Source organism: Lepidochelys kempii, chromosome 1, assembly GCF_965140285.1.
Source record: "Lepidochelys kempii isolate rLepKem1 chromosome 1, rLepKem1.hap1, whole genome shotgun sequence".
Classification (NCBI taxonomy): domain Eukaryota; kingdom Metazoa; phylum Chordata; order Testudines; family Cheloniidae; genus Lepidochelys; species Lepidochelys kempii.
Genome location: NC_136380.1, coordinates 215,583,623 through 215,727,801, shown reverse-complemented (window position 1 = coordinate 215,727,801; position 144,179 = coordinate 215,583,623). Strand labels below are relative to the sequence as shown.

General features: G+C 44.8%; 2 protein-coding genes and 1 long non-coding RNA gene across 3 annotated transcripts in view; 1 reads left to right on the top strand and 2 right to left on the bottom strand.

The window, feature by feature from the left end:
- Positions 1 to 50,079, top strand: part of LOC140907196 (antigen WC1.1) — a 55,160-nt gene extending 5,081 nt beyond the window's left edge. Inside the window, exons 2-17 of the mRNA XM_078851696.1 lie at positions 3,719 to 4,033; positions 13,682 to 13,996; positions 17,945 to 18,259; positions 24,543 to 24,857; positions 30,108 to 30,425; positions 33,463 to 33,777; positions 34,242 to 34,556; positions 35,880 to 35,942; positions 36,029 to 36,343; positions 36,768 to 36,803; positions 37,141 to 37,278; positions 44,253 to 44,345; positions 45,340 to 45,423; positions 47,415 to 47,504; positions 48,236 to 48,388; positions 49,719 to 50,079. Coding sequence (XP_078707822.1) covers positions 3,719 to 4,033; positions 13,682 to 13,996; positions 17,945 to 18,259; positions 24,543 to 24,857; positions 30,108 to 30,425; positions 33,463 to 33,777; positions 34,242 to 34,556; positions 35,880 to 35,942; positions 36,029 to 36,343; positions 36,768 to 36,803; positions 37,141 to 37,278; positions 44,253 to 44,345; positions 45,340 to 45,423; positions 47,415 to 47,504; positions 48,236 to 48,388; positions 49,719 to 49,837 — 3,299 coding nt within the window. The 3' untranslated portion in view covers positions 49,838 to 50,079. The remainder of the gene's footprint in view (positions 1 to 3,718; positions 4,034 to 13,681; positions 13,997 to 17,944; positions 18,260 to 24,542; positions 24,858 to 30,107; positions 30,426 to 33,462; positions 33,778 to 34,241; positions 34,557 to 35,879; positions 35,943 to 36,028; positions 36,344 to 36,767; positions 36,804 to 37,140; positions 37,279 to 44,252; positions 44,346 to 45,339; positions 45,424 to 47,414; positions 47,505 to 48,235; positions 48,389 to 49,718) is intronic.
- Positions 50,080 to 86,369: 36,290 nt separating this feature from the next.
- LOC140907150 (ovostatin) lies at positions 86,370 to 133,999 on the bottom strand. The gene is made up of 36 exons (XM_073332481.2): positions 133,920 to 133,999; positions 131,416 to 131,599; positions 129,977 to 130,133; positions 127,594 to 127,646; positions 127,072 to 127,092; positions 123,143 to 123,311; positions 121,739 to 121,823; positions 118,693 to 118,807; positions 116,819 to 116,933; positions 116,434 to 116,543; positions 115,451 to 115,609; positions 113,880 to 114,104; positions 113,200 to 113,257; positions 112,038 to 112,183; positions 111,436 to 111,585; positions 109,810 to 109,980; positions 107,657 to 107,774; positions 106,302 to 106,392; positions 104,521 to 104,749; positions 103,622 to 103,748; positions 102,209 to 102,312; positions 100,965 to 101,016; positions 100,255 to 100,338; positions 98,995 to 99,171; positions 98,630 to 98,711; positions 96,303 to 96,459; positions 95,731 to 95,805; positions 93,101 to 93,266; positions 92,372 to 92,592; positions 91,544 to 91,759; positions 91,287 to 91,411; positions 90,918 to 91,008; positions 89,180 to 89,248; positions 87,977 to 88,079; positions 86,873 to 86,948; positions 86,370 to 86,421 (listed from the first exon to the last, which is right to left on the bottom strand). Exons 1-36 carry the CDS (start codon positions 133,997 to 133,999, stop codon positions 86,370 to 86,372), a joined length of 4,413 nt encoding a protein of 1,470 aa, XP_073188582.1.
- Positions 134,000 to 137,118: 3,119 nt separating this feature from the next.
- Positions 137,119 to 142,537, bottom strand: LOC140905844 (uncharacterized). Its single transcript, XR_012156964.2, has 3 exons — positions 142,446 to 142,537; positions 139,196 to 139,312; positions 137,119 to 137,176 (listed from the first exon to the last, which is right to left on the bottom strand). It is a non-coding gene; the product is annotated as an uncharacterized LOC140905844 (long non-coding RNA).
- Between the last annotated feature and the right edge of the window lie 1,642 nt (positions 142,538 to 144,179).

Sequence of the window (144,179 nt, the reverse complement as noted above, 5' to 3'; positions counted from 1 at the left end):
ACAGGTAGCGTCAAAATGCAGGGGAGAAGAAGTTTATCTGGGGATGCACTTTAGACAAGCATGTTTCAAAAATTTACTGAACTATAAAAACAAGGACAGAAAATGCCTTAGTTATCTATCATTTAAGGGGCAAAGAGGATTCTGTGAATGTTGGATCCTCCTGCTAGAAGATATGGAAATGCTGGTAGCTTGATGTAAGAGAGAAAGCTGTTGAAGCAAAGATTGTGGCTTGCTAAAGTTAAGCCTTAGACACTAGAAAGTGTGCAATATTTTGTTTTGTTTGTAAGCATTTTCTGCTTCTGTTATCACTGCTTAGTATGATCTATGTTCTTTATTAATAAATGTATTCTTACTCAGCTCAGTGCTGTTTGTTAAGGTAAAGAGTGTGTCCTCTGCTGGGCAAACAGGTTAGTATGTGTGCGTGTACTGTCTCTTTGGAGACAGTGGAGTTAATAATTTCTGTGAGTGATGAGTGAGAGGCATTGGAAACTACAGGGAGACATCTCAGGGGAACTTGGGACCTCTGGGTTCATTGACCATTACCTTCAAGGCAAGATGGTGTAGAGAGGCAGAATTTCAAGGAGTTTGCTGGTGAGGCAGACAGATTGGTGGGGCAGGGAGCCGACACACAGTTTAAGCTCCAGCAAAGCTCACTCTAGCTGAGTCAGAGGGGTAACACAGAGGCTTCTGGTACTGGATGCTCCGAGAGAGCATCACAACTCAGATGAATTTCATCAGGACCTGGTTTCAGAGTGAGCTGTAGCTCACGAAAACTTACGCTTTTATAAATTTGTTAGTCTCTAAGGTACCACAAGTATTCCTTTTCTTTTTATCAGGACCTGGGACTCAAATACATCTAACTTATCTAAATATTCTTTAATATGTTCTTCCCTAGTTTTGGCTTGTGTTCCTTCCCCCATGTTGTTACTATTAATTGTGTTGAGTATCTGCTCACCATTAACCTATTTAGTGAAGACTAAAGCAAAATAGGCATTAAACACCTCAGCCTTCTTGATATCATCCCTATTAGCTCTTCTTTGCACTAAGCAGAGGACCTGCACTTTCCTTTGTCTTCCTCTTGCTCCCTAAAGTATTTATAAAACAACTTCTTATTCCCTTTTATGTCTCTTTCTGAGTGTAACTCATTTTGTGCCTTAGCCTCACTGATTTAGTCCCTACATGCTGGTGTTGAGGTTTTGTACTCTTCCTTAGCAAGCGGTTCACATTTCCACTTTCTGTAGGATTCCTTTTAGATTTTTGGGTCATTAAAGAGCTCCTGATGGACACATATTAGTCTCTTGCGATTCTGTCTTTCTTTTGCATCAGCATAGTTTGCAGTTGTGTCTTTAATAGTGTCTACTCCAGAAACTGCCAGGTCTTCTGATCTCCTTTTTTCCCTAAGATTTTCTTCCCTTGGCACCTTACAAACCAGTTCCCATGTTTGTTAAAGTCTGCTTTTTTTTTTTAAGTCCATTGTCTTCATTCTGCTGCTCTCACTCCTTTCTCTCCTCAGAATCATAAAAGCTATTTTTTCATGGTCCCCTTGGTTACTTCTTCCACTTTCTGGAACAAAAAGTTATCCCCAACACATTCCAAGAAATTATTGGATATTTTGCCATATTACTTTTCCAACAGATGTCTGGGTAGATAAAGTGCCCTGTTACTCTCAGGTCTTGTGTTTTGAATATTTCTATTATATGTTCTAATAATGCCACCCTGATTGGGTGATCTATAGTAGACCCCTACCATGACATCACCCCTGTTTTTCCTACTTTGATCTTTGCCCAGAGGCTTTCCGCTGGTCTGCCTCTGACCCCCTTCTGGGGCTCAGAACCTCAGACTTGCCCAAGGTCAGCCAGCAGGCCAGTGGCAGAGCTGGGGATAGTCCCAGTCCAGTGGTGTTTCCACTAGGCCACAAGGTTGCTATGTGATTCCTCAGTGCTCCTCCCCATCCTATACATTTTGTTACAATGTCATGGGAATAATGGCTGTTGTATAGTTGTTTCCAAGGGGTGGGCTTCCCCTAGATTGCAGCACACACATGGAAGGGGAGAATTCATGGTTTATGTGCCCACTCTCAACCCTCCAATTTCCTCAGCTACCCCTTTCAGTCTCCAAGCCCTCCTGTCTTCTCCCCTCCTCCTCTCTCAATCCTCACTCTCCCCCCCTTGGCTCAGCCCGCCGGACACTTCTCTCCACTACCAGCCATTCCCATTTGTCTTCCTCTCCATAACAAACACTTCCCTGGCTGCAAACCGAAACCCATCTTCTCCTGTTACCACCTACTCTTGCACCCCTGATTCATCCCTCCCCTGAGCATTCACATATGGAAGTTGTTTTCTTTCCAAAAGCAGTTTCAGCATCTTCTGAGTTTTCTGCTGCACTCAGGTTATAATTCCCCCAAAACAAAATCCCCCTTGGAGACAGGCAAATTGGAGCAATTAACCTCCTTTTTTAACACCACTTTCCTTTTCTGGGCTGGAGTTGCACTCACAGTGACAGGGGTGGGGGTGCCTAACTGTAAGGACTACAATTTACCCTCAAAACCACCCACATCTCATACCTGAGTGGCACTTTTCCAGATAGCTAGCTTCTTTCACTGCACATGCTCATTGTAGTCCATCAAGTGTGCATGTAGGCGCACAAGCCTTCACAAGCACCTAACTGGAGAAGCAATCTCTTTTTGAAATAACATTTTAATTGGATTTCCTCCAAAGGGCTGGTGGGTGCCATATTCTCTGTTGGGGGTAACCCTCGAGTGTCTGAGACCCTGGTGCAATGTTCAGAGCACTGGTTTGATCTCTATCTGTGAGCAAAAATAAATTGCCAGCATCTGTCAACTTTAAGGCAACTGGATGTGTTTTTTTTTCTGGGAGCTCTAGCTCAAGAGTCCCCTGGGCAAATGGCCCCAAGTTTGGATCACTACTACAACCCTGTGCTCCTAGGTGACATGCCAATTTTCAAGGCAATCCAATCAACTATGGAACAGTTCAGCTTTAAAGAGAAACTGGTCTCAAATGTAACTATTTCAGAGCTGTCATTATGCTATAATCAGGGCTTAAATTATCATATAGTATTTCCCAGACCCCCCAGTTTCTCTCCATTTGAGGCTCCAGGGCGGGGTGGGGTCTTGGGGCTTCAGTCCCACAGAGCGTGCTGCGGCTAGGAGCTTCTACCCTGCAGCACACTCCCTTCAGTTTTGAAAATATTTACCAGTGCAGAGCTCCGGGCAGCTCTGGCTAAAGTTAAGTCTTGGTTTTAATATCACTACTCTGTAGTTTTTTCCCAATCAGATCCCTCAATGCTACTGTTCTGATTCAGTGAGCTCCTAATAACCTAGGACACAACAACCATGACATGTAAAGACCCGCTTCTTGAATGCCAGCCCCTGCAGTCTCCTTTGAAACCACCAGAGAGGAGATTGCCCCTGCCCCGTGATAATCCATCCCAGGAACGACACTGACCCAAGAGCGGCACATGCTGGTGCAGAGTTTGGTGGGTGCTGTGTGACCCCTCACACAAGGCAGACATGAGCAATAGCACCTGCACTGTAAGAGCCTGATCATCACGTCTGAACATCCTGATTAAACAAAGTGCCCAGTAAACTAGGAAATAATTATTAATTAATTATCTGATGTCACTAGGGCTCCTTCGTCACGTCTTTAGATACAACTGTGCAAGAGAAATGTCCTTCTATCTCCCTTCTCCTTCTTCTCAGGGTACGGCGGGTACAGGCTGGCAAATGGCAGCACAGGGTGTTTGGGGAGAGTGGAGCTTCTCCACGGAGGCGCCTGGGGAACCCTCTGTGACTCCCAGTGGGATTTACAGGCTGCCCACGCCCTCTGCCAGCAGCTTGACTGTGGATTCGCCCTGTCGATGCCAGCAGGGCAGCTCTTTGGCACAGGAGAGGGGCCTGTCTGGAACGGCACGTTTGGCTGTGAGAGGAACGAATCCCGCCTGAGAGACTGTCCTGTTACTGCGCTGGGTACAACTGAGTGTCCCCCTGGGAGCGAAGCCAGCGTGGTGTGTTCAGGTGAGCAGCTGCAGGGGGAAAGAAAAAAATTGGGGATTGGGGAACATCCTGTCGGATCAGTGAGGCTATGCTGATTTACACCAGGTGCGGGTCTGGCCCAACCCAGCCTGCTTCGCAAGAGGAATGGCCAGGGTTATTTGCTCAGGTAAGTTTAGTACAGACATGAATATGTTAGTTACAGTGCAGTGTGCTGCCCAGATTAGGATTTTCATGAGTACTCCCATTGACTACAGTCCTCAAAGTAAGTAGGGGTATCAGAGTGTTGCTGTCTTGGTTTAAGTTCCCCAGATCAGAGACACCGTGAGGGGTGGTGAGGTGGATCCTAGCACTACGCTAGAGTGAACCGGAGAGAATGGCTCTGTGCTATAAACCTGGGGTTTGTGATTCACAGATTCCCTCAGTCTCAGCAGGGCTGACTCAGCCCTTCATCAGGTTGAGGTTGGTGTTGCAGAAGCAACCTATACGCAGAGATCTCATCCATGCTGTGGGGCCATTACAATCCCATTTCACTCTCTGGAAAAGTAGGTGTTTGCCCTGGTGTTCCTGGCCAAAATGCCTCTCCCCATTCCCCTCCCTGCCCGTTGCCCACCACGGGTTGTGTGCTAGTAGGCTGAAGCCCACAGCTGCAGAGCTTGCTCAATGCGTGTATATGTTTATAGACATAAGAACAACAAAACCTACAAAACAAATATTACCAACATAGCCCCCATGGTTGTGAAAGAGTGGGAGGAAGGAGGAAGAGTGGGAGAGAAGAAAGGGGAGTAGGGAGAGGAAGACGAGGAGAGGATGTTGGGGTCTGGCCCATCAGCCCTGCAAGGAACCTTGCTATCAGACGCTCTGCTCCCCAGTGAATAAGGCCTGCCCAGTACCCCTACGTAATGTAAAGTCCAGGCAAGCAGTTGCAGCTTGCAATGGTCAGTGAGACAATCACCAGCCCAATTTTTTTTTCCTTCTGCCCAAAGATTGTAGGAAGAGAGGGATTCTGCTTTGCTGGAATCCCAAAAACAGATAGCCAGGCATGTACTGTGTGTTGGTCTAGCCCCAATCTTCATCACAGAGCAACAGTTCACCCTGGTGTGACATGCAGGTCAGCTTAGCCGATCCCACACTTTCCTGGTATGTACAGGAATTTTTACCAATCATGGAACACTACCTGGCAACATGGGACAAAATTCAGTCAACAAACAGAAGGAACAGGGAGACCAAAAAAGATTGAAATATTAAACAAAACCCAACAATATTTTTAAATAAAAATTAAAAAAGGACAGCAACATTTTTGTATCTGAAATTTTTGTCACAGAAAGGAAATTTCTTTCAAATTCACTTCATTCAAACCAGCAATTGTGAGTCGTATTTTTTTCATTAGAAAATTTTCAACCATCTCTCCCCTAACAGCAGCTTAACTATATGAGACTCAAACTCCCTTCAGCAGGGCCTGAGTGAGGAAGGACGGGATTATTCTCCCACTACTCTTTTTATCTCAGGCAATGTCATTCTTTCCTCTCCCCAGTGTAAACGCTGTTAGCTCCATCTCTTACATAAACACCATTAGAACATAAGAACAGCCATACTGGGTCAGATCAATGGTCTATGTAGCCCAGTATCCTGTCTCTGATAGTGGACAGAGCCAGATGTTTCAGAGGGAATGAACAGCACAGGGCAATTTCCAGTGATCCATCACCTGTTGTTCAATCCAGCTTCTGGCAGTTGGAGGTTTAAGGAAACCCAGAGCATGGAATTGCATCTTTGACCATTTTGGCTAATAGCCTTTGATGGACCTGTCCTCCTTGAATATAGCTAATTCTCAGCCAGTTATACTTTTGGCCTTCTCAACAAGTTTCACGGGTTGACTGTGGACTGAGTGAAGAAATACTTCCTTTTGTTTGTTTTAAATCTGCTGCCTATTAATTTGAAATGGCAGTAGCATGATAGTTAAGGTTGCACCAGAGTTTTTCTTTAGGCAGAGAAATTAAACTTTCACCGGAATTGCCCATTTTGTATATTAGGATTGAGTTTAAAATGTTATGCATATGTAACCCTCGAGTCAGCAGCAACATCTACGGGTTCCTCTTAATAATACAGAACAGAACCTGCTCAAGTCCCCACTCAGTAATCTGGGAAAACCGATGACCATAGATAGAAGGTGATACAGTACAGGTAGGAACAGAAGAGAAACAGTCAAATGAAAAAGAGTCCCAGTCAATTGCATCACGTAATGACAGACAGCAAAAAAGTGACACATTTTATAAGTGCTTGTATATGAATGCTTGAAGTCTGAATACTAAGATGGGTAAACTTGAGAGCCTGGTGTTAAATGGGGATATTGATGTAACAGGCATCACAGAAACTTGGTGGAACAATGATAATCATGGGACACGGTAATCCCAGGGTACAAAACATACCCAAATGACAGAGTAAATCATGATGGTGGGGGAGTGGCACTATATGTAAAAGACAGTATAGAGTAGTACAGAAGAAAACCTTTAATGAATCAAACTGTACCATAGTATTTCTAAATACCTAGGTCTAAGTATTAGACCTATTTTCGGACAGTGTCTCTATTGCAAGAGACTGCCCAGCATGCACCAGCAGTGAGGCTCCCCACTAACAGCTGAAATCACTGAGAGCTGTGTTAAGGTTGCGGGGGGAGGGGGATGAAGACATCTTGGCAAACTGGTGTGGCAAGGGGTGTGGCAAGCGGCTAGCAGGGCGGGTGGCAGAGAGGCTGGTGGAGACTGCCAGAGCAGAGCTCCACAGGGGCATGGCAATTGGCCATTGAGGCAATGAGCGAGTACCCGAGCAGTGTAGCGTGTAAGGTGCCTCCTTACCCCCACCCCTGCCTTAGACACAGGGTGGGAGGTGAACTCTGAGGATGAACCTCTGAACCCTGGGGCTGCACTGGCCAAGGACAGCAACTGTGAGTGTGGTACACAGAAGGGATGGGCACGTTAAAGGGACTTTTGGGTTGCTGGACTTAAGATCTTGAGGGGAAAAGGACACTGCCCCACTTCCTTGGGGGTGGGTCTTTTGCTTATGTTTTTTGTTTACGAACCCTAGTTGCAGTGTTTTCCCAAATTAATGCTGAGTTAATTCCCTCCTTTCATTAAAGTGTTTTTGCTACACTCAGACTCTGTGCTGGCAAGAGGGGAAGTATTGCCTCTTAGAGGTGCCCAGGGGGTGGTGTGTAATTGACCCAGGTCACTGGGTCGGGGCTCGAGCCGGTTTTGTGTTGTGTTATTGAAAAGGAACCCCTAGATACTGAACCCAGCCCTTGTTGCTGCTGGCTCCACCTGGCAGAAGGGTTACATCTACACTATGCTCCTTGTGTTGGCAGAGTGAATCCACACTACCAGCTCTTGCAGAGACACAGAGCAGTGCACTGTGAGTAGCTATCCCACTGTGCAACTGGCTGCAGGGTGCTTTGGGAAGGGTTTGCAGTGCCTCATGGGGCAGATACAGACTCACATGATGCAGGTTTCTCAATCCCATTGTTCCATGGGCATCCTACTAGACTTCCAATCACTTTTCAACTGAAGTGTGTCAGGGGAATAGGGGAGAGTGTTTGGCAGGAGACAGAGACAGAGTCTGTGTGTGGAAGTTTGTGAGAGATTGTGTGAGGGGGATTGTATATGTGAGAGAGACAGAGTGTGTGTTGGGGGAGTGTGTGTGTTGGGGGAGAGTGTGTCAGCATACTGTCTCTTTAAGTTCAGGCAGCAGCTTGAGCAACCAATTCTGAGGTAGAGGGAGAGGGACACCCTGCCACACATCAGTCCCCGGGCTCTGCAAAGGACAGCTGTCTTTCCCCCTTCCTCCCCGCAACAGAAGGCCACTGTGCCTGTCTTCTCTGCCTGCCGCTGTGTTCCTAGTGCCAGGGAGAGCAGGATTCCACATTAATGGTTCCTTCTGAGTTCTCCCACAGCCTCCTCAACTGCCAGGAGCAGCATCCTCAGCAGCTCTGTCAGCTTTCCACGCTGAGGAATGTCAAAGCTTCCCAGAGCTTTGAAAGGGGAGCGGTGCATGCCCGCGTAGCGAGATGCAGGGCAGCAGACTTCAAAACTGTGAGAAGAGTGGTCAGGGCAGGCATTATGGGATACTGGGATAGGCCAGTTATGGTGACATAATGAAGGGCAGCGTCTACACTGACGCTTTGTAGCTTTAACTTTGCTGCAAAAAGCCTATAGGGCTCTGGCCTTTGTTCAGGGAAGGACAGCAAAGGGTCTAGGAACCCAGGCCCTCAGGTAGGGCAGAGCGCCCAACAGTCTTAGGGGCTCTGCCTTTTGGTTGGGGCAGATCAGAAAAGGGTCTAGGAACCCAGGCCCTCAAGCAGGATGGGACACCAAATAGTCAAAGGGGCTCTGACATCCTGGCTCTGACAGATGGCAGATAAATGCAGGCCTCCTAGCCTAAGGTGGGGAGGCTGCCACCCGAGGGGTGGGGTTGGTAGAAGTGGGGTAGGGAGACCTGGATCCACCCTACTCCACCGGGTCCCAGTCCAGGGCCCTAACAGTGGTGGATCAATCCACCACTGGGGCAGCAGGGATCCAGCCACAACATGCTGACCTGGCTTCAGGCAGCAACACAGCCAGACTACAGTCAGTTGTCCCTGGGCTTCTTCCTCCCCTCCCCTTAGGCTGTCCCTGGATCCTGTCCTTCATCTCACCGGGATATATGGCCAGTGGTAGTCCCAGCAGCTCCTCAGTCTCTGGAGTGACTGGCAGCTCTGGAAACTCAGGCAAGTCTTCAGGGTGGCAGAGGTCCTCTTTGGCATCCTGCTCTGGCAGCGCAGTGGGGGAGAAGCGTCTGTCTCCCTCAGCAGCTCCAACACAAGTGAGCTGTGGGGCCCACCTCCTTTTTACACAGTGTCATTAACTCTAACATACCTTTTCACAACTCTTCCACTTTTAGCAGTAGCCCAAAAATGAGTATCTTCTTCTGTACCTGGAACTTGAGACGTAGCTTCAGAATTAGTGACAGAATGAATTTCCTTTCACCTCTGTGTTCTCTTCTTTTGCCTTGGAATTAGGGGTTCACTTCTGAGGTGTCAGCTAGGACCTGAGGGAACATGTCTCAGAAGCCTGGCATTTTGAATCGAGATACAATCATCCTCTTAGAAATATGCATTTTTGCATTTTGCATATCAGCCCTGTTCTTCACAGATTCTGTGAGCAGGGCTTGCCTCTTGCTCACAATTTAACTTTGCTTTATATCAGCAAAGCTTTGACCACTAATTTAGCCCTGGCCTCAGGCCTCATACCAGTCTTCTGATACAAGGGCTTATGTTTCAGGCCTTCTTCCTACTACAGTACTGAATCCTTTATATAGGCCTCAGGAGCACTGTAAGGTCCAAAATGAATTTTAAAGACTCTGTAACAAACACAGTGAATTAAAATGGTGGATTCCTGGAGTCAGGTCATTACACAACTTGCCAGACGCCTTCCCAGCATCAAGTTTAACAAAAACGTTTCAGTGGTTCATGGCATGGAACATTATTTATCTTTTGTAAGTACAGAGTGATGCTCTCTAACCACAAGTTTATTAAGTTTTCTTAAATTTGGTCTTCTCAAAGTCTGATCTCTTCATTATCATTTCTGATGCCCATTCTGTCCCCTTCCTATGGGGAGCTGCGGGGTTGCTGCCTGCAGGCAAGGGCAGTGCACAGAGTTGCCTGGCCAAACCCTGAGCCTAGGAGCCAGACATGTTGGTTGCTTCCGGGAGCCGCTCGAGGTAAGCACCGCCTGGCCGGAGCCCGCACCCCTCACCGCCTTCTGCACCACAAACCCCTCATCCCCAGCCACACCCCAGAGCCCGCATCCCCAACCAGAGCCTCAGCCCCTCCTGCACCCCAACCCCCTACCCCAGCCCGGTGACAGTGAGTGAGGATGCGGGAGAGCAAGAGACAGAGGGAGGGGGGATGGAGTGAGTGGTGGTATGGCCTCAGAGAAGGAGCGGGGCAGGGGCGTTGTCTCGGGGAAAAGGCAGGGCAAGGGGTGGGGAAAGGGTGTTCAGGTTTTTGTGATTAGAAAGTTGGCAACCCTATATGTCTGTGTGTGGGCTGCTGCCAGTCAGACATACCTTGGCTCTCACCAGCATTGGGTATATTGCCGGGTGACTCCAACATACATTTCTGGGGGAAGATCCCAGACTGAAGGTATGTCCGGTACTGCCCAGCCCTCTCCTGAACAATACAAACTGATAAAAAGTCAATTTTATTAATAGAAATGATATGCACAAATCTTGTTTCCAAAACAAACTTCCATTCACATAATAAAACAAGTTAATTAATTACAAAGAGATAGATTTTAAGTAAATACAAGTAATGAGGCAGAACAGTCAGAAATGGTTACAAGACAAATAAAGATAAAACACAACTACTGCCTAACTTAACAAACTATGTTAAATTCAAAGCCAAGTTTTTCTCATCAAAGGCTCTAACAGTCTTACTGGCCAAACTTCTTAGGCCAGGACCCTTTCTTCTGTTTAATGGCTGCTTCCTTTGTTCCTTCTGGTGCAGTGAATCAGTGGGCAGAGAGAGTAAGACAGGAGGAGGGGGGGCATGGAGTGCTTGTCGCTCATTTTTATAGTATCAGTCCCCCTCTTGGAAAACATTTCCAGTCTCTACGTAAAAGAATAAATGGACACAAATCAGACGTCAAGAATAATATAGTTCAAAAACCAGTTGGAGAACACTTTAATCTCTTTGGTCACTCGATTACAGACCTAAAAGTGGCAATTCTTCAACAAAAAAACTTCAAAAACAGACTCCAACGAGAGACTGCTGAATTGGAATTAATTTGCAAACTGGATACAATTAACTTAGGCTTGAATAAAGACTGGGAATGGATGGGTCATTACACAAAGTAAAACTATTTCCCCATGTTTATCCATCCCCCTCCCCCCACTGTTCCTGAGACGTTCTTGTCAACTGCTGGAAATAGCCCACCTTGATTATCACTACAAAAGGCCCCCCCCCCCGGCTCTCCTGCTGGTAATAGCTCACCTTACCTGATCACTCTCATTACAGTGTGTATGGTAACACCATTGTTTCATGTTCTCTGTGTATATAAATCTCCCCACTGTATTTTCCACTGAATGCATCCGATGAAGTGAGCTGTAGCTCCCGAAAGCTTATGCTCTAATAAATTGGTTAGTCTCTAAGGTGCCACAAGTCCTCCTTTTCTATTTCCAGCTGAGATTCAGGAAACAGAAAGTCTCCAGGAAAGGATGTTTCCTGCTATTTTTCCTCACCTATTTGAGGTTTCTTTGTCCACCCTTCCTGCTTGATGACTCTGTTTACTGCTTAAATGCAAATTAAGCAAAGCACATATTCCTTTGTTTGAAACAGATGTTTGCCAACCTCAGTTTGGAACATGTATTAAGATCACCATGCAGTGGAATCTTATAACTTCACTTACAATGTTGACACACCCATTTTACCAGGAAATATTGACCAACAAATTATGAATTTTCAGATGATACCATACAAGACATACTTTGTACAGAGATTATTACAAAAGTGTGTAGGGTGCGGACACGGGTACATTCTGTCACACCCTCCTACATCTGAGCTCATAAAATAAGCTCCTCTGCCTCTGAGTCAATGCTATAAGAGAGCTCACACTTTCCCACATCAATCTGGGGACTCTTTTACTTAAGAGTTTCTTTATTTTATTCCTTTCTGCGAACTTTAGCACGGTGTCCCACTATGTTTTTTTACTGTCTGTACATTTAGCACTCCTTTTCCCACATTTATCTTGTGAATGCATAGACTGGCCACGATACTAACAAATGCCATTATCGTGTACCGTGCATTTTGTGCATATGCTGAAGATTTATTTTGTTTATTAAAACAACTGTTAGCTGTGAGCCTGCACTGTGTAAATGCTCTGATCTGCAGACACAAGAGAAAGAATTCTAGATTCTGCAGGTGCTGACTCAGACAGTCCTGCCATTGCCACTACTATTTTCTATGTTTAAACTCAACCGTTGCTAGAATTTTCCCTGTAATGTTTTGCGAGCACACTTCCCAGCGAGTTAATCTCTAATTACATCTGATTCAAATGTGTCAAAAATGACAAGACTTCGCTAATTCCCTCAATATATTTACATAGGGGTGGATGGATTTGACAGCCATTTGCATTCTCTGTCTGAATTTGCACAGTTCATATACTATGTTTTATATGGAATAGCATAACCATCTAAAGGCACCTCCTTCCAAGCAGTAGGTCCAAATTCAACAGTTACTCCCAGGCTTGACTTGGTTGGAATTCAGCCTGGTTCTGACTTCTCCTCCTGCCTTAGCAGGCTACTCCCAATCCTCCTAGCCAGGTAAGTCCCCTGATATCAGGGTCTTCCCTGCAGGATTCTTTCCTCAGTCTCTGCCACAGCTTCTTGAGTTTCCCCCCACTATCTCCAGCTTCCTGCTGCACTTTACTGGGGAATCATCTGTCTTCCATCAGGCCCCATTAAGGCTGTTAAGGCAGCATGGGTGGCTCCCTCACTAATCAGGATTGGCTGGCCCCAGGCCTCCAGCCCTTAAAGGCAAGCCACCCTGTTTCAAGGAATCTCTTAATCCAGTTCCTGCTGTTATTTTGTTAATATAATGGTTAAATGAAAGGCCTGAAGCCTTAGACTTGCCGCTTGTTTGAGGATACAACTGTGCGGTCAAGAGAAAAGGATTTGTGAAGGTATTTGGGTAAATTGGGGATTGCCATCTTTCTACCACTCTTGCCTTCCAACCTGACTGCAACTGATCTGTGTGCAGAGTCTAAGTCATAGATGGATTCCTTCTTCTTTTGGGAGATTGCCAATAGACGACATTAAGCAGATCATAAGGTGAATGAGGCTTGGGGCCTGCAAGGCCAAACTTCTGCTTGAGTTGGGGAGGGGGGAATAGAGGGAGCTGAAACACTTTCCCAACTTTGGGGAAAAGGGCTGGGAACTCCCTACCTAAGTAGTGAGAGAGACTGAACTGGGGTTTAGGCCCAGAGGGCTAGTATGTAAGGACCCTAGGAGTCAAATGTTTTAATTACCTTTGGACTGAGTGAGTTATTAAAGGGATCTGAAGAGGGGAACAGAGGCAAGGTACAGCAGACTGACCTCTGGCCATGAGGGGGCACTCAGGAGGCAGCCAATCCTTATTACAGTCCCTAAATTCTTTGGTTTTGTGTCTGTCCAAGCCACTCCCCCTCCTCTTACCATTTCTTGCATTTCCTATTAGCCACATACAGCATGCCATAGCCGTCTCCTGCTTGGATCACATCTGCTGGATAAGGGGATTCCCATCCTCACTGTGGGCAGCCTGGCTTCCATCCCACTGGGAACAGTCTTGTGTCTACATGCAAAGGCATTTTGGCTGAGATCAGCTGGTAGCTTCTGTCCTGCAGAGGAAAATGGGAGATAGTGGCCATTTTTTCATAAAAGCAAAAGCCATGAGAGGGCCCCAGATTTTCCTGGGAACACAGCAGCTTTAAAAAAAAAAAAGCACATAGGTTTGCGAGACTCATGATAATGTTGTGTGATTGGGCTACTTTGAGACTGTCCAGTCATTGCTCTCAATGCAGATCCTCTGCTGCTGGGCACTGACTCTGCTGGTAATAGCAATGGGGGTGGAGCTCAGTGCTCTTTGTAATTCTGTTCTGTCTCTCATAGGTGCTGATGAGCTGAGGCTGGTCAATGGAAGCAGCCCCTGTGCCGGGAGAGTGGAGGTTAAACACCAGGATCAGTGGGGGACGGTGTGTGATGATAACTGGGACATGGCAGCTGCTGGGGTTGTCTGTAAGCAGTTGGGATGTGGAGTTGCTCTCAGTGCCCATCATTATGCTCATTTTGGAGAAGGATCTGGACAGATATGGCTGGATAACACTGTCTGTCGTGGTACCGAGTCTGCTGTCTGGGAATGTGAACACAACAGTTGGGGTGAGCATGACTGCAGGCATGGAGAGGACGCTGGAGTGACCTGTTCAGGTAAGGAATTGGCCAATTCAGTCCTACAAGCAAATCCTTTGAGAGAAAAAGGCTTGAACCCAGAGGCATCATGGGCCTGTGACCCTAATGAGAAATGAATAAAAACGAGAGTAAATTCTGTAATTATTATCCATCTTACTGGATAGTATAAAAACCTTGGGGGATTCCTATCAAATGAGAATTCCTATCTCTGAAGGGTTTTCATTATCCCAGTCTTCATAGTTTCAGTACCATGTCTTTCATTTTCCTTTTAATGGTGGCAGAGGGGTGTTTAGTCCAACTGCAGGAGGCTGAACCATGGACCTGGGGGTCCTCACAAGGAGAAGACCCTGATCTGTCTGGCAACTTCTCTGCTCTGCAGGGCTGAACATCTTTGTGATGCAGTTCACTTAGTCAGGTCCAGTGCTGCCTGCTCTACAGGGCACTGTGACTGATTCCTAGAAACTGAGAGCAGGGACAGGATGAAAGGCAACCACATGATCTTGGGGTGAAGGGGCAGCTAATGGCCCTCTCCCTACCCCCACATATTTATAGCTGCAGGATCAGATTTCCCCTATTTCCCATTAAGCTCCATTGATGGGAACTGGAGGAAAAATATAAGAAAGTAGGACTTCCCTCTACCCCCTTAATAGTGTCCCCCCTCTCTCCCTTCCCCTTTTATTCTCCCTCGCATTGGAATCCCCATCTTTACCTTCTTCAACAGATGCCCACCTGGTACTATACTTCCCCTCCCTGCTCTCCTTCCTTGAGCATGTCAAAACCTGAAACTCCTGTTGCAAGGGAAATTACAAAAGTAGTAGTAGTAATAATAATAAATAATAAATAATTCTGATTTGGAACAAGAATTTAGAATTTCAGAATTTCTGTGTAACAAGAATGCTGAAATTTAATTTCAACCTTATGGAAACATATTTGTTTGGACTTTATATGTTCAACTATTCTGTATTATACATAAAATAAAAAGTTTAAGTTAAATGTTCTAAGGCTGAAATGAAATATTTTGATTTTATCAAATCTTTTTGATAACTTTGCATCTGAAGTTTGACAAAATTAGTCTATTTCTGCAGAACGTTTTGATTTTGTCAAAACCAGCTTTTTCAGATGGAAATCTGTTCCATCATAAAAATTTTGAGCAGCTCTACTCTTTCCCCTAGGTGTCCTCATTTGTGCCTCCCTATTCTGTTCTCCCTCTTCTCCTCTTCCTGTGTATGGGATATATATCTCTGTCTCTTCAAGTCCCTCCCTCTGACTGCTCTCCCTGCCCTGAAGGTCTTGTTTTCTCTTCCCCCACCCCACACATGTTCTTCATCTCTCTTCAGAGCACAGAGGAATAGAGATGAGAACTCCTTGTAGAAATTATATGGGACTACTCCCTGCCCCGAGGAGTGAGATTAATGGACACATCAGGAAGGAAGGAAGTATGAAAGAGGAGGGTACCAAGGGAGGGGGAGAGTGGAAGACAGATGAAAGAGTAGAAAGTAGGAGGAAAGTAGAAATGCAGGGAAAGAAGAATGGAGTCAAATCATTCTCCTTTATCTGGATAAGCTGTTTGTCCTACATTTCCATTTGATTGACTGAAGTTTAAGCCACTTGACTCATATTGGGTGTACACAGGTAAAACAGTCCATTTGCAGGCTCCATAGGAGGCCTGGATCCGGGAGAGCTAAGCATTCCTCTGTCAGTGTGAGCAAGTAATCAAGGAAGAGCTCAGCTGCCGCTCACACAGGCAGAGATGAAGTACTGAGCAATTGCCCTTTGCTGCCCTGCTGTTCCCCTCAGGGGTTCCCTCCTTGCTAGGGCTGGATTAACCTAATACAGGAGCCTAGGCTCATCTGCCTCTGAAGCAGTACCACTCTCTGTGTGTGGTGGTAGTAGAAAGAGTCAAGTATGCAAGAGCTTTCTAAAGAGACTGTGGGCCCCTGCCATTGCCACCAGGGCATCAGGCTGGCCAGAACCTCCCTCATTCCCTGCTCCCTCTCTTCAGGTAGGCTGGGGTCTGGTCCAGGACGAAGGTGGTCTCAGGTCCCCACCAATCCGGGACAGGACTCTGTGTGTGTGAACCACACACAGTCACCTGACACAGCCCTTTGCTCTGGGACATGGGAGTTGCCATACACCGGGCCCTCTACTCCAGTAAGTGGAAGAGTAATGGCAGGCTGGAGGCTCCCTCCATTCTAATCCCTGCTTCTCCCCAAAGAGCTTTAGGGTAGCAGCATCAGAGGCAATGGGTTTGACCCGGTTGAAGAGCAAGAGTGACAGCGCTAACCCACAACCGCTGCAGCGGGATAGCATATGTGATCTCTGTGGAGAAGGGAGGTCCATTGGTCCCTTATGGTCCAACCACAGAGGACGCTTGAAAAGAAAGAGTTCTTTTAACATAGTTTGCTTGAATAAATTTCTGTCAATGGAGCAAGGATTCCTTCAGAGCCCTGCCCCATTCCAAATGCATCTATACATTGAATTAGATGGAGTTTTTAAAAAATGATTAGTACAGTTCCATGTTGTTACATATGCAGATACAGTGATGATAAAATATTGGAGATTATTAAAAACATCTTTATCATTATTAAAATATTAGTGCATGTCAAGGTTCCTTCCCCACTCTGAACTCTAGGGTACAGATGTGGGGACCTGCATGAAAACCTCCTAAGCTTACTTTTACCAGCTTAGGTTAAAACTTCCCCAAGGTACAAATTAATTTTACCCTTTGCCCTTGGATTTCCACTGCCACCACCAAACTTTATCTGGGTTTACTGGGAAACGTAGTTTGGACACGTCTTTCCCCCCAAAATCCTCCCAACCCTTGCACCCCACTTCCTGGGGAAGGTTTAGTAAAAATCCTCACCAATTTGCATAGGTGACCACAGACCCAAACCCTTGGATCTTAGAACAATGAAAAAGCATTCAGTTTTCTTACAAGACTTTTAATAGAAGTAAAGGAATCACCTCTGTAAAATCAAGATGGTAGATTCCTTACAGGGTAATTAGATTCAAAACATAGAGAATCCCTCTAGGCAAAACCTTAAGTTACAAAAAAGACACACAGACAGGAATAGTCATTCTATTCAGCACAGCTATTTTCTCAGCCATTTAAAGAAATCATAATCTAACACATACCTAGTTAGATTACTTACTAAGTTCTAAGACTCCATTCCTGTTCTGTTCCCGGCCAAAGCATCACCCAGACAGACACAGACCCTTTGTTTTTCTCCCTCCTCCCAGCTTTTGAAAGTATCTTGTCTCCTCATTGGTCATTTTGATCAGGTGCCAGCGAGGTTACCTTTAGCTTCTTAACCCTTTACAGGTAAGAGGATTTTTCCTCTGGCCAGGAGGGATTTTAAAGAGGTTTACCCTTCCCTTTATATTTATGACAGTGCACATGAGCAAAATACATTTCCATAGCCTTATAACTCAGCCAAATCAGAGTGGATCATCACCCTATATAGCAAGTATCTTCTCTCCAAATTTCAAGTGTTTGTCCTATTCCACTGAGATGCTAGAACTGTTCGACACGCTCAAAAATGTACTTATTTCACTGCTGTCTTTCCCAAAAGTGGTTGAAATACCTAGCTCCATCTTTTTTTAAAGATTCACATTTGACAGAGGACAGACCTGGAAAATTTCAGGTCAAAAGTTTAACAACACTATAAGCAACAGAACAAGGGCTTTAGGATGCAAAATGCTTAGTCAACATTGGGTATAACTAGAGGCACAAGTTATACACACTGTTAAGAATGCCAATGGCTGCTACCCCAGCAGTGAACTCTACCCACCTATACAGCTGTACCTTCACAGAAAAACAGGAACTGCCATAGCAGATAAAGGTCTCCTGCCTGTTTGAAAATATCTTAGTGCTGGTACAAGAAAGTCAACTTAATTTTAGTCAAGTGCGAGGGAGATTATGGGATGTCAATGTAACTAACACTGATGGATTTACTGACGGTCTAGGACGCCTTGAGCCCCAGCTGATTGGAGGGAATACTGCCTGCTCAGGACGTGTTGAAATAAGACATGGAGACACATGGACCACAGTCTGTGATTCACACTTGGACCTTCAAGCCGCCAGTGTTATCTGTAATGAATTAGACTGTGGAACAGTTGTATCCACCCCAGGAGGATCACACTTCAGTGAAGGATATGGGTCAATCTGGTCTGAGAAGATCCATTGCTTGGGGAATGAATCACAGCTTGTGTACTGTCCCAGAACATTGCATCCTAATGAGACATGTTCACACTCAAGTGATGCCAGCATTGTATGCTCTGGTAAGGATTCAAAGTGATAACTTTAAAATATTTATAATGTGTCTTACAGCTGGGTTGCTCAGCATCTCTCTACACAGATCACCATATTCATCCACATTTTTCCCCTGTGAACCTACAAGCCTTTGCACTACTGGTTACAGTGATACTTCAACAGGTTCCTGACTGCTAGGAGAGATGACTCCACTCTCTCTTCCTCTCCCAGTGCTCTAGTTACCAGGAGAGGATCAAGAAGAGCATTATTGTCTCGATCCCTTGTCCTTGTGTTGAAGTGGAACAGTTCTGCTCTCCAGTAGCACTCTCACTCACACTCTCTCTTCCTGTCCCCTCCCCCCTGCCACAATTTGCATGTTATTCAGGGCTTCTTGGATGCTAAGCATGCCCTACTCTGACATGTTTCTAAAGGGAGTGGTATCGTGTAAAGGTCAAAACAGAAAACCAAGAATTGGGAAACCTGATTTATTTCCCACTCTGACACTGACTCTGTCACTCAATCTTTGTTGCAGTTTACTCATATGTAAAATGGGGATAATAACACTTCCCCCTCTCTACCCCGTTGTAAGTTTTAATCCATTAATGTTTATAAAGAGCTTTGAAATCCTTGGACATAAGGTGCCAGAGAAGCACAAAGTATTATTATTTTTAGAACTTGCATGATAGAGTTCCTAGTTGCAGTCACCTTTATTTGCTATAGCTCAGTGGTTTGAGCATTGGCCTGCTAAACCCAGGCTTGTGAGTTCAATCCTTGAAGGGGCCATTTAGGGATCTGGGGCAAAAATTGGGGATTGCTCCTGCTTTGAGCAGGGGGTTGGACTCGATGACCTCCTGAAGTCCCTTCCAACCCTGATATTCTATGATTCTATGTAACTGTCTGTACTACCGATTGATACTGATGTAAATATTAGGAATAATTGTGTACAAAAAGTCTACCAAAAATTAAGATTTTTGCATCCAAAATTGCAGGAAATGCTAACAGTAGGGTTGCTCGTGCAATCTCAACTCTGGCCCCTTATGCTTTATCATATAATCTTTAATTACATGATCACATGCTGCTATTTCCCATGCTATCTTGCCTCATCTATTGTGCGTCTTGTTCCTTTCTCTCACACCTTTGTGCTTTATAAACTCACCTGGCTCCTATAACATTCCCATATTATTATTGTTATTTAACAGTTAGGTTTAGGGCCCTACCAAATTCACAGCCATGAAAAACATGTCACAGACCATAAAATCTGGTCTCTCCCTGTGAAATCTGGTCTTTTGTGTGCTTTTAACCTATACTATACTATATTGACCCAAAAGGGACTTGCAGTGGGGGTGGCAAGGTCATTTGAGGAGTGTCATGGTATAGCCACCCTTACTTCTGTGCTGCCTTCAGAGCTGGGAGGCCAGAGAGCAGTGGCTGTTTGCCAGGCGCCCAGCTCTAAAGTCAGCACCCCGCCAGCAGTAGCATAGAAGTAAGGGTGGCAATACTATACCAAGCCAACCTTGCTTCTGCACTGCTGCCTTCAGAGCTGAGCGGCTGGAGAGTGGCGGCTGCTGACTGAGGGCGCAGCTCTGCAGGAAGCAGCGCAGAAGTAAGGGTGACAATACCACACCAGGCCATCCTTACTTCTGCGCTGCTGCTGGCAGCGGCTCTGCCTTCAGAGCTGAGATCCCAGCCAGCAGCCACCGCTCTCCAGCCGCCCAGCTCCGAAGGCAGCGCCGCCGCCAGCAGCAGCGCAGAAATAAGGGTAGCAGTACTGCTACAATAACCTTGCGACCCCCCACCCCACCCACACAACTCCTTTTTGGGTCAGGATCCCTACAATTACAACACTGTGAAACTTCAGATTTAAATAGCTGAAGTCATGACATTTATGATTTTTAAAATCCTGTGACTGTGACATTGACCAAAATGGACCGTGAGTTTGGTAGGGCCCTAGTTATGTTGCAGTAATATCTAGAAGCCACAACCAGGTCGAGGCCCCATTGTGCTAGACACTACAAAGACATAGAGAAAATAACAATCCCTGGCACAAAGAGCTCACACTCCAAGACATAACAGGGGGATGAGACAAGCAAACTGGTCAAGGTAGGAGTGGGAGGAGATGCTAATAAAAATAGTGTGTGCACAATTTTTTACCATTATTCATAGGCTGTGGAGCCAGGGGGACCACCCAGGCCATGATCTGACCACTTTTTGGCCAGGCCATACCTGAGTGGTGCTGTGACCCTGCGTGGCAGGTTGCAATGCCATTCACTCACATTAGGAGGGTGTGAGTATAGGGGCTCATGGGCCAGTCTGCTGATAGGTGAGGGGCATTAGACAGTGGAAGAGAAGGGTCAGGTGGGGAAGCGGGCAAATCTGTGTTTCCTGCACACACACTTTAATGGCATTCTGCAGCCCGTGTTATAGGACAGTGATGACAACTCACCAGCTGCCTTACCATTGTCAGGTTGCCTGTTGCTCTATGAATTTATGGAAGAGGTGAGTTTTGAGGAGGGACTTGAAGGAGGATTAGATGATGCTGTTATGGCTTTTGACTGGGAGTTCTTCCTACGCAAGGGAGGAACATACAGAGATGTTTAAGGGAGAAGCAAGCAATGAAGGCTGCCTTCACTGGCAGAGCAATGGTGGGAGTTAACAGCTTGATAAGTAGAGTTAAGCAGATAATTGATTTGTTCAGTTCAAAGACCAAAAATAAACACCTGAAAACTAAACAAAGTCAAATTTAAAAAAATTGTTTTTGGTCAAATGAAACATTTTGTTCGTCCCCAAATAATTTTATTTCAGTTTTTGGTTTAGTTTCATTTTTCAATTTTTTCACCCTTTTGTGGGTTTTTAAAACAAATGTAGCTAAATTTCTAAGCAAAATGTCATTTTGAAGTGAGAAGTCAATTTTTTTTTCATTTCAAAATGGATGAAATGAACCATTTGGACTTTTTCTTTTTCTTTTTGCTGAAACTATTGACCAAATGCAAATCAGCAAGTTCCTGTGCAGACAGGACTGTAAGGCTTTGAGCAGTGAGTGAAAGATGGCAAAAAGGTTGCTGGGATTGCAGGTGGGGGAATTAATCAAAGTGGAGAAGGAGAGTTGCTTGGCTAAGAAAATGGCAGATTTGAAGGAGCAGAGCATGAATGTGTAGTGAAGGAAGTCAGACTGGCTATAGGATTTCCACCAGAGACACTCTACTGCAGGTGACTAGGAGTGTTTGGGGTGAGGCTGGGCTGGGGTTGGCAGGCCGGACCTTGCAGTGGGAGAGTGGGGCTAAAGAGTCAAAGGTGCAGGAAACAGCCACCATGTCGCTGCAGGAAAGAAAAGAGAGGAGAAACTAAGCAGGTCATTGACATTGATGGACTGGAAATCAAGGAAGGACCAGACAATGTGGCAAGAGGGAGGAAACTGATGGGCAATGCTAGAAATGACCAGGTGATGGCCAAAGCAGGGGAAGTCAGCAACAGCAATATGCAAAAGAGAGCTATGCTAGTTGAAGACCGGGTCGAGTGAACGTCACATTAGGGGAGTGGGAGAGCTGATCCAGGCCTGTAGGTCAATGCAGAGGGGAGGGCGAGGAGACGGGTAGCTAAGAGGTTAGAAATTGAGCTTGTTTCAAATTTTTTAACATATCCTTCTTTCATTGGAAAATACTAATTTGTCAAAACTCAAACTGCGGGAAAAGTTGGTTTTGGCAAATTTTTTGAAAAAAGTTTCAAAATTGTTGAAATGTCCCATTTTGATATTTTTGAAATGGAAAATTCAAGTTTTTGTGTCAAATGATTTTTTGTTTTGAAAGTGAATTTATAGTGCCTTTTTAAATTTAAAATGTGTAAATCATAACTAAACATTTAGACATTATGAAAACTGATCCAAAAAATGTTTCAATTGACCTGATCCAAAAAAATTATGGATTTTCAGTTTGTGAAATTTTTTGAAATATCAGCGTTGCATTCCAGTTCAGTATGGGAAAATTTATCAAAATCTCAAACATTTGTGCACAACAGGAAAATTGTTTCCCTTCAAGCTCTAGTCAGATGGGCCATTAACATGGGTGATAAAGTCTCCAGGGATGAGTGTAGAAGATTGTGATAAGAGGAAGAGAGAGATCCAGGAGCTGAAATCACAGAGGAAGGCTGACAGGGAGAAGCTGGGTTGGCAGTAGCTGGCAGTAACATAGAGGGGGAGAGGAGAGAAGAATAGGTTGGAGTGCTTCTCAAAGGAGGAGAAAATGTGAGAGCAGAGAAGTCCAACACACTCAGCTTGTTCCTTTGGGGATGATTCAGGGCCGGGATTGTGAGAGGAGGAGAGGCCTCTGTAAGACAGAGCAGCTGCAGCAACAATGTCAGATGAAGGGATGCAGGTCTCCATGAGAGACAGGAGCTGGAGGGAGTGAGTGATGAAAAGGTTGTGGATGTCTGTGATCTTTTTAGTGATGCAGTGTGCATTCTAGGGACAGCAAGAGGAGGAGGGGGGCTGGACATGAGGTTAGGAATGATGGCATGAGAGGGGATGATGGGGATGAGCGTGGAAGTTGGAGACCATGGGAATGAAGGGGGGTCCAGGTTTGGAGAAGTTGTAACCAGAAACCAAGAGGAGGAGGCAGAGGAGGATGTGGGATCTAGCTGGGAAGGGGATAGAGATCAGAATGGAAGAGAAGCGGGTAGAGCTGGTGGGACCTGTGAGGGGTGAAGGTAATAGAATGGGGAAATGGAGCCAGTGGGGGGAGTTTAGGGTTGGGGGAGGAAGAGGGAAGATCTGTGATGCACAAAAAGGTGTGATAAGAGCTATGGGCAAGAGACAGATGAACATGGTTAGTGAGCAAGTGAACAGTGAAATAATAAATGGAATCCAGTTAAATCAGTAGTAGTGAATCAATAAGCAATGAGATGAAATGTGAGGTGAGTTAGTTAGTAGTGAGTTAGTTATTCCTAGAGATGGTCAGGAATTTTTCATCAGAATTTTTGTTTAACTGAAAATGCTGTTTCCTCAAAATCAAAACTTTCCCTGGGAAACTTTCAATTTTGCTAATTTTTTTTTTCAATTTTGTTTTGGGAAAATAGAAATGAAATGTTTCATTTGGGCTGGGTTCAACCCTGGTAGGAATATTTCAGATTGTAGAACTGACCCAAAACGTTTCATTTCCAGTCAGTTCAACATTAATCTTCATTTCCCTGTTGTGGCACATTGCCTTATGGGAGTTGTAGTTCAGGCTCCTGTTCTCTTCTAAGGGCTGGGCTCCCTGGCCAGACAACATCTCCCCTTATAAAGTGCAGTCTTCCCTCTAACTGGTGGCACAATTGCCTCATGATAGCCACATGTCTGTAGGTGCATGGTGGGAGATTTAGTCTGGTCAGGGAATCTGGTCCATAAGGTAAAACAGAGGCATCAGAGAGAAATGAAGTTTAATGTTGAACTGACTCAAAACAAAACACTTGGGGTCAGTTTGACAAACTGAAAGGAAACATTTCAGTTTGGGAACATGGAAATTGTTTATTTAGATTGAAAGTGAAGACGTAGTGAACAGTCAGGCGAGTGGGACAGTAGCAGCCAGTACACAGTCAGAGCTGTTGCCCTGAGACACTCATGTGGCTGTTAAGCAAAAGCAGGAGCTGGATGATCTTCACAGTCACAGAAGGTGTTGAAGGATTTAGCTGCAGGAGTCAGGGGAAGATGGCAGCAGCTCTGCAGGGCTTTGGAACATCAAGAGAAGGACTGAAGTGAGGAGGGTGAGTTCAGTTACTGGGCCAGGGTAGGTAGACCAGGCTGTGAGCTCAGTCAGGTGACACAGGAGAAGGGGCATCCAATGGGAGAGAAGGCAAGTTAGATGGTGCAGATCTGGAGAAAAAACAAAAGTGAAGTGACACCAGCCAGAGAGTTAGATCGGGCAGTGAAAGTTCACTTTCAAACCCCGTGCAGCCAGGATGTGTTGCCTTGCCCTGGGAGGGAGGAGGAAGATGGTGGTCAGCCTCAAGCTCAGGCTTTTCGGAAGAATCATAGCTGGAGGGGTGCACACAGGGACCCAGTGGCTAACTGGACTTCTTGATCCACATTTATTTTTTTTAACCCTTGTTGGTGTCCTGTATATTCTATTTACAAACAGCCTCTCCCCCCAAATACTGTGTTAAAAGAAATTAACTTAGGTTACAAGTTGAGCACTTGAAAATTAGGAAATGCCAGAGTTAATGTGGCCTGGGCAATCCCTATGTGTGTGTAGATTACAATACAGTTTTCAATTATGTGCTCACTTACTATTATTTCCATAGGAAAGCACTCTCTCCTCTGATCTCCCTTCTCCTTCTTCTCAGGGTACGGTGGGTACAGGCTGACAAACGGCAGCACAGCGTGTTCGGGGAGAGTGGAGCTTCTCCACGGAGGCGCCTGGGGAACCCTCTGTGACTCCCAGTGGGATTTACAGGCTGCCCACGCCCTCTGCCAGCAGCTTGACTGTGGATTTGCCCTGTCGATGCCAGCAGGGCAGCTCTTTGGCACAGGAGAGGGGCCTGTCTGGAACGGCACGTTTGGCTGTGAGAGGAATGAATCCCGCCTGAGGGACTGTCCTGTTACTGCACTGGGCACAGCTGAGTGTCCCCCTGGGAGCGAAGCCAATGTGGTGTGTTCAGGTGAGCAGCTGCAGGGGGAAAGAAAAAAATTGGGGATTGGGGAACATCCTCAGCCAGATCTTCACAGTGTGGCAATCTGCCAAGCTCCATTGGGTTCAGTGAGGCTATGCCGATTTACACCAGGTGGGGACCTGGCCCATAATTTGGCCCCCTGTCCCTGCACCAGCCAAGTCTGCTGGAACTGATCCCTCTGTGAAATGCTTGTGGTGCCTTGAGTATGGAATGTATCAAAGAAACCAAATTCTGGTCCCTGGTCCTCCCTTCGCACTAACTGACGTGGATTGAGTATCAGTTTGTGAATATGCAGGTGCAGAATAGTCCCACAGCCCCCACAGGGTAACTGCGAGCATTGAATAAGAGTAAGAATCCCTTCCTGTTCCCCACTCCCCGCCCTGCCATTGCCATTAACACTGATCACTGCGCCACCTCGACACTCACTTTCTCTTGTGCTCAGGGTGCCCGGGTGGCAGGTTAGTGAACGGCACCGAGTGCTCCGGGAGAGTGGAGATCCGACATGGAGACACATGGGGAAGCCTCTGTGCCTCCCACTGGGATTTGCAAGATGCCAACGTCCTCTGCCATCAGCTGAATTGTGGATACGCCGAGTCGATCCTGGGAGGAGCCCATTTCGGGGAAGGGAACGGAACCGTATGGAGCGACATTTTTCATTGTGAAGGGACTGAACCCTGTCTGTGGGATTGTTTTCGCATGGCCCTGGGCAACCCAGCCTGCTCCCCCAGAGACTCGGCCAGTGTTATTTGCTCAGGTAAGTTTAATATAGACATGTATATGTCAGTTACAGTGCAGTGTACTGCCCAGCTTAGGATCATCATGAGTAGTCCCATTGACTACAGTACTCAAGGTAAGTAGGGGTATTGGAGTGTTGCTCTCTTTGTTTAAGTTCCCCAGATCAGAGAATCTCCAGGTGCAGTGAGGGGTGGCGAGGTGGATCCTACCTCTACACTAGAGTGAACCAAAGAGAATGGCTCTGTTCTATAAACCTGGGGTTTGTGATTCACAGATTCCCTCAGTCCCAGCCGGGCTGACTCAGCCCTTCATCAGGTTGAGGTTGGTGTTGCAGAAGCAACTTATATGCAGAGATCTCATCCAAACTGTGGGGCCATTACAATCCCACTTCACTCTGGGAAAGTAGGTGTTTGCCCTCGTGTTCCTGGCCAAAATGCCCTCCATTGCCCACCCCGGTTGTGTGCTGGTGGGCTGCAGCCCTCACCTACAGAGCTTGCTCAGTGGGTGTGTAGATTGATAAATCTTTAATTCCTCACAACACTTCATAGAAATAGTCATTTCTTTGCCAAAGATCCCAGTTTTCAGGAAAGTGTTCAGATGGCTCCAGAGCTTGGCTCCTGAACCAGCTGGGAATTTTCACAAAGATCCTGCTCTTCATGAGAGCAGCTGGTGCTTTGATGAAGATCCTCCTCTACAATGCAATACAAATACTGCAGGGGTCCTTTTTCCTGCAGGCTTCTCCAAAGATTTTCCCTCATCCAACTTCAAAAACTTCCTCATGACACATCGGAGAACGACCGTGGCTGATAGATGGCAAGTTATCTGAGGGCTACCCAGAGTGGCATAGGCCAAGATTTTTAAATGTATTTAGGCATTGCTGCACTGATTTAGGAGCCTAACTCTCATTTTCTAAAAGGATTTAGGCACTGACCAGCCTTAATCAATAGGATCCATAGGCTTCACATCCCTGAGCATTGTAGCTGTGTCAACCTAACCCCCAGTGTAGACAGCAATAGAAGAATTCTTCCATTGACCAAGCTAGCACCTCTCAGAGAGGCGGATTACCCACAGCAATAGTAAAACCCCTTCTGTCACTCCAAGAAGCATCCGCAGTGCGGTGATACAGCGTCATAGGTGGCATGCTGTAGCTGTGTCACTGTAGCACCTGTAGTACGGACATGGCCTTAGTAAACCAAACATTTAATGCCCACCGAAAATATTGTAAATAGTATTTGGAGTACTATGAATAACTTTAAAAAAAATCTATTAGACAGTAAGTCTACTGGTTTTCCTTGTACAGCCTTCCCCCCTTTTGTTTCTGTTACAAACATTCAAGTATAAGGTTTCAACTTATCATGTTCTGTACTTCAGCCCACACATCCAAACACATTCCTCACTGATCTTCTCTCAGAGGTGATTTCTCAGGCTTCGCAGTGCAGTCATAACATGTTGTATGTGTCACCTGCATTCTTCTGAGTTTGACAAATGGCAGCACCTCCGTTTCAAACACTTCAGAACTTGGTCAGCAACCAATCAGTCTAGGGATCTCAGCAGCTAGCAGAGTTCCAGCCCTTGGGTTAAGAGCTCACTGGCTCTCAGTTGCTGGTGAAACAGAAATCTGTAGCCTGTATTCAATGTGGTACAGGGATTGGAAACAGCTCTCACAGCAGACAGATCTCTCAGTCCTTCATCTATCAGCTGCTGAGTCCACAGGGCTGCATTTGATACCAAAAAATGAGGTTGACCAAGCTACATCTCTCAGGGGTGTGAAAAATCTTACATAGGTTAAGCCGACCTAACCCTTGGTAAAGAGAGCACTAGGTTGACAAAAGAATTCTTCCATAAAGCTAGCTACTGTGTCTTGGGAAAGTGGATTAACTACAACAATGCGAGAACCCCTGCTGTTGGCCTAGGTAGTGTCTACACTGAAGGACTACAGAGGTATAGTTGCAGCTGTGCCGCTGTAACCTTTCAAGTGAGGACAAGCCCTTTAATTCCGCTATTTATAACTCTTCTACACTCTATTGGCTCAGCCCTCAGAGGGTGACTAGGGTGTGACCTGCCAGGTTGATTGCCCACAATGTAACAGAGGCGCAGAGTATCCAGCTACAATCCATGTCCCCTCCCCAATGCGTCTCTCCCTTCCTGATGGAGAAAAAAAGTCAAATGCTGCAGTGCAAAGCATGTGGGTCACATTGACCCAGAGATTCTGTGCTGTAAGTGAGGGGAGAGTACACTGGGTCCAGTTCTCACTAACCCCAGCTACTCAATATAAAGGAGCCTTAGTGGGAGAATCAGACCATACGTAACTTAGACTGCAGAAGAGAAGATTTAGTCTGCAGAAGAGAAGAGTGAGACGGGATTTGATAGCAGCCTTCAACTACCTGAAGGGGGGTTCCAAAGAGGATGGAGCTCGGCTGTTCTCAGTGGAGGCAGATGACAGAACAAGAAGCAATGGTCTCAAGTTGCAGTGGGGGAGGTCTAGGTTGGATATTAGGAAACACTATTTCACTAGGAGGGTGGTGAAGCACTGGAATGGGTAACCTTGGAAGGTGGTGGAGGTTTTTAAGGCCTGGCTTGACAAAGCCTTGGCTAGGATGATTTAGTTGATGTTGGTCCTGTTTTGAGCAGGGGTTTGCAGTAGGTGACCTCCTGAGGTCTCTTCCAACCCTAATATTCTATGATTCTATGTAACTTTAATAGAAAAGAGTAGTTGACTCCCTGTCTTATGTGCAACTTTAAGCCAATCCTGAGCTATGAATCACTACTGACCTGTGTGTATATATATATTTATTTAGGAAGTTTTAACTGGCTTACAAATCATGTTTTGGGAGCACATTGGCTCCTTTGAAATGCAAGGTGCCATATACACTGTATAAAAAAAATCTCCAATGGCAGTAAACACCTGAAAGGGTTTTGGCTTCTCCCACAAGGAACTTCAACAACTTTATGTGCTCACAGTGAACAAACTTTTAAAATGAAATATATATGTATACATATATGTTTAGAAAAAAATGGGACATTTTTCCCCATTGCCCAGAGGTCACTCACCCCTCCAAGCATCATCTCCAGCCAAGCCAATAGCTAGAGTTGAGAGTTGCAGACCTGGCCTGCCGGGTGCAGAAAAACCTTTATTGTGTTAGCTCCTGTCATAAATATAAAGGGAAGGGTAACCACCTTTCTGTATACAGTGCTGTAAAATCCCTCCTGGCCAGAGGCACAACCCTTTCATATGTAAAGGGTTAAGAAGCTAAGGTAACCCTGCTGGCACCTGACCCAAAATGGCCAATGAGGGGACAAGATTTTTTCAAATCTGGAGATGGGGGGGACAAAGGGTTTGGGCTGTCTGTGTGATGCTTTTGCCAGGAACAGATCAGGAATGCAGCCTTCCAACTCCTGTAAAGTTAGTAAGTAATCTAGCTAGAAATGCATTCAATTTCCTTTTGTTTAATGGCTGATAAAATAAGCTGTGCTGGATGGAATGTATATTCCTGTTTTTGTGTCTTTTTGTAACTTAAGGTCTTGCCTAGAAGGTTTCTCTGTGTTTTTAATCTGATTACCCTGTAAGGCATTTACCATTCTGATTTTACATAGGTGATTCTTTTACCTTTTCTTTAATTAAAATTCTTCTTTTAAGAACCTGATTGATTTTTCATTGTTCTTAAGATCCAAGGGCTTGGATCTGTGTTCACCTGTACAATTTGGTGAGGATTCTTATCAAGCCTTCCCCAGGAAAGGGGGTGTAGGGCTTGAGAGGATATTTTGGGGGAAGATGTCTCCAAGTGGGCTCTTTCCCTATTCTTTGTTTAACACACTTGGTGGTGGCGGCATACGGTTCAAGGACAAGGGAAAGTTTGTACCTTGGGGACGTTTTAACCTAAGCTGGTAAGAATAGAGTTCAGAGTGGGGAAGGAACCTTGACAGCTGCTTATGAGTTTGGAGTTGATGCAGTGATCACAGTTCACCAATGTACATTGAACAGTGAAAACAGGGCAGGGCTTTCTTTAAAGGAACCACATGTCCTGGCAGTGCTGGATCTGGGAATTGTAGCAGTGACATAGGCCAATACCCAGACTCCTGTTGTAAATCACAGCTATCTCAAAGTGCTGCCGATATCAGTGCATTGTGTGGGCATGGGGGCCTTTTGCACTGGGCACTTTGATAACCAGGGACCTGATCTGCCAGGTGTTCCTGAGCACCTTCTACTCACATTAACTCCAGAGAGAAGTGAGAGCACTCTGCATTGTACAGAAGGGGCCCAGCTCCTCACAGGATATGGCCTCAGAGCTCGGGAAGCCTTTCCCACCATCACCCCCTGCATTTCTGAGTAGAGAAATAAATGGAGCCCTTGAGATAGGTTGTTCCCTGTATCACTGCATAGCAGTGAGGGTTACCTTCCACTTGCCAGAGAAAACTGTGTTTCACAACACACCTGTGCATTATTTATAATGCAGTACCAGCGGGGAGTTTTATTCAGTGTATTTCCTATCTCTCCGAGCCCAGGTCATTCTGAGTCGCTCAGGCTGTTGAATGGAGAGAGCCGGTGTGATGGCAGAGTTGAGATTTCCCTCCATGGTGTGTGGGGCAGAGTGTTGGATGACCAGTGGGACATGGACGATGCCAGCGTGGTGTGCAGACAGCTCCAGTGCGGAGTCGCTGAGAAAGCTTATAACCCCGCTAAGTCTCAGCGAGGAAGGGGCCCCGTGGGGCTGAGAAGGGTGCAGTGTGCAGGAAATGAGACTCGTCTGACTCTCTGTGACAACTCCACGTCTGAGACAGCCCAGGCAGGAATTGCTGAGGATGTCGGTGTTGTTTGCTCAGGTGACTTAGTGTGAAAATCTTATAAATATCCTGTCCTTGTTCAATGGGAACATAACGCACCCCAGGGCCTGCCTCCACCCCACCTGTGCTGTGATCTCAGCAGTCCTTGAAGCGATGTGGATCTGAGGTTCAAACTTTCGCCGATTTATAGTAAAAATATCATATTATATACAGAAAAAGCATAGCCACATTATAGGTTTAATAAAATGCAGCGAGCTCCCCCAGTCCTGTCTCTCTGTTGTATATTTTTATGTATTGGAGCTAATAAAAAAATTTTGATGAAAAATCTTCACAATAAGATTACTGATTTTCACAGAATGTCTGATTTCATTGAAAATGTTCAGATTTTTGTTTGAAAAATCTAAATTTAGTTGCAGAAAAGAAAAAAATATTCATAGTCATCTAAATATTTTGTGGGGAATAAAGAATGAATTTCCCAAGCAGTTCTAGTGTATCTAGTGGCTTCTTTATGTTAAAGTCTTAAAAAAACATGCTGTCTTGAATCAGAAAACAATAGTAAGAAAAGGAAGTCATATGCAACCTGTTTTGACCAAGAGTGCCATGGATAGTAGCTCTGGGCTAGATCCCCAAAGGACTTGAGCGTTGCAAGGCCTGACTCCTAGGTGTCTTTCTACCCAATGAGATCCTCAGCCATGAGTCACGCGCCCAGCTTCCCGTACAAGCATGGGGAGAGTTAGACACCTCAGAAGCCAGAAAGCTGAACAGGGAACCACCTAAATTTGCCAGCTGTGAGATGCCAAGGAAAGGAGTAGGGCCTAGATACACAGAGTTATTTAGATGCCTAACTGCCATTGATCTAAGCCTTAGGCACCTGACATACAGGTCAGAGATAGGCATCCATCTTTGCTCAGGACTCTCAACCACAAACTCACTCATGTAAGTCAGGTCAGCTCTCTCATCTCCCAATTTTATCCATAACCCAGTGGTTAAAGCACTCAACTGGTGGGAAAGCACTCAATGTGGGAAATCCATGTTCAAATCCCTGCTCTTCCTGATTTGGAGCAGGGACATGAACACAGGTGAGTGCTCTAGTTACGACAGACTATAGGGTATGCTGGGGTGGGTCTCTCCTGTTGGAAATGTTCCACTTTGTACAAATAATTGGTCACTGAATCAGAGAAAAAGCAAGAGAGTGACTCTAGCCTGGTGGCCAGGGCACTTGCCTGGAATGGGGGAGACTCAATTCCCTGCTTCAATAAATACGTAACGATTTATACATTATGTATTTATAAAGAGGCAGTTAGGTATCTATGTACCTTTGTGGATCTAAGCCTCTGTCACTTAGGAAGTACATCAAAGTTGCTGTTATAATGTGACATTGTTAAGTCCTAATCTTATAACTGTGCAATTTTCCTTCATTTAAAAGGGGAAAAAAGGAATCTGTGATGGGATTTTTTCATTGTTCTTGGTTGTAGATGACAATTGTACAAGAGAATTCTATTATTATTTTTGATGGTATATTATTTAAAGACTCCACAATAAAAGTAAACATAGGACCATACCACTGGTATCCCTGGTATCCTTCAAGTAACATATCCCTATATCATGTACTGTATGTTACTGCACTGAAATCATTTTTCATGCCCATTCCAACTGCAGGGTAACTATGGCACATTAAGGGTCCATTCCTGCTCCAATTGTGTCAGTGGGGACTTCACAGTTAATTTCAGCAGGGTAGATTTGGGCCCTAAGTGTCGGGGACTTTATTGTAGACTCATGCATCCAATTGCCTTTCTTTCCCTGTATTTCTGAAATAAATTGTTATGATGTCTGCTTTTTTTAATCCTCTGGTGTCTCCCCAATTCTATAACAATTTAAAAGACTATTTGTTTTTTGTTAAATTTATTGCCTAATAATTCCTTGAACAACTTGATGCTTATCCTTTAAGAGCAGTTTGAAAATATTCAAACTTTCCAGTAAGGGGTGATTCTGCATACCCTTAGTTTCACTAGTACCTCTTACCCATGTGATGAGTCCCATAAGATAGGCCCTACCAAATTCACAGCTATGAAAAACGTGTCACGGATTGTGAAATCTGGTCTCCCCCTGTAAAATCTGGTCTTTTTGTGTGTGTTTACCCAATACTATACAGCTTTCATGGGGGAGACCAGCGTTTTTCAAATTGGGGGTCCTGAACCAAAAGGGAGTTGCAGGGGGGGCTCAAGGTTATTTTGGGGGGGAGGGTGGTATCGCTCCCCTTATTTCTGTGCTGCCGTCAGAGCTGGGCAGCCCCAGAGCAGCAGCTGTTGGCCGTGTGCCCAGCTCTGAAGGCAGCACCCCACCAGCAGCAGTGCAGAAGTAAGACTGGCAATACCAGACCAGGCCACCATTACTTCTGTGCTGCTGCCTTCAAAGCTGGGTGGCTGGAGAGTGGCTGCTGACTGAGGGCTCAGCTCTGCAGGCAGCAGCGCAGAAATAAGGGTGGCAAAACCACACCATGACATCCTTACTTCTGCGCTGCTGCTGGCGGCGGCTCTGCCTTCAGAGCTGGGCTCCCGGCCAGCAGCCGCCGCTCTCCAGCCACCCAGCTCTGAAGGCAGCGCCGCCGCCAGCAGCAGTGCAAAAGTAAGGGTAGCAGTACTTGCAAACCACCACCACCACCCCCCCCTCCGCCCCAACTCCTTTTTGGGTCAGGACCCCTGTAGTTACAGCACTGTGAAATTTCAGATTTAAATAGCTGAAATAATGAAATTTATTATTTTTAAAATCCTATGACCATGTAATTGACCAAAATAGACCCTGAATTTGGTAAGTCAATACCTATAAGGGTTACTCAGATGAGTAAAGAGTTCAGAATTAGGCCCTTACACTCACTTGGTGTTTATCAAAACTGCTCTGTAAAAATCTTCCTCATTTCCTTACATTACAGGCTTCTTTTCTTTTCTGTGTTTCTTGCAAAGACAGATTTTTAAATGTATTTCAGTATCTCAGCCATTACACTATCATCATTAATTTGACTGGAAGCTGTTCAGCTATTATTATATTGCATGTTAACAACTGGGATTCATCCTTGCAGGAAGCAGGCGGATCAGACTGGTGAATGGGGCAGGTCGCTGTGCTGGGAGAGTGGAGATTTATTACAGTGGCAGCTGGGGGACGGTCTGTGATGATGCCTGGGATCTGTCAGACTCCAATGTCATTTGCAAACAACTGGGATGTGGACATGCCATCAATGCAACTGTCTCTGCTCATTATGGGGAAGGATCCGGGCAGATCTGGCTGGATGATGTGAACTGCTCTGGGAATGAATCCGATCTCTGGGCATGTCCTTCCAGAGGCTGGGGCCAGCACAACTGCAGACACAAAGAGGATGCGGGAATTCTCTGTTCAGGTCTGGTCTGGGAATGCTCTTGTGAACCTGGTTACCAGGCTATTTAATGGAGGGGGAAGATATTTGAGGAGAGAGCTGAGAATGATTGAGACTCTCCCTTGCTGTCTCTCCTCCCAACCTACAGGGATCATGATTAAAAAGTCACCATTTCCCATCGGTTCCCACCCAGGGGTATTGGAAATATCAAAACATTTCTCTAGTGGTGGGAGGGCAGTCACTGCTGTATTGCAGGCATCTGTGTGTGTAACTGCTGGGAAATGGTGACTTTCAAGAGGGGATCTTCTATTTCTAATGGGCTTGTGGTGTCCAGAAGAGTTTCTGATTCTTGGAGTGATTGTTTCTGGCACTTGAATCTGCAAAATAATGCACAGGATTGTTAGGAATCTCTGGGATTTCACTCTTTACACCCCAGTTCTTTTCAGAAACAGATTATTTAAATTCCCTTTTTGTGCATTTCCTTCTAGAATTCACGGATTTGAGGCTGGTGAGCGACAGTGACTGTGCTGGGCGACTGGAGGTTTTCTACAATGGGACGTGGGGCAGTGTTTGCTCCAATCAAATGTCTAGAGTCACCCCAGCAATTGTCTGCAAACAGCTGAACTGTGGGGATGAAGGGCAGCTTGCAAGAGACTTGGCATATGGAGCAGGTTCTGGTCCCACATGGCTGGACCATGTTTCATGCAGTGAGCAGCACAGGTCCCTTTGGCAGTGCCCGTCAGGCCTGTGGAAACAGCACTCCTGTGATAACCGAGCAGAAGAGACCCATATTTCTTGCAGTGGTAATTTTGAAACTGTCTGCACGCACGCACACATGCACCCTCTACGTGTTTAATTCATTGAAAGTGTGTGATTACTTTTCAGAATAGACAGTTTTACATTCTCAGCAGTGACACAGACATATTTTCATTGTCCATTCTAGGAATGAGAATGAGGCCCATGGAAAACAAACTGGGGAATTAGTTATTTATACAAGCTGTGTGGTACACAGTGTAATCACCTAGTGAGAGCTCACAAATGCCTCCTATTAGCTAGCATCATTTGGTAATCTCTGTGGTTATCCTTTGGGGCTAAAGAATCAGAGATGGGCCCAGTGTCAGTGACCAGGACATAGGCGGTTGTGGTGAGTGGTTGGAGCAGGAGTCAGGTACAATGGGTAGAGCAGGAGCTGGTAGTCGGAACTCGGAGCCAAGGGTCAGAGCCAAAGTCAGAAGTCAGGAATCAGAGGTGAGAGTCAGGACTGGGTTACCTGGAGCAAGGCAAGGCCGGGATAAGTCTGCAGTGAGAGCAAGAGCAAGGCTGGGACCAAGGCAGGAGCACAAGGTATTGCAGCTGTGGGAAATGCTTTGAGCAGTCACTGAATGGCTACTGTGGCTGCTGGATTCAAGAGCTGCGCTGCAGACCCTTCCCACCAATCAGGCAACCCACTACAGGCCAGCTGCACTTGTTAGGCTGCCTGGAGACTGCTCTGCTTCAGGTGCTGATTCCTGAAACTCTGCCTGTGACATCTGGGTCAGGATCAGAATTCCCCAAAAGTGTGTCTGTGTGTAGGTATGATGGGGGTGCTCTATTCACCACAATATGGTGCCTCCTCCTGGTTGTCCTGCTTGCCAGGTCAGCGCCTCTCCCCATGCTTGCAAACCATCCCTCCATCTTGTCTCTCTGTCTGCAGCTGCTCTCTTGATCCAGGAGCCGCTGTGGTCTCTTTGTGACTCAGCCCTCCAGCTGGGTCACTATTGTGGTTTGCACTTCTGGGCGAGCGGAGTCTCTTCTCCCAAACAGGCTTAGCCAGTCTTCCTATGGTGCCACTTCCCCAGTGGCTGGTTGGGGAATCTGGGCCCCGGCTCTACTCTGGGCTCTGGCTGAGGGACCCTCTAGTCAGCAGTCATTCCGTACTTTGCTGCATTTCCCTAAGCACTTGCCTAATATTCTTGCTATCTCTTTGTTCTCTGTGTCGACCAGCTTTCCCACTACCTCCTCCTGGGGATTTAGATTTAAGCTTATGAAATTGCTGTAATTTAGAGGTTTAATATACCGATAACCCTACTCTCTCCTACATCCCACACACTTCTCAGTCTGTTCATGTCATAATTTTCTATCCATAGGAATAAAAGAAAAATCACCTCAGACCCTGTTTAGCGAATGCCCGAACTCTACAAGCTGCACAGGTATCTCTGCTTCTCACTGTCTCACTCTTGGTCCCGAAGGACTTTCCCAGCTGTCCCAGTAACATGTGAGGTTTCTGCATTTCCAGACCAGGAGAAGTTACACGTCGTGGGAGGAGAGGACAGATGCTCAGGGAGAGTGGAGGTTTGGTACCATGGCTCCTGGGGAACAGTTTGTGATGACTCCTGGGACATGGCAGATGCTAAAGTTGTGTGTGAACAACTGGGCTGTGGATCTGCTGTATCTGCCCTGGGCGAGGCTGCATTCGGTGAGGGGACTGGTCCCATCTGGGTGGAGAAGTTGAATTGCAGAGGGACAGAGTCATCTCTCTGGGACTGTCCTGCCAAGCCCTGGGGTGAGAGTAACTGTGATCATAAGGAAGATGCTGCTGTTAATTGTTCAGGTGAGTGACAGGAGATGGTTCTGCTTCATGCTGTAATTTTCGCAGAAGGGATGGATACAACTGCCTCCCCGCCTTGGTCACAGGGCAGGCCCTCCCATCTCCTGTGTGCAGGAGCATCATGGATTCTGTGAGGTGGAATCTTTGTTGGGTAAGATTGGCTAAGGCATCAGCCCACATAGCCCTTGTATCCATCATAGGTCCCAATGTGCTGGTTTGTTACTAGTGTTCTCAGCACAGGGGACTTAAGTTGGGCCCAAAATCTCTGTCATACAGGCCCTATGCTCCTGTGCAGGAGTTTCTGGGAATCAGAACAGGTCACAGCTGGAGACCCCCCAGGGACTCTCAGAGGGCCCATTCTCCTGGTAACAAACACGTCACCTCCCCCTTACTCCAGACTCTAACTCTCCTCCCTTTTCCTTTACAGGTGTGACAGAGACGACAGATTCACTGACTAGAACAGGTAAAACATCTATCCCCTTCCTTATCAAGGGTTAAATTTACCTGGTGCTGGGTCACAGAGGAGGAACTGCAAGCTGCAGCCTGAGGAAAGGAGTTCCTTTCCACGGCCTGTGAAATCTATGGGTGAATGATACCCGGGTGCTGGGCAGGACTCCAGCTGACAGGGCAGAGCCCATGATTTAAACAGCAGTCTGTGAGCTGCCCCCATGGCACACAGACTGTATCCCAGCCTGTTACCCTGGTCTCATGAGCCATGCAATGAGTGACTGGGGAGCTCCCTGGGGCCTCCCCTGACTCTCATGATAATCTCTCTCTGTTGCATGTTCATTTCCATCCAGCTCCCCCGCGCCGCCCTCCAACCAACAGTGGGAGAGTCACGGTGCCCGTGGTCATCTGCATTATCCTGGGGGCCCTGCTCTGCCTGGTCTTAATCATCCTGGGGGCGCAGGTGCGAAGTGCCAGGGCAGAGCGCAGAGGTGGGTCCTGCTTGGTGTCACTGTGTGAAATGCCTCTGAAATAGCAGGCGGAGCTGTGCCTATGGGGGGTGGGGCGTTGGCAGTGTAATGGAAGGCTAAACTGTATTATACTGTTCGGCTACAAGGTGGCGCTGTGTGTCGCAATTTATTTAAACTAACCTCAGCCATGCCATGAAGAGAATTAAAGGGATCTTATAGAGAACACATCTGGCGTGAATCTATCTAGGAAGGAAGCTCTATAGCCGGTCCATCAGTGGTACAGAAGCCTGACCAGCTAATAGCAGCCCTGCCACCTACTTGTAAAGGGTGTACATGACATGGTGTCCAAAGTTCAGCAGTTCCAGAGTAGAACAAGAACAGATGGAAAACAGCAACAGAAGTTACATGCAGAAGGAACAGCAACAAAAGTTGCAGACAGAAAAAAAAAAAAGAACAGAGGTTGCAGGATCTCATCAATATCCCTCTCTTCATTGCCCCAGACAACTTCAGCTTAGATAAACCTTCACAGTGGACAGATGAGAAGCAGCATTTTGCAAGATTTCAAATTGCTACAAAATTCTGTAAGGAAACTGAAGGTATACAAGTATACTCTTTAATTTATGCTATGAGGAAGCAGGCAGAGCATAACTTTAAATCCTATGATTTTAATCAAGACAGCCATGAAGACAACCATGAAAGGGTTTTGGATAAGTTTAATGCATACTTTATACCTCAGAGAAATGTGGTTTATGAAAGTGCATGTTTTCACCAGAGAATTCAAGGACTAGGGGAAAATGTTGAATGGTTTATTAGAGCTCTGCATGCATTGGCTGAAAACTGTGATTTTGGAACAGCAAAATATGAAAATATCAGAGACAGGCTAGTAGTGGTTATTGGGTTAACAGATAAAAATCTTTCACAGCAGCTACAGTTAAAAACAGACTTCACCCTACACACTGCTATTCAAAAAGAAAAGCAGTCTGAGCTGATTAGACAGCAAAACCCAGAGCAACTTGCCAAACTTGAAAAACAAGAAACTAGCTTAGAAGCTGTTAATAAATGCAAGTAATTACCATAAGACTGCTTAGGTAAGGAGACAGAACTCCCAGGCTAAGAAGGTTGAAATCTAAGCAATTACAAAAGCCTTATAGCCCAAATGCATGAGATAAGGACAAATTCATATCCCAAGAGATGAGGAATGTCCACCCAAAGGCTCAGGGTATAATAAATGCACAAAACATGCACATTTTGCTGTTGTTTGCTGCATCAAAGTAGTCAGGGAGTTGATTCGTATTACAATCAAGAGCCATTGTTTCTGAGATCTATAATGTGTAGGGCCCTACCAATTTCACGGCTGTGAAAAATGTGTCACAGACCGTGAAATAAACCCTTCCCCATGAAATCTGATCTCCCCCTTGCAGCTGAGAGCACCCCAGCACCCTCGCTGGGCTGGGAGGGAGACGACTTGTCCTTCCCCTGCACATCCGCTCTCTCTCTCTCAGGGGCAGATCAGACCCACCTCGGAGTGTTTCCTCCTACTGCAGGAAGCTCCAGTTCTGGAGGTTCCTGCAGCTGGAGGAGACTTGTAGAGGTGGATCCAATATCCCCCTGCTCCTGAGAGTGCCCCAATCGGGGGACTCCTAGCTGCAAGTCCATGCTAGGCTGGGGAGGGACAGGACTTGTCCTTCCCTTGCATGGCAGCTCTGGGGCTGGGGGGAGCAAGGGAGATCAGACCCACTTCAAGGTATCTTTTGGGTTCGGTCCCCCATGATTACAACACCATAAAATTTCAGATGTAAACAGCTGAAAATGAGAAATTGACCAATTTGAAAACCCTGTGGCCATGAAATTTATCAAAATAGACCTTGAATTTGGTAGGGCCCTAATCATGTGTGAAGATATGGAGCCTGTCTGGAGAGTGAAACTGAATATTCAGAGAAAGGCTGTTGACTTTAAAATTGACTCAAGAGCAAATGCCACAGTCATCTCAGAAGGAACTTAAAATAACCTTCAGCCCATCCCAGAGCTGAAGTAACCTGACACAGCTCTGACTAGCCTTGGAGGCATTCTGATTGCATGGGACAGTTTACCACAGAAACAACTTACCAATACAAAAGCTTTGCATTCAGAGTGCATGTGATCAAAGTATCAAAGGTCAACAACCATCTCCGCCTCAGTGTGGCAGCCATGATGGGCCTAGTGAGAAAGGTGGAAGAGCTTCACAAAGGATTTGTTGATACTGGATTTTTGAAAGGCGATCCAGTAGAAATAAACTCAGGAGACAATGCTGAACTATACAGTGTACAAATATCAGACAGAACTTGGAAGAAGCTAGCTGCAGGTTTATGCAAATTCAAAGGACATCATTCCTTGATTGTAGTGGACTATTTTTCCCAGTATATAGAAATAATGTACTTGAAAGACAAAACATTTCACAGTGTTATCGAAAAACTACAATTCACTTTTGTTTATTTCGGTATTCCAGAACAACTAGTGATAAACAATGGACCACAATTCACTTCAGGAAAATTCATTCTAAACAAAATATGAGTATGATCATATTACTAGCAGTCCACATTACCCACAAGCAAATACAGAGGCTGAAAGAGCTGTACAGACAGCCAAAAAATCCTGCAATAGGAAGAGCCATTCCTTGCTCTTCTGAGTTACAGATCAGCATAAATAGCAGCTACTGGATCTGGTCCAGAACAACTCCTGATTGGAAGACAACTCAGAACTACTGTTTCAAGTTTAGAAAGGAATCTATCTCCAAAGTGGCCAGACGTGAACAGCATAGCCAATTGGATTAAAAAAGTAAAAAAAGAGCTTAACAACACTTTTACAACAGTTGTCACTCAGTAAGAGAACTACTGTGTCTAGAAACTGGTGACAATTTTGTGCCATAAGAACATAAGAATGGCTATAATGGATCAACCAAAGGTCCATCTAGTCCAGTATCCTGTCTTCCAACAGTGTCCAATGCTAGGTGCCCCAGAGGGAATGAACGGAACAGGCAACCAAGTGATCAATCCCCTGATGCGCACTCCCAGCCTCTGGCAAACAGAGGCTAGGGACACCATCCTTGCCCATGGAATTTATCTAGTTCTTTTTGGAACCCTGTTATAGACTTGGCCTTCACAACATCCTCTGGCAAAGAGTTCCACAGGTTGACTGTGAGTTGTGTGAAGAAATACTTCCCTTTGTTTGTTTTAAACCTGCTGCCTATAAACTTCATTTGATGACCCCAAGTTCTTGAGTTATGAGAAGAACTAAGTAACACTTCCTTATTTACTTTCTCCACACCAGTCATGATTTTATAGACCTCAATCATATCTCCCACTTAGTTATCTCTTTTCCAAGCTGAAAAGTCCCAGTCTTATTAATCTCTCTTCATATGGCAGCTGTTCCGTAGCCATAATAATTTTTGTTACCCTTTTCTGTACCTTTTCCAATTCCAATATATCCTTTTTGAGATGGGGTGACCGCATCTGCACACCGTAGTCAAGATGTGGGGATACCATGGATTTATATAGAGGCAATATGATATTTTCTGTCTTATTATCTACCCCTTTCTTAATAATTCCTAAAATTCTGTTTGCTTTTTTGACTGCCACTGCACATTGGGTGGATGTTTTCAGAGAACTATCCACAATGAATCCAAGATCTTTCTTGTGTGCTATCAGCTAATTTAGACCCCATCATTGTATACGTATAGTGGGGAGTATGTTTTCCAATGTGCCTTACTTTGCATTTATCAACATTGAATTTCATCTGCCATTTTGTTGCCCAGTCACCCAGTTTTGTGAGCTCTTCGCAGTCCTCTTTGGACTTAACTATCTTGAATAGTTTTGTATCCTCCTCAAATTTTGCCACCTCACCATTTACCCCTTTTTCCAAATCATTTATGAATATGTTGAATAGTACTAGTCCCAGTACAGACCCCTGGGGACAGCACTATTTACCTCTCTCCATTCTGAAAACTGACCATTTATTCCTACCTTTTTGTTTCGTTTCTTTTAACCAGTTACCGATCCACGAGAGGACCTTCCCTCTTATGTCATGACAGCTTACTTTGCTTATGAGCCTTTGGTGAGGGACCTTGTCAAAGGCTTTCTGAAAATCTAAGTACACTATAACCACTGAATCCACCTTGTCCACATGCTTGTTGACGCTCTCAAAGAATTCTAGTAGATTCGTGAGGCATGATTGCCCTTTAGAAAAAACATTTTGACTCTTCCCCAACAAATCATCTGTGTCTGATAATTCTGTTCTTTACTAACATTTCAACCAGTTTGCCCAGTACTGAAGTTAGGCCTGTAATTGCCAGGATCACCTCTGGAGCCTTTCAAAAAAATTGGTCTCACATTAGCTATCCTTCAGTCATCTGGTGCAGAAGCTGATTTAAATGATAGGTTACATAGCCCTGTTAACAGTTCACAATTTCACATTTGAGTTTCTTTAGAACTCTTGGGTGAATACTACCTGGTCCTGGTGATTTATTACTGTTTAGTTTATCAATTTGTTCCAAAACCTCCTCTAATGACACCTCAACCTGGGACAGTTCCTCAGATTTGTCACCTAAAAAGAATGGCTCAGGTTTGGGAATCTCCCTCACATCCTCAGCCATGAAGACCGACGCAAAGATTTTATTTAGTTTCTCCACAATGGCCTTATCATCCTTGAGTGTTCCTCTAGCATCTCAATTGTTCAGTGGCCCCCACTGGTTGTTCAGCAGGCTTCCTGCTTCTGATGTACTTTAAAAAAATGTTGCTGTTACTTTTTGAGTCTTTGGCTACCTGTTCTTCACATTCTTTTTTGGCCTGCCTACTTGTATTTTTACATTTCACTTGCAGAGTTTATGCTCCTTTCTATTTTTCTCACTAGAATTTAACTTCTACTTTCTCAAGGATGCCTTTTCGCCTCTCACTGCTTCTTTTACTTTGTTTAGCCATGGTGGCATTTTTTTGGTTCTCTTACTTTGTTTCTTAATTTGGGGTATGCATTTAAATTGAGCCTCTATTATGGTGTCTTTAAAAAGTTGCCATGCAGCTTGCAGGGATTTCACTTTTGGTGCCGTACCTTTTAATTTCTGCTTAACTAACTTCCTCATTTTTGTATAATCCCGCTTTCTGAAAATAAATGCTACCATGCTGGGCTGCTGTGATGTTTTCTCCACCAAAGGGATATTTAATTTAATTATATTATGGTCACTATGGACCAAGCAGTCCAGCTATATTCACCTCTTGGACCAGTGCTCCACTTAGGGCTAAATAAAAAAGTGCCCCTCCCCTTGTGGGTTCCAGGACTAGCTGCTCCAAGAAGCAGTCATTTAAAGTGTTAAGAAACTTTGTCTCTGCATCCCAGCCTATGGTGGCATTTACCCAGTCAATATGGGGATAGCAGCTGTTGGATGTGGTCCAGTACAACTCATGATGGGAAGAAAACTCAGAGCTACAGTTCCAACTTTAGAAAAGAATCTATCTCCAAAGTGTTCAGCCATGAAGAGAGTAGCCAAATTGGATAAAAAGACAAAAAGAGCTTAGGAACACTCTTAAAACAGATGTTAGAGAATTGTGGAGTCTAGAATCTGGTGACTGTGTTCATGCCAAATTGGGTGGAGGAAAAGAATGGACAACTCCAGCTGTCTCAAAGAAAAATAATTTGGTACCCAAATCACATGTGATTGTGACCAACAGTGGAGAGTTCAACAGAAACCATCAATACCTACAGTTTATTCTTCAGAAACAACAATCAACAAACCAAACTCTACAGATGGTGGATGCATAACAAGAAGAAGATTCAAGGATTCCAAGCCAACTGTAGCCAGTTATTGCAACTAATGTACAGCCGGATGACCATGCTGTTATGTGCTTGGGTCGGGTAATTAGAAAACAAGTACGATTGAGAGACACTTAATAGACTGATTCATACTGACCTACAATGATAGCATGACAGTTTAAATTTTGTAAATGGTAGGAATGTAGAACTTAGGGTATGTCTACACTACCCACCGGATCGGCGGGCAGCGATTGATCCAGTAGGGATCAATTTATCGGGTCTAGACTAGACGTGATAAATCAACTCCCAAGCGCTCTCCCATTAACTCCTGTACTCCACTGCCGCGAGAGGCACAGGCAGAGTCGATGGGGGAGCAGCAGCAGTCGACTCACCGCGGTGAAGACACCACGGTAAGTCAATCTAAGTATGTCGTCTTCAGCTACCTTATTCACATAGCTGAAGTTGTGTAACTTAGATCGATCCTGCCCTCTAGTGTAGACCAGGGCTTAAAGTGGAATACTTAAAGGTATATTTAACTGTATTATACTGTTCAAACACTAGGTGGCACTGTGTGTAACATAAGTTGTTTCAGCTATCATCAGCTATATCTGTCAGAGTATTAAAAGATCTTATGATGTACACAAGCAGCGAGTATCTCTCTGGAAGGGAAGCTCTGTAGCCAGTCATGCTAGTACCTGAAACCTAGGTGGCATAACAATTAGCAGTGAAAGCTGCTTGCTCAGGTGTGTTTACTCATGCAGTGCTGCAATCACACCTCCAGATTGCAGTGTGGATGAACCCTTATGTAGATAGCACTTTGCATTGTTAAAGCACTGCACAATAGTAGCTAATTATTCCCCAGATAGTCTCTAGGCAGTACATAAATATGTAAGTACTGTTTTGCCCATAGGTGTAAGCACCAGGATGGAAGAGGTATGATTTTGGGTGGTACTAGGAGTTGCAGGACAAATTTATCAAGGGACCATAAAGGCTGAATATCAAAATAAAATTAATGACAGTGAAATACCCAATGGAACAAACATCAAAGGGGCATAGTCCCTGTCATCTGGGAAGTTCAAATCTAGATTGGACAGAGCAGTGGGAATGTGCTGTAGGGACCAGTCCTGCGCTGGGCCCAGGAGGAGGGGCTGGATGATCTCATAGGGTTTCCCATCCCTAGTTTCTAACTCTGTGTGGACCCTGCCCTTTGTTTTCAGACTCCAGAAGATCCCTGGACCCTTTCTCTGAGGCTGTGTATGAGGAAATTGATTATAACCTGATGAGAAAGAAGCAGATATTCGGTCGCTCAGGTCTGTGTGTCATTCCTAACAGGGAGCAAATCTCCAATGCACTTTCCATCCTAATACTCTTGACTCAGAGATAAATATCTGCAGCCTTCCACCCTGTGAGTCCTGGATGGCTGCAGGCACTGAGTCTGTGGAGAGATCTGCCAGTTACTGGACTCGAATGAGTTTCCTCCCAAGCAGACTCTTCTAGCCCCATTCTGAGGACAGTCGGTCCCATCTGTACATCCTATAGCCTTGAAGGGTAACTAGTTATGGGTCAGCAACCTGTCTGTTTACACCATTTTGACTCAATATCAATCAATTGGGAAGATTCTGCTCTTAGTTTAGCACATTGTCAGGCTCTCTGAGCATGGTCAGTGTGTCTCCTTGAGGCTACTTCTGAGATCCATATTCTTCTATTTACTAAGAGCGGGAGTAGACCACAGGCTTTGACCCTTGGAGGGACATGGTCTACTCTGGCAGCAAGGCAGGGGAGGGGAAATATCTTGCTTAACAAAGTGGGAGTCACGTCCATGGCTGTGGAGGTCTGGACCTTCCAAAGACCAGCAGCCTCAGCCATGATTTTCTGCTGGACCAGGCCATGAAGTAGCAACATTCAGGAGGAGGGAAAAAAACATTCCTCTCTAAACAGATTCTTACAGCCTGAGTGTGAATGAAAACAGGCTCCCCAGTTAATGAGAGTGATTCAAATGAAACCCACAGCAGTTGAGGATCCCATGTTAAAGCGCTCACTCAGTCCCTCCCTCGCCTCATGAGGTCAATATGGCTGTTCCCAGCATCTTCCCAGTCTGATTTTATCCACCCCAAAGCCACATTTCCCACAAAAAAAATGGATATTTCTCTTGGAAAGTCAGCACCAGTTGCTGTGAATTCAACATCTTCTCTAGAAGGAGCAAAATACCAAGACCATAAATCCTGCTCCAGGACCTGGAAGCATTGCCCATCAGCCAATTTCTCTGCTGTCACTGTGATAACATCCCATTTACCATCTCTCCAGTCTCCTTTTCAGATGATTCAGTGGCGAAGCTGCAGTATTACACCGGGGATAGTGAGGGGGAAAAAGATTCTGCATCAGAAGAAGGTAACAAGGGAGGGGGGTGAATACAAAGACAGACACCCACATCTAGGTGGGGAATTTAAATTCCACATCAAAGATTTGTGTCCAAACTCTTAATGGAAATGTATGATCAAATCCTGACCCTTTCTCTGCATAGCTCATGGTGCCCTCCCCCAGGGTAGAAACTGAAGAGAATAGGACAGAGAAATATTCACTTGGCATGTAAGAATCTGAATTTAACAGCTGGCACCTATCACTAAACAGTTCCTGATCTGTGCCCCATGATCTTAGCCCTCTGCCTCTCCAGCATGAGCATGTAGCCCATGTCACATTCTGCCCCTTATAAGGTAAGAGACTTACTCCTGTGGGAATTCTGCGCCAAAAGATTAAAAATTATGCACACAATATTTTAAAATTCTGCAAAATTCTGCATATTTTATTTGTCAAAGTAACACAATATAATCACACCATTTAAATTATATGCTGACAAATATTTCGAAATAAATTACCAAAGTAATTGAAAAGCATGTGATTATATTGTTATTGTGTTACTGTGTTATTTTGACAAATAAAATATGAACTTTACACAATTTTAATTTTTTTTTTGGTGCATAGTTCCCTCAAGAGTATCAGGGTTCTGTGTTGCGCAATCTGGATGCAAGCAGCTTGGTGGGGGGTCTGAGTGCGATCTAGATGCACAGAGGCTTGGTGTGGGGTTCTGGGTGTAGGGGTAATGGGACTCTGCAGGGGAGTCCCAATGAAGATGGTTAGGGCTCAGTGGAGCGGGGGTCTGGGTGATGGGGGAGTGGGGCTTGGTGGGGTGGGGGGGTCCAGGTGCAACTGGTTGGGGCTCAGTGGGATGAGGGTCCGGGTGTGGATAGGACAAGAAGCAATGGGCTCCCAGTGCAGGGGATGAGGCTCAGAGGGGGTGGGGATTTGGGTGCAGAGGGGGCTCAATGGGGGATTCTGGGTGAAGGGAGGTCTGTGTGAGGGGGGGCTCTTGATGCAGGGGGTGAGGCTTGGGGGGTGTGGATTTGCTTTCAGGGGCTTGGTTGGGGGGTTCTGGGTGCAGGGGGGAGGGGTCACTATACAGGGAGTTGCTCCCCCGTCCTCCCATCCCACTCATCTGCCCATCCCCCCTGCAACCAATACCCCAACACACACACTGAACCTCATTCCCCCCCACACCTGGACCCCCCACCCCACCCAGCTTCATCTCCTGCATCTAGACCCCTCCCCTCCAAGTCCCACCTCCAACCACGGTGCAGAGTTTTCTGCAGCCAGGGGAAGTTTCTGGGGGTTGATCTGACCCAGCTCCAGCTGCTCCATGTAGGGGAAAGGGAGGTAGAACTCCATCTCCTTCGTCCTCCTCCTCCTCTCCCCGCCACCCAGCTGGGACTAACATCCCTGGTCGGCCGTGGAATCCCCAGACACACCCCCCACCCCCAAAGTGATTTGCCTCTCTGACAGCTGACTGAAGAGACAAGCCTGAGCTCTGCTGCGGAGAAGTGAGTGAACACTGGTGCAGTTTCTCATTGCTTCCCCACAGAAACCATTTTCTGCAGAAAGTAAAGAGAATCTGTGGGGGTGTTTTTCTGCACGCTCGCAGGAGCACAGAATTACCCCAGGAGCAGAGACTTTAAAGCATGTCTTTATAGAGTTCAGTTTGATTCACAACTGTTGTGTCTGGTGTGGCAGCTTCTGTCTTCCAATATGTCCAGGGTTAGTGCCTCACCAGCACAGATCTGGATCCCATTGAAGCGCATGACAAAGTTGCTATTGGATACAGTAGGACAGGGCTGGGCCCTTCTTATTTATGAGGAACTAAAGGTGGCAAAATTCCTGTTTCATACACTGTCCATGACTTTGACCCTGGCTCACCCTGTGACTTCTCCTACAAACTCCATGATAAACAGCCCAAACTCCAAGGCAACAGGTCTTTAATGGGGAACTAAAAACCTACTGGGGAAATGGGTGTGTTCAGGAGATGCTGAGTGTGCTGTTTGCTGTTCCAGAGGGAGCTTTCCCTGGTGGTTCTCAGTTGGATTACGATAATGTGGAGGAACCTGCATTAAGCGACATTCCCCGGACTCCAGACGGTCAAGGTGAGCAGTGAATCCAGCTCCTGAAAACATTACTCCATGGCTACTGCTGCTCCACCCCCCTTCATTTTCTAGTCTGCTCTTTGATCCTGAGCTCAGGGCTGGGAAGAATTAACCAGACTAGCCTGGCTGGAGCCAGAGATGGGCATTCCACAATTAACAGCTCCCCTCAAATAACACAAGTATGTAGGGGCAAAATTAGAGAGCCCAAGGCACAAAATGAGATTAAATTAACTAGAGACATAAAGGGTAACAAGACAATGTTATACAAATATATTAGGAACAAGAGGAAGACCAAGGACAGGGTAGGCCCATTACTCAATGGGGGCGGGGGGGGGGACAATAATAGAAAATGTGGAAATGGCTGAAGTGCTAAATGACTTTTTTGTTTCAGTTTTCACCAAAAAGTTTAGTTCCAAATGGACATCTAACATAGTAAATGCCAGTGAAAATGAGGTAGGATGAGAGGCTAAAATAGGGAAAGTACAAGTAAAAAATTACTTAGACAAGTTAGATGTCTTCCAGTCACCAGGGCCTGATGAAATAGTCCCTTGCACTCTTTTAACTCTAAGCAGTCTGGCAGGATAATATCAAACAGGTAAACTGAGGTGTATATTACATTCATAAGAAATAATATACATAAATCCCTTGTTCTCCACACCTCGCATCTAGTTTATTTCTCTATTCAGTGGAAAGCCCCTTTTCATTATGATTAATTACCATCTTTATTTTAGAGGTCCCTGCCCTGCCTGGAGGTGCCCCATGGGACGGTTATGATGAAGCCAGAGAAGTTTCTAACACTGAAGATGACCCTGCTTCTGGACCGAGTGCCCAGGAAGTCACTGGGGCCCATGAGGACAGTGACAGGAACAGAGATGATCAGACTGGTGAGTGGGGAAATGCAATGTTGCCAATTGTCACAATTTTTTTCATTAGCCCCATGATGTTTGTTTTTCTAAAAGTTTCAGTTTCTAGAGTTTAACTTAAAGACTCAGAAACCACAAGACAAAACTGAGAAACGAACCAAAAAATTGTTTAAATCTCATTATTTGTAAGCCAAACTCAAGATATTTGAGGCCTGACCACTCATTTCTGAACACTTGGGGTTGGCAATGCTGGAAAGGTCTATGTTTCCCAGTGATTGATCCACAGGAACAATCTCCAGGTGGGAATGTGTGTTATGCAGCAAGGAAGCGACCCTGGCCAAAGCGATGGTTGTGAGGAGTCTCTTCTCCCTGTCTCTGTAAGCAGACACGTTTGAGATAGAAATTCCAGATGGGATTGTTGGGCCTGTGTATTGGGATCTCTGTTGTGGTTACTCACCTGGAAGAGCCTCTACTGGCCACTAGAGGTCACTGTCACTGCACTGAAATACAGTTATTGGTAAACTCCCAGGTGTATCCCCACCCTGACCTTTACTAAGCAGAGTTAAATGGACTTAAACCAAGAAAGAGAGAAGATTTCCTAGATAAGGTCCCTAATCCTACAAATACTAGATCCCATCTGTTACTCTACTCATATGAATAGTCTCACTGACTTTAGTGGGACTGTCCAAATCAGCAGAGTTACATGTGACCACTGGCAGGATCACAACCAAAGTTCCTTTCCCCAAACCAGGTATCAGTGCCCTGGATAGAAATGGGAAGAGCAGGGCCCTGCTGTGGGGTTGGTTACTGGCCCAGCTTCAGGTTTGAAATCACTTTCTTCTATATGTAAATATTCCTTTTAGGATAGGATCAGACCTGGGGCCCAGGGATGAAATGTGCATTTATTTGGTCTTGATGGCAATAACATGCAAACAAGCATTGTGTGGGAAGATGAGATCTATGAGGTCCAGGCATGTCCTTTGGGATAGGGCCCCCAACCTACTCCAGCCACGAGGTCTCTGCTGGCGTGTGGTCCCTTAGGGACTATATCAGCTGTCAGCAGTTACAGCAGCACCTACTGGTCTATCAGGGAGTTGTCACCAGCTCACTGCCATCCCCACACTTCTCCTGCACCGGGGAGGTCTCAGCACAGAGAGAATCTGTTCCCACGTGTTTTCTTTGAAGAACAGAGAGAGAGATAATGGATTAAACTTGTCAGAGGCCCACTCAGAGGAACTGGGGGCAGGGGCTGATTCACAGCCCATACTGTACGTTGCCCACCCATTATGTGAATGCACATGGGTGGAGAATGGATACATTGACTATAATGTGACCTCTTTGCTATTTTCAGGCTGGAGTCTGCACTCGCTAAGAAGTGAAGGGGCCTCTGGGGCTGAGAGGGATGCCCTGTCCCCACCTCCTCATGACCTGGGTTATGATGACGTTGATATTGGCACCTCTGGGACATGAATATAAGAATGGCTGAGTTCAGATCAAATATCCTGTGAGGATGTAAATGCTGTATGGTTAGACTCTTTCTGTCCCAAATGTTCATTCACCCATGGGGGGTATCAGAGAAAATCCCTGCCTGGGAACTACTTCAATCAGCTTTTTTTATTGCATTTGGTTTAGATGCAAGACATGTAAGTGTGACTGAGACAGGGGCTGTGATTTCCCCTGTAACTTCCCATTGATCAGTCAGTCTGGAACTTCCCTGCTTTTTTGTTCCTAACATTTCTTCATTGTGAATTTTTGCTTTTTCTTATTAAACCCTTTTTGAAGATCTGTTCCAGGGCTGATGTTTCTCTCGTGAGATCTGTTGGGTGGCTCCATGGGGACCAGCAGGGAGAGAGGATGGAGACTGAATCACCAAAACGTAATAATGTTAAAATGTCACTTCTCAGGTATCGCGGGCTCTAGGATGGGGCACTGCACTGAGAGTGAATGTTCTGTCAGGGGTGCGGTAACAGTGAGAAACCCAGCAACAAAATATTCCTAACTCCAGAGAGGGCCCTAACCCCCAATCCAGACTCCAGACTTTCCTCTGAAATCCAGGAGGATAAATGGGAGGTTATTTACAGGTACCTTAATGCACGTGCACGCGCACACACACACAAGTACGCACGATTAGTGAAAAGAGCTCCTAACCTCTTCTCTGCCCTACAAATTCTGATACTATACCCATCACTGTGGCACCAGAGCGTCTTAAAGAGATGCATTAAGTGGCATAATTTTCTTCCATCACATGTGGTTCGTTCTCCATCCCTCCCCCTGGGAAAAATGTGCATATGGATTTTTATGGAGGGTTATTTGTGGTTTTATTTTATGACCTGCTATGAGCTTACATTAGTGAAGGCAGGTTTTAGAAGGTCATTTTCACGTGGAACAGAAAGAGGGTTCAGGTGATTTTGTGATCCTGTCGGAGTTGGGTCCAGAGTCTCGGATCAACCACCGAGAAAACTGTCTCCTGAACAAATGAGCTTCCTCTGGCAGGAGACAGCTCCACTATGCCTGAGGGACAATCTTTCTTTCCTTTGTCACAGGCCCAAATCCTAAAGGCTCAGATCTTCAGAGGCATTTAGGCGCCCTAACGTCCATTGATTTCAATGGAACTTAAATACCTCTGCAGACCTGGGCCTAAGTGCCTTGAAGTTAAGGACTGAGACGTGATATTCTAAGAGAAGTTTGAAATGCTTTGTTTTAGATAAGGTTAGATTTTCTCACCTTTGTTTAAAGAAGGCATCTTTGTACCATTTTCACTCTTATGTTGCATGGTGCATTGTGGGTGTGGCACATCGTGGTGGTGTGTGTTGGTATCTGCGTGGTGGTGGTGTGTTATGTGTTTTGTATGGGATCTGTGATGGTGGGGTGTTGCATGTGATGGTGCATGTGTCTGATGGTGAGGTGTTTGTATGTTGTGTATGTGTTTGGTGTGATGTGGATGATGTGTGGTAAAGGATTGTGTTGGGTGTCTATGTGTGACTGTGGATATGATATGTTGTGTGGTGCAATTTAAAAGTAAAAAATGTAAAATGAAACATTTTAATAATTTCCTCTCAGAAATGTTCACAAAATCAATACTTCCTTCAAAGTGTTTCAATTTTCTGATGGGGAAAAAAAACCATTCCATTGGAAAAAAATGCAACTAGCTTTCCTGGTTCTCTTTCTAAAAGATACGCTTTAGCTGGGCCAGAAATGATGGGCTTGATGTCAGAATTACTGGGTGAAATCTGTGCTATTCAGGAGGTCAGACTAGATGATCATAATCGTCCTTTCTAAGCCTTGAAAGTCAAATATGAATCTCTCTTGTGAGATAACCCATCAAGGTACACACACCCTCAACAGAAATATACACAAGTAAATAAGCATCCTGGCTACATTTTAAAATATCAAGCAACTGAACTATCTAGGTACTCTTATGGCCACCGTCACTGTAATATCTGAGCACCTCCCAGACATTCATCAGTTTTCCCTCACAACAACCCTGTGAGTCACATAAATGTCACTATCCCCAGTGTACAGGTGACGAGCTGAGCCACAGAGAAATGGGTAACTTAGCCATATGTGATGCTTCAGGGTTCACCCAGGCCAGTAAGGGGTTCAATCAACACCTGCCTTGCATCTCTGGGTTCCTTAAATGTTTGCTGCTTTGGCTCACAGCCCTGAAACCAACAGCCAGCAGACAAGCCTGAAGTTCACACCCTGCCTTGCTCCACCCAGTTACTCTTTGCAGGGTGACCTCAACAATGCTCCCAGCCCCCAGTTCTCCCCATAAAACCTTTCTCTATGTACTGCTCAGCCCCTCTTACTGGAGCACCTACAAAACCTTGTCAGGTTTGCTGTTCCTTTTAAAGAGACAGTACACAAGAGCTTATCAAGTTAACTGGGCTTGACAAACTCTCCCCTTCAATCAAAGCACTGAGATGGTTTATGGGCAGAGTAAAATAACAAAATGACATAGGTTTAAGTGATACCAAGTATAAGGAATAAGGAGAGAAACAGTTACAAGCAAATGAAAGTAGAAAGACACTTCGAAGACTAAAACTTATCTTAAGAAACTTGAGTGTCTTGTTCAAAGAAGTTTTTCTCACCACACTCCTCCAGTATGACTGACTCATTCTTTAGCCAGGGTCCAACACACAGAGCTGAAAGTGCTTGGTTTCTTTGACTGTTCAGGTGAGGAATAGAATCATAGAATCATAGAATCATAAGAATATCAGGGTTGGAAGGGACCCCAGAAGGTCATCTAGTCCAACCCCCTGCTCAAAGCAGGACCAATTCCCAGTTAAATCATCCCAGCCAGGGCTTTGTCAAGCCTGACCTTAAAAACCTCTAAGGAAGGAGATTCTACCACCTCCCTAGGTAACGCATTCCAGTGTTTCACCACCCTCTTAGTGAAAAAGTTTTTCCTAATATCCAATCTAAACCTCCCCCACTGCAACTTGAGACCATTACTCCTCGTTCTGTCATCTGCTACCATTGAGAACAGTCTAGAGCCATCCTCTTTGGAACCCCCTTTCAGGTAGTTGAAAGCAGCTATCAAATCCCCCCTCATTCTTCTCTTCTGCAGGCTAAACAATCCCAGCTCCCTCAGCCTCTCCTCATAACTCATGTGTTCCAGTCCCCTAATCATTTTTGTTGCCCTTCGCTGGACTCTCTCCAATTTATCCACATCCTTCTTGAAGTGTGGGGCCCAAAACTGGACACAGTACTCCAGATGAGGCCTCACCAATGTCGAATAGAGGGGAACGATCACGTCCCTCGATCTGCTCGCTATGCCCCTACTTATACATCCCAAAATGCCATTGGCCTTCTTGGCAACAAGGGCACACTGCTGACTCATATCCAGCTTCTCGTCCACTGTCACCCCTAGGTCCTTTTCCGCAGAACTGCTGCCTAGCCATTCGGTCCCTAGTCTGTAGCTGTGCATTGGGTTCTTCCGTCCTAAGTGCAGGACCCTGCACTTATCCTTATTGAACCTCATCAGATTCCTTTTGGCCCAATCTTCCAATTGGTCTAGGTCCTTCTGTATCCTATCCCTCCCCTCCAGCGTATCTACCACTCCTCCCAGTTTAGTATCATCCGCAAATTTGCTGAGAGTGCAATCCACACCATCCTCCAGATCATTTATGAAGATATTGAATAAAACCGGCCCCAGGACCGACCCTTGGGGCACTCCACTTGATACCGGCTGCCAACTAGACATGGAGCCATTGATCACTACCCGTTGAGCCCGACAATCTAGCCAGCTTTCTACCCACCTTATAGTGCATTCATCCAGCCCATACTTCCTTAACTTGCTGACAAGAATACTATGGGAGACCGTGTCAAAAGCTTTGCTAAAGTCAAGAAACAATACATCCACTGCTTTCCCTTCATCCACAGAACCAGTAATCTCATCATAAAAGGCGATTAGATTAGTCAGGCATGACCTTCCCTTGGTGAATCCATGCTGGCTGTTCCTGATCACTTTCCTCTCATGCAAGTGCTTCAGGATTGATTCTTTGAGGACCTGCTCCATGATTTTTCCAGGGACTGAGGTGAGGCTGACTGGCCTGTAGTTCCCAGGATCTTCCTTCTTCCCTTTTTTAAAGATTGGCACTACATTAGCCTTTTTCCAGTCATCCGGGACTTCCCCGGTTCGCCACGAGTTTTCAAAGATAATGGCCAGTGGCTCTGCAATCACAGCCGCCAATTCCTTCAGCACTCTCGGATGAGCACTCTCGAATAACTTAGGGGTTCTCTCCTCTTCTCTTTATAGTCTAATAAGCCTTTGATATGTATTCATCTGAAGTATATCCCCAAATAGAGTTAATTTCCCCTGCTGGTTGTAGACGATATACTGGTTAGCTTGATAGTCTCAGGATCCTGGGCAAAGATAGACAGGACTAATGACAGGAGCTTGGGATCTCAGAACTGAAGCCAGGGGTCAGAGCCAGTATCGGTGTCAAGAGTCAAACTGGAGTCAGAGTCAGGAATCATGCTGAGGGTCAATACCAGGTATCAGGGCCCAGGTTGGGAACCCATGGGTCAATTAGGAGTCAGAATCCAATTCAGAGTCAAGGTCAGTTCCACGGGTTGAGGAACAGAGAAGCAAGTTATGACAGCTAGCTAAATCTCCACCTTCCTGCCTGGACACTTCCTGGTATGCCATAAGAACACAAGAACGTAAGAATGGCCATACTGGGTCAGACCAAAGGTCCATCCAGCCCAGTATTCTGTCTGCTGACAGTGGCCAATGCCAGGTGCCTCAGAGGGAGTGAACCTAACAGGTAATGATCAAGTGATCTCTCTCCTGCCATCCATCTCCATCCTCTGACAAACAGATGCTAGGGACACCATTCCTTACCTATCCTGGCTAATAGCCATTAATGGACTTAACCTCTATGAAATTATCTAGTTCTCTTTTAAACCCTGTTAAAGTTCTAGCCTTCACAACCTCCTCAGGCAAGGAGTTCCACAGGTTGATTGTGCGCTGTGTGAAGAAGAACTTCCTTTTATTTGTTCTAAACCTGCTGCCCATTAATTTCATTTGGTGGCCCCTAGTTCTTATATTATGGGAACAAGTAAATAACTTTTCCTTATTCACTTTCTCCACACCACTCATGATTTTATATACCTCTATCATATCCCCCCTTAGTCTCCTCTTTTCCAAGCTGAAAAGTCCTCGCCTCTTTAATCTCTCCTCATATGGGACCTATTCCAAACCCCTAATCATTTTAGTTGCCCATCTCTGAACCTCTTCTAATGCCAGTATATCTTTTTTTAGATGAGGAGACCACATCTATACGCAGTATTCAAGATGTGGGCGTACCATGGATTTATATAGGGCAATAAGATATTCTCCGTCTTATTCTCTATCCCAGGGGTTTATATAGGATCAATGCCCTAATAAGGGATTGCTAAAACCACCGTCAGTCAGATCACTTAAGGTGGAATTTCCTGTGGTGTTCAGCCTCTGCAGATTGTGGATCACAGGAAGTAGCCCAATTACAGCTGCTGCTGCTGGGTGGGAGCATGGGATGTTGGTTGCCTGCTAGCCCTACCGCCCAGACTTCAAGTCATGCTGATCCTTACTTCTAGCTTTGTTTATCTTACATGTAAATGGATTTAGATGGATTCACCAAGGGCAAGTCATGCCTGACTAATCTAATTGCCTTCTATGACGAGATAACTGGTTCTGTCGATGAAGAGAAAGCAGTGGATGTGTTGTTCCTTGACTTTAGCAAAGCTTTTGACACGGTCTCCCACAGTATTCTTGCCAGCAAGTTAAAGAAGTATGGGCTGGATGAATGGACTCTAAGGTGGATAGAAAGCTAGCTAGATTATCAGGCTCAACGGGTAGTGATCAATGGCTCCATGTCTAGTTGGCAGCCGGTATCAAGTGGAGTGCCCCAAGGGTCGGTCCTGGGGCCGGTTTTGTTCAATATCTTATAAATGATCTGGAGGATGGTGTGGATTGCACCCTCAGCAAGTTTGCAGATGACACTAAACTGGGAGGAGAGGTAGATATGCTGGAGGGTAGGGATAGGATACAGAGGGACCTAGACAAATTGGAGGATTGGGCCAAAAGAAATCTGATGAGGTTCAACAAGGACAAGTGCAGAGTCCTGCACTTAGGACGGAAGAATCCCATGCACCACTACAGATTAGGGACCGAATGGCTTGGCAGCAGTTCTGCAGAAAAGGACCTAGGGGTTACAGTGGACAAGAAGCTGGATATGAGTCAACAGTGTGCCCTTGTTGCCAAGAAGGCCAATGGCATTTTGGGATGTATAAGTAGGGGCATTGCCAGCAGATCAAGGGACATGATCATTCCCCTCTATTCGACATTGGTGAGGCCTCATCTGCAGTACTGTGTCCAGTTTTGAGCCCCGCACTACAAGAAGGATGTGGATAAATTGGAGAGAGTCCAGCGGAGGGCAACAAAAATGATTAGGGGACTGGAACACATGACTTATGAGGAGAGGTTGAGGGAACTGGGGATGTTTAGTCTACGGAAGAGAAGAATGAGGGGGGATTTGATAGCTGCTTTCAATTACCTGAAAGGGGGTTCCAAAGAGGATGGATCTAGACTGTTCTCAGTGGTAGCAGATGACAGAACGAGGAGTAATGGTCTCAAGTTGCAGTGGGGGAGGTTTAGGTTGGATATTAGGAAAAACTTTTTCCACTAGGAGGGTGGTGAAGCACTGGAATAGGTTACCTAGGGAGGTGGTGGAATCTCCTTCCTTAGAGGTTTTTAAGGTCAGGCTTGACAAAGCCCTGGCTGGGATGATTCAGTTGGGGATTGGTCCTGCTTTGAGCAGGGGGTTGGACTAGATGACCTCCCGAGGTCCCTTCCAACCCTGATATTCTATGAAATGTACCTCCATTGTCTCAGCCTGACAACCAGGCTTGTCAGACAAGCAAATACACATTCCTTTGTCTAGGGCAGACTGGGCTTATGTATTGCTTGCCAAACACGTTAAGAACAAAAGACTAGATCACTAGCACATATCCATAACTCTGTATACGCAGCCCATACATATATCACACAATTATTTTTGGAACCAGAATGTTACCAGCTTGTATATGATATCTTACATGACACCTTCAGATCCAAATTATAACAGTGGGTCAGGTGTAGTGAGTGTGTCAGACCTGACAAGAGTTGTTAAAACAGAGATGTGAACCACCAAGGGGCCTGTGTGTCACCCCATATAACTGCAAGCACATTTCCCCAGGGGTGTCTGAGGCATTGGCACAGAATCTGTTGGGGGTGGGGAGGGCAGAAAGAGAAGACATGGCCGAAGTCCGCTAGCAGACAAACACCCCAAGATTCCCCCACACAGCAGTGAGGACACCGGTAATGAACAGACACAACATATTCTTGGAACCCACCCTAGAGTTCTGTTTGCAGGAGCCCAGCAGACACACGACAGGGGCCTGCATCGTGCCTAGGATGTAACTGGGGTTCATCCCAAACACTCCTATTCTGTCCTGCCAGGTACAATATCCCAACGTGACCCACATCACTGGAGGCACTTTCAAAAAGGCAGCTGTGGAGGTCATGTGTCTCTGTAGAATGGCTGAGACTGCTCTGACTGATCAGCTTTTACCTGGATCCTGTGCTTTGCAGATGAAATCCAGCCAAATCACTGCAGACTTGCAATAATATTCAAAGGCTTCACAAGCACATGGTTTAATGTACCTGATGCAGTTTTGTAAGCACATGGGTAATTGCGTGCTTCTAGTCTAGGTATAGGCACTGCACTATAGCAAGTGAGATGTCCCAGGGTATGTATGTTGAAGGACCAATGAGACTAACACAGACTTTAGCATACGCGTGACTGTGTGAAGGATAGAAAAATCAAATAAACCAAGTATCTGTGGGTGACGACACAGCCCTATCAGCACCTTCTCCATGTGATTGACCCTAGAGCCAAAGATCTCTCCAATTCATTCCTGCTAACAACAGACAGTTTCAAAAGCAGATTGAAGCCAAGTAACCTCTCCCTGTGTGTAGGAGATCACTTGTCAATCAGTGCTGCAATAGAATCCACTGCTGCACAACAGATAATGGTAGGAAGGTAGCCACCAAACAGGATTTGCACAATCCCAATGGCCAGTGACACATACCCTCCAGACTTCAAGTGGATTTTGGGTGGAGAGAGCAAAGCTTCTGCTGTAAATGGAATCAGACCACATTTCCGTGTGATGGTTAGAAATGCTGCCCACAATGCACACCAGCTGCTGCTTTGGTAGAAAGGCTTGTTAGCACTCCCAGCCAGCCTGCTTGGTCCCAAATACCTAATATCTTAGAGCAGACCGAGTCTGACATGTACCTCATTGTGGTGGAGCGCGTGTAAAATCTGAAGTAAGGGACTGCTCGTTGGAGCTATGCCATCAGCAATGAAGACTTGTCTGAAATATCACCTTGGGCATTATGCGAGGTGGGCAAATCCAATGATGGCTGACACAGGTGATGAAGATGCAGGGCAGCAGCTGCACCTCGCTACCCAAGGCAAAGGAAGTCGCCGACAAAGACTCAATGGCTCAGGTCGCACAGCATGAAGCCATTACTGGTAGACCAGGGAAAGGGTCGCATTACTGCGCCTCCGTCTCGTCCCAGTGGGAAGAGGTAGTTCCTGGGATAATCATTTGCTCTTGTTTTTCCAAATGGTAAATGATCACAACTGCTGACGGTCTGGCTAAGCGTTGAGGAGGAGACTTGGTTGCCCCAAGCAAGACAAAACCAAGTGTGGCACCTACGAGCATGTCTAATCAATGACTGCACTCTACAAATTAGGCACTGACCTACATTCCCCATAGCCGTGGGAAGAAAACCTCTTATCTTTCCCAACTGAGAGTTGTACAGTCTTCTGTGGCTGTAGGGAAGTGAGGAGCATTTGATACCCTGTTATGCCAAGGCTGGGACTAAGGAGACAAAATCTGTAATTTTTTCCACCACCATTTCTGAGATATCCTTGCCTGAGGAATTGCTCGGGGTGGTGGATCCACGTGAACCCAGACTATTTGCCCTCAGCAGCAGATTTGGATGGTTCTCATAATGAGAAACATCCACCTAGTACTTCAGAGACATGGCTGATGGGCTCCAGACTTGTTTGGCTGAATCCATGGGGATCTATGCCATGTCAGCAGGGGGCAAAAGCCCCTGACATGGCACAGATCCCCATGGGTTTTGATTACTACAGCTCATGATGGCACTGGCTGTTATGGGGATCTATAGCCTGCAACTTCCATGTTAGACCAAAACCTATTATGCAAGGGTGGGGTCATTGTGTCCACTACTGGCTAAGACCATTAACGCCTTGGTATGGAAGAGCACAGAGCCATCCTCACTCAAATGATCCATTGTTAGGTCAATGCACAAGAAGCCATGACTTCAAGTTCTCATTGCCCTGCCTTTACTCTCCATGTTCTGATAATTTCATTGAGCAGGTTGCAAGGAAGCTACTCTGATGTCACCTGAGGTCTCCTGCTGTACCTGAGTTGTCTTGGTCAGGACAAATCCTGGGCATGGCACGGAAACTGATCTGATTTCATTTGTTGATGATCTCCTCCTAGCTGTGCTGGCTCTCTTAGATCTGCCATCAGCTTCTGTCATCCTTGACATTTGTTTTGTGGCTGGTCTACATGCTATGGCTGGGGTGCAGGGTGCTGCCTTGAAATGGCTCCATTCTCTCCTTCCACAGAGATCCCCAAGTGTCAAGGAAGATAGGGCAGGGGGAAATTTTAAAGTTTTCAATTTTTGTTATTTTTGTTATTTTTGTTAAAATTTGAATTCAAGAAGGACAAATGCAAAGTGCTCCATTTAGGAAGGAACAATCAACTGCACACAGCGACTCTGAGCAAGGGAGGAAATATGGCATTTCCCCACCCATTCAATATTCTTGTTTGAATCAATTTATTAAATAACTTTTTCTTTGTCTGACATGTGTCACATTCACCAAACACATTTTCTTTCCCTTTTTAATGTGATTTTTAGTCACCAGGAACAGAGGACAGTTAATAGGCCAGAGTCAAGTAATGAGAATGGACACAAAACTCAGTGACCGTGACATCCTAATCAGGGATGACCAACATTTCATGGGCAATAAACAAGCTTTAAGGCAGAGCTAAGAGCTCAGACATCCATAACTCAGCTGAAATCCTGGGCAGAGTAATAAGTGTCAGAGCACTTTCTAAGTCCCTGTCCCAACAACTTTCAATCAGGTTTCTGACCAATCTGATGTGATCTGCTGTAAACACAGGATCCCATCTGGAGGCTGAGATTCCCATGGAGCCTTGGCTCCTGACTACCACTGGATCCATGAAGAGGCCAGTGGGCCTAGGCATGTCTATCTTGTTCACATGGCATGAGCTAAATTTAGGTGTCATTTGGGGCTCCCTTGTCTAGGGAAAATTCTGGAGCCTCAGGGGCACAGTTTGGGGTGCCCTTAGCCCAGTTCAGTTTGCCCCATGGGCAGTCTGAGTTCATCTTTTCAAGCTCATGTTCAGAAGCAGCGAGACCAGGTTCTCTGAACCCCATGGGGGCTGATTACGTTTTGCAGTCTTTGGAAGAGTGGGCACATCCAAATGGACTCCAGTAGAATCCTAGGTGCCTGTCATCAGGTGTATGTACTCCACACTCACCCAGCAACCAAAAGGTTAATACAGACACTGCCAGCCACTGCTGATTGGCAGTCTCACAGCAGCTGGTAGGATAAAAGGGCTGGCAAGCAGAGGGGTGGGCAGGCTACCAGAGGAGTGAGCAGACTGGAGAAAGTAATTCCTGTCAGCAAACTGCTAAAGAGCAGCCCAGGGACAACACCCCAGCAAGGGACAAAAGGACCAACAGACTGATGAGCCTGCAGAGGCCTTGGGGAAGGTAGGAAGGTGCTCAGGGCACTGTCAGAGTCGGCAAATCCACATCCGGCATGTCTAGCTTGAGGGTCCTGAGCTGGGACCCAGTGGAGTGAGTGGGTCTGGGTTTCCCTACCAACCCCCTTACAGACCTGAGATCAGAGAGGGTTTTTCAGATTTCTGGGTAGCAGGAATAGATTGATGGCCCTGCTGAGCTGAGGGAGCTAGTGCCATGCCCTGCTTGGCCAGGAGGGGCACTGTTGGACTGGTGCACCGACTCACATGTGATATAAGAAGTGGGATTTCTCACTGTATCCCAGCCCCACAGAACTGAAACATATATATTGAAACCCAATAGGGCCCAAGATGGAGGAGGCTGTATGGTTACTTGGCCAGCAGCAGGCCACTGTCTTAGACCAGCAACCCATTGCCCATGATCAGCTGCAGCAGATAAAAGCTGTCATAAACATACAGCTAAGGGTAGCCTAGAATTCCTCCTTACCTGTAAGGGGTTAAGTAGCTCAGATAACCGGGTTAGCACCTGACCAACAGGACCAATGGGGAAAGAAGATACTTTCAAATCTTGGCGGGGGGGAGAAAGGGTTTTTTTGTGCTTTTTATTTGTGTGTGTGTTCTCTCTTGGGACTGAGACGGGCTAGACAGAAATCCATCTTCTCCAACCCATTCTCATCCAAGTCTCCAATATCGCAACCAGTATAGGTAAGCCAGGCAAGGCGGATTAGTTTATCTTTTGTTTTGCTTGTGAATTTTCCCTGTGCTAAGAGGGAGGTTTATTCCTGTTTTCCGTAACTTCAAGGTTTTGCCCAGAGGGGAATCCTCTGTGTTTTGAATCTGATGACTCTGTAAAGTATTTACCATCCTGATTTTACAGAGGTGATTCTTTTACCTTTCCTTTAAATAAAATCCTTCTTTTAAGAAGCTGACTGATTTTTTCCATTGTTCCAAGACCCAGGGGTTTGGGTCTTTGATCATTTTGTAACCAATTGGTTAGGATATTATTCTCAAGCCTCCCCAGGAAAGGGGGTGTAAGGGCTTGGGGGGATTGCTGTGGGAAAAGGAACTCCAAGTGGTCCTTTTCCATAGTTCTTTGTTAAATCACTTGGTGATGGCAGCGTTACTTAAACCCAAGGTACAAGGGAAAATTTGTTCCTGGGGAGTTTTTAACCTAAGCTGGTAAAAATAAGCTTAGGGGGTCTTTCATGCGGGTCCCCATGTTAGTACCCTAGCGTTCAGAGTGGGGAGGGAACCCTGACATAAGCCTAGACACTACAGCTGTTGCAGGCCCAGCAACAGCAAAATGAGCTGCCAGCAGCCACCCAGCAGCAACAGCAGGAGGTCCAGGCCACAACTCAACAATCGGGCTAGTGAATGCTGGACATCCACCTCATGCCTGTCTTGACTGGGTAGGTGCAAGCCCATTATAGGGCCTTCAACCACCCATCTGCCCTGAACTAGCCAACGGTGAAGGCAGCCATATTCAACAGACTGCAATTAATTGAAGAGACTTACCACCACCATTTCGAGAATGATTAAGCCTGTCTATGTGGCCTCACACCCTGTTGCTGAGGCTCAAGGATGTCAGCTGCAAGTGGTTAAGGCCTGAGGCCAGGACAAGCAGGCAAGTAGCTGACCTAGTTCCTCTGCACTGCCCCCGGCGCCCTGCCCAAGCCCATGCATGAATGGGTACAGAGCACCATCCAGAGGCGCTGGAAGAAGCAGTGAGACTAGCAAAGACCTATCTCAAGCTGACATCCCACTGATTCGACCTGGGAGGGCAGAGCTTGCCTCCCCGAAGTCAAGTAGAGTAGGAGAGAGAGGGAACAGTCATTCTGAGGCCACAGGGTGGATGGCAGCCTCACCTCCAGGAGATAAGTCCTCATGCCAGAGATTGGACCCAACTTACTACCCATCCCATTCTCTGAAGGCCAAGACAAGAAAATCCGGGAAGGCCAAAACCCTGAATAATACACCATTACTGGGCCCACTGGTGAGAGTGATCTGTTTCGTATGTGGGCAAGAAGAACATATCAGGAGGGATTGTGAGACCATAAAGTGTAATTATGGGGGCAGCTTGACCTTCCCCAGACTCAATTAAAATGCCAGACAACCCAAATTGACCACCGTGGTGCACATCAATGACCAGGAGGAGCCAGCCTTGGTGGACTCAGGATGCGAGCAGACCCTAGTGAGAGAAGACCTGCTGAGGGAGGCAAAGGTTCGTTTGTAAGGCACCATGCCCCTGACGTGCCTCCATGGGGATGTGAAGGGCTATCCCTTTGTGAAGGTCTGTCTGACAGCAGGTGGACCAACAGACCACATCACAGTACATCTAGCATGTAAATTGCCGTATCCAGTTCTGTTATAGCTGGCCTGTCCCCACTTTAAGACACTGCTGAAGGCCCTGTTGAAGGGCCAAATCGAGGCAACTAGAGGAGCTGAACAGACCCTAGGGGACCTGTCAAGGTTCCTTCCCCACTTTTAACTCTAGGGTACAAATGTGGGGACCTGCATGAAAACCTCCTAAGCTTACTTTTACCAGCTTAGGTTAAAATTTCCCCAAGGCACAAACTATTTTACCCTTTGCCCTTGGTTTTCCACTGCCACCGCCAAACGTTTCTCTGGGTTCCTGAGAAAGCGTTGTTTGGAAACATCTTTCCCCCCCAAAATCCTCGCAACCCTTTCACCCTACTTCTTGGGGAAGGTTTGGTAAAAATCCTCACCAATTTGCATAGGTGACCACAGACCCAAGCCCTTGGATCTTAGAACAATGAAAAAAAGCGTTCAGTTCTTGAAAAGAAACATTTTAATAGAAGAAATAATAAAAAGAAAAGGATTGCCTCTGTAAGATCAGGATGGTAAATACCTTACAGGGTAATTAGATTCAAAACATAGAGAATCCCTCTAGGCAAAACCTTAGGTTACAAAAAGACACACAGACAGGAATATTCATTCTATTCAGCACAACTTATTTTCTCAGCCATTTAAATAAATCATAATCTAACGCATATCTAGCTAGATTAATCACTAAGTTCTAAGACTCCATTCCTGTTCTGTCCCTGGCAAAAGCCTCACCCAGACAGACACACACCCTTTGATGTTCTCCCTCTTCCCAGCTTTTGAAAGTATCTTGTCTCCTCATTGGTCATTTTGGTCAGGTGCCAGTGAAGTTCTCCTAGCTTCTTAACCCTTTACAGGTGAAAGGGTTTTTTTTCCTCTGGCCAGGAGGGATTTAAAGATGGTTAGCCTTCCCTTTATATTTATGACAGGACCTCTTTCTTTTTGAGGATGAAGGTCTGTTCTTATCGTAGAGAAATGGGACACGGGAGATGAGACTTACATAGGGGTGGGGGGAGTCAGGATTGTTGCCTATGTAAAGCGAATGACCCTGCTGAGACATGTACCCCTAGGACTCCAAACAAGAGCTGACAGGTGTGGGGAAGCTATTGGGGGTCATCCAACTTGCAGGTCAAACAGCAAAGGGAGGATTCCTTCTGAAGTGTCTCTGAGGAGGGCATAGCCATCATAGATGGAGAAATGTTCAGACTCGAGCATGTAAGAAGTTGCTCCTTGCTGTCTCCTACCCTATGCTGCTGCATAAATATCACTGGAGGGCTGCACCGTACCTTGGTTATGAAACTCAAGCTGCACACTGAGCTTGGCCCCTCACTCCCACTACCCACTCCCAGTTGGGACTCCTGCCCCTGCTTCAGCCACGCTTCCCCAGCCATGCCCCAGGTCAACTCAGTCCATCCCCCTACAAACTGCTGCCCCCCACCCCCCACCCAATAGTGGCATGTACCTTCACTAGTCATTTCCATGATTTCAGAATTGGAACATGTAAAGTGGAACAGCTTCAACAGGAGACACTGAGAGCATTCCCACCTGGAATAGTTCACGGTCTGGTGATTAGTGCACTTGCCTGTGGCACAGGGATGGACTACCTGAATTCAAGCCCCTGCTTCTGAGCAGGGACTCAAACCAGGATCTCCCATGCCCCAGACAAGTGTCCTAATCACGGGGCTAACGGTTACAAGGGGGAGCACACACTGTTTCTGTATGACCCACAATGGACACTTCTGATTTGCTGACAAGTCTCAAACAGTTTCAGGGCCGAACCAATTTTTTTTTCTGATTTCTCAGTTTGTTGTCTGAACCGAAACAACAATTACTGGCCTGGCTGTAGCTAGGAGTGGTGACACGAGAGGGACAGAGGCGGTGGTGAGGATGGGTGTGGAGGTGGAGAGGGTTGTGTGACACTAAGGGAATCCCAATGCCAAAGGGCAGGAGGCTCACAAGTAATGTTTCAGCTGCCCTGATCAGTTCAGTGTACCCCAATTTACAGCTGTCATAACCTTTCTCTGCTAGGTGGTATGCACAATATTGGAAAACTAATAATTCACTGATCATTGATATTCTTGCATGTGTGAAGTGTGTACATAATAGGCTGGAATTATGACTAAAATGTGTTTAAACCAGGCATGAAATAGAGAGTTAAAGTTAGAGTCTACCCCACACAAAGGAATTTGTTTGCCTCTCTGACTAGCCAGGTCCTGAGGCAGAGACAACAAAAGTCCATTTACATATTAGGTAAACAAAACTATTAATCTAACAAGTGAAGGAGGAGATAGAATGGCATTTACACCCAGCAGGTGAGAGAAGCTTGGTTTGGGTTTTACTTCTCAAAGAGTACATTGAAAAGGTTTACTGGACTATAAAGATAGGGGAGCTGAATCTCAAGCAATAAGCAATTGAATGAACTGAGTCTACACAATATTACTATATTCTGAAAGTGTATTGAGTGAAATATTTTATGAAAGTCTATGACATGCTGGTGATTAATATAATAATGAAATGTCTGTATTAACACTATAAGGAATTGTAGATTCTCATTGGTAACATGGTTTAAAGTGTTTGTCCAAACACACGGAGAAACAGCTCTCTTCCAGACAGGAGGGAAGGCAGCTATCTACCTGTCCCCAATTAAATTAAGCAAGTTGTGATCAAAACAATGGAAGCCCCATTTACATGAAAATCAGCAGAGGGATTGAAAATCCACAGGAAGGGAAGAACAGCATAAGGTCATCCTGCCTCTGGAAACAAGGTCATTGAACTTTGGAACTTATAAGCAAGGGCAGAAGCCATATTTGGCATTCATCACTAGAGAGACACAAGAGGCCAGAGCTCTTGCAAGCTGATAAAGACGGGTCCTTCAAACCAAGGGGTAGTTGAAGTCTCTGGGAACTGAATATAAGTTCAAGAAACCATCTTGAACAAAGCCTGTACCTTGCTAAATTAAGGTTTAGACTTTTAGGTGTGTGTTTTCACATTTATTTGCATGTAACCTTTTCTAACATTATTCCTTTTACTTGGCATCACTTATGTCCTGTTAATAAATGTGCTTTATTTTTACTATAAACCAACTCAGTGCTGTGTTTGACTTGAAGTGACTGCTGACTCCACTCTTTATGGGAGCAACAAACCTTTATACATCTCTGAATGTTCCAGGGGAGAGCTGGACATTTCAGGGGAGACAGTTTTGTAGAAATCTGAGCCTGGGAGTGTGTTGGGGTCACCTTGCTGTTTGTAACCAATTCTGGTGGAAGCTAGAGTGGGGTGGTGGGGTTGTACACAGAACTGCTAGGGTCAGAGCTGCTGAACCAGGGCTGTCAAGTGCACAGACACTCAGGATGTGACCTATATGCTTGTGGGCTGGCAGGAGAGTCCCAGGCTGGGAGCTACAGCAGCAAAGAATTGTAAGTCACCCAGGGTTGCAGGGCAAACAGACACAACCTCTCACTGGTTTGGATTGCACCCCCAATTCATCACAGTGGGGATGAAGGGAGGGTCAGGGTTGGGACAAATGTCATCAGAGGTGACAACAGTTGAAATTTGACCCAGGTGAAAACTTGACAATGGTTAGGTTGCTGATGTGCTGAGACCACAATCTGCCATGCTGACCATGTACTCCTCTGTCTGTTTGTATCCATCTGTTGTTTCTTGTCTTCTACTTAGCTCTGGTCTACACTTGGGTGGGGAGGGTCGACCTAAGATATGCATAGCTGAAGTCGGCATATCTTAGGTCAGCTTACCTGGCCATGAGGACGGCAGCAAGTTGACCACTGCTGGTCCCCGATCGACTCCGCTTCTGCCTCTCGCGAGCTGGAGTTCCAGAGTCGACGGGGAGTGCGTTCAGGGATCAATTTTATCGCGTCTAGATGAGATGCAATAAATCGATCCCTGATAGATCGATCACTACCTGCTGATCCAGTGGGTAGTGAAGACCTACCCTTAGATTGTAAGTTCCTTGGGGCAGTAACTGTCTTTCTCTTCTGTGTTTATACAGCGCCTAGCACAATGGAGTCCTGGACTATAAGAAGGGCTCCCAGGTGCTTTTGCAGCAAAAGGTGCTTTATCATAGCTGTTTGTCTCTGCATTGACTGCATAAAGCCCCTCCCAAGGGCCTTTCACTCCATTTCGACCTTTTATGCATTCAGGAAAACTTCCCTCCACATGTCTGCCTTCAGGGCCCTCTCTGGGGATTAACTGTGTACTCCATGAAACAGATCATCTTTAGCTTTTCTTTTTGGCTTGAGATCTGACAGCCTCTCGGCAGGCTAAAACTCCCTTCTTCACACAGTTACACATGTGCAGGGAAATAAAAAAAAGAAATAATTTATTGTCCCACTCCTCGTAATATCCATGCCAACAATGATAAAATGTTCCTTTTCCCACAATTTCAGAATGTCATTCCCATCTTCTCTTACCACTCTGTGGTTTCCTTTGTGACAGTAATATGTTACACAGTTCATTTTCCCATTGTAATGGACCAAGGCATAGGCAGTCTTGCCTACCAGTCACACCTAGGCTGAGGTCTGCCCAGCAGGGAAAGGTGGTCACTGGGCAGGAATGAAGGAATTGCAAGAATCAGGTTCTAGAACCAAGAGTCAGAGTCAAGCCAGGGTCAAAGACCAGCGGTCAGAGGCAATACCAGGTTAGAATCAAAGGCAGGAATCAGGGTCAGAATCAGGGGCTGGCAATCAAGTAGAGTCTAGCACTGCAGCAGGCAGGAGTCTGCATGGCTGCCCAGACAACTTCCTGAGGAAACCCTGGGGGATTAAATAGGGGACTTTGACAATCAGAGGCCCACAGGGTACTGTTACTCTTGGTCTCTTGGGCTGCAGTTCCTATGGTGCCTGCTCTCCATAGTGCTCCCTGGATATCCCAGTGAATGGCCTCCTTACAGTACTGTAGGAATATCAACTGTCCTGGTATGATGTTGCATCCCATAATGCCTTGTGGAAATATGCTTATCATAGAATCATAGAATCATAGAATATCAGGGTTGGAAGGGACCCCAGAAGGTCATCTAGTCCAACCCCCTGCTCAAAGCAGGACCAATTCCCAGTTAAATCATCCCAGCCAGGGCTTTGTCAAGCCTGACCTTAAAAACCTCTAAGGAAGGAGATTCTACCACCTCCCTAGGTAACGCATTCCAGTGTTTCACCACCCTCTTAGTGAAAAAGTTTTTCCTAATATCCAATCTAAACCTCCCCCACTGCAACTTGAGACCATTACTCCTCGTTCTGTCATCTGCTACCATTGAGAACAGTCTAGAGCCATCCTCTTTGGAACCCCCTTTCAGGTAGTTGAAAGCAGCTATCAAATCCCCCCTCATTCTTCTCTTCTGCAGGCTAAACAATCCCAGCTCCCTCAGCCTCTCCTCATAACTCATGTGTTCCAGTCCCGTAATCATTTTTGTTGCCCTTCGCTGGACTCTCTCCAATTTATCCACATCCTTCTTGAAGTGTGGGGCCCAAAACTGGACACAATACTCCAGATGAGGCCTCACCAATGTCGAATAGAGGGGAACGATCACGTCCCTCGATCTGCTCGCTATGCCCCTACTTATACATCCCAAAATGCCATTGGCCTTCTTGGCAACAAGGGCACACTGCTGACTCATATCCAGCTTCTCGTCCACTGGCACCCCTAGGTCCTTTTCTGCAGAACTGCTGCCTAGCCATTCGGTCCCTAGTCTGTAGCTGTGCATTGGGTTCTTCCGTCCTAAGTGCAGGACCCTGCACTTATCCTTATTGAACCTCATCAGATTCCTTTTGGCCCAATCTTCCAATTGGTCTAGGTCCTTCTGTATCCTATCCCTCCCCTCCAGCGTATCTACCACTCCTCCCAGTTTAGTATCATCCGCAAATTTGCTGAGAGTGCAATCCACACCATCCTCCAGATCATTTATGAAGATATTGAATAAAACCGGCCCCAGGACCGACCCTTGGGGCACTCCACTTGATACCGGCTGCCAACTAGACATGGAGCCATTGATCACTACCCGTTGAGCCCGACAATTTAGCCAGCTTTCTACCCACCTTATAGTGCTTTCTACCCACCTTATATATGACTGTATATATGACATAACTGGAATGTGTTTTATGCTACATGTGCCATGTAACATATCTCTGTAAAGGTTATGATCTACTGAATTTATTCATCCTATTTGTATGCATATGCCATTTTTTGTACTCGAAATTAGGAATATTGGCTGTGTACTTTCTTGATTTTAAGTAACCTTAGTAAAGCATTTGGTCAGCTTCTTGAGAAAGGAATGTGCAAATTAAGTGCCCAGTCAAGAAACACTTAACAGACAATGGATCTTGGAAGGCTCCAGTCCATATAAGAAGTCTACTTGAGGACATTCAAGGTAGCATGTGAACCATGGCTGCTACCTGTAAGTTCTGAGTCATGCATGGACATGTGACTTGCCCATGTGACTCCAAAACTCCATCTTGTAGCTGGGATTCTACACAGGGGGAGGGAGGGGTATCCACCCACAAGAGAGAGTCTATTTAACCCCCTGGCAGACCCCTCCATTTTGTCTTCAGCTGGCTCAAGAGATAGCCTCTCCACCCCCAAAGGATACCTGAAAGAAACTGGGACAAAGGACCGTTACTACAGGGGGTGTGAGTGATTGCTAGACCCAGACTAGAAGGAGACTAGTCTGTAAAAGGAAGCTTACTGGAACACCTCTGAGGGTGAGGTTTTATCTGTATTCAGTTTTCTTACTGTATTAGACATAGACTTGCATGTTCTATTTTATTTTGCTTGGTAATTCACTTTGTTCTGTCTGTTACTACTTGGAACCACTTAAATCCTACTTTCTGCATTTAATAAAATCACTTTTTACTTATTATTTAACCCAGAGTATGCATTAATATCTGCGGGGGGGAACCAGCTGTGCATATCTCTCTATCAGTGTTATAGAGGGCCAACAATTTATGAGTTTACCCTGTATAAACTTTATACAGGGTAAAATGGATTTATTTGGGGTTTGGACCCCACTGGGAGTTGGGCATCTGAGTGTTAAAGACAGGAACACTTCTTAAGCTGCTTTCAGTTAAGCTTGCAGTTTGTGGGACATGGTTCAGGCCTGGGTCTGTGTTTGTGGCCGGCAAGTGTGTCTGGCACAATCAGGCAAGGTGCTGGAGTCCCAAGCTGGCAAGGAAGGCAGGGGCAGAAGTAGTCTTGCCACATCAGTTGGCAGCCCCAAGGGGGTTTCTGTGATCCAACCCGTCACACCCAGGTTCTGCAGACTTGGGTCCTAGATCTCAACTCCTTACACCTATGCTACAGATCCTCTGTATTTTATTCCCTTGGTGTGGGTTTTATGGGTGTCTGAGTGTTTTTAAAATTTGTCTGGTTTGGAGCTGTAGGAGGGTGGATGGATGACTCTTTTCTTTTCTAGGGTGGGTGGAGGAGTGGCAGGAGCAGGTTAGTGACTACATGTGCCCTTCTGCAGGCTTTTCTGACTACAGCTCAGTGAATACTTGATTTTTCAGTTCAGTGGCCAAACCAACAAAATCTGAAAAAGAACTGATTCATTTAGGGCCAGAACTGCATGTTTTTGTTTCTTGTAGAAACAAAATATTTAAAAAATTCTTTGTCCTCTAATGAAGGATTTGAAATGTGATTTTTGAAAAGACATTTCAGAAAGAACCAATTTGGGGCAGGGCCAGGAGAAATTTTAGTAATAAACTCAGCTGTACTTGGGAGAGCTTGCAGACATGCACGTGCAGTTACTAACCTGATGGAGCGCCTTCGCTGACTTGGCACTGAATCCAGCGCCCCCTCACCTTCATTTTCTCTGACAGTGCCCTGTAGACATCTGCATTCTGGCGACTCTTATCTAGAGGGAACTGGACATGCTTGTCTCCAGACAGGCCAATCAAGTCCAGGGCCTCTACATGGGTCCAGGTGGAAGCAGAGGGGCCATGTTTGCTATGGGTATGTGAACTCACCACTACCTGGTAATGAGAAGACCTCTCTTGGCTGCCTGCCAGCATTTAACCAGAGAGGGTATCTCTGGTCAAGATGACCTCAGAGCAGTAGAGCACACACAAGCAGATTCATGCAGGTATGGAGCAATGCAGGGTGGGACACTAGCTGGAGGACTGTCAGCAGCATTAGCATTAGGAATTATTTCACAGGAATCTTACAGTGGGCAAACTGATTGTGAAGTGGAGCTATTCCTTCTCCAATGAAGGTTAGTTATGGTTACGGCAACCTAAGACACCAAATAAATTGCTCTGAGAACAGGGTTCATGTGACACAAAGAATTTAAGGCGCGCTAATTACAGTTAATGTGATGTAACAACCCCTGTAGACAAGCCATAAGGGTAATTGAGAAGGGCTTCACACTGGAACTGGTGTTCCAGGTATCAGGCTCTGTTGGCATGAGGCCAACACACGAGATCCTAATTCCAAGCAGTCAGAGCAGCTCTGGTCTCTGGCACTGTACAGCACATTCCCCTGCTTCATTCCCACTAGTATTGTATCTGGTCTGTTCTAGACTATCTTCAATCACAGTGACTCGGTTACTTCCCATTTGTGTCTATCCCACGCTCTACTCTTTCCACTGCTGGGGAATTATTCCTCCTCTCTGCCATTTGCTTTTCCCTTCTGAACTCTCAGCCATTATTTTTGTATTTTCAGATTATATGAATAAGCACCTACCCTCCTGGTTCTCACCCCTGTGGAGACACCTGCCTTTGCCATCCCTTGCCCCTTATTCTCCTTTACTCCCCAGTCTCATGTTCAAGCCTCCAGGCCTCATCATTGAATAGTTTCCTTTCTTTGACCTTTCTCCAGTTTTTCAATAGTCTTCCTATACTAAAGGGACAGAAATACAATATTCCAGCGGAGGATGTACTAAGACCATGTAAACACTCATCAGCCCTATTCAGTCCCACTTGCAGACACAGTCACACACTCTGCTTTGTGTCAACCTGTTCACTCCTGAGAATTATGTTGTTGGCCACCCCCACGCCCCAGCAGTGTCACACTTTGCCCTTTTATTCAAACTTTCTCTCACCACTGGAACACAGGAACTGGCATACGGGGTAAAGGGCTGCTGCTTATTTAACAGTCTTTACTGTTAGGAGCACAGCCAACACTCTCTGATGGATGTATTGACTCTCTCGGTCTCATTGATCTGGTTGGAGGGGACACTGCCTGATCAGGACGTATTGAAGTTAAACATGGAAATACATGGGAGACTGTCTGTGATTCACACTTGGATTTCAACACCGCTTCTGTTATCTGCAATGAATTAGGGTGTGGACAGGCTGTAGCCACCTTGGGAACAGCTCACTTTGGAAAAGGACATGATCTGATCTGGAAGGAAGAGTTCCACTGTGTGGGGAATGAGTCTCTCCTTCAGAAATGTCCCAGGATGTCCCGTCCCAATGACACATGCTCCCACGCTAATGATTGGCGTATTGTGGTCAGGTAAGAATTCAAACTGATGAACCACTACCATAGACCCTACAGCTGGGCCTCTCAGTCTCTTTTCTCCCACATCCACATATCCCTCACGTGAACCCATGTCCCAGAAAACTTTACATGTTTCCAAGTTGCTCCAAAGGATTCCTGTCTGCTGCAAAGGGTGGCTCCACTTTCCTACCACCCAGGGGGAACCAAGAAGAGATGGTGTGAATCCCATTATCTGTCTCATATTCCTTACTCTATTTCAAGTATCTCCAATAAATGGGGATAGTTCTATTTACCTTTCTCCTGCTATAAGGATAGGGTCGCAGCAGAGCTCTGATTTCCCTTATCCTCCACTAGGGATCCATGTTCTCCAGTGCTGAGCACTCTCCTCCCCACTCAGATACATCTGTAAGGGGAAGAGGCAGGGTTTAGTGATCAGAGCACAGAACCATAAACCAGGAGGCATGGGTTTTATTTCCAGGTCTGGTTCTGTATTCAATAATGCCTTGTGCCTCAGTTTCCCATCTGTAAAATGGAGATAACAATAAACTGCTACCTCAGCGAGTGGGTGTGAGGCTTAACTTCATTAGTGTAAAGTGCTTTCAGGCACTTAAATGCATAGTGCTATGTAGGGGCCAGGTGGTGTTATTTTAAAACATACTTGAAAGAATTGTAGCAGTTGTGGCTACTTTTACGTTATTGCCCTGCAGTGGGGGTTGGCTTTGTGCCACCCATTATTAGGGATCTGATTATTACAGACTAGCTGGAAGCTCATGCTATTGCATGGGTGTAATTTGTAAAGTCCTGTGAAGCAACAGTGATTGCTGGAAGAAAATATTAAGCAAAAGAACCAGAAAGAATATGAATGCAAAACATGTACATTGTCAAAGTCTAGTGTATGTATATGACAGCTTTTGCTCATATCATCTAACTCAGATATACCCACCTCCCTCCCAGTTGTTTTTTGAATTACTTTGTCGATGTTTTCACAAAATTTGGAACCACACGTTTCATTAATGTTGAAAGACAAATGGTTGACAACTTGTTTTATTTGAATGTGAAACTTACTTATTATGAAGGTGCCTTTAATCATGCTGAGTCTATCACTGTACCAATACTGTATTTATTGCTAAAGTATGTTTTCACCCTACTCTGTCTTGGAATTTTTAACTGCCCTCTATTCCCCTGCCAGTGTGAGTGTGTGATAATTGCAGGTTGGAAAGTCAACCCTGTAATGCACACACAAAACACCCCTCTCCCTGGCTGCTCAGCTGGAGACTGCACTTTCCCTCCTCTCACCCCTGAGAAGAGGGAACTGCCCTTCATTCCCTCTTCACCCATCGCAAGACTTCCCTGCCTCCTGCTGCCCTGGGACACCACCTAGAACCCAGCTACATCACTTCCCTGACTCCCCACTCCCCCGCCTCCTGGAGCCAGCGGCTTGTCCTCTGTCTGGTTCCCAGCAGGAACACTTTCCCAACTTCATCCTCCCTTGCCTCTTGCTGCCCCGGGACCCTCTCTCTGCTCTAGGGACATACATGAAGGCAGGGCTCAGTGTCAGGGAAGGTCTGTGTCCTCAGTCCCAAGGATCCTGCACAGAGCTCAGTCCAGCCCTGAAAACTGGAGGATCAGAGGAGCTTCTCGTGTCATCACACCTGCTCTTCCAAAATCTACCAAAATCCCATGACATGTGATCAGCTTGCAACAACTGGAAACACTGGAACACTGACTTTTTGTGCTGCTTGGAGGGGACCTCCATCTCCCACCATCACTTCCAGGTTGGGGAGATGCCACCTAATTCCATATCTCGCCCACCCCCATCACTGTGCTCTGCACCCCCTTCAGCCTCCTGTTTGGACCCCATATCCTCCTACACCTCATTCCCCTGTAATTCCTAAATCTGCCTCTTGCCCCCAGTATCCTGCTCACCGCACTCTCCCCATCATCCTTTCACAGGGACTCTGCTGCCACTCAGACTCCCTGGGTCCTCTCCAGCCCCCTGAGCCATACAGGAACAGCCATGTTCCCTGTGGGCTTCAGTCTCCTTGAAAACAGTGGGGCAGCCAACTTTACTCAGGGCGGCCTCACTCCCACATGCCGACAGACTGTAGGGAGATGGCGGCATCTCACTGGCTTCAGCCCCAGTGACAGTGACAGGAGATGGCGCAATTTGGAATAAGGGAAACTCTAAGAGTTGGAAGTGGCTTATAACTTAAAAGTTGGGTGGTAAGTGTCCACAAATCCCAGTGATGACTGAACCTAGTGATATTTTGAACCAGAGGAACTCTCAGCCAGGCTTGTAGCTTGTCGCAGCATTTCACGCTGACTCAGCACACATCCTAGGCTTCAGAGTGACTCACAGAGTGACATTCCTGGGATCTTCTTATTTGGGTAACAAAGGTTGCCTTCTTTTCAAGGCCAGGGTCTTGTCAGGACACAAATCTAAATGGAGGAGATAAAATGAGGGCGGGGCCAGCTAGCGAGGTGCCTTTCCCAACATCACCACTAACGACAGAGTTTGCAAAGGATCTGCACTGCCCACTGAGGAACTCACCCATAATGGGGGTCCTTGGAGGGCAAAGCTTCCTAGTGGTTAATGTCTGTTCACTCTTGGGGCAATGGTAGGGGAGCCCGAGCCCACCCACTCCATCAGGCTCTGACCTAGGGTGATCACATAAAAACGTAAGGACAGCCATACTGGGTCAGATCAAAGGTCCATCTAGCCCGGTATCCTGTATTCTGACAGTGGCCAATGCCAGGTGATTCAGAGGGAATGAACAGAACAGGTAATCATCAAGTGATCCTTCCCCTGTCGCTCATTCCCAGCTGCTGGTAAATAGAGACTAGGAACATTTCAGAGCATGGTTTTGCACCACCTTTTCAAAATGCAAAAACAGGACATTTTCAGGAGCCCCACCCACTCTGTGGAGCTGCTTCCTCCTCTTTCTCCCAAGACCCTGACCCCTGGTCAAGCTGGAAGCTAGAGCTGGGTTATTGTAAAGTGCCACCCAGGGAGCCTGAGCCAGTGTGGAGGCCCTGAACGCTCCACCTACCCTGGGCGGGGTGCCAGGTTGCCCAAGAGCAGCCCCAGCCCATGCCCCCACCCCCCCGGGACAATTGCTGTCCCAGAGTCATTCAGCCTAGGACTGGAAATGTACATTTCAGGGCTGTCTTGCCCAATTAGGGACAGGGGTAAACTTTCCCCAACCAAGAGCCTTACAAAGGTCAGCAGCATTTGGCCTCTAGGGGGTGGCGAGGTCCTCTGAGCTACTTTCCCTGGGTCACTTCCTATCACTTCTTCTGGATTCACATATGAAAAAAAATGAAAGAAGGTAACCCCAACCTGCTGGCCCCGTCTGGGCTCTGCATACAATTTTGTCCCCTCTGGGAGGCTTCTCCAGCTCCTTTTGGTGCTAGATGCACTCCTCCCCAGTCTCTCCCTTCTGAGCTGGGTTGCTCCCTTTTTCACTCTGTCTCCATTTTGAGCATGTTGTGCAGAATTGGAGGGGTGGGCCTAGCTGGGCCCAGTATAGTCCTTTCACCCCTTCCGTACCAGTATGGGTTTGTACCCCATCACAAAAGCTCAATCCATTGCAGCCAGCTATTTAGCCTGTTGCTTTGTGAATTAGGATCCGGACTGGCGAGCCATGGTTATGCTGCCAGGTTGGTATGAGGATGAGCAGGGGAAATTGGAAAAAGAAGGGTCTTCTTCCTAAAAGGTAAAGTCCTGAAGAGAGGAGGCCAAGACTGGAGAAAGGGCACACTTCTGGCGAGGCCATGCGCAGGGCCAAGTCCTAGGGGAAGTGCAGCTGGTGTGTTTGACTCATTTTGGTCCCAATCTAGCAGTGGCAGTTGAGGGTGCTCAGGCCCTCACAGGCTCCTCTCAATGCTTTGGGGGATTGTGCCCTTTATTTGGGAGACCCTCCCTTGCTGAACTCAATGTTCTGGAAAGGCCCAGACTATTTGCAGGCAACCTGAACTCTTTATTAATGATGGGGTTTTTTGCCATTTAATTCTACTGAAAGTCTGCTCTGATGAAGCCTTGGCTGGGATGATTTAGTTGGCACTGGTCCTGCTTTGAGCAGGGAGTTGGACTAGATGACCTCCTGAGGTCCCTTCCAACCCTGATATTCTGATTTTACCCAAAATCTCAAAACAGTGCTACAACTTGGGGCAGGGAAATAGTCATCAGCATTTGCTTTTTAATTGTCATCAGAAAGCCCCAGATTAAGCACTGTTGGATTGACTGAGGCAGTTCACAACTCTTGGAGCTACTGTTCCACTGACATCTACTGAAGCCTGAAGCAGCTCTTCACTAAAGGAAATGATCCCCCTGGAGCTGCCAATAACCACTAGGGCTTATCTGCTCACCAGCTACATTCACTGAATTAAGTATAGCTGTACTGAATGGTGAAGGCATATACTGGAGCAGCTTGGGAGAGCTGTGGTTGTAATATGAGGAGATCTGGGGATTAGTTTGAGGAGCATCTGAGAGCTGTGATATGAGATCTGGGCCTGAATGCCCCCATGTGTGTTATCAAAGGAAAGATGTGCATATGGACCTTGAGGTTGCAGTTGGCATCATTTGTGTAGGCTGTGTCAGTAGCAGGGCACTGGGTTCATCTTGCCATGGGTATTGTCAGTAGTGAGTTGGGACATGAGAGCTGTCTGTGGATTTAATGATGGGTAGGGGAAAGTATATGTTTAGGTGGTATCTTGTGTTGATGAGTTAAGGGGCTATAAAACGTATGAAGTGGTTGTTAAATTTTGCAAGTGTGGTGTGCTCTCAGGGCATAGGCTCACTGTTTGAGCACAGGGCAAGTGCAGGTAGTGCCCAGGATGGATAAAAATCAATGATTTTTTTAATTTAAATTAGATTATTTTGATAAAATGTTTTTTTTGTGGAAAAAAACTATCTAAAGATAGTTTTAATTAAGATGCATTATAGCTCAAAGATATCTCATCATGGAATAGAGATTACACATTCTAATTCTATAGTATGAGACAATATATTCATGTAATGCTTAAGAAAAGTTTTGTAAATGAGTTCCAATAGTTCATGGATTAGGGACCCAATCTGATGGGGTTCCAGGAGCTTCTGTATAGATTATTTAGGTTAATTTTTCTATCTACCCAATGGGACTCAGTGCTCAGTCTAGAAGATACCATCAGAGATCCTTAATTTTGCAGTTCTCAAACTGTAGATTTGTGTCTCCAGAGATAACATACTTATTAACAGCAAAAATGTTTTTAAATGAATAATATATAGAGGTGGGAAATAACAGACCTCAACCCTATTGTCCCTCTGCAAATTTGTGTACACAGAGTCAATCCCTTACCTCTCTCTAAAAGTGCAAAGTTTCAAAAAGTTCAATGAACAGAAGTTTGTTGGGGGTGGAATAAGTCTGGACAAGGAGAAGAAATCTGGAGATAAATGTGAGAAGGGAGGGACAGGCAGTAGAAACAAAACTGAAACTGTTTGAGCAGCATATTCCAGAAGTCTTGAGGTCTTTCTGAGTGTAGCCCTCATTGATTTGAGATCTACCATACCATTCTCTCACTAGAAGGGAAAACCTATAATGGCAGGAGGCCGTAAAAGAGACACAGTTTAGGAATATTTTAATGAAGTTCCTCTACCTGTCGGTAAGACAGGCATGTGTGCAAAATCCAAACAGTGCAACAAAGAAATGCAAGGCCTGGTTCCCCAAATGAAACAACATCATGAGAAGTGTTCCTTCTCAGGAGGAAGCTGCATTGAAGATGATGAAAGGAACATGTTTGAACATGCAGGATCTTCAGGTTGGTAAACTTTTTTATTTCATATTTTTTTCTTAAGGACTGCCTGTCTTCCTTCTGGACTATTGTTGAATTCTCATGTTTGAGCAAAAAATATCATTGTTACTCTATGGTACTATCATTTTAGATGCAGTTGTGATAAAAAATAAATAGCTGAAATAGGCACATCTTCCTTTTACAATTTCACCTTTAAAGTTCTACTGTCTGTCAGTGAATGTAATGAGTGATACTAAATGAGCAGTGTGGTAATAATAATTAAATAACTGCATTGACTTATTTTGTTTAGGAGAATCCATCCTCAACATACAGGATTCTGAAGACTATCCACCTTCAAGATCACCATCATTTTCTATAGTTTCAGAGTTATCTGCCAATGATAGTGTTTCAGTCACATCATGTATGTCACATAGCCACAGTATATCACTTGTAGCAAAAAAAAAAAATCTCCATTATCCAGAAACAACCATAGATAAGTTTGTGATAAGAACCAGCAGATTACAAAAAGAGGTAATTGATGAAAAAATTGCCCGGTTTGTTTATGCAACAAACTCTCCTTTCCGTATGATTGAGAACCCACACTTCATTAACATTAAGACCAGGGCACAGTCCACCCAACAGAGCAGATGTCACAGGCAAATTGCTGGATACAGTGTATGAAAGAGAAATTGCTCAATGTGCAAACGGTCTAGAGGGTGAAATTGTTAACCTGAGTCTTGATGGGTGGATCAATGTCCACAATGATCCTGTTGTATGTGCTTGTGTGACGACAGAAGAAGAGAATGTCTTCCTTACAGAAACAATTGATACATCCGGAAATGCAAAAACAGTGGAATACTCACAAGAAGTAGCAGTAAAAGTTATGACAAAAGGTGAAAAAAAAATCAAATGTCTTGTACGCAGCTTGGTCACAGACAATGCTGCAAATGTATCCAAGATGAGAAGAAATTTAGAAGAGAGTGAAGAGCATCCCAAGCTAATAACATACAGTTGCAGTGCTCATTTGATGCACCTCCTAGCCAAAGATTTCAGTGTTCCAGAAATAAAGGCTAATGTTGTTGAAATTGCAAAATACTTCCGTAACAACCACTTTGCAGCAGCTGCTCTGAAAAAAGTGGGAGGAACCAAGCTAACTCTCCCACAAGATGTGTGGGACTATTTTGTTTTGGACTGTTTTGAGCACTATATCAAGAACTGGCCTAATATGATGACAGTTTGTGAACAAAATCGTGAAAAAATAGATGGCACTGTCATAGCCAAAGTTCTCAACATTGGGCTTAAGAGAAATGTTGAACACATGCTGAGTAACCTGAAGTCTATTTCTGTAGCCTTGAACAAAATGCAGGGAAATAGCTGTTTTATTGCTGATGCTATTGAAATTTGGAAGGAACTGAGTGAGATCTTAAAAAGAGAAATATTCAATGACAGAGTTAAATTACAAAGACTAAAAAAACGAATGGGACAAGCTCTATCTCCAGCTCATTTTCTTGCAAATATTTTCAATACTTGGTACCAGGGTCAAACCTTAACTGCTGAAGAAGAGGAGCTGGCTACAGCATGGACATCCAGCAATCATTCCTCCATAATACCAACTATAATAAACTTCAGAGCTAAGGGTGACGTTTTCAAGAAAGTCACACCAGTGAACTTGGAGTAAGCACTTGGATTCAGAGACTATTGAAGTGATAATCTCACTTTTAACAGCAGTAGTTTCTTCTGCCGGAGTAGAAAGAATATTTTCTTCCTTTGGACTAATTCATTCCAAACTGAGAAATCGTTTGGGACCTGAAAAAGCAGGAAAGCTTGTTTTTCTTTTCCAGATTATGAACAAACAGGAAAATGAAGGTGAAGATGACTGTAGTTAGCTACTTTAAGTTTCTCATGTTGAACTGGCTGACACAGTCTATTTATTATTTTTTTTAATATTTCATTTAACTATTGTCGTTAAAAACAATTTTAACAAAAACAAACCTGATTTTAAAAAAAACTTGAACGTTTAACTAAATTAAAAAATATATATGCTTGTTTTGTTAAAATATTATATGTTTGCTATTGAAGAAAAAAAATCCAGAATACATAACGTTGTTTTTTTAGTTAAATCAAACAATTTAAATGTCTGTCTGGTGATGTTCTCCTCCTAATACAGCCTGGCAAGAAAATTCTCCAGATATTAATGATTAACCTGTTGAATTGCAGATAGTTCATCTCCCAATGACTTTATGAATATCTGCTTCAGTTACCTTTGGGAAATGAAATAACCAAACACTCATTCATTTTGTGATATAGCTGTAAAACTAATCTGATAAGTTTTCAAAATAAATCAAGGTTTAAAAATGTATCGTGTGTACCTTCTAAAAATGAAACAGACATCTATCTCTGAGTTGTGAGTCTTCCTGACTAGTGATTTAAATCAAATTCACCTGGTAGTGCCTGTCCATAACACTGAAAAGCAAAGTGGGAATGTGTGTGTTATGGGTTTTGTGAGGCATTGCTTGAAGAGGGCAGAGTTAACATTGCATGGGCATTTATATGAACTCTGTATTTTCTAGCTCTCAGAAGTTTGAGTTTTGCTGAAGTCAAAGTTCTGGAAGCGCATGAGGTATCAACAGGCAACCTTAACTCTGCATTAACAAAGATCTTTGCCATTTAATTTACCAGTTTTTTTAAATGGAAAGAGAAATGTTTGTTGGTAGGAGTTAATGTTTATATAAACAGTTGTAGTTCTCACCTAGGCTTGCAGCTAGTATGCTACTGTGACAAGGTAATAACAAAAAGAACTAGCTTTTATTTAGTGCTTTTCATCAGTAGCTCTCGAAGAATGTACCTCATTATCCCCAATTTACAGATGGGAAACTGAGGCAGAGAATGGTGAAGTAGCTGAAAAGAATCATAGAAATGTGGGGCTGGAAAAGTCCTCATGCGGTTATCAAGTCCAGCCCCCTGCACTGTGGCAAGACCAGTTAAACCTAGACAGATGTTTGCCTAACCTGTTCTTAAAAACCTCCAGTGATGTGAATTCCCCAATCTCCCTTGGCAGCCTATTCCAGAATTTATCTACACTTATAGTTATAATGTTTTCCCTAATATCTAACCTAAATCTCCCTTGCTGCAGAGTAAGCCCATTACTTTGTGTCCTACCTTCAGTGGACAGGGAGAACAATTCATCCTGGTCCTCTTTAGAACAGCCCTTAATGTATTTGAAGACTGTTATCACATACCCCACCCCCATCTTCTTTTCTCTAGACTTAACATACCTAGTTTTGTTTAACTTCTCCTCATAGGTCAGGTTTTCTGAACCTTTTATCAGTTTTGTTGCTCTCCTCTGGACTCTCTCCAATTTGTCCACATCTTTTCTAAAGTATGTCACCCACAACTAAACATAGTACTTCAGCTGAGGCCTCACCAGTGCCAAGTTAAGCAGGACAATTATGTTCCATGTCTTACATATCACACTCATGTTAATACACCTCAGAATGATATTAGCCTTTTCTACAATTGCATAACACTATTGACTCATGTTCAATTTGTGATTCACTGTTACCCCTAGATCCTTTTCAGCAGTTATTCCCCATTGTGTAGATGTGTATTGGATTTTTCGTTCCTAAGTGTAGTACTTTGCACTTGTCTTTATTGAATTTCATCTTGTTTTCAAACCAGTTCTCCAACTTGGCAAGGTCATTTTGAACTCTAATCATGTCCTCCAAGTGCTTGCAACCCTTACCAGCTGGGTGTCATCTACAAATCTAATAAAAATATTCTCTACCCCATTATCCAAATCATTAATGAAAATATTGAATAGTACCATACCCAGGACTGACCCCTTTGGGACCATACTAGATACATATTCCCAGTTTGATAGCAAACCATTGATGACTGGTCTTAGACTATGGTCTTTCAACCAATTATACACTAACCTTATAGTAATTTAATCTAGAGCACATTTCTCCAGTTTGCTTACGAGAATGTCATGTGGAACTATATCAAAAGCCTAACTAAAATAAAGATATCTCAGATCTATTACTTCCCCCCATCCACTAGGACAGTAACACTGTCAAAGAAATAAATTAGGTTTGTAAGGCATGATTTGTCTTTGAAAAATCCATGCTGGCTTTTCCTTATAACACTATTATCCTCAGAGTGCTTACAAATTGATTGTTTAATCTTTCTTCCATTGTCTTTCTAGGTATTGAAGTTAAGCTGACTGATACCTCTTTATTTCAGTGTTTATAGATAGTGGTCCAGTCCTCTGGGACCTCACATGTCCTTCATGAGTTCTCAAAGATAATTGCTAATGGTTCCAAGATGACTTCAGCTAGTACCTTAAGTAGCTGAGGGCTTGTCGACACTACCGCTGAAGTAAGTGTAATTTATGTCACGCAGGGGTGTGAAAAAACCATTTCCCTGAATGATGTAAGTTACATCGACTTAAAGCGATGTCTACACCATGCTATGTCAGCGGGAGATGCTCTTCTGTCAACATAGCATGATACAGCTGCGCTGATGTAGCATGGTAGTGAAGATAAGCCCTTAGTGTGACAATCAGAGTCCAGAGGCTCCAAGGGAAGCCCAGTGGGTCTGAAACCCAAAGAATAAATAATTGGAACAACTGTTTGTATACAGTATTATTGTACTATAAGAGTGTATTGGGTAAGACTTCATATAAAAACTGGCAACATGCTGGTTATGGATATCGTTGTGTGAGGTATATGCAGATGGCGATTAGAGTTATGTATGTGTGATGGAAAGATGTTCCTAAAATATGTTTTGGGGACAGACTTGATAAACAAGTTTGTCCTAGACAAAGGAATGTTGTTTTTCCTGTTTGCTTGTGTCTCCAATGTAAACTGAGAAAGGTGAGGTCAGAGACAGTGGAAGCTACATTACATATGTGTCAAAAGGGGGTGGGGAAGGGAGCTGTGGAAAAAATAGTTTGTGATAATGTAATTAATGACTGTATCATAATGCATACATTCAAGGGACCACATTAAGATTCCACAGGCACCCATAAGTCTGCCATTTCCTATCTATCTGCCAAGTGTTTGACTTTTCAATGTTAATGTTCTTTTAACTTGGTGTGTGCATGTGTGTGTGTGTGTAATATATATGTAGGGACTGTGTTTGTACGCATCACAAATGGGCTATTGTATACAAACAATAACCTAATTGTGCTATTGAGGAATACAACTCCATTACAGGTGTGTTAGTGAAAGGTAGTATTGCTAAAATGTGCTTAATGTAGCAATTTATCAGAAAAATCCCCAACTTCCTAACTTTGAATAGTAAAGTGTGATCTAGTGTGACACTCTGTACCTCAAAGTAGCACCATGCCCCCCTCTAGATCACCAATGTGATATCATTATGATATATTTTGTACACAGTATGTCTTGTGAGGTATCATTTTAAAAGTCTTGATCTGGAGAACATTAACATCCTCTTGGATGTATGTGCTTTCATCATATGCAAAGTTATAAAGTATTGTTATGTGTGTGTTACTGAAATATGTTGTGAGGTTGGAAACACCCACAACCAGCCTTTTAGGTACAACAATGGAGTAGCCATCAATAGGCAGACAGTATTAATGGCTCATCAACACCCATTAATGAAAGAATTCTCTGTCCCAGAGATTGTATACAATGGAGATTGCCTGACCAATGGGGACTGCCTGATCCCCACATCACAGTAAAGATATTTCCAGCAAGCTGAAATAAAATATAAAAGAGGGGAAGTGACATCATCACTTGGCCTCTTTCTCCACCCCCCACACCCTTCCCCCTGACAACTCAATATCTGGAGGAATGTCAGGAGGACGAAGACTTTGAACTGGGGGAGGGTGGTCCCAGGCTGGAAAAGAATCCCAGCCTGTGTATTGAGGATCTATAATCTGCTTGTACTGTCAGGGTGAGACACTGCTTGATTCAAATCCTGTTTAGTTTGTAGAATTTGGACTGTAAATTTATTTTTATGTCTTAAGTAACCAACTTTAATCTCTAAGCTTGCTACTTATAATCAATTAAAATCTTTCTAAAGTTAATAAAACCTCTTTTATATTTTACTTAAAACAGTGTGTTTTGGTTGAAGTGGTTGGGAAATCTCAGCTCAGTTTACAAAGGCTAGTGTATGCCCTCTCCATATCGAGGGAGCAGTGCTGGGGAAGGGCAGAGGGAGCTAGGGAGCTCCAGCCTAGCAAAACCCCAGGCTGCAGGCCAAGTTAAGGGCCCACAAAGGGTACTGGGGCTGCAGAAGGGCAGCCCAGAGACAGGCAGAGGCAGCAGGTCCAAACCCCCTTTGCCAATGATGAGTGGCCTTTACGGACTGCAGTCTGCCCCAGTGAGCGGGAACTAGAAGGTGACGGGCAGTAGCCACTGAGGCGAGGTGGGAATAGGGGGTTGGAGGTTCCCCTGAGTGGGGAGACCAAGATTGTGGGTTGCTGTGGTGGGCAGAACCCCTGGGTAAAGGGCACCGGGGTCCAGGAGGGACATGGGGGCCAGCAGCCGGCAAGACATCAGCCGGCAGACGGCGCTCTGGGGCTGGAAAGAGCTAATTCCCTGGACAACCAGCCAGAGGCACTGCGCCAGTGACTCGTCGCCCCGCCACACCTGGGGAATGGCACCGTGAGCACAACTTCTTCTGAGTGAGGTTTATACCTCAAATACTAGTGTAGTGATTTTAAGTGATAAATTAAAGGGTGTTGGCTGGAAACAGTAAAGAACAGGTTAAAAGTTTTTTTTTATTTTCTGTTTGCTTATTTGGGGAAAGGGAAATAGAAACAGAAAGGCATAAAACTGAGCAGCAGCAGTGAAGCAATTGCAAAGTTAGACACGTTCAGGTTAGAGGCAGAGGAAAAAAGAGAAAGTGTCAATTAAAGGACACAGAGATAAAAATGAACATGAAAGAGCTGAAGTTGAAGGAGAAGGAAATGACCGCTGCCTTAGAAGCAGCAGCATACTAGCGAGCCTTGGAACTAAAGCAACTGGAAGCTAAGACCCAGAAACAAGGCAAAGAGGCTGCAGAGGTGGAGGCTGCCAGAGAGGAAGCCACACGCAGAAGGGTCATGGAGCTACAAGCCAAAGAGGCTGAGGAGAAAGAAAAGGAATGGAACACCAATTGGAACTGTTAGAAAAGCAGAAAGAGATCCCTGTGTCACCAACAGATCCCATCATTCTGAGACTCCACAACTGGGACCAGCTGTGTCTTGCATACAAAGAGTCTGACTGCATTGAGGAATACTTCACTACTTTTGAAAAGCTGTGTGAAGTCCATGAAATACCTGAAGACAGGAGAGTCCCCACACTGGCTGCAAAATTGTCTGGTAAAGTTCAAAATGTATTTAATAAAATGCCAATTCAGGATGCTTTAGTATAACTCAAAATTTGAAGAAATGGTTTGGAAAAAATGTTCCAAATTACTCCTGAGGTGACGAGGGTAAAATTTAGAAATCTTAAGAGGAGTGTTGGTGTGAGTAATAATGAATCTGGGTTAAGGGAAAAGGTGTTGAAGATTTTGAACAATTGCTTGATGTCACTGCTCAGGAATATTTCTTGAGGATGGGTAAGGATGTTGTGAAGCAACGTATCGGGGATAAAGCTGTAAAATCTGTGATAGAAATGGCCACTCTGGCAGATGCCTTTGAGGAAACCCAGTCATCTATTGAGAGTAAACTGCAGAAAGAGGGTTTTAAACCTAGGGGGAAGAGGGGGATCCTGTTTTACCCCTGGTAAGAAGAAGCATGGTTGGGAGGCTAAACACTCACTACTTTCCTGGTAATTCCTCTCTCAACTCTCCCGAAAGGGGTGAGGAGCCCCAAAACTGCTATCAATGAAACTCTTCTGGGCACCTAAGAAATCGATGCCCTGAGCTGAAGGCAAACCAGCCAAGAAGCAACTGCCAGCCAAGGGGCCCTGTTGGCTGTGGATGAACAATTATCTTTGTGAACAGAACTCTCCCCTACCTGAACAAACAACATTTGAGAAGAGTTGTCAGCGTCACTTCATTAAAATGAACCAATCCACACACACACTGTGATTAGGAGTGTGATATTTATTGAAATGGCTCGAGCCAAACTCAATCACTCAGGGCAATGAGGATCTAAAATCACATTTCCACAGCTGTCATTTCTCCTGGTGAAAAGGAAAAAAAGAGAGTGATTAAAATCTATAGATTATTTTTTTTATGCAGAAATTATTTTTCTCTCTACAAATTATAATTTTGGGAGGAATTTGTTGCCATACATGTGATTTCCAGGAATCCAGTCTTCTAAAAGAAACACCTATGTATAGTGTGCACCTGGGTACCTCGGTGGGAGAGGGTTTCCGGGACTAAGCACACAATCTCAACTTTGTTAGGATAGACCAGCAACTGTGGCAATGATCTTCAGGGAATGAAGGTAAGATCCAGGATGGATCTTTGGGAGTGTTGGCAGAGATCAGGCTTTCCTGATCCACAGCAGTGTGTGTGGATTTATCCCACATCCAGCTCTCTACATTCCATTTTCCCCTCCACAAAGAATCAACTCTCTTCTGCTCTTCTTTCCCCATTCACACCTACCTAGTGTCTATTGCTCTCAGTTACCTTTTCCTGACTCCTAGCAGGTTTTCGCTTGAATCTTCACTGCAGGGCGTATTGTATTCAGCAAGAGCGTATTCGTCTGGAAAAGAAAAGGAAGAAAACGTTCATATTCCAGTGACAAATCGCTCCAACCCCAGTGCATGCACATCTGTGGTTAACACATATTCCAGCTCCACCAGCATCGAACGGATCTTGTTGTGGCCTCCCCAGCTGTTTAGGGACGTGTTTCCATGGCTGATTTAGACTGCACGGTCAGTGCCCAATGCTTTCCACTGGGCCTACTGACAATGTTCAGAAGGGAGGACTATCAGTAACTAGAGGAGCCATTTCTGATGCTAATTATGTTGATCAGATGGTAGTGTGTACAATCACAGGAAGCAGAATATACCCTCCCATCCTCTGGACAGCTCTACTAATCTGGGCAGAGACAGCTCCTGGTGTTTATCCCAAAGCTGGGCAAACAACATGGGACCTTAATGTGTAATGGTAACTATAGCTTTTGGTACTTGATGATGACTGAAAGAACAGAAGTTGGTCCAATAAAAGCTATTACTTCACTCACCTTGTCTCTCTGATACAACCATGATTACTTAGCTGCTAGCTATTATGGCAATGATATGGTTGGTGGGTGAACCAGGCCAGACTAGACAAGAGACTAGACAATAATTACCCTGGGTCATTTATTTTTACCATCATGCCAAATCTATGGCACGAGGGCTAAGCCACACATTGAATAAGATAAAGGGCAAACGTCCCTGTAGTGGCTTGTAATAAGTAGTTCTTGGGAGTGCCACTGTTCATCCTTCTTTTTATTCAAATTAAACAAGAATGTGGAGAGAGAGAACTCCCAATGACCCCTCTGGGGCCCAGTGTGCTGTATCATAACCTCTGAGAATTGGTAGAACCAGTAAATGCTGATAAAATCAGTAAAAACTGAAGCCTCACTTTCCACTCGCTGTTGCTCGGAGAGCGAAAAAAAGGCAAATGCAGAAATGGAAAGACAGGCCTGCAGCTGGGGAAATGCACCAGATTTTACAGTTATTCAGCAGCCTGGGTCATCCTAAAGCTTGATTCACTAGATCTCTTCTCAGGCTCAGGGAGGCCTACCTGTTTCATAGTAGTCATAGAGGTGCACTGAAGCAGGTTTGATATCAGACACAGGAAGGTTTTGCTCAACCGAGAAAGAGAAACTGATTTCCTCCTGGGTCACCTGGAAATGGGAGAGAAAAAATGCATCAGACTTTGTTTTGTTTAATGTCTACTTCACTGAATTGCTCTGAGCAGAGATTTCTAAGCCCTTCTCTCTCTTTCCCCATCCCCCCATAAACAGTGTCTTGTTTCTGCCAGCTTCCCTCTCTCTAATTGTTCAAATCCCACTTTAAAGTGCTGTGTTTTATTTAGACCATCAGCTCTTAGGGGCAGGGATGGAGGTTTATCTACATGTGTAAAATGCTGTGGAAATGTGCGGCTCTTCTGTAAAGATTAATAATAAATGCACAGAGCTCCCTTTCCATGGCACTATACTGCTGTTATATTCTGCGTTACACTGTACTCATTTGTAGGTCTCAGGGACAACAGAAAAAATATGTATAACTTAATTGCTATTATTCTATATGGATTTATATAGTGTGACTAAGTCATCTGAACAGCTCACTTTACCCATTAGAATCATAGAATATCAGGGTTGGAAGAGACGTCAGGAGGTCATCTAGTCCCACCCCCTGCTCAAAGCAGGACCAACCCTGACTAAATCATCCCAAGCCTAACCTTAAAAATATCTAAGGAAGGAGATTCCACCACCTCCCTGGGTAACGCATTCCAGTGCTTCACCACCCTCCTAGTGAAATAGTGTTTCCTAATATCAAACCTAGATCTCCCCCACTGCAACTTGAGACCATTGCTCCTTGTTCTGTCATCTGCCACCACTGAGAACAGCCGAGCTCCATCCACTTTGGAACCTCCCTTCAGGTAGTTGAAGGCTGCTATCAAATTCCCCCTCACTCTTCTCTTCTGCAGACTAAACAATCCCAGTTCCCTCAGCCTCTCCTCGTCAGTCATGTGCCCCAGCCCCCTGATCATGTTTTTCATAATTTGTCATATTTTTTCATAATTTTCATAAATTTCATCATTTTTCAGAATCATTTTTCTCATAATTATATGAGATGGCAACAGACACCTGAATCTCTCTGGACACAACAATAAACACAGGCTGGCTGATGATGTGTTATTTCATTCATTTAGGAGTGCATTTTAAGTTCCAAATTTTACAGAAACAACAACAACAAAAGGCACATTCTTCCACACACTTACATTTGACAAGTAGAAGAAGACATGGCTGTGCTTGGTATCCACCTGCATCACCTTACGATCATCCTGAAGCTTTAAACAAGGCAAATAATACCAACTTTAAACACAAGAAACATCCCCAAATCTACACAAACAGCAAGTCTGTGGTGCCACAGTGACAGTCACGATTGGTAATACAAAAAGTGGTATTTATTGCTGAAGTCCTAAGAGGAGTATTAAACAATCACCACAATGAAACACAGGACTTCTCAAAATTCACCCTTTTTTTCTTTTTTTTTTTAATTTTATTATGAATTCAACATTGGACCCATTTGAATGGAAAATGTTGCATGTTACCATTTTTTTCAGCTCAAGCTGACTGATTTTCTAGTGAAAAGTGCAAGGTCTTTAATGTGAGGTAGCTGTTTGAGCAAAATAGTTCCACTATAAAAATAGGCCAAAAAAAAGGCAAAAAAATGGTAAAAATAAACAATTTTGTTTTAACTGCTCCCAAAAGGAAAATGTGGAGAGTACAAAAAAATTCCACGCCAAGTACTGCCAAAGACAAGTTCTGGAATTCATACAGCTCCAGACACAAAGGATAAACCCAATCACAGGGTGATAAATGTGCTCTAAATGCACACACATACACAGAGAAAAGCAGACAGGGAATGAACAGACTCTGAGAAGAAATGCTTTCTATCACATACACTTCCTCTTTTCACTTCCCTGGCAGTTAAGTTGCATAGTTTGATGTTCACAAACATTTCTGTGTTATACGCCAGCCACAGCTGCTGTTGAAAGATGCCAATCTGGAGATGGGCCTGAGATTGAAACCCCACTCCCAGCCCAGATTTGAGAGTGTTTGATCTGGGGATTTGAGCCTGTTACGGGATTCATTCAAGTGTAAATTGCATCCTACTCCATGCCTTTGTGTGAAATGCCTTAGAGCAGTGTTTCTCAAGGATCAGGGTAAGTGATCCCTGAGATTTCCCTGAGACAGTTTAGGAAGGCAGCAACCCACTCCCTGATATCAAAAAGGTTGAGAAACACTGCCGTAGAGTCCTTGGCTGGAAGCTGAAACTAAATAAATCCAGGCTACCAATAGGGTGCACATTTTTAACAGTGAGGGATATTAACCACTGGGACAATTTACCAAGGCATGTCTTGCATCCTCCATTATTTGAAGTCTTTAACATGAGATCAGGTGTTTTTCTAGGAAATAAGCTTCAGCTTAACCACAAGATATGGCCTTGATACAGGAATATTAGGTGAAATTCTCTGGCCGGTGTTATGCAGGAGGTCAGACTAGATTATCACAGTGGTCCCTTCTGATCCTGTAATCTATTAATCATAACCTGGGGGGTTAGATAGTACAAGAGAGAGTGGGGAAGGGGAAATATAGATTCTTCCATGTTTGTTAAACTGTGCTACACATACATTGGCAACATCACATGGCAGGGTGTCCAGGTAGGCATGGGGAACCACATACATCACATGGATGATGAGGCACAGTGCCCAAGGCCAAGCACATTTAACCTCTCCAGGAGTAGTTACTGTGTAAATCTCACTTCATCAAATGGGCAGCTAAAGCACAGGGGATGTGGCTAGATCCCTGGCCCAAGTGGTTTAACTGAATTCTCCACATGACTCAGGACACCAGTTTGTTACTCAGTTCCTCTTCTTAACCAATCCCTGGTGTAATATCATCTAACCCCCACTGCCCTTTGGGTGGCTTACTGACAACATTCCCTTTCTGTACCTTCTGCAGGGACGATCTGACAGGGACGAAGCCGGAGAGCATCTTGACATCAATAATGGCCATGTTGGAGGTACTGCGCTTCCCGGCATAACTGAAACGAGAGAGACTGGATCACGATTGGGGAGGAAACACAATGACATGCACAAATACCCTATGAAATCTCACTGAACTGTATGACCCTTCTTTCCCATTCAGTTATATCAGCGGATGGAAAGGTTAGCAATAGGAGTCAGTGTCATTCAGCAGAAGGTCCTGCATGCCTTACTGCAGCTACACAATAGTATGCTGCAGTGTGCTCTTTTTAAATCCCTCCCCCAACACATTACCCTATGTGGCATTCAGGGAGCCAGGGCAGTGGGAAGGGGTTACCTGGCTGAGAGAACAAGGTCAAACTTTGGCAGGAAGCTGCCTGCACAGGAGGCATTCACTGTCTCCACAGAGAGAGAGAACCCAGAGGCCTTTTGAGGAAGGTAGATGTTGTATCTCAGGGTTGTCTAGAAGAGATAAAAATTGTCATGTAGCATAGGAGCCCCTGCATCACCTGCGGTAATGCTGCAGTCCTGCTGAAGGGAAAGGAGAGGAGATCTCCTGAGTTATCAGCTGAAAGGGCTGGAAGCCTTGTTTACCTGCAGATAGACACAGCCATTGCCTTTTACTTCTACGCTGTAATTCCCTGGGAGACTGGGCAGGGACACTTGCTGCAGCAGTAAGCGGTTCCTGTTATGCACCTGGAAAACCTTATTCAGAAGTTCCTTGGAGCTGATGTCGACGGTGTTTTGACCATCCTTTGAGAAGGTGAGATACCCATATTGGGCTAGTGCTTGGAGAGCGACAACAGTGTCCTGTAAAGTACAACATGGCCCCTCATTAGAAAGAGTCTCCACTGGGATATAATGCATAAGACTGGTACAGCTCCTATACACCCCAGAGAGCCTGTCACCTCCTGTTCTGGGATAGAATGGAAGGAGTGGAGCGGAGAGAAGGTGGTTTTGTGGCTTGAACTGAATTAAGACACCTGCATTCTATTGCTGATTGCCACTGACTTGTTGTGAGAACTCAGGCAAATCATCATTTCCTTACATTTAAATAGTGGTTACCAAGACATCTATAGCAGAGCTCTCTGTGCACTGACAATTAATGTTACAGGAGCACAAGACATCCAGCAGCATTAAAGACAATGGAACAAATTAACTCAGCCAGCTGGTGAATCATTTCCTAAAAAGCATCCCACTCCCCCGCTTCCAGGACCATACCCTCCACCTGCTCCAAAACCCCTGTCAGATAAATGGCTTTTGCACCAGATTTGGTCTATTTTGGAACAATGGGAGAGGGAAGTTTCAGAATCCCTAGGTCCTCTCTCGGGGCACTCTCCCAGCAGTGGAGGGGCACGGGGATCCAGCGTGAGAGCTTGACTGTTTTCAGGGTCTATTCCTTTGAACAGAAGCAATATTAACCTGTGTGGAGGAGAAGCCTCCATATGGATTCTGCTGTTTAGCGACCCACTGCACGATCTGAGCTACGTATGATAACTCCTCTGGAGTCAGGGTGGGGCTCTGGAGCAGCGCCAGTATCACATAGCAGGTCATCTCAATCTCAGCAGAGGCAGCACGGGAGTTGAAGGAGGGGAATATTTCTGCCAAGGGCTTCTCTTTCCGCTCCCAGTGCACTGAGCCGCCTGAGAACAGAAAGGAGATTATGAGGAGCTTGATCAGTTACCTAATGGTTAATGTGCAATGTTGCCATGTGGGGGATACAGCTTGATTCCCAATGCTCGTCCCTTGCTCCCATCCCTCTTTCACTCAAGTCTAGCAGGTCTGGGAGGTTGTAGAGGGCAACCTCATTTCTCAGTAGCTAGAATTCTGAACTGCAAGAGACCCAGGATCTATTTCCAGAGAGAGGGCGTGGTAGAAGGGAAGGAGTGCAAACAGGGGTCTATAAAAAGAAAGGAAAATGAAGCTGCAAGAACATTAGGCCTCAGTTTCCCCTTCTGCATAGTCCACAAGGTAAAGAGACATTCACAGAATTCATATTCCACTTTGGAGATAAGTCCAACCAAGGTTGCTGTGGAATGGGAAGGTAGCAGGGGCTGGACATCAAAGACTGACGTTTTTCATACCACAGGCTATTCTGCTCTCAAACCACTCTCAATGGTTATCTCATGGGAAAACTCAGATGACACTCACCAACTTTTGTAGCCGATTTGTCCAGCTCCTTCAAGAAGAATCTCCATTTCTCCTCGTTACCAGCTAACCCATAAGTGTAAGCCAGCAGAGCTTGATAATAAACATTGTCCACATTCCTGACAGATGCAGCGTCCAAGCAGGACAGACCATTCTGGACCAATTTGTGCTATCAATAAAAATGTGGTTTAGGTTTGTTTGGTATTCAGTTTAGTGCATCAGCTTCTCCTTACAGATTTCAACTGTTCTTTAATCATCCACCACTGGAATCTCATGTTGAGCATATGGCACGTTCACTTCCAAAGGGGCTGCAGAGTGCAGGAAGATCTCTTAAAGAGGAGGTCTCTTCTGAAAAGTGACCATGAAGAAATGGCACCTTCTTACCAACACACCTGCTGAACTAGGCCTAGGGGGACCTGGGTTTTATTCCCAGCTCTGCCTTTTACCAGCTGGATGACTAAGTCACTTTGTTTTTCTGTGCCTCAGTTTTCACATCTGTAGAATGAGGATAATGATAGTGCCCTCTTTGTAAAACAGTTTATCAACCAATGAAAAGTGTGATTAGAACTAGGCATTATTAATTGTTATTATTATTATTATTACTGTTATTTATTTGCTGACTTTAGCGACAAAAATAAATTTTCACTTCTATCAGCCTTGCAGAATTATTCCAACTCTGGATGAATGAGCTGGACTCTATTCCGGCTCATACATCAACAAGGGACTTATTAACTATCTTCCACCTGCACAGTCACAGATACATCTGGTGAGTGTTAATATGGTGATAATGGGATTGCACAGGTGTAACTAAAGAAACAAATTGATCCTGGAGAATGTTTTATTACTGTCTTTTTTGGGTCCCTATCTGGTCCCTACCACCATCGTATCTGAGTGCCTCACAATCTTTAATGTATTTATCCTTACAACATCCCCATGAGAAAAGGAAGGCCCTTTCATGGATCAGTAACTGGCTAAAAGATAGGAAACAAGGGGTAGTTTTCAGAATGGAGAAAGGTAAATAGTGGTGTTCCCCAGAGGTCTGTACTGGGACCGGTCCTATTCAACATATTCATAAATTATCTAGAAAAAGGGGTAGATAAGTGAGCAACAAAATGACAGATGAAATTCAATGTTTACAAATGCAAAGTACTGCACATTGGAAAACATAATCCCAACTATAAATACAAAATGGTGGGGTCTAAATTAGCTGTTACCGCTCAAGAAAGAGATCTTGGAGTCATCATGGATAGTTCTCTGAAAACATCTGCTCAATGTGAAGTGGCAGTCAAAAAAGCTAACAGAACGTTAGGAACCATTAGGAAAGGGATAGTTAATAAGACTGAAAATATCATAATGCCACTATATAAAGCCATGGTATGCCCACATCTTGTATACTGCGTGCAGTTCTGGTTGCCCCATCACAAAAAAGATATATGAGAATGGAAAATAGTACAGACAAAGGCAACAAAAATTATTAGTGGCATGGAACAGCTTCCATATGAGGATAGATTAAAAGGACTGTTCAGCTTGGAAAAGAGACGACTAAGGGGGGATCTGATAGAGGTCTATAAAATCATGAATGGTGTGGCGAAAGTGAATAAGGAAGTGTTATTTACTCCTTCACATAACACAAGAATCAGGGGTCACCCAATAACATTAATAGGTAACAGGTTTAAAACAAACAAAAGGAAGTATTTCATCACACAATGCACAGTCAACCTGTGGAACTCATTGCCAGGGGATGTTGTGAAGGCCAAAAGTATAACTGGGTTCACAGAAGAATTAGATAAGTTCATGGAGGACAGGTCCATCAGTGGCTATTAGCCAAGATGGTCAGGAATGCAACCCCATGCTCCAAATGTCCCTAAACCTCTGACTGCCAGAAGCTGGGACTGGATGACAGGAGAAGGATCACTTGAAAATAGCCCTGTTCTGTTCATTCCCTTTGAAGCACCTAGAACTGGCCACTGTTGGGAGACAGGATCCTGCACTAGAGTAACCACTGGACTGACCCAGTATGGCCATTCTTATGTTATCATCATCATCCCCATTTTAGAAGAGAAACAGAGAGAGGAAGTGATTTGCAGGAAGTCTGTAGCAGAGCAGGGCATTGAACTCAGGCCTCCCATGTCCTGGCTAGCACCCAGACCACCTCTTTCCTCTCCATTGCAATCATGATGTTGAAAAATGGAAACACAGCTTCAGGCTAAGGTCCTAGAATGAGTTTGCAAGGCTAGAAGCTAGAACAGCTGTATAGTGTACACTAAAAAAGATTGAGCTGGATTCTGCCTTTAAGGAACTCTGTTTTCTAACACAGCTGGACTGTTCTTGAAAGCTAAGATTTTCTACTGATGTGTGAATCCCTAACTGCAGTTAAACTGGGGACACAAGACATGACTAACTGATATAATGCATTAAGTATCCAGTGCATTTGTGAGGCCATTTACACATAATAATTATGTTACATAATTGGGTACAGACCCCTTGATATGGCCATATAGACACTCAGTGTGCAAAAGCCAGTATTTAAGACCTCACTGAAGAGTAGAGATGAGGCACAGATTCTCACTTCCACGCTGTTTGTGACATATGACTGACCAATCTAATAAGGCAGGGTAGCACTTAATTCATACCGAGCTGGGGAGTCCGGCTTCAAGCAATGCTGCAGTGACATAGGCTGTGAGTGAAAGTCCATCTTCTGCTCCACCCTGAGCAGAACACAAGGAAAAAGGAGGTCAATATGCCCTTGCTAAACCAAAATGTACACAAGTGAAATACTCAACTACCAGCCAGACTAGACATTATAAGGAATCCATGTGTTGGGTGCACATACAAAAAACAGGGGGTCAAATTCTACTCTCGGTTACACCAATATAAAGGCAGAAGGACTTCAGTAGGTTTACTCAGAGCTTACACTTGGATAATACAGCAGAATATGGCCCCGTGGTCCTTAGTTATAAATGCATATATGCAGCATTGCGGAATAAAACCCAGAACCTTTGGCTCATAAACACACCCGTTTCTATTGCATTGTCTATCAGTACTAGTAGAAATTATATTCTGTCCATGGGACAGCTGCTAGAGGGCAGCTTATCCCAATGAAAGGGTTGAACATTTGGGGATAAGGATAGCAATTTGGCAGTGGCTGGACAGTTTTATCCCTGTGGCAGGACTGGAAGCTTGGGAGAAAGCTAAGATCACTCACCTTCAAGGCATTGTTGAAATGGTCCCCAACATTTTGGAAGCAGCCGTCTGGCTTCTGTTTACTTGCCAGCCAGGTCAGGGTTTGAGATTGGACATCGTCATCGATATATATGTAGCGTTTGGCTTGTGCAAAAGACTTGTATACGAAAGCAGTGAGCCTGCAAGTGAACCACACAACAGGAATGAGAAGCAGGGAATATCTCTTTATTCTGCTACCACCTTCCACAGGGGTGGCTGGAGGAGGCAGAATCCAGAGCCCAATCTGGTCTCATTTAAACCTCCACTCCATGATTTCCCCATGACCATCCCCTGGAAAGCAGTGCTAGTTGCAGAAGTCTGCACACTAGACACAGAGGTGGGACTGAGAGAACTTTGAGTAGAGGCACCATGTTTCGAGGCTCATTTTCCTGACCCACAGAACTCTCCCTCAGCAGAGCAATTCCTAGAGAAAGGGCATGAACACCTGTATGTTTCCTGCTGGGGCAGTGTGCCACACCCCACACACAGAAGGGTAGGATGCCCCCAAACACTTAGCAGTGAAAGCTGCATGATTGACAGGCAGCCCTGCAGACTAGACTGACAAACCCTAAAGAGTGATGTTCTCTGTTCATGCACAGAACAGGTACAATTCACACTGCTGTGGTGTAAGCTTCACCGAGCTAGCCATTCCCCTCACCTACCCACCACACCAAAATCTGCATCAAAATCTGGAGGTGAAAGGCTCCCTTTGCCATTGCCCTATTCCTTTAAGCAATCCAGTCCACCTCAATGGGTAGTAATCAATGGCTCCATGTCTAGTTGGCAGCCGGTATCAAGCAGAGCGCCCCAAGGATTGGTCCTGGGGCCGGTTTTGTTCAATATCTTCGTTAATGATCTGGAGGATGGCGTGGACTGCACCCTCAGCAAATTTGCAGATGACACTAAACTGGGAGGAGAGGTAGATATGCTGGAGGGTAGGGATAGGATACAAAGGGATCTAGACAAATTGGAGGATTGGGCCAAAAGAAATCTGTTGAAGTTCAACAAGGACAAGTGCAGAGTCCTGCACTTAGGACGGAAGAATCCCACGCACTGCTACAGACTAGGGACCGAATGGCTAGGCAGCAGTTCTGCGGAAAAGGACCTAGGGGTTACAGTGGACAAGAAGCTGGATATGAGTCAACAGTGTGCCCTTGTTGCCAAGAAGGCCAATAGCATTTTGGGATGTATAAGTAGGGGCACTGCCAGCAGATCGAGGGACGTGATCATTCCCCTCTATTCAACACTGGTTAGGCCTCATCTGGAGTACTGTGTCCAGTTTTGGGCCCCACACTACAGGAAGGATGTGGAAAAATTGGAAAGAGTCCAGCGTAGGGAAACAAAAATGATTAGGGGGCTGGAGCATATGATTTATGAAGAGAGGCTGAGGGAACTGGGATTGTTTAGTCTGCAGAAGAGAAGAATGAGGGGAGATTTGATAGCTGCTTTCAACTACCTGAAAGGGGGCTCCAAAGAGGATGGATCTAGGCTGTTCTCAATGGTAGCAGATGACAGAACGAGAAGCAATGGTCTCAAATTGCAGTGTGGGAGGTCTAGGTTGAATATTAGGAAACACTATTTCACTGGGAGAGTGGTGAAGCACAGGAATGGGTTACCTAGGGAGGTGGTGGAATTTCCATCCTTAGAGGTTTTTAAGGCCCGGCTTGACAAAGCCTTGGCTGGATGATTTAGTTGGTGTTGGTCCTGCTTTGAGCAGGGGATTAGACTAGATGACCTCCTGAGGTCTCTTCCAACCCTAATATTCTATGACTCTTTTGTTGGTGATGGGAAATTATCCTGACAGGACACTATACACATGTAAATAGTAAATAGCAGTGCGGGAGGTTTAGGTTAGATGTTAGGAAAAACTTTTTCACTAGGAGGGTGGTGAAGCAGTGCAATGGGTTACCTAGGGAGGTGGTGGAATCTCCTTCATTAGAGGTTTTTAAGGTCAGGCTTGAGATGGGTGGGATGATTTAATTGGGGATTGGTCCTGCTTTGAGCAGGGGATTGGTCCTCCTGAGGTCCCTTCCAACCATGACATTCTATGATTCTATTATTTCAATGTCTTAGAGGTGAAAGGCTTTATCTGCCATTCCCTAGTCCTGGGCCATCAGTTTCCCCCATCCTGGGGATGGACTGTAACCAGTGCCGTAGAGGTGAAAGGCTCCATACCCCCCTGAGTCAGCAGTCCACCTGCTGGCACTTCTGTCCCTGACTACAGAATCAGATTGTTGAGGTATTTCCGTTCTACACCATAAACAGCTTCCTCTCCTATCCCAGGTCCCTAAACAGCTTCCCAGCTCTCACCAGGTGCTCCCTTCCTCATCTCTGGTCCCAAACGAACTATAGGATCCATCCGGGTGTTTGTATGACAACTGCTTCTGGTATCCTGCAACCAAAACAAGAAGAACATATTTTCTAACCCCAGTAATGGACCTGTTTTGTTCTCTGATAAATTGAGGCTGAAGAGTTTTGGACTGAAGAATAAAAACAGTTTTAGTGAGTTATTTCACTGGCTATGAATTCTAACAGCTTGTGTCCTGTAATGTACCATCATGCACACCTCTGGGGCTTTCTAAACCATCAATAACTATTGCATGTACACTGGAACTAGAATGGCATTTCAGCAAAATCGGCCACAGGATTATAAGGAGGAATCTTAAACTTCTCACCGCTTGTTAAGTATCCAATACCCTTGAATTTGATCTCTGTAGTCAGCTGCCCTGTCTTATTCAGGTAGTCCAGGATGTAGATGTTGGGAGCGAACAGGACCATGTTCTGCTCCCCACAGCCATAGGGCATCTGGAGAAGATTCTCCATGTTCCTCATGGTCATGCCCAGGAGGTCCCCTGAGGAATGGGAGACAGAGGGAGTCAGTGGAGTTCAGAGTTGGTATTTAATACATTACAGTATACACTGTTTTATTTTACCAGATCATGAATTTGCAGACAGATACTGACTGACAGAGAAATTACAGTGCAGAACACTCCGCATGGGTAGCTTCTTAGGCCATTAATTTTTAAAATATAGAGCTGCAGACAAATAAGACAAATAGGGAAGATCTAAGGAAATAGGAATCAAGAGTAAAGAACATCTGAGCATCAGTATTGAGTTGGGAGCTAAGAAATAGCTGTTACCCTTTTAAAAAACAGGCTGTGTTCTTGAAGCCACATTCTCCCCATGCTGCAATTTCAAGGTGATTGACTTGCGGGGAGTTGCATGGGCTTAACTGAGAGCAGCATTTAGCCTGTGGATATGTCATTGCTAGGATTCATTTCTCCAGTGTGGTCACTGCGGCCAGCCGCACTGCACCTCACATTGAGCCAGAAAGACACTTTTTAAAGAACCAGACTCAGTTCAAAATTATGCTCATTAATTTCAGATCAACAGTTCCCATGGTTCAGTATTTCCACTTCTTTGCACCTTGCGTAGTTATTGGAGCTTCTCAGATCCTGGAATTCCCATTCAGTGGGAAATTCTGAAATACCAATTTTCTTTTCATTCCAAATTGGAATGAAAAAATGAAATTTCAAGATTTCCTACAAAATGAAACTCCAGAGTTTTGCTTCAGAAAAATCTAAATGACATTTTATTTCAACCTTATCAAAACATTCTTTTCATTTTGACAAGGCTGATCTTTATTGAAACTAAATGTTTTGACTTTTTTTGTCAAAATTATGATATGTTCCTGCAGCATGTTGCAATTTAGTTGAATCAGCATCTTCCAATGGAAAAACATTTTGTTGGAAAAATTCGGACCAGCTCTTATAGTTATTCACAGCTTTGCAAAGGGGATGTGAAATGCTAACAACTCAGATTGACAGTGTTGTATACCCACTCTACACTCATTTTGCACTGGTGTCAGTGACAACACGAGGTTAAGGCCAGGGGAGACTCAAGACCTTTATTCTTAGTATAAACATTAAACTTACCGAGGACAGAAAAAGAAGCTCTGGCTGATCCCTGCACCAGGTTCGCTGGCAGCTTTGGAGACACCATTTGAGAGACAGCTTTGCCTGTTGGTAAGATATAATAATAACAATTAATAAGAAATCTCTTTTTTTGAACCACTAACTTTCCCTTCTATAGTACCTTCTTTCCAACAATGGTCATACAGTTTAAGCCTGGGATCCTGGCTATGTACTCGAGTGGTTAGCCAGTGCTGCCATGGCTTCATTACTATTGTTATTTGCTGTAGTTAGATTAAACTAGCTCGGGTAAATCTACATATGCTACACTCACACCTCTGATTGCAATATAGACACACCCTACGACACACAGTTGAGTGGTTTTAATTCTACTCGTTGGAGGGTAGCTGTGCATATACACACTAGCCATTACCTCCCATGGACAAAATTAGAATAGACCCGGGTAGTGTCACTGCCTGAGGGCCTGCAAGCAAAACCAACCCCATCGTTTTAATGATCCAAAAGGACTGACGTGAAAAGCAAACAAACAACCACAGGGTGAAACACATTGCGACAACTCTTTCAATCTCAAAGAACTAAGGGGCTATTAATTAGGGCAGGGAAGGGCCCTGGTCGAACAGTGTTTTAATCTGGAAATCTCTCTGATAGCAATCACTTGCTGAATTTGTAGCCATGGCTGCCTTACAGGAGGGAACTTGGAGAGATGCCCTTACCTTTTGTGCAAATGAGGGAGCTCTCAGTCACCTCCTTTTTGATGCCTTCGGGCTGGTTGGCAGCAGGGAAGTGGAGAGGGAGGAAGACATAGCAATGAAACCAGAAACAAAATAATGCTGGAAAGCGCAAATTTGTAGCGTGCAGCATTGTAACAGGCTGCCCCCAGACTACTGAGTGAAGGTGACTGGCCTTCCATTCCAGTGGCATCACTCCCTCCCCATCTTGGCACCCAGCAGCCTTTGGTCTTTGTGTACCATTCCTCTCCACCAGGAAGGCAGCTGGGAGATGTGCTGCAGAAATTCACAGCTGAGGAGAGCTGGTCACAGTTCCAGCTTCCTTTGGTGCAGCAGCTGCCCTAGAGATCATAGGACAAATCCTGGCCCTTTTTCTGCACCCCTGCAACATCCCTATAGAAATGGGCCAAAGGCACCAAATGTGTGGAAAAGAACTTCCCCAAAGTCTGAGATCATCTCTTCCCCACTGACTTCACTGGGCTTCCACAGGTGTAAATGAAGGCAAATTTTGACCCCATGAGTGACTGGCTGCAGTAATATGCCAGATGTCATAAATTAGTGCAAATTCTGTCCTCAGTTACATCTGGACAAGCCCACTAATAGCCCCTGTGCACCACTCTGGCTATGTACCTGGAAAATGTCTCCCTCTAGTGGGAAAGAGGATAAAAGACAGATTGCTCCTTGCACATAGCCAAAGGAGGTGCTCCTTTAGCTCACGTGGAAGAGCTTTTATTTTTGGTGATGAAGGTCCCTAGTTCTGTTTCTGCTGACAATATGTGCTGGTTTCATTACAGCTGCATGGATGTAAGGCTTAACTGACAGCAGAATCCAACCAAGTGAATCCAGTCACAAGATATGGGAGATGGTGAAATTCCAGTACTGGCCATGTTGGTAGAGCGTTTGGCAACTAGTTTGGAGAAAGCGGGTTGAACTTTGATGCCATAACTGCTCTGTGGGTTGCAGCCTGGCTCACTAGTTCCTCCAAGGATCACAGGCATCCCATGGGCTTCCCAGGACAGCATTTTGGACAGAGTCTCAGGGTCACTGTTCAACCGATCAGCCAGCTGACCTACCCCAAGACAGGTGGGAAAAAATAGAACTTGCCTCAGACCCTGAGTCGATGCTCTCACAGGATGTTTTGGAGAGGGAGAGTCAAATCAAATTAAAAGAGATGCGTACCCCAGAGAGACCATTTCTCTCTCCCACAGAGTTGGGATTTTTTATCATACCTCAACTAACAGCATCTGCATGACAGTGTCCACACGTTCTATCCCCTGCTCCCGAGATGTGTCACTCGACTTTGTCTCAGCAGTAACCGCGAAGCTCACATTACCTGAAAGAAACCCCCCACAAGCCCAAGAAAGAAAATTAATCCTGAAAGCCTAGAATTATACTGGCATGAATTCACTCCTCCTAGGGTGGCCTGAGGGAACTCTGGGAAATTCCCTCTCTTCCAAGTCAGCCAGCAGTGTGAATGAATTCTGGTCATTGTTTAATACATCTCATCACAGACAGAATTCACCAATGAAGAGACAACGACTGGTGAATCCTGCCCACCTGACACTTATAGGGCAGCTTGGCAGAACTTCACTTAATCTCTTGCAAGTACCAGCACCATGGAAATGGGAAGAAGATGCCAATATCTTTTTAATCAGTACAAACTGTAACCTAACAAAAATTCAATTACTCTGGAGACACAGTAGCTTTTCTATTGTTAACTTTGCAGCCAGGGATCTATTATAAGCCTGCTCTTTACCATGCTATAATTTTGGACAGAAAAATTATTTTAGCTTCTAAGAGTTCATGATTACTCTCTAGGTTCAGTAAAATTGTTTACATGTCAGGCTTTTTGAATGCCAGTTTGAAGTAAATCAATCTGTTGTTTTTATTTCTGAACTTTAAAAATGATCCTATTATGAAATTTGAACCACAATGGCAAACTCTTTGGGGGAAGTTTTTGTAAATTAAAAAATAATGTTGTACTTCCATCTTTCTACACATACAAATCTCCAAACCATTTCACACAAAGGCTACTTTTGACAAGAAAGTATTGAAAAGTTAAAGCCAGATCCTCACTGGAACCTTACTGAAGTCGATAGAGCTATGCCAATCTCTGGTCCAATATTCCTTGCACATTTTGTTGTTATTGAATGATTTCTGATCTTGGTTGTTGATGTGTAAATTTTCAACGTCCAGACCCTGGTGATTAAAGCTTTAGATATTTGTGGGTTTCAGTGAGCTAAGACCGAGACTCAGGCATTTAAAATTCTCTGTTGACAAGGAGCAAGTTCCCAAGTTTGGGCAGAGGTGGGGATTATGCACAGAAATATCTTAGGCAAGTGGACTCCTGCAAATGTTTCACATAAAACCAGATGAGCTGAATGGTCCTTTCTGGGACATGAGAGGAATGAACTGTGAGGAACAAGAACAGAGGCAGAACACGGGGTCCTACTTCACTGCCATGTGCCTGCAGAGATTGTGCCAGGGGAGTTCAGCAGAGCTGCTTCAGTGAAGTCTGGTACAGATAGCAGCAGTTCCTGTCTGTAGGTTAGCGGGCAGGGTATCGTGTGATAGAGAATTCCGGAGTGAGACTGGACAAACCAGCAATGTGCCATGAGAAAGACAAAGGCAGAGAAGCTTACCCAGTTTTTGAGGAATAATAGTCCAGGAGGAGGTTTTCCTCTCGTTGGCACACACCTTTGCAGTGTTGCCCTCTTGGGAAAGGGGCTCTATCTTGTAATCCCTGGACTCTTCCAGTATGGTACTGATCTGAGAGAGGGAGACAAAATAATATTGCACAGGCTGTTCCTAATGCTTGGCTGGGGGACAAAAGGAAGGTTTGTTGATCTCCTCCAGAGACTGATTCTGCAGCGTACCCACTGACGTCACCTTAGAGCTGTCCTGGGGTAGAGAGGTACAACACAGGTAGGAGGGATGGGGCATTCTTCAGAGGAGATAGTAAACCCTGACCCTTATGCCCATCTACTGTGGCCATTCAAGTAGAAAGCAAATTGTACTTTGCAAAATGACTTATTCCAATACCCTGACCAATATCCTCTCTGACGGCTTGTCTACAAGGCAAGGTAGTACATGGCAAGCTATGGTATGAATCTACAACACACGAGCATACCATGCACTAATTGTCTGTGTGGACCATGCTACCATGAAAAGTTCTGTATTGCGCTTTAACGTACTCCCATTTCAAACAGCGATATGTCAAAGAACACCAAATGCCAAAGGATAGACCCCTGAAAGGAGGGTTATATCAGGATGTAAATACCTGCCAGAATGAGTTCTCAGTTATAATAAGTTCCTTCTCCATTAAAGGATAGATCAGCATCCTGTAGCTAAACCCAGCTTAAAAGAAATCACTCCACTACTGTGTAGGAAGCCAGTGTAAAGAAGGCTGAGTGGCTGGAATGGGATTGTGAATGCTTCGTTCTGCATTGCTGCTGCATTCTGCTCTAGCTGAAAGAGGTAGAGCCTTGCTGGAAACACTACTAAGAGGGGTTCAGGAAGGAAAGGAAAGGACATACTGTACCTGGATACATTTGTTCAGGTAGTTGAAGACATTGGCTATCAAATTAAACTTTTCCCCTCGGACAATGGAGTAGGGCAGGGTCAAATCAACAAAGAAGGGCTGGAAGGCCTTCAAGGAGGTAGATGGGGATATGCCAAACCCAGCCTCCTCTTCCAGGCAGAAGGCGCTGGCTTTCCATTCCGTGATGGTGTCAGGGATGGTGAACGGAACACTGGCCTTTCCATTAGAACTAAAAGTACAAGAGACAAAGTGAGAAAAGAACCTGATTGTTCAAAGGGTATCTTACAGATAATCAAAAGAAGAGACTCCCAAGCTGAAATAATATTCTCCTTTCCCACTTAGGTTCCACAGGATATACCCCCCTGTGATGGGGCGTCTGCCCTGCACTGGCCCTGAAAGGGTTAAAACCCAGCCTGGAGGGCTGCAAGGAAACAGCCAATTTGGGCAGTGGCTGGATCAGCCAATCAGGGCCAAGCCAGCCCATATAAAAGGAAGCTGCAGGCCAGAGCAAGTCAGTCTGCTGCAGGAAGCTGAAGGGAGGGGACTGGCTTCCTAGAGGGCTGCTAGGACTTGCAAGCCCAAGGCCCTGGGAAGAGGGTGAAGCAGCCAGAGGCAGAAGCCAAAAGTGCTGGGGCTGAGTGGAAGTGGGCCAGGGAGCTGAGACAAACTGGTGGAGAAAGAAAGGAGGGCCAGCAGGAAGCTGTTGTTTGCAGGGACCCTGGGCTGGGAACTAGAGTAGTGGGCGGGCCTGGGTCTCGCCCCCTCCACTCGCCACTGAAGAAGCGGCCAGGCTATGGACTACCAAGCTGCTGCAAGGAGTGACTAGACTGTTGCGGAAGGAGTCCCCCGGAAGTCGGGAACCTGGATTGTGACATGGCCGGACGGCTGTGCTACAAAGCAGAGGCAGTGAGACTGAAACTGCAGTGGGTCTGCAGGTGGAGACAAGGACGGGAGAACCACCATCACCAGATGGCACACCTGCTGACCAGAGCTCATTCCCGAAACGGGCAGCAGGAGGTGCCAGTGTGGTGATTGACCCCGTGACACCCTCCATATTCAGAATATGTTGTTAAGCTGGAGGTAGAGCTGAAGGTTCATATCAATGACCATAATGTTAAATCCCTTGCAAGGATGTTGGAATTGCTCTTTTTTTTTAATTAGAAAAGTAGGGAATTCTGGTTTGTTTTTTTAAAGAAACACAAAAGAATGCTGTAGTTTTGTAACACAAAATAAAAAAAAATCCAAAACCACAAATCAGATATGATACATTATGGTTGACATTCCAAATAGATTAAACCACGGAAATTCATAATTAAGATCAGTATCTTTTTGAGGCGCTTTTCCTTGCCTTCTTGTTGCAGATGCTATTGGCAGCCTTGGGAGAATACTGAAAGCAACCTGGCTGTTGAAAATCAAAAATGGTTTCCTGCCTTTTTTTTTTTTAGTTCTTTAAACAAAAGCCTTTGCTGTCGTAGAGTTGAGAGGATTGGGGGGCCACCTTTCTGCCCAGCAGGAAGTAGCTTGCATTGTACTGAAAACAAGGACCAGGTAAAGATCCAACAGGGCATAATTTAGAACCTATCAGACTCCAGGGGCTTGGAGATGGGTAACAAATGGGAGCCCATCTGTCACTGAATAGGAAGAAAGACAACAAGGGTAAGAACATAGAGGTCTGGGAAGCAGTTACATGTTCCAACACCTTCCATGTGACTTCCGGTGAGCACTGGGAAGTGACTCAGAGACCCTTAAAATAGTCAAAGACAGAAAAGAAGAACACTCACTTGATGGGAACTAGATCCCAAATCCAGGTCTCAGGGAAGAATTTCCGAACTGTCTTTATCACAGAAGACCCACCTATTATCCTGCTTTCATCTAGAGGTGAAGAAAGGAGTTGTATATATAGTAAAAGTGTCATATTAGGGAGCATAGGGTAGAGATATCTAATGGGATCTACCTGGAAACTCCACTGAGCATGGTCTGAGCTGAGGGAAACAGAATTTTTTCCATGGGATTTCTTGCAGGAAAATTCTAAAAAATAACGAACTATGGGGGGGAGGGAACTACTCTTTTTTGTTTTCCAACTGCAAACATTAGAAAACAGTAACAGCTTAGGTTTACCCAACTCTTTGTTACTGGTTTCCAGTTGGAAAACAGTAAGGAGGTGTGAAAAGTATTTTTTCTCCAGTGTCTTATACTTTCTGACTATTTTTCACTTTTTTTCCTTTTGGAAAGTCAGCTGTGTCCACTGGCTAGAGTAATTGGAGGGACATGTTTCCTGTGATCTGTCCCAAGCCCCCTTCTATAGTCAAAGGTGGGGCAAAAGCTGGAAAGGTGACTTCCAGAGCGGCATTCCCTACAAAGATCCTAGGGGTCCTATCCAAGACTCTGTTCCCTATTTAAAGGTGGGGTAATGAGTCAGAGTTCTGTCATTGACCTGTTTGTGATATTGAGCAAGTCACAGAATCATAGAACCCGAGGGTTAGAAGAGACCACCAGGGTCACCTAGTCTAACCCACTGCCAAGATGCAGGATTTGTTGTGTCATTTAACTTGTACGTGCCTCAGCTTTCTCATCTGTAATATGAGGCTCTACATACCTTCTACCTCTCCCTGGGCTATAGAGAAGGATAATTGTAATACTTATTGTCCGCTGTAAAATGCTTTGAGATCCAGGGCTGCAAAAAGGCCATGTGAGTGCTAAGTACTACAGTATAGGGCATCTAAACCATTAGTAGCCCCATTATATTTTCTGATACTTCCTTGTTTAGATTTCAAGTCAGTTGTGAGCTTGTGAAAAGCTCTGGATCGATGAACCCTGGAGAATGAAATCTTTATCATCCTCTGAAAAGAGGCAGCATTGCAACTTTTCCCTCATTTTCCCCGGCACACAAGCTGAGTCAGACTCCAGTCAGTCCTTTGGCCATTCTGCAGAAACTACAACGGAAGCACTAACAGAGGCAAACCATGATGTGGAAACTTGTCCCACTAGGAACTAGACACACTGATTGGCCAATTCATTCTACATAGGGGACACTATTGAGGTGCAGCCAGATTGGAACTGGTGACCTGGAAGTGAAAAGACCATACCACATTTCCCAAGCCATCCAGTCCACCCCTTTTTTACACATTATCTTTACCGGAAAATCCACCACCTAAAGTATAGTGGGGCGTGGAATCTTTTGGGCATGCGTTGTCCGATGGGCACAGGACCGGCTTCCGTATTGTAGAATTAGTAAAAACCTTTAGACCCATATCCTTAAAATAAAATAATAAAACAATTAATTATATTGTTCAACGTATTAATAGAACCAAACAACTTCATTTCTCCCATTCCCTGTTCATTACTAGCAGTGGATCCTATTTAACGCCACAAGTTTGGTCTGCTCAGGAGATCAGTGCTCAGCTATCCATGGGGGCACTTCAATATTATGGTGAAGCATGGCATAAATGTAGATTTAGGGGGCTATATGAGTAACAGAATTGGTTGTATATTAGTTGATGAGAAAAAAGTTTGATGAACTTAGGTCTTTTTTTTGTTCACAAATCATTCCCAAACCACTCCACACTTGTCATTTCATTCACTATTGGTAAGTATTTGGGTTAATAAACTATTAATAAATGTTTTCAAAAAAATGAATCAGTTATAGATTATTACAGAGTCCAACAGGTCAATAAACTGCTTATAACCATGGCTTATAACCATCTTAAACACCTTCTTCTGATGTGCTCATAACCATCTATAACATACTATTCATGTCCATAATATGCTTACAATATTGATTAATCATTTATTAATCCTTATAAACCATATATAGATGGAACCTTAATATAATCTGTGACCAATTTTCTGAAACTGTCTCCATGCCACCTCCTAGACATAGAATGTCCCTGCTGAGCTAATACCAAGAATAAAATCCCAGCCCCAATGAAGTCAATGTCAAAACTCCCACTGACTTCAGTGGGGCTAGGATTTCAGCCTAGGTCATTACTTTTGTCATTCAGTTCCTTCCTCAAGGCCCAGAGCTACCATGATGTCAATAACAAATTAGCAAGCTAATAACCACTAACAGTTAGAGCTGCTGCAGGTGGTTGATGTGTGCTAAACAGAAGCTAAAAGTGGAACCAACAGCTATCTCCCTCTCCATTCCACTTGTGTGCTACATACCTTTCCCCTGCCATTTTTCATTTTTTTAGTAAGAACGTAAGAGTTGCCGTACTGGGTCAGACCATGGTCCATCTTGCCCAGTATCCTGTCTCCAATATTGGCCTATACCAGAGCTTATGGGGAGTGTATAGAATAGGGCAATTATAGTGTAATCTTCCCCTGTCTTTCTACTCCCAGCTTCTGGGAGTCAGAGTTTTAGGGCTTTCCCCCAGCACTGAGTTGTGTCCCTGACCATCTTGGCTAACAGCCATTGATGGACCTATCCTCCATGAACTGATCCAATTCTCTTTTGAATGCAGTTATACTTTTGGCCATCACAACATCCTTTGACAATGAGTTCCCCAGGTTAGGTGTGTGCTATGTGAAAAAATACTTCCTCTTGTTTGTTTTAAACCTGCTGCCTATTAATTTAATCAGAGGGCCCCAGTTTGTTGTATTGTTTGAAGGGGCTAAATAATACTTCTCTATTCACTTTCTCCACACCATTCATGATTCTATAGACTTCTGTCATATATCTTTTCTAAGATGAGCAGACATAATCTTTTTATTCTCTCCTTGGACAGAAGCCATTTCATACCCTTGATCATCTTTGTTGCCCTTTCTGAATCTTTTCCAGTTCCACTATATCCTTTTTGAGATTGTGTGACCAGAACTGGACACAGTATTCAAGGTGTGGGCAGATCATGGATTTATATAGTTACATCATGGTATTTTCTGTCTTATTTTCTATCCAAAATTTCCTAATATTCTGTTAGCTTTTTTGACAACTGCTGCACATTGAGTGGAAGTTATCAGTTGTCTTTCAGACTGCAGGCTCTTAGGAACAGGGATTGTGTCCTCTTTAGAAAATGGCTACCACACTGTGGGCTCAACCATAATAAATATAACTGAGCATAATTCAGGGGACAGTCTAAACAAAAGTCACTGCAGGGGGAGAACGGAGGACCCCCTGAGATATGGCAGACATTTCCAGTGAATCCACCCTCCCCCTAGCAGTGGAGAGCCATTGCCTGAGCAGGGCTTTAAAATCTGAGACATAAATCTACAGCTTTTCCCTCCTCTGTTGTCCCTTTTGTGGAGCCAATACAATGACAGCAACATTGGGGAAACATTCAGAAGACGTACCCTGAAAACCCCATAGACGTCCCCATCAGAAGTAACTTTCACAGGCACATAGTATAAGCCATTGAAAAAGGTCTCTGTGACTGGGATGCACGGCTCTTTGTCATTATCTTCCAGGTTGAGCCCGTTGTAGTAATAGCCATAATTCTCATGCACACGGAGCTGACTGTATACCTGGTGGGAGGGGATGAAATCAGGTGAGCACAAGGAAACGTCTCAGAGGTGTAAAACCCTGTGTCACCACTGGCAATTACCAGGGATGAGCAAACTCCAAGCTGGACCCTTTGCCCTTCAACAGAGGTACAAGAAGTGTTCCAGCTCAGTAAGAAAACTATCCTGGGATACTTCAGGCTGTATTAGACTCACATGCTCAGCCTCTTAATACAGAGTGGACTAAAAGTGGCTTTGGAGCACCACAAGAGAGAAAACACAGTGAAGAAGAGACCACCTGTATTATGCAACCTCCTGCTTTAAGAGACCACCTCAGAAATCTCCTCCAATACAGTACATGTATGCTCCAACTTTATGAGAAAACTGCCCCTATTATAGTGTGGTTCTCTGAAAAGTGACTCTGTAAAAATGGTACCAGGGGTTTCCCAACAATTCCAGATTCTTTTTCAAATTGCTAGCTCCACAAACTTGCCCTGGGATCTCAGTGTCAAGCTGGGTCCTCTCTTTCTTGAATATCCTCACTAGTAATACAAACAATGCAGGCTGTTGGTGACACCTGTGCAATCCCATTGCTTGCAGTAGGTTTGCACAATTGTAACCGGCTGGAACTTAGTAACCAATTTTGTTGATGATGCACAAGAAGGAATAGATTCCATCACCTTCTCTCTGAGCTGTGCTGGCATTGCGGGGTGCACAGGAGCAAAAATCAGCAAACATATTTTTCTCATTAAGGTGAGTAGATATGAGCCTGAATGTTTCTGCACAAAGAGCCTGATTCAAAGCCCCTGAAGTTAATTGAAAGATTCAGATGACTTCTACAGGTGTTGGATCAGGCCCAACCAGCAAGCCTACTTGAGTAAGAAGATGCCATTTTACATAATCACTTACTTCTCTAGACTATATACCAATTTTGAGTGCATTAAGTGGCCCTGACAATGCAGATTTCTGGTATTTCCATATAATAACAGTAATACCTTGCACTTATACTGCACTTTTCATCAGTAGATATCAAATCGCTTTGCAAAGGGAGGTCAGTATCATTATGCCCATTGTACAGATGGGAAGACAGAGGCACTGAGACTTGTCCAAGGTCACCCAGCAAACATGTGGCAGGGTCAGGAATAGAACTCAGGTGTCTTGAGTCCCTATCCAGTTCTGTGTCCTGCAGGCCACCTATGAACTGAGACTAGATAGCCACGTGTTGCAAAAAAGTAACAAAGATATTGCAATAAGCAACAGCACAATTGAAGATTTCTCTCTGTGCCTGGAGGTATGTACCCCATCTACATCCAGTGTGTGGCTACTGGAGAGAGGAACTTTGGAAGCGTAGTAATGAAGCAGAATTCAGAATTGTTTCTTGGCACTTCCCTGCCATGTTAAGCTATAAACCCCCTTGGGAAGCACAATATTCTGCACAACTCTGAGTAGAGAGAGAAGAGGATTTGCAGCAGGGCTTACAGTATCAGCAGACAGCTCTTGCTCAGGTCTCAGGAGCAGGACACTCTGATCCACAGCCCGTAGGGCACAATAGGAGTTGGCAGCAGCCTCAAGGTGGAGGCTGATGTTAGAGCCTGGGAGCCCCTGATTCTTGGAGAACTGCAGCTGGACCTGGAATTGAGCAGAGAAATCAGAGCCCCTTAGGAGAATCATTTTAATGTGTAAATGTCAATCTCATGGAGAGATGATGAATAGGTTCTCACTCTTCTCCACAACCTCCTTCTATTCTCTGCAGGGCAAAGGCCTCACTATCAAAAAGAATCTCCCAGAGTCCCTGTTCTAGGGCCAGACATGACCTCAAAGGCCCTGCAAAGCATCCCTGCTCTTCTCTCTCCCAGACTTCACTGGCAGTCCTCGCTCTGCTTGAACATCTACCCATGTCCCTCCTGTCTCCCTGCTATTCTAATGCCAGCATTGGCATTCACTTCTTCAGATGTGTTTGCACTTTCTTTGCTCTCTGCCCTTGAAGGAAAGCCTGAGTACAGGGCTGGAATCACATCCTCTCGGTTCCCCGAGCCTGTGGCAACCTGGGGTGGGCCTCAAAGAGAAAGCGGAGCTCTCACCTTGTTCTTGAAGCACTTCTCAATCTGGACTCTGGTGCTATCGGCCACCAGCTCACCACCAGGGTGCACAGTGTAGACCAGTATCTGGGCAGTGGGAGCCAGCTTCTCACTGCCAGTCAGCAGGATGAAGAATGTGCCATAAGGAGCTGCAGGAGGAACATGAAGCCAGTAGTAGGAAAAGCCAAAAGAAGAGACAGGAGGAATCATGGCTTTAGTGGATGAACTAACATTTTTGCCTGTAAGCTAAAAGCTTCTTTAAAAGGAGATAGTTGGCTATTGGGAGACCCAGCTCTCACTAGCCTTCAAACTGCTCCCCTCAGTGAGATACCAGATGCCAACATTAAGATGATGAGCACCAGGCACCTTGCAGAGTGTGAGGTGAGCTGCAGTCGGAGAAGAATTCTATTAGCTTCACTTCTGGGTAGGAAATGTGGGTATGAGTGCTACAAGCATGGCACACACTGAGAATACTGTTCACAGAGATTGAAATCAGGACCTTCAGCACCAAACAGCCCAGGACTCCACCTCCTGAGCGAAAGGAGAGGTCCTTTACCTGGCTGAGATAGTATAGTAGCAGGCTCTCATGATCATTAGAGGAAGACAGTCTTATTTGCACAAGCCTAGTGTATTACACCAGAACCTGCAGGATGATGGCATGAGAAACACACAACATGGGTGTTTCTGTTACACCAAGAGTAAATCATGCACGAACTTACTGTTGACAACCAACTACTAAAGACAGGTTAGTCATCCAATCAGGGATCAGAAACAATATCATGTGATTTAGGTGATCATTCACATACTTCAAATTATGAATAATGAGGAGTCATAGTGAACAGTTTGCAAACACCCCTTGAGGAGAAATTAAAGAGAAAGAAAGGGACAAATTCACACCAAGTATCACTCCTAGCTAATCATTCAATTTAGAAACAACAAGGCTAATCTGGCTGTGATGCCAGGGGATGGACCACATGATGCACTAAAGTCCCCTTCCAGTGCTAATAATGCTGTGATTGTGGCTTATGTCGGAGATAGGTCTAGTAACTAACACCACATGGAAACAGATTCCAGCCAGCTGCTGTACTCAATTTTTAGCCCATTTCACTCAAGATACTTATGCTTTGGAGTTCACATCTTTGTTTTCTAACATCTCTGCACTTACCACCTTCGATGCTGACTTGCTGTTGGCCATTCAGAACAATTTTGCCTTTTGACATCACCTGTGCACAAAAAGACACCATGAGACAGGATCAGAGAAAGTTAAAATTGTTTCAGTGGGCTAGTAAATATCTATTATTTAGTGATGATCAGGATTGTAATGTTTGGTGCTCACGAAAATGAGGGATGGATCGCCTCATGATTGTTGGATGTAGCTGCAGGCAGATCCTGTGCTAGTTCCTGCATTCCTCACACACAGCTGTATCAATGCCCCTCAGCCCTGCCCTGCAGCTCCTTTCCTCCTTCCGCTAGTCCACTCCTGGGCTCCCCTCACAGCTCTGCCAATGCCCCTCAGTCCTGCCCTGCCCTGAGACTCTTGTCCTGGCCTCTCCTGCGTGGCAGTTGTGCAGCACAAGGGACTGAGGAATAGTCCCCCTAGTGGTAATTTATGCTCTCCACTGACTGGTGCTCACAGTGCCCTATGTGACTTCAGAGATCAATGTTTAATTTGTTCCAAGTTTAAATGGGCAGAGCCCTGGTGGAACCCATTGACAAGATAATGGCTTGGTTCTGATTTTTTACCACTGACTTGTCTAGGTTACGTATTTCTGACTTGATCAATACTCAACCGAGGTTAAAAGCAAAGAGACTTTCAGGGAAGCAGCGCAGCCACCCAACATTTACCACATAGTTGAAGTTCACACTGGTGGCATCCCTGTATCCCTCTTTGTTCAAAATGTAGTGCACCATGATCCTCTTCTGCTGGCCACAGTTCAGCGTCTCCGGGACCTGCTCGAGCTTCACAAAGCTATTGGTGCGGGAGTAGAAGCGCTGGATGTAGTAGGTCGTCTGAGATTCGTAAGAGTCCATCCAGCCAAGGTCTCTACAGTCATCTATTGCATATGTGGCCTGACAAGAGACATAGAGAAAAAAGCAAACAGAGGATTTCATGAAGAGGAAATTCAAGAGTCAACGGGTAGCTGGGGCAGAAATGTTTCTTCACAGCTGTCTCTAAGATAATCGGGGTAAAGCAGTGGAAAATGGTCTTTAGAGGCTATTTAGTCTAATAGATCTACCAATATTTTGTGTGTGAGCTTGTGTGAACATTCCTGCACAGCAAGTCCAGTCCAGCTAGGCTGCATGCTGTGCTAGCCCTCTGGAGTCCTTAACACATCCCGTCCCCTCTGGTGTGCCTAGACAGACAGGTCACTGGACATCCTTGTGGGGCTGGCTAGGGCTGCATAAGCTGTTAAGGGACTCTGCAGGGCTGGCTCTGCACCAGTCCCAGACAGACTGGATTTGCTGCAACCTCTCTTCTCCCCGTGCCAGGGAAAAGTGAACATGTGTCAAGGGATGTGTGTATCTCTGGAGCAGCCCAGTAGGGAGCGAGAGAAGCAACACCAAAACAAATAGTTGGTTTTGGAGGTCAGTGCATCCAGGTGGGATGTGGAAAGACAAAGAGGCAGGGAGGGGGTTCTACACTGAGGAGAAGGTAGGAAGGAACTGGGGGTTGCTTGAACCTCACCACTTCATAGTCACTCTCCAAGCACTGATGCTGTCCGCTAGTTGTCCCCCTAGCCAGGCCATTCTTGGGGTTTCTACAGGCCTTTTTGACCAAGTGACAAAATCCAGCAAGATCCTCTGCCCCCTGTATGCCTACTTAGCATTTTATAGTTTCTTTGGTGCAACCTAACCCAGAATCAAATTGGGGACAACACCAAAATCACAGGAGGCAGGAACCACACAGGAGGGGCCAGTACCAAACTGCAGAGCAAGCTGGAAAGATTGGAGCTGGGAGCGTGGGCTGCAGGCATTGAGAGGAGATTTCATCCCAATGAAGGCAGAGCTCTGTGTCCAGGGAGAGGAGACAATTAGAATACGGATACACAGTGGGGGGATAGAGCCAAACAGCTGAAACCATCATATTAAAGTGAGTTGGTTATCTTCTCTGATTAATATTGTCCTCATTTCATCCTTTTAGATAACCACATCTGAGGTTGCTGCTGGAACAGGACTGGGAGACCAAATGAAAACAAGCCCATTGAGTTCCTCTAAAAACAATGTTTCCTCTTCCTTCTTCTCTACTACCCTTCCCATGGACGCAGGTGTCACTGGAGGGACCAGCTACTTTCCCACACATTGCAACTCAGAACAGTATTTTCCATCAGAATACCAGCTTGCTTCTCCCTCCTCCCCCAGTTGAATGACCCTCTGGGGGAATAGAGCCTTTCCCCTTAGTTCTCTCAGTTACTTACTCTCAACTTAAAACTGGGCTCAAAGAATTCGGAGGTGTCGATGGAAAACCGAGCAGTGCCATTCTCATTTGTGATATAGTCAGCCACATGCTTCTCATTGAGATGTAGCTTGATGGTCTCATTTGCAACAGGGATGCCCTCCTCATTTTCCATCTGAAGCTGAATAAATAAAGGTGTGCAAGGTGTTCAGCAAACATACAGGACAGATAAAGCCCCACTTACTCCCCTTAATATGTTAGGTTGGCTTCAAAGCCTTCGGTATTGAAGACAACTTGTGTGGAGGCTACAGTGAATAGCAGAAGGTGTTGTCATCAAATATTCAAGTGTACTTAAAACACATGCACTGGTCAGAGTATTTTGTGTGGGTTCTGTGAAGGGCAGGGAGAGGAAATTCCCTGTGGAGCTTCACAGGAGGGACAAAGGAAGACAGGAGGAATATTCCTGCTGTGGAGAGAAGGAAGTGTTTATATACAGGATTAGGTACAAACCAGGGTAACCTGGTTTATATCTAATCCTGTATATAAACACTTCTTCAGACCTGACCTCAGACTCTTGCTTGCTGGGCCTGCCGGGATGGAATGGCTGCAAAGGTGGTGTTCTTTGCAGGATGCTAGCTTGTGAAACTTGCAGTGCTTAGGGGACTCGGAACTGATCTTGTGCCTTAACAAAGACCCCTCCCCCCCAGTATAAATTCTTTCTTCCTTGTCCCCACAGGGCTCATGTCATTTTGACTGTACAGCCCCTTGCCCCCCCCCCCACACACACACACATGATAACGCAAGGTTCCATGACCCAGACAGGTTTCCTCATCTTCTCTGAAAGCCCCTAATGCAATGGGAGAACTGTGCATTAGGGGCTATTGCCGTGTGGTGTTACCGAGGGAACCTGCAACTGGGAGTAGGGGGATGGCCATATACAGCATCATGGAGATCATTTTTGCGACTGCAGAGTTTGCCCAGGACATTCTCTCTCTGCTGTCCTACCTCTCCATAGTAAGGAATTCCTCTTTTGTAGTACGTGTCCATGTTCTTAAACCACATTCTCTCCCTTGCCTGGTAGATGGAAATGTATTCAGCACCTATAATCTGTACACCTGAAGAAGGGTGCAGAAGAAGAGATAAGAATCAGAGCTGGGGGGAAGATATGGTTTTAAAGAAAGTTGCACTGAATGATCAAATGCAGGCTCCAGCACCCTGGAGGGGATAATTATGCTTATAAAATGGTACTTGATGGTGAACTGAGTCTTATGCTTGGCCATCAGAGATTCCCATCAAAGAGTACCAGCTCTCAAAGTGGCCTCTCAAACTCAGCCTGCAACCCCCGCCCATACCCCAGCCATATTCTAGTCTCCTTTCCCACCAGTGTTACCTGTTCCATCCTCTGTGAGGATTGCCTCCACTTCAAGGAACCAGAACATCCTGGGATGATAAAGCTTGAATGTTTTGGTGTTGATGACATTTGTGATGCAGCCATCCTTCCCCAGCTGAAAAGTGAAGGGACCACTCTGTGAGCATACAGGGAAAGAGCCCAAGTCTCTGAATGGTGAAACTACTGCTCTTTGACCTCGTCTGTAAAGCTCTTCAGACCTTAGCACCCCTGCTCTCATCTCCCTCACCTACCTCTTTGCTCTTGTCTTATTTCTCCTCTCTTGCTCGACACCTAACCAATCCTTCACCACTATTTTGCCTTCTTCTGCCTGAAACCCTCTCCCTCCTTGACCTGCTCCTCTATGTCTTCCGGTCCCCTCTCAAAATATACTTCTTGTGTGATATTTTAGGACTTACCTATACATGATTAACACCATGCATAGATACTCTTATCCTGGAATATGGCCTTATTTTAAATTAGTTTAATCTAAAATTAATTAAGCTAATTTGGAGTAGGGCACTCTTAGGACTTGTCTACACTTGAAATGCTACAGCAGCACAGCTGCACTGCTGTTTCACTTTGGCGTGGACACTATCCATGGTAATGGGAGGGGTTCTCGCATTACCGCAGTTAATCTACCTGTCGGAGAGGTCGATGAAAGAATTCTTCTGTCCACACTGGGGGATTTAACTATGCACCTCAGGAGTGTGGATTTTTCACATTCTGAGCAGTATAGCTGGGTCAACCTAACTTTTAAGTGTAGATCAGGCTTTGGTCCAGAATAAAGGTGTCCACACAGAGTTAATCAGGAATAGCTATTCTGGAATATTTTCCCATGTAGCCAAGCCCTTAGTTCGCTCAGCAAAATCCTGCAAGGTGCTGGGTACTCTAGCCCTGATTCAGCAAAGTACTTATGCACATGCTTAACTTTAAAGCATGTGAGTAAACCCAACTGATTTTAATGTAGCTACAACAATTCACACCAGTTAAGGATCTGGCCTAAAATGTTTTAATAGTCTGATTGCAAATCCCTTCCACTCTCAGTTTCGTTCTCTCGACTCATGTACTGACAGAATTATATTAGTTCTCTCTTTCTTGATGGAATCTCCCAGGGCAGATAAAATCGGAATATCTAAAGGTTTTTAAAGAAAGAGAGAAGATGCAGAAAAAAATGTTTTAGGGGAAAAGAACAAGAAGAAATCACACCTTCTTGGCCTTCCTTACACATCATAAAGTTCATAAAACAAAAAAACAAAAAGGCACAAGGCCAATGTTTTATACCCTTTGCAGGTTGCCTTCAATACATAAACAAGAGCAATAAAGATCGGTTTATCAAAGAGAAGAGGTGACTACTTTTCTCCTACCGTCTTCCCTGAAGTGGGATTATTTCTCTTTGAATCTACAGGCTAACATTTTTGGTGTTAAATCTGGTAAAACACAATTCAGCTGCTAGCACACCTATTCCTGGGATAGAGTGTTGTAGATTCATACACTCTTTGCTGAAGAAACAAACCCAGTGTCCTGGCCAAAGTGCCCTACTCAGTGAAATATGCTATAGTGTTTGAGGCTGCAAATGTAGAATAGTCATTGAATTTGCCTGCACAGTCACTGCACTCCCAGTCTAACCCACCTCTCTGTGGCTCCCATACATAATGGGCCAAATTCATCCACCGTGTATTAAAAAAACCTTTCCATCCAACCCTCCAACCATGGCAATGAGATATTGGGGAAAACATGCCTTCCTCTGACAGCGCCTCTAGTCCCATCCCAAGAAATAGGAAAGGGAGCCAATAAAGCCTCCAGGCACCACGTAATGTCCTGGATGATGACATTTGTAAGAAAAGAAGGGCAAGCAGTGCAGGCCCCTATCATACTTGTCCAGTAACAGCTTCGCAGAATCCTTTGGGGGTCTCGTTGCACTTGTCGTTATAGTGTTTCCTGCACACACTGAGCTGGACTCTTCCCTGCACAGGCTGGCCGTAGGTGTAGCTAGAGGAGGAGGAAACACACAAATGAATCAGCTCACAAGATCACAGTTGCCAGGGCTGTCAGGAAACCAGTATAGGCTGTAACAGATTATGGACTAAAAGCTGAAATCCAGATAAGGCTAGTTCTGCTGGACCCAGGCTTCAGACATCTTTCCCTCCTCATTCCCTGCTTCTCATGGAAATTATTGCCTTACACAGGACTAGGGTTGCCAATTTTCTAATTGCACAAAACCGAATACCCCTGCCTCTCGCTGCCCTGCCCCTTCTCTGAGGCCCCGCCCACACTCACTCCATCCATCCTCCCTCCGTCACTTGCTCTCCCCTACCCTCACTCACTTCCACTGGGCTGGGGCAGGGGGTTGGGGTGTGGGATGGGGTGAGGGCTCCAGGGTGGGGCTATAAATGAGGGGTTCAGGGTGAAGTAGGGGGTGGCCAGGTGGCTCTGTGTGCTGCCTGTGCCTGCAGGCACTACCCCCCGCAGCTCCCATTGGCCAGGGTTCCCAGACAATGGGAGCTGTAGGGGCGGCACTCAGGGCGGTGCAGCGAGCAGAGCTTCCCTGATCACCCCTGCACATGCTGGCTGCTTCTGGGAGCTGCGCAGAGCCAGGGCAGGCAGGAAGCCTGCCTTAGCCCCACTGCACTGCTGACCAGACTTTGACAGACCAGTCAGTGGTGCTGACTGGAGCCACCAGGGTCCCTTTTCGACCAGGCATTCTGGTCGAAAACCGGATGCCTGGCAACCCTACACAGGACAAGATATGTCCCATGAAGGTGCCTATTAAGCCCTATTACACAGGGTTGCATGACACTTTTCCCTTGGCCCTGCAAGTGATGAAATGGGAATTTTCTGTAATACCTTATTATTAATCCCATGTGTGCCATAGTTTCCCCCTGTACATGGCCTTGCTACCCAGTGAGGGCTAAACGGTTAAATCTATTCTTGTAGCAGTGCATGAAACATGAGGTGCATGTCACTTAGCCATCTGGTATGAACCGTATGGGTCATTAAAGGACGGGCAGAGACTGACCCATATCAATGGGAAATCGGAGAAGACAATGGAAACCTCCAGAACACTTCAATCTCCCTGGACACTCATTAACAGACTTAAAAGTGGTAATTCTTCAACAAAAAAACTTCAAAAACAGACTTCAAAGAGAAACTGCAGAACTGGAATTAATTTGCAAACTGGACGCCATCAAATTAGGCCTGAATAAAGACTGGGAGTGGAAGGAGTCATTACAAAAAGTAATTTTCCCTCTGCTGATACTCACACCTTCTTGTCAACTACTGGAAATGGGCCACCTTGATTGCATTGGCCTCGTTCGCACTACAAAAGTAATTTTCCCTCTCTTGATATTCACCCCGTCTTGTCAACTGTTGAGAATAGGCCACTTCCACCTTAACTGAATTGGCCTCGTTAGCACTGACCCCCCACTTGGTAAGGCAACTCCCATCTTTTCATGTGCTGTAATATTTATACTGCTTACTGTATTTTTCACTCCATGCATCTGATGAAGTGGGTTTAGCCCATGAAAGCGTATGCCCCCCAAAATTTGTAAGTCTCTAAGGTGCCACAAGGACTCCTCATTGTTTTTGCTGATACAGACTAACATGGCTACCCCTCCAGAACATCAACACCTAGCAATCAAAGAACAAGAGGAAAGAGGTTCCCCCTCCACTCCCCCACCCCCGCCCAACATCTCGCAGCAGGGAAACTGAGCAGAGGCCAGCTTGCCAGCTCCAGAACAAAGGACTGAGAGGTGACAGGCGGGGGATAAAGACTTGATTTTGGGGAGAGGCTGGGCTGCTGTCACCTGGGAAAGGCACAGAAAGCCAAAGCCAGAAATGGATTCCACAGCAGCTTGGCTAGCTAATTGACTGGCTTGGCCAGACGGACTATGTCTTAGGCTATGTCTGCATTAGCACTTTTGTTGGTAAAACCTATGTCACGCAGGGGTGTGAAAAACACACCTATAAGTTATATAAGTTTTACCAACATAAGCACCGGGGTGGACAGCACTACACCAGCAGGAGACACTCTCCTGCCAACATAGCTATCACCGCTCGTTGGGAGTGGTTTAATTATACCGGCGGGAGAGCTCTCTCCTCTCAGCATGGAGAGGCTACACGGGAGATCGTACAGCAGCGCAGCTGCATTGGTCCAGCTGTGTTGCTGTAAGGTCTTTAGTGTAGATATAGCCTGAGCTTTCATTTCTTTGTACCAACATAAAGAATTCTGATACTCTGTCCCAGTTGCCTAATAAAACCTACTCTGTGTTGAAAAGGCTGTCTGGTGTCACTGCAGATACTTGCTGAGGTGCACTGGTCTTCGGAGCGTATAGATCTCTGACTAGGAGTCTGTCTCAATTGGACCTTTGGGCAGAGCTCATGGTGTGAAGCAGGAGTGCTGGAGCCCAGAGGCTCAGTCTCGGAGGTGGTGAGGCGGCAGGGCCTCTCCTGAAGGAAGAGTGCACGCTGAAGGGGTTCCTCCAAGAGACTGTTTAAAAATGGGGTGTAGCACAGATCCTGTGGATCTGTGACAGTGAAGTACACAGGGACCTTAATGCTAGACATCCTAATTTATTAACCTATGTACCTCTCCTACCCTCTTTCTTTCCTTTCTCTCCCCTTCCTATGTCTCTATAGTGATAAAAAAACAATACCTAGTATGTCTATATTGTTTTGTGTCTTCAAACTACTGGGCAAACATTATCCTCACAGCCCCAGCTGCATAATGCAGGTGAATATTATGATCATGTTACAGAGATTGAAAGTCAGATGCAGGGGTTAAGTAGCTTGCTGTAGGTCACAAAGTGAATCATTAGCAGGGTCAGGATTAGAATTCAAGAGTTCCTGTCTCCCAGTCTTGTGCTCCATCCACAAGACATTGCTGCTTGTATGAATTTACACTCTTTCCCGCTTGATACTCACACAGCACAAACATTCACTTTGAGTTCTTGATCCAAGAAAGAGATCCTCTTTGGTGCATTGATCGTCACTTCAAACTTTGGCAACACTGCAAATGCGAGGTAAATATCATTGCTAAGTGACATCTTAGTTGTGAGGGGGGAAGAAGAAACAGAGAAACCTAACTGCATCAGCATTTGAGGGGTATGAACACCAAAGAGAGAGATTAATTGTTTAGAGGAATACAGACAGGTATAACTAAGAGTAAGGGAATGATGTTTTTAGAAAAGGAAAATTTAGGTTTAATAGTATGAAAATTCTTCTTTACAAGGAGCTGTATTATTATAATACTCATACAGCACATTCATCTATAGATCTCCAAGCACTTAACAAAGGAGGTCAGTGTCACAATCCTCATTTTACAGGTATGGAAACTGAGGCACAGAAAGATTAAAGTGACTTGCCCAAGGTCACCCAGCAGGACAGTGGCAGACCTGAGAATAGAACCAACATTTCCTGGTTTCCAGGGCAGTGCTGATCCACTAGCCTGCACTACTCCATTAGGAAGGTTAGGAGTATAGTGTCCCAAGGGAAGTGGACATCTCAGTTGGTTGGAAACAGGGTTTTCTGAAGGAGGGGGTGGGAAAGGAGCTTTCCCTGCTAACACAGGAAGCTTGAGATTGTCAAAGTCCTACCCAACGAGCTCACAGGAGACAGGTGAAAGTCCCAGTGACAAGATGAGGGATGGCAAATTCATAAGAAGAAAACAAATCAAGGGAGTTGTTCCATATGTAAAATGACAGATACTAGACAGATCATCAGGCATTGGTAGCTTTTATTTTTCTATCTGCCCATAGTATCCTTCCACACTGTTTACTCTGCAGTCCACCACAGCTGCCAGATATCATTCTATTAAATAATAATAATATAATATATTCTATTGAATAATAGCTTTAGACTTCTAGAGCACAGTATATGCCTTACACGCAATATCAATCTCACCCGGTCATATGAGGTTTAACTTAATACTATTTCCCATTGTACAGATGGAGAAACTGGGGCACAAAGAGGTGACATGACTTGACCAAAGTTACACAGCAACTTAGTGACAAAGCCAGAAAAAGAACCCAGACTTCTGATTCCCGGCCTTCTGCTCTGATCAGTAGGCCACATTCCTTAGTATCTATCATGATACCCACTATTTATCCATCTCCCCATTGGCCTCAGTCTCTCCTCCCTGCTTCCATGCCTTGGCCTACCTGTCTTAACCAGTGAGTTCAATAAGAAAAATCATGTTATACAGTGTATAAGGTCTGCACGTCCTCATGCCTGTGTTAGACAAACAGCCCGTCACAGACTCAGGCTGTGGGACTTGGCCATATAAGACATAATTAACTAATGCAGATTAGATCTACTGCAGGTGCTTACCATATTCCTCCACAGTGAACCAATGATACGTTTTGTCACCTGACGTCTTCTCGACGATGATGTCATAACTCCCCAGGATTGGCTCTTGGATTAACGGGAATGAGAGCTGGACAATGGCATTATTGGATGTTACATCCAGCCACTGAAAGATCCGATTGCCCTGGGGATCCTAGTAGGTGTGGGGAGATAAATACAGATGCTTTTATCATCTTCTTCAAGGCCCTCCCACTTTTTTTCTTCCTTCCTTTACTTTTCATAGATTCACAGATTCCAAGGCTGGAAGGGACCATTGTAATCATCTAGTCTGAGCTCCTGTATAACGCAGGCCATAGAACTTACCCAAAATTCTCCCCAGAGCAGATCTTTTACAAAAACATCAAATCCTGATTTTAAAATTGCCAGTGACGGAGATTCTGCCATGGTCCTTGGTAAGTTGACCAAACAATTAATTACTCACGTGGTTAAAAATTTACACGTTATTTACAGTCTGAATTTATCTAGCTTCAGCTTCCAGCCATTGGATCATGTTATACCTTTTGTCTGCTAGATTGAAGAGCCCATTATTAAATATTTGTTCCCTGTGTTGATATTTATAGACTGTAATCAACTCACCTCTGAACCTTCTCTTTGTTAAGATAAATAGGTTGAGCTCCTTGAATCTAACACTAAAAGACAGGATTTCTAATCCTCTAATCATTCTAGATGCTCTTCTTTGAACTTTCTCCAGTTGCTAACCTCCTTCCCCGAATTGTGGGCACCAGAACTGAACAGAGTATTCCAGTGGTGGTCATACCAGTGCCAAATACAGAGATAAAATAATCTCTCTACTCCTACTGGAGATTCCTCTGTTTATGCATCCTTGGATTGCATTAGCTCTACTGCCACAGCATCACACTGGAAACTCATGTTCAGCTGATTATCCACCACGATCTCCAAATCTTTATCAGAGTCATTGCTTCCCAGGACAGAGTCCCCTGTCCTGCAAGTATGACATACATTCTTTGATCCTAGACATATATATTTAACTTTAGCTGTATTAAAACACATATTGTTTGCTTGTGCCCAGTTTATCAAGTGATCATGATTGCTCCAATTCAGTGACCTGTAATCTTCATTATTTACCACTCCCCCAATTTTTGCGTCATTTGCAAACTTTATCAGTGATGATATTATGCTGTCTTTCATGTCATTGGAATCATACCTGCTAGATGTCGATTCCCTATTTACAATTACATTTTGAGACCTATCAGTTAGCCAGTTTTTAATACATTTAGTGCGTGCCATGTTAGTTTTGTTTTGCTCTAGTTTTATAATAAAAATAGTATGTGGTACCAAGTCAAACAACTTAAAGAATTCTAAGTATATTACATCAACAGTATTACCTTTATAAACCAAACTTTTAATCTCATCAAAAAATATCAAGTTAGTTTGACAGAATCTATAATCCATAAACCCATGTTGATTTGCATTAATTTTACTAACCTCCTTGAATTGTTTCTTAATTGAATCCCTTAACAGCAAGGATTCAATTAATCCCTAACATAATCTTGTTTGGGATTGATGTCAACCTGACAGGCCTATAATAATCCAGGTTGTCCTTTTTACCCTTTGTAAAAATTGGAACATTAGCTTTCTTCCAGTCTTCTGGAACTTCACCAGTGCTCCAAGACATTAACAGTCCAGCAAGATCCTCAGCCAGTTCTTTTAAAACTCTTCAATACAAGTTATCTGGACCTGCTGATTTAAAAATGTCTAACTTTATAGCTTCTGTTTAACATCCTCAAGAAATATTAGTCGAATGGAAAAAGTGGTGTCATACAATGAGACTTGTAACATCTCTTTTTTCCCCAAATATGGAACAGAAATATTTATTGAACATTTCCATCTTTTCTGCATTATTATTGATAATTATATCATTTCCATCTAGTAATGGACCAATACGATTGTGAGGATTCTTTTTGTGCCCAATATATTTTAAAAATTCCTTCTTATTGCCCTTTACTCTTTTGGCCATTTCTCTATTCTAAATCAGGTCAGCTTTTTAACCAGCATGATCTTCTTCTTCAATTGTGGATTTTGGGGCATCTAGTAAGGTGTTAAATTATTCCCACTTATCATTCACATTTTTCTATTAAATACTTTCTCCCAAATTATGATTTGGTTCATAATTGTTTTCAGTTTTGTGAAATTGGCCCTATTAAAGCACTAAGTATACCTATTTCTGGTCTAGACTTTATTCTGCTTGCACATTATAAATTGGATCAAGTCATAATTACTTGTATCTAAGCTACTTTTTTTTTTTTTTTTGTTCTATGATCCGTTCCTCATTATCTGTTAGCATGGGGGATTTTTTTTATTACACTTGGTCCTATCTGGGGTGTGGGGGATGGTTTAACATATAGGATGTGACTAAGGACTCAGTCTTATAGATGCTGAGTGCTCTGAACCCCTGTTGCTTCCTAGGATGAGACTGTGTGTGGACTAAACTACCCGCAGATTAGGCTACACTGGATATCAGATACACAAGCTGCCAATCTACATGAAACAACACAGGACTGGGACTCAGAAGATCTGGATTTTATTCCCAGCCCTGCCACTGGCATGCTGGGTGGCCTTGTGCAATCACTTCACTGCTCAGTGCCTGTTTCCATATCTGTACAATGGGGATATTAACACAGACCTCCTCTGTAAAGTACTTTGAAATACACAGTTGAAAAGCACTGTATAAGAGCTTTGTATTATCTGCATTTGCCCTTTCTAGGACATGATCTTACAGGGAAAGACAACTCCTATACATACATGGTAAGCTTGGGAGTGATGTCATCACATCAGCCAGTCTGCTGTAGTCTGACTGAGGTAAATTTAAACTGGATTCTTTATTCAAGCCCCCTCACAACTACCATGTGTGTTACGCTCCTTAGTTCTGTGGACTCCTTCCCTGTGGCTCCCTCTAGTGTTTGAAAGTCACTTGGCATTTACTCAACCCTGCTCTAGTCCACTGCCATTACAGTCAATATAACATCGCTCTGGGAAATCCCTTTCTGAGGAGCGGTACTCCTGGCTGTGAAAGCACAGAAAACGACACCCATCCTAACGGTCAGTGAGGAGAGGTGGGGACATAGGTGTTGGATTTAAATGCTGTAGTTTACAATAAGTATCTATGTTTTAAAAATAAATAATACATGGGTTTTTGCTATTGTAGTTTACACTCTTCACCAAAAATCTTTAAGAATGATCTAGCCCTCTGTTGTTATTTCCTATATAACATAACAGAGTGTGTGGAACAATATATTCATTATTATTATTATTATAATATTTTGTACTCCTAGAGCACCATCCGTCTGGGGATCTCAAAATGCCTTACAACACTAATGAAATTTAGTCTCAAAATAACCCCAGGAGACAATTATTATTGTCCCTACTTTACAGATGGGAATACTGAGCCACCGGTGTTCAGTCCAAGGTTACACATAGAGTCTGTGGCAGAGGTGGGAAACGAATCTAGACTTCCTGACTCACAGTCATCTCCTATAACCAGGGCTCCTCCCTATAATAGTGAGGAAGCTGATACACAATCATATAAATGAAAAACCCTGCTCCTTTCTTTGTTTCTAATCAGATTGTCTTGTATAAAAGAAAACCATAGAGGGACCTAGCTTATTCAGGAAGCATTGTGTACATGGTAAGTACTCATGCACCTATGGAGGGGGATTGGTTTTTCTTCCCTTCCTGGGACCCTTTATTGACAATTTCTTGCAATGCTCAGTGCCTGACACTCATTCTCAACACATTCTGCATGGGTTCCATCTGCACTGGGGAGTATTTGCTTTCAGGGTGACAATTTCTCAAGCAAACACTCCAATTCTGGAAGCTGAGAGAACTCTGTCCTTCGAAATAAGTCATGGTTTATGGTACAATGCACCTCTTACCTGAAGGATGATCAGGGGATACTGAAAAAGATAAAGGGCAAAAAAAAAAACCGGTTAGAATTCAAGGAAATTAGTTACTGATTTAGAAATAAACTGGATGATAAGGCAAGACTCTGGCTGCTCGTTTTCTGGGTGCACAAGTTTGGAGAAAAGGCACAAGGTTTTCGTTCAGGCCTATCTCAACTTGTGACCAGAAGTTCAGTGTGTTAAGGTTACAACCCTAATGTCACCTGTCTGTGAAGATGACAGTCTAAAATATTTACAGATTTCCACAGTCTCTTGATATGGGGAGTGGTGAGGTGACTCTCCCCTTCAGATCTGCGTTCTCTAGGGATGTCCCAGGCCCTTTCCCCCATACAAAGGTGGGTCAGTGACTAGTGATGTGAATTCAAGGAGTATATTCACTAGAGAGACATCAGGAGATCTATTCAACCTGTTTTCCCGATATAAAGGTCAGATAGTGGCTGATTAAGTGAATCTATAACAGGTCCTTGAAAAATATTGACTCCCAGTCACACTCACCATCTCCTGGACAGGTTTGAAACTGTTATCCAAAGAGACAACTCGGAACATCACTGAAAAGAAAGGAGGTGATGGGGAAAGAAAAAAAATGAACAACGTTAGCAGCAGAATACCATTTTCTAATATATGTTCTGAAACTAAGTTTCTTCAGACAAATCATTGAAGGAAAGTTTGAAGTGTTAAAGAGAAGCCTTTTGAGTTATTGGAGAAGCAAAAAGTATTTGAATGTTATTTTTTAACTGGTGAAAAAAAATCAACTAAAGTATTTCCTCCATGTATCAGCTTGGGTCAAATATATCTAAAAAGTAAACACACATGGTCATATCATCTCTCAGCTTCTACTCCATTATACCAGGGGTAATTTTAGCCCACATATTATTTATTGAACTTCCTGAACTTAAATCTTGGGGCAGTGGAAAGATAAATCTAAAGATAAAATTATTCGAAGTTTGGAAGAAGAGAGAATAATTGACTTTCCCACCCTAAATCAAATGTGGACTATTCAAACTGTTTATCATGCATCATTTTATTTGCTACATGTTTTATTGTCATGTACAACAACAATTAAAACCCTTTCATTTAAATAAAATCACAAATTAACTGTACTTAGTGTGATGGGGTGTACTCCGCACACTGACTCTGAGAGGGCTGAATTAGGCCAGGCAGGCCCAATCAGCCAATCAAGCAGCAAACAAGGGAGATTCAGGCTATGTGGAGGGAGCTAATTAGGAGGAAGTTCATCTGTGAGAAAACAGACAAGGCTTCTATAAAGCCTGGAAGTTGATGGCAGAAAGGGGCTGCAGGGAAGTAAGCTTCAGTCACACCCTGTGAGAAGGGAGGTATGTCTGGAGGCTACAGAGGCAGGTAACCTACAGTTAGATCCTGAGAGGAGAGAGCTTGGGAGGGTGGCAAACCCAGAGGGGGTGGAAGCCAGACAGGTAGGAAAGGCTCAGGGAAAGAGCCAGCAAGGTCTGGGAGGGAACAGACCTGAGCTGCTGATTAGAGGGTCCCTGAGCTGGAATCCAGAGTACAGCACAGACCTGGGATCCCCTACCAGCCACTGTGGAAGTGACACTGGCTGGGCAGGGAATGGGAAGACTGCCCAAGCCTGTTGGTAAAAAGAGACTTTGATACCCTGGAAAGGGAGAGCCAAGCCACAAAGAGGCAACAGCTGCTCCTGGCGGCAGAGAGAGGCTGCAGAGAGAGAAGAGATGAAGTGCAACTGCAGGAAGGGGTATCAGCTGTGCAGAGCTAATCCCCAGAATGGCCAGGAGGAGGTGCCATCCTGTTGTGAGTAGAACACTGCTTGGCAGTTAATCATGCTTGGATATTTCAAATATGGCTGAATGAGGTTATTCCAAACTAACAAAACAAATGTTGCTTGTATTAAGAAGCACCACAGGTTTCTGCTCCAAAGGTATTTTCCAGAAAATATGAAGCATCCGAAAAGAGGGGAGCAACTTCATCACCATGAGAATAGCCCAGGTAGAAATGTAGAAGGACTGGCAGGGCCCTCTCTATCTTAGGAACTTATATGGCCCCAATCACCATAGTAGTAGAGCACCTTACAATCTTTAATGTATTCATCCTCACAACACCCCTGTGAGATAGGGCAGTGCTGTTATCCCCGTTGATGGGAAACTGAGGCACAGATAGACTGAGTGACTTGCCCAAGGTCACACAGGAGGTCTGTTGTAGGGCAGGGAGCTGAACCTGCATGTCACAAATCCAGAAGTAGCACTCTAACCAGTAGACCATCCTTCCTCTCTAGCACCAACACAGCTCGGTATCACTGTCCTAAATGAATCAGGAAAAACCTATCCATCACTGCTTGCTGTCTTCAGGTTATGCTCCAAGACTCACCTCTTCATCAGAGTATTCCCCAAAAGAAAAGAGTAGAAGAAAACCCAGTCATGTGTTCAATGATAGAAACCACAGAGTAGGAAGAAGAATTGATTTTCTCTTCTGGACACATCTCACTGTCTTTATTCTTTATTTTTTGTATTGTACGCCCTGTAGAAATGATGACTGAATCCGAATCTCAGACTCAGATAAGCATAAACAACAAAAGATCTGGATATTCCTGAAGTGATGGATTTCTGTAAATCCAGAAAGCCATAAGATCTCTGAGGAAATTCATTCAATTAGGAACATATAAATGCTATTTATGCATTAAAATTCTATGAATAAGCTACTTTCCCCGCTGTCTTTTGATGATCCCTACCTGGGGCTGCAGCCAGAGACCACCTCCGGGACTGATTATGGACATCCTGCTCCAGTTCTTCTCCTTCTTAGCAATGAGACTCCACCCTAACCTCCCTGCCCCCTGACATCCACACTCCCAGTTCAATAATTAACTCATACCGCCCCCCGCCCCATTCACCTGTCTGTCCAGGTTTGTAAATGGGTTTGTCCGTCTGGATGAAGACAATGCTGTCCACGTTCTGAATTGCCACCGACCTTTTCTCTGACAGGTGGACTGTGTGGCCTCTGGCAGAGAAAGTGATGAAAGCCAAAGGGTCAGAGGTGGCAAGAGGAGCCTGGGAGGGAACAAAAAAACGAAGACAGAAAGTGTTTTAGGGTCCGTCTATGTGATGGGTTCCCAAGTGAGGGTGATGACCCCTAAGTGAATCATGCTGAGTCTGGTGATAGATTGTCTGTCTGCCAACAAAACAAGTTCTAAGAGTATGTCTACACTGCAGTTGGAGGTGTAATTTCCAGCTCTGGCAAACATATACACACACACTAGCTTTGATTGAGCTACTATAATAAAAATAACGTAGCCACAGCAATACTAGCAGTGGGTGACCGAGAATCTCAGCTGGGATTGTACTCAGGCAGCTAGTCCAAGCTGTTGCCTGTGCCATTGTAGCCTCACCGCTGTTTTTTAGTGTGCTAACTCAATCACAACTAGTGCGTGTGTGTTTAGTGAAGCTGAAAATTACACCTCCAGCTCTATGTCCCCTTACAGTCTACGCTATGGATTGGCACTAGTTTTATCCCCAGGCTGTGGCCTCCACACGCAGTTCAAATCCACACACAGAACAGCTAGCATAAATGTTTCCTAATCTCTCCGGACTACTGTGTATTGACCCTATTGATGTGCAGGGCTGTCAGGCTATTAGCAAGTTCTAAAGTGCTTCTCCTGCTGCGTATGGGATCACCTAACTATGGGCTCTTCTGTGGCTTTTGGCCCTGCACTGTAATGAGAAAGGAGACTTCTGTGTTCCAACTGGGTTATGAGCTAGATCGAGTCAAATCCGCCTACACCCTGGGGTGAAAGTCAAATGTCTTTCCCTGACACACTCCCTGATCTCTCTCCCCCTCTCCCCACACACTCTGATAGATTTTTTTTTTCTTCTTCAGACTCGTTTTCTAATCTTTTTTTTTCCTTTCCCTGCAGTCTGTCTTTGCGTACATCTACACGGAGACTGGAGGTATAACTTCCAGCTCTAGCATGCTAAAAATAGCCGTTTAGCTGCAGCTGCATGAACAGCAGGAGGGGCTAGCCACCTGAGTATATACCTGGGAGTTTAGACAAGATTGTGCTCTGGGCTGCTATACCCTCCTGTGACTTGTGCCGCTGTGGCTACACTTCTATTTTGAGTGTGTTAGCTTGATCAGGACTAGTGTATGTCTCCTTGAGCTGCAATGTATGCCCCCAGCTCCAGTGTAGACATACCTTGTGTCTTGTTTTTCATTTCCCATCCCCATTCTCCTTGAGCCTTTCTCCTCTTGTTCTTCAAGAGTAGGATCCGTTTGGACCACAGGAGGGATGTGTCCCCCTTTGTCTCTCTTTAGTTGAATTAAAATATGAAATACCTTGAACTCTCTGCATTGGAAGAAATTTTTTTCTGTCACAGATTCCTCAAATAGCGTGGTCTTGATGTCATGATAGTTCAAGTGAACATTCAGGGACAGTGGCTCACTGAGGTTGTAGAGCTGTACACACAGGCTCTGCGGAGAGATGCTCTGCAGCACCGAAGGGACCACCAGGACATACTGACTACAGATAAACAAAGCCAAACAGCCAGGTCAGTCAGCAGAAAGGACGGGACGCACAACAAAAAATACATTTGGAGAAAAACTTAGGGCTTGTCTACACTCGCAATTTACAGCACTGCAACTTCCTCGCTCAGGGGTGTGAAAAAACACACCGTTGAGCGCAGGAAGTCTCCAGCGCTGGTAGCTACGCCCCTCGTGGAGAGGTTCTTTTTTTTTTTTTTTAAAGAGTGCTAGGAGAGCTCTCTCCCAGCGCTCTGACCTGACTACACAAGCCACATTAAAGTGCTGCCATGGCAGTGCTTTAACGTTGCCAGTGTAGACTAGCTCTAGGTGGCTACTGGGAATCCTGATCAAAAGCTTGTTGAAATCAGCGGAAAGACTCCAGTTTAATGGGCTTTGGATCAGGCCCTAAGTGAGCACAGTGTGTTGTCCCTCAAGCTATTCCACTATTAGATGATTCTCCACACCCCCTCACCTCAAACTTGAACTGGAGGGACAAGCTTGAGGGGTGGTATGTATCATACTTATCAGGCCCTCATCACCATAGTATCTGAGCATCTCATGTTGTCTAATGGATGTATATACCTCTGTGAGGGAAGGAAGTGCTGTTATCCCCATTTTTACAAATGAGGAACTGAATCACAGGGAAGGTAAATTACTTGCCCAAGGTCACACGGGAAATCTGTGGCAGAGCAAGAAAATGAACCCATGTCCCCAACTAGTGCCCTAACCACCAGACCATCCCCAGGTAGAGAATTCTGTTTCTGTGGCCTAGTCAGCCATGAGCTTATTTTCTGAGACTATCGACAAAAGTACCAGTTAATGCTAATTGTGGTGGTAGATCTGGGCACATTTCCATCAAGAAAGGAACTGAAATGTCACAACTTATTTGCCATAATACACAGGAAATGCACTTCAGTCTTGGCATGCAACGCTTGATTATTCCAGGAGGAGAGACTACCCAACTCAGCTTTTGTTTCTATCACTCTATCCTCTTCCCACCCCTCTCACTTTGTTGCTCCCTTTGTCTCCTGCCATTATGCCTTTTTTAAAAATGTTGCCTGTTATGGTTAGAACAGGCTCCCACTCCCAGGGCATCCTCACTCTCACCCTCCAAGCCCCTCCTCTGTTTGGTTAGGCTTCTGCTGCTAGCCTTCCCCCTGCTCCCCTGGTTCTTTCATTAAAATAAAAGTCAGAACTGAGAAACTGGACATGCAACCTAAAATGAATCACATCATATTTTTGTTGTAATCCTGGCCCCACCCTTCCCTCCCACTTATTTTATTGTTTTCATCTTTAACTGATCTTGCTTGGCTTAGATTGCACAATCCTCAGAGAACAGACCAGGAGTAAAATTTTCAAAAATGCTTAAGTGCTTAGGAGCCCAAGTCCCATGAACATTCATAGGGTGTTATACCCATACGTCCCTCAGGAAAATGAAACTTAGACTCCTAAATCACTGAAGTGATTTTTAAATTTTTACCCCAAGTCTTCTATTTCTGTAAAACCCTGAGCACTGTTATGGTGCTGCATAAGCAACACATGATACCATCAGACTCCAGCACAGCTCTGAGAGGCCCCTACAGTGCCCCTTGCTATTCCAGTCCTACCACTCACCCAGTCTTGCCAATACACCTTACTCCTGACCATCAGCACTGTCTGCTTATCTAGTCCTAGGCCTCCTCCTCATTTCTGCTGCTGCACCTCAATCCTCATCTGCATTAGTGCCTGTTATTAGTCCTGGATCTCTACTAAACAAATCACATTTCATACCAATTTTGTGAAAATGAGAGAGATTCACTCTACACTGAAACATCCACCAAATTCATTTCAGCCACACCTTTAACTGCAATCTGAACCCAAATTTCCAGAAACAAAAGTCTTAGTGCATCATACAACAATGCCCCCAGTACAAATTAAATGATGGAAAAATAATGCAATATTATATAGTAAAAGCAAATAATATGTGATCTCTTACGGCCCATAAGATTTTGCCGAAGTCAAATGAAAGACAAGAACACTCAGAAAAATCTTTGACCACATTGTCGTCCACGGAGATGAAAAGGGAAAGTTGAAGGTGGAACCTCTCACAGAGAGCATATCTTCTGGCTTTTTAAATGCCCACGGCTGTTTCCTCCTCCTCACTCATATTCCAATGAAAAGACACAGAAAAAATTTGCATAGAATAATTTCCCTCTGTCCTGCCTTTCTTCACACCCTTTCAGGTGTTGCTTCATAAATGTAGTTTAGGGGAGTTCCAGTGTTGCCAATTAATTCATTTTTACAGGCCAAGCCACTTCCTGATTCTCTTAATGTCTCACTTGTGCTTGCCTCTCTGATTTTCTCTGCAGTAGGGCTTGTCATCAGCTGAAGATTCCTTGATGCTCCAGCTTGTTAACATGTATCATTGCTGAAGTGCTTGTGTGCGCCATCAGGACACAAAGCTCCCACAACACTGCTGTGTCGTAGGCCTGGAATGTTGGATGATGATAACATGCACAAAGGGTGTGGTTAAATTCAACAAGGAAGGGGAAGAAAATCCCAAACATCCTTCTTCTTTTTTTTTTTTTTTTTTTTTTAAAAAGAGGTTCAAACACATAAGGATGAAAGAAAGGCAACTCTTCATTTACTTATTAAGGCCCTACAAACTGAGTTTGTAATCGTGGTGTTTCATAGAGTTTAAGGTCAGAAAGGAGCACCAGATCATCTAGTCTGATCTTCTGTACATCACAGGCCACCAGTACAACTCAGCACCCACACGCTGAACCCAACAAATGAAATGACACCAAAGTATTACAGCCATCGGGTCTAAACTATTATGTGCCACAGTCAGAGAATAGGCGGGATCAACATGCACCAGTGCCCATGGCCTGTGTTTCTGGGGATCTCTGCTTTGCATCTGGTGCACTTCCCTGTAAGAGTCCAAACAGTCCAGAGATGAAGGATCTTTCCCTGAATCCATACTTATAGCTTCTTCTCACTGAAAACAAACTGACAGGGCCACTACCCATGTGGGCTTTTCCTCTGATGGAGAGTGAGGGATGAATTTAGAGTGTTTGACCTCCAGTCGTCCCACACAATGACCATCTGCTTTGAAATTAGCACTTTGTTGTTCAAGTTCTTCATTTGCATTCCAGAAGGCTTCTTTCTCATCCAATGGGTTATTAATTTACAGGAGTAAATGTTTGGTATTACATTATAATGGGATACAGAAAAGTGAAAACAATACAAGTTATATCCCTTTAGCTTTCTTGAAGATTAAACACAAAATACACTCTCATACATTTAATCATAATTTTGATCTAGACTAATACACAAGTGAATTGCCCTGCTATGCATTTGCAAGCATTCAGTGAGGCCAGGGCATTGGCATGAGCTGGCACCTGGTTTGGCAGTGTCACACCCTCTTCCAACCACACCCTCTGGGAAAACCTCCTGGGAGAAGCCTGAGAGCACATTCAATAAAACTGGTTGGAAAAATTTCAACACAACAGTTTTCTGTTGGAAAATGCAGTTTTGATTGACTCATTCCTGCAAAATGATTCAATGTTGAGAATTTTCAGTGGGAAAAAGTGAAAACAAATTGTTGACTTTCTTATTTCGTTTGATAATATTAGTGTCTCATTTTGATGAGATAAAATGTTTTGTTTTAACGTTACCACTTCAATTAATTTTTTCAATTTTTATAGTATAATTAAATGTTAATTTTAAATGTATTATATATAATTTATATTATAATATTTTGACATCATTGAAACAAAATTATTTGACATTATCAATGTTTCCAAAGTGAAATTGTTCAGAATTTCCCTTCTTCAAAAAATTACTAAATTTGGCCTTTTCATTTTAATTCAGAACAAAAACCAACTTCAAAATATCAGAATTCCCCACAGAACATTTTCCCCATTTTCCAACCGGCTCTAATATTCAGCACATCTTGACTCTCTCAGACCAAGGGGGGAGTAAATTCTAGTGCAAAGGATCCCTCATTGAATATGCCCTGAAGCCAGCCCCCTCTAGTTTATAACTGGGGGGAACGGGGGTTCCTCGCTCAAGCTCCCCAGCTGACTGCAACTGCCAGAGTATCACATGGGGAGAGAGCGTTTCTAAGGTAGCCAAGTTACAAAGCAATGAGGGTTTTGTAGATGAAAAGAAACCAACTCATTCAGCTTCACCCAGAAATAAACTGGAAGCCAGCGTAGACTGTGGAATAGTGGGAAACAATTATGCACATTTTTTTACTTCTGTGCTCTGCTTAAGTCCCTTCATTAAACTTCTTTTTATCCAATTTGTTTAGAGCATTTTCTAAATGTTTCCATCACCACAATACCTGGACACCACATATATTAGTAAAAAAATCATTTGTCTGAAAAAGGACCAAACTTTCCTCTTCTCTCCCCTCCCCCCCCCCCCCCCCCCCATCACATTGCACCAGTTTCCTAAGTGGGATCATTCTTGGAGATTGTCTTACTATTACAGTATCTGTTGAGTGCTGATGATGTGTCCTCCAGGGGAGATGCTATTGACCATTCTTCAGCTGCCAGCACTGAAGGAAGGTCTGTGAACCTTACACTGTGGCCTAAGGTGGCAACACTCAGGGCCACTCTGCTCTCTAATCTATGTTCCGGTAAGAAAGGTTTTCCCATTGCATTGCCAGTGCACCTGCATGGGTATGGAAAACATGGGTCTGGCATGCCCGGGGTTAAATGGTGCCATCAGTTAGGTGGACGGTCTATCGATACTAGGGAGAGATACAGAGGAATGGGTAAGAAACCACAGAGAAGTACTGAAAAAGGCTACAAAACTATGGGGGTAAAAAGGAAGTACGAAAAAGTATGCTTTCTTCCAGACCCAGGATGATTTGGTGTGGGGAGAGGGGGCATAACACAGATGCAGAGGCAGTTCCATCCCTTAAAAAGAAAAGACAAGACATTCAGGATGTAGCTGTCCCCCAAAATTTTTAAAAGCTTGAGTTCTTTGGTGGCAATATTAAACTACTGACTGTGGAAGACTCTTCCCAAATGTATCAGAATTCATCAACCCAAAGTTAGGGTCATTAAGAAAATATGGAAACTGGGCTCAAAAAAGGGAGCACTAAGGATGAAACGTATTGTCCTGATATTAAAATGCAGAGGTCCAGAAAAGGCCCTGAGATTGAAGATGTTGCAAATATGTTTACTGACATAAAATGGCCCTTGTATTTAATAGTTACTCTAATGGGTGAACCTAAGGGTAGAGCTGAGGAACAAGTGTCAAATGCCCTTCGTGACTGATATCTTCAGACAGAATAGAAATGCAAACCTCCCAAAAGACTAAACATGTATAGGTTAATGAATTGCAGGAAAAGAGCGTGGTGCATGAAGCTATGTAACTGAAGGGAGAAGCTGTCATTATGTTGTCTGTGTGCTACACCTTTTGCTGTTGAAGAGTTACCTTGTTGCTGTGGGGCAGGTGGGAGGCAAGCTGCCCTCTTCTGTTTCAGTTCAGATGCAGAATGTTACCAAGTCATTCATAGCTTTTGCTCGTTCTTCCAATGGATTTTATATTTGTGCTTTCTCCACTTGCTGCTTTCATATATCTAAAATACAAAGACCTCATCTGAGAAATTCATGTGTTGCTTTTTCACAACAATTTATTTCAAAAGTAGCAGAATTTGCTCATTCACTGTTTCTCATTAGAAAAAGAAAAGGAGAGGAAGGAATCCTCTAAGGGCTTGTCTACACTGGCAATTTACAGTGCTGCAACTTTCTCGCTCAGGGGTGTGAAAAAACACCCCCCCAAGTGCAGCAAGTTTCAGCGCTGTAAAGCGACAGTGTAGACAGTGCACCAGAACTGGGAGCCGCACTCCCTGTGCTGGTAGCTACGCCCCTCGTCGAAGTGGGTTTTTTAGAGCGCTGGGATGAGAAACTGCAGAACTGGAAGTAATTTGCAAACTGGACACCATCAAATTAGGCCTGAATAAAGACTGGGAGTGGATGGGTCAGGACAAAAAGTAATTTTCCCTGTGCTGATACTCACACCTTCTTGTCAACTGTTGGAAATGGGCCACCTTGATTGCATTGGCCTCGTTAGCACTACAAAAGTAATTTTCCCTCCCTTGGTATTCACCTCTTCTTGTCAACTGTTGATAATAGTCCACTTCCACCTTAATTGAATTGGCTCATTAGCACTAACACCACACTTGGTAAGGCAATTCCCATCTTTTTATGTGCTACAATATATATTCTGCTTACTGTATTTTTCACTCCATGCATCTGATGAAGTGGGTTTTAGCCACGAAAATTTAACCAAATAAATTTGTTAGTCTCTAAGATGCCAAAAGGACTCCTTGTTTTTTCTTTCTTTTTTTTTTTTTTTAGGGAAAAGGTGTGTCTTAATTAGAATTCATTAACATGAAGTAAAATCCGAGTGAAAACAAGGCAATTTGTAGTTTTCATATGAGTTAGCAGGTCAAGGTAAACTCTCTGAGTCAACAGTGTGCCCTTGTTGCCTAGAAGACCAATGGCATTATGTAGATGCATTGCCAGCAGATCAAGGGACGTGATCGTTCCCCTCTATTCGACATTGGTGAGGCCTCATCTGGAGTACTGTGTCCAGTTTTGGGCCCCACACTACAAGAAGGATGTGGAAAAATTGGAGAGAGTCCAGTGGAGGGCAACAAAAATGATTAGGGGACTGGAACACATGACTTATGAGGAGAGGCTGAGGGAACTGGGATTGTTTAGTCTGCAGAAGAGAAGAATGAGGGGGGATTTGATAACTGCTTTCAACTACCTGAAAGGGGGTTCCAAAGAGGATGGATCTGGACTGTTCTCAGTGGTAGCTGATGACAGAACAAGGAGTAATGGTCTCAAGTTGCAGTGCGGGAGGTTTAGGTTGGATATTAGGAAAAACTTTTTCTCTCGGAGGGTGGTGAAACACTGGAATGCGTTACCTAGGGAGGTGGTGGAATCTCCTTCCTTAGATATTTTTAAGGTCAGGCTTGACAAAGCCCTGGCTGGGATGATTTAGTTGGGGATTGGTCCTGCTTTGAGCAGGGGGTTGGACTAGATGACCTCCTGAGGTCCCTTCCAACCCTGATATTCTATGATTCTAGACTCCCTAAAAGTTTTTAACTTAACCAGCTAACGCGTGTAAAAACTAGAGATTGCCTTGTCTTCACTAAACTTTTAACCTCATGTTAGCTAATTCAAATTAAGAACACACTTTTTTCCTCGTGACGATATGCCTTTGAAGGTCACTGATTAAACCTAATTTTCCTTGGAAAAAATGAAGTCCCCCTACTCTTGCCTTATCCAGACCTCTTTCTTGCAAACACTTTGTACACCTCAAGGCAAAACTTTTCTGACTCAGTCAGGGAGATCTGTTGGAAGAGCTGCTACATGGCACCCTTCATACCTCAGAAAATAATTGTCTACACCCTTCTAATGGATTGCTTTATGTGAATCATGTGTCAATGAGTCCAAAAATCCATCGGTCTGTTCTCTGCCTGTGATGAAATGGCTATGACCTGGGACTCATACACATTGTGGAGCCTCAGTCTGTTGAAGCACAATCCTGTTTTCTTTGCTGGGGTGTGGAAAAGAAATCTACTTACCATAACTGGCAGCTCCAGAATTGTTTAGGCTGTGTCCCAAATAGAAGGTTGCTTGGAGAGCTGCTGGTGCCGACAAGTAGATTTGCAGAATCAAAGACATCTGAAGGTGCTCAGCACCTAAAAAAAGCAGGCCACTTCATTTAGGTGCCAAAATAGATACCCTGGCTGGATAATTTTTGCCTCATTCATTCTAAGGCCAAAATTGTCAAGAGTGGCCAATCATTCTGGGTGTCCGACTTGAGACTACAAACCTGATTTCAAGAGATGTTGAACACTCAATTCTGCTTACCTCAACAGAAGCTTCAGGTACTGAGCCCCTCTGAAAAATCAGGTTTCTCAAATTGGGCACTCAAAAACACAGGCTGTAATTTTTAAAAATAGGGTACTATCCCTTCAAATAGTTTGTGAGTCCTCTAATCGTCTTTAATGCTCCAGAAGGCTTGCATATAGTTAATAAACACAGTGCCCATGTGATTCTTTCATAATACATTTCATAGATTCCAAGGCCAGAAGGGACCATTGTGATCATCTAGTCTGACCTCCTGTTTATCACAGGCCATACAGATGAGCAAATTGAAATATCTGATTTTATAGTGAGGCTATATTCTGATTTGAGATGGGGTTAAAACACAGGATTAAGATCTGGAGCTTGCTTTCAAACACACAACACAAACACAAGTGTGTTAAGAGTGTTGGGTTCAATCTGTTATAAAACTAAGTAATGTGTATAATTTGCATCTAGGTTCAGATTTTGTGTATCATCCAAACTTCAGATGTGTTTGGATTCAGGAATCTATTGTTAGTCCATCTCTAATTCTGGGCAACATTCTGTAAAGAATCCAACCAACCAACAAAAGACCCAGCCCATAAGCACACAGCACCCCTGGGCCCCCATTTCACATTATGGAGTCTCACCTTTACCCTCCCTCAGGAACATTCAGCCCTGGTGTAACTCCATTTAAAAGTCAAGAGAAAATGAGCCAGAGATCTGAAAATCCATCTATACTTTTCTAGCTTCATGACAATGTCTGCAAATAGAGATTCTGCAAGCTGAGCTCAGCAGGTACCTGAGGGTGGTGCATGAGCCAGGAAAGCATCCAGCTTGCTCTCCCACAGATTGCTTTGTAAGCACCAAGTAGAGTAAAATCGGCCATCTCAGGCATAGAGACAATATAGTGAATAAGATGGTGCCATTTGTATATAGTCACTTTCTTCTGCTGTAACTGGACAGTGGATTATCCCCTGTTATCATGCAAATATTATTTATCTGATCAATGCCTGGGGTAATGGCCACACCTTCTGCCACTACCTCAGTTACACAATTGCAAGGTGTGTTAGCACCCATAAAAATTATTTTGATGCCAGAAATTATAATTAGTTTTGAAAGAATGAAAATCTCTCCTTCCTGATTAGCCAGTGAAATAGCTGTACAACACCTGCTGCTTTGCTATCAACCCTAGCTATGGTACCCAGTGTGGCTCTGGGAAGGCAAGCACTTCAGGAGCTGATCTCAGAGTCTCAATTTATTAGCAGGATGAGTTAGTTTGGGAAACATAAGTGATTTTAGGGCCACTCTTCTGTCAGTGGGGCTGAGAGGATGACTTTATGCCCTCCCTTTCTCTTAGAAAAGCAAGATATTCCTGCAGATGTGAGAGTTATCTGAACAAAATGCACTGAGCTCACATCACTCCTTCTGCTCTTCTCCATAGCTTGTTTCTGATTAACAGAATGGCATTGCAGTCCAGCACTGAGATATGACATTTATTTATCACATTCTGGGCTTTATTGCATTACACAGGTACCCTGGCAGTACTGATTAAACTTCTGTCACAGCCTACCCAGAGAAAGACCTGGAATGTAAAGCTCTGGTTAGCAGTCTAAAGGAGAGGATGGACCTAAGTTCCCTTGAAGTTGCATAAGCTGCATGGCTACACAGCAGGCTATCAAGGGCCACTCAGGTGTACAGCCACAGGGGCCTGGAGAGGAGAGAGGTAGGGGTGTGCGGGGAGCAATTTGGGGCATGCAGGACTGTGGCGAGAGAGGGCAGGGCAGCCTGCACCCCAAACCCCTCATTCTGGGCCCCACCCCAGAACCTGCACCCCCAGCCAGAGCCCTCAGCCCCCTACACCCCAAGCCCAACCCTCTGCCCTAGTCCTGAGCCCCCTCCCCCACCCGAAAGCCCTCATCACTGGCCCCACCCCAGAGCCCACATGCCCCTGAACCCCAACCCTCTGCCCCAGCCCTGAACCCCCTCGCACCCTCTGAACCCCTCGGCCCCACCTCTACCACTCATCACCTCCATATTGGTGCACATAACAAAATTAATTCCGCAAATGGATATAAAAAATTTGAGGGAATATTATGGTGGACATCTTCCCAGGGTATTACAACCATCTTATCTATCCATCTTTACTCTCTCTCTACACCATTCACCCTTCTATCCTACCACTTCCTTCCCCTTCCCCAGCTAGCATTTCACCCGCTGTTACCCTTTCCAGCTATCTACTGGTGTCAGCAGGAAGCCTGACTACAGGCTGTGCTGAATTCAGAAAGGGCATATGTCATAAATATAAAGGGAAGGGTAAACCCCTTTAAAATCCCTCCTGGCCAGAGGAAAAATCCTCTCACCTGTAAAGGGTTCAGAAGCTAAAGGTAACCTCGCTGGCACCTGATCAAAATGACCAATGAGGAGACAAGATACTTTCAAAAGCTGGGAGGAGGGAGGAAAAACAAAGGGTCTGTGTCTGTCTGTGTGATGCTTTTGCCGGGGACAGAACAGGAATGGAGTCTTAGAACTTTTAGTAAGTAATCTAGCTAGGTATGTGTTAGATTATGATTTCTTTAAATGGCTGAGAAAAGAGCTCTGCTGAATAGAATGACTATCCCTGTCTGTGTGTCTTTTTTGTAACGTAAGATTTTGCCTAGAGGGATTCTCTCTGTTTTGAATCTAATTCCCCTGTAAGATATCTACCATCCTGATTTTACAGAGGTGATTCCTTTACTTCTATTAAAAGTCTTCTTGTAAGAAAACTGAATGCTTTTTCATTGTTCTCAGATCCAAGGGGTTGGGTCTGTGGTCACTGATGCAAATTGGTGAGGATTTTTGCCAAACCTTTCCCAAGAAGTGGGGTGCAAGGTTTGGGAGGATTTTGGGGGGAAAGACGTGTCCAAACTACGTTTCCCAGTAAACCCAGTTAGTTTGGTGGTGGCAGTGGTTATTCCAAGGACAAAGGATAAAATTAATTTGTACCTTGGAAGTTTTATCCTAAGCTGGTAAAAGTAAGCTCAGGAGGTTTTCATGCAGGTCCCCACATCTGTACCCTAGAGTTCAGAGTGGGGGAGGAACCTTGACAGCATATTTATCTGGAACAAGGAAGATATATATGTCCCAGTGTGAACTCAGTTTTACCACTACTGCTTCAACAACATGTGGTCAGTGACTGATAAATTCCAGTGGAACCACCCCAAGGACTGGCACAACACCCAGCACTGACGCCGTCTGTGATGTCACAGCTTGAGTAGAATGCACAGGCACACAGGATATGTCTACCAGAGATTCTCAATCTTCATTGCACCGTGATTCCCTTCTGACAAGAAAAATTACTATATGACCCCAGGAGGGGAGACCCAAGCCAGAGCCCGCCTGAGCCCCACCGCCCCGAGTGCGGGGGGCAAAGCTGAAGCCCAAAGGCTTCTTCCCTGGGTGGGGGAAGGGGAGAGCCTCGGGCTTTGGCTTCAGCCCCAGGCAGTAGGGCTTGGGCCCTGGACCCCAGTATGTCTAACACCAGCCTTGGCGACCCCATTAAAAGGGGGTTGTGACCCACTTTGGGGTCCTGACCCACAGTTTAAGAACCCAGAAGTGCGAGTGGTGGAGGGGCTAGCTACCCCACATATGTGTCCATCAGAGATGCTCGGTATGTCTTTGGGGCAGCTAGCTCTTCCCACTGCTCCAGTTGCCACAGCTACATTCTATTTTTTGTGCTAGTTTGTTGAGAGGTAGAGGAGCTCCATAATACTTTGTAATTTTACAATGCCTTCTATCTGAGGCTCTCAAAAATAAGTTAAGGCTCACAACCCTTCCTGGGGGGTAGGCAAATATCCTGTTTTACATATTGGGAAACCAAGGCCCAGTGAGGGGAAATGACCATGTCATGGCCACAAAGTGAGTGTGTCACAGCCAGGAACAAAACATAAGCCTGACTCTGTCTCATGCTTTAATTATAGTTGTACTTCTTGAGCTGCTCTGAAGACAGGCCCTGATGACACTCTGGGCAAGTCTATACTACAAAATTAAGTCAACCTAAGTTATGTCAACATACATCCACCACAGTATTTGAATCAGTTTTACATATTCATACTGCGCTCCTTGTGTCGGTGACGCATGTCCTCACCAAGACCGTTTGCACCAATTTAACTGCCACCGTGGGGCACTGTGGGATAGTTTCTGAAAGGCAGCAACAGCTGATGTAAGCAATGCACTGTCTACACTGACACCGTATCAACCTAACTACATCAACTTAAGCACCACGCCTCTTGCAGAGGTGAAGTTATTAAGTTGGTGTAGTGGGAGAGTTGCATCAGTGAGAGCTACATTTTAGTGTAGATGCTTACACAGTTAGGCTGATGTAAATTGCCTTATGTCAACCTAACTCTGTTGTACAGCCCAGACTTCTGCGAAGCACAGAGCTGAGTCATTGCTGTGCAGTGGCAGCATTGTGGACAAGTGGGCCCCCTCCCACCCCATCTGTCTAGTGAAAGGGTGTGATGGGGCAAAGCTTTGTTCTCAATAGGCACCTCAGGAGCTGGCAAAGTGTGAAAATTAAGGAGTAATCTTAAAACGCTCTTCGGGGCATTGTAGAGATGGGAGGTGGCTTTTGAGGAAGAGAATCCAGGAGGGTAGAAAATGGAAGTGTGGTAGGACTTTGTGGGGCTAGAGAAGTGGCCATCCTGACCCCAAATAAACTTAATTTTTATCTATCTTCAA

Excerpts from the sequence above, each read along its gene's own strand:
- LOC140907150 (XM_073332481.2), bottom strand. The coding sequence starts at position 133,999 with ATGTTAACAAGCTGGAGCATCAAGGAATCTTCAGCTGATGACAAGCCC. Across the intron at positions 127,647-129,976 it reads TTACAAACCTGGACAGACAG|TGATGTTCCGAGTTGTCTCT; the intron begins GTGAATGGGGCG and ends CTTTCTTTTCAG. Across the intron at positions 91,009-91,286 it reads GACCTTGTTCTCTCAGCCAG|TTATGCCGGGAAGCGCAGTA; the intron begins GTAACCCCTTCC and ends CTCTCGTTTCAG.